At 44.2% G+C, this 144,179-nt stretch overlaps 4 protein-coding genes and 1 long non-coding RNA gene across 10 annotated transcripts in view; 2 read left to right on the top strand and 3 right to left on the bottom strand.

Moving 5' to 3' along the window:
- Positions 1 to 4,244: 4,244 nt before the first annotated feature.
- adcyap1r1a (adenylate cyclase activating polypeptide 1a (pituitary) receptor type I) lies at positions 4,245 to 65,933 on the bottom strand. Of its 2 annotated transcripts, XM_079500306.1 has the most exons (14): positions 65,797 to 65,933; positions 50,009 to 50,105; positions 26,667 to 26,777; positions 24,818 to 24,921; positions 24,603 to 24,700; positions 22,181 to 22,313; positions 19,927 to 20,080; positions 16,651 to 16,711; positions 14,523 to 14,592; positions 11,828 to 11,919; positions 9,627 to 9,710; positions 8,364 to 8,493; positions 7,234 to 7,275; positions 4,245 to 5,225 (listed from the first exon to the last, which is right to left on the bottom strand). In XM_079500306.1, the coding sequence occupies exons 1-14, from the start codon at positions 65,836 to 65,838 to the stop codon at positions 5,019 to 5,021; spliced, it is 1,425 nt and encodes a 474-aa protein (XP_079356432.1). In that variant the 5' UTR covers positions 65,839 to 65,933; the 3' UTR covers positions 4,245 to 5,018. The 2 variants fall into 2 exon arrangements, with proteins under 2 accessions (XP_079356432.1, XP_079356433.1); XM_079500307.1 differs by lacking the exon at positions 9,627 to 9,710.
- On the bottom strand, positions 28,809 to 29,294 carry LOC306926587 (protein PBDC1-like; the record flags this gene model as incomplete). Its single annotated transcript, XM_079505936.1, has 1 exon — positions 28,809 to 29,294. One exon carries the CDS (start codon positions 29,292 to 29,294, stop codon positions 28,809 to 28,811), a length of 486 nt encoding a protein of 161 aa, XP_079362062.1.
- A 23,973-nt stretch (positions 65,934 to 89,906) lies between the features above and the next one.
- Positions 89,907 to 93,002, top strand: LOC306921182 (E3 ubiquitin-protein ligase TRIM39-like). Of its 2 annotated transcripts, none has more exons than XM_079498294.1 (2): positions 89,907 to 89,976; positions 91,243 to 93,002. In XM_079498294.1, the coding sequence occupies exon 2, from the start codon at positions 91,252 to 91,254 to the stop codon at positions 92,896 to 92,898; it is 1,647 nt and encodes a 548-aa protein (XP_079354420.1). In that variant the 5' UTR covers positions 89,907 to 89,976; positions 91,243 to 91,251; the 3' UTR covers positions 92,899 to 93,002. The 2 variants fall into 2 exon arrangements, with proteins under 2 accessions (XP_079354420.1, XP_079354421.1); XM_079498295.1 differs by having other exon boundaries at positions 89,918 to 89,976; positions 91,250 to 93,002.
- A 12,072-nt stretch (positions 93,003 to 105,074) lies between these two features.
- LOC306925277 lies at positions 105,075 to 106,890 on the top strand. The gene is made up of 2 exons (XR_013790234.1): positions 105,075 to 105,220; positions 106,368 to 106,890. It is a non-coding gene; the product is annotated as an uncharacterized lncRNA (long non-coding RNA).
- A 27,749-nt stretch (positions 106,891 to 134,639) lies between these two features.
- Positions 134,640 to 144,179, bottom strand: part of LOC306926106 (FYVE and coiled-coil domain-containing protein 1-like) — a 52,489-nt gene continuing 42,949 nt past the window's right edge. For 3 of the 4 annotated variants that reach the window (XM_079505367.1, XM_079505366.1, XM_079505365.1), the window contains exons 18-19: positions 139,550 to 139,659; positions 134,992 to 137,500 (exon numbers count right to left, since the gene is read on the bottom strand). In XM_079505367.1, the coding sequence (XP_079361493.1) occupies positions 137,425 to 137,500; positions 139,550 to 139,659 (186 nt within the window). In that variant the 3' untranslated portion in view covers positions 134,992 to 137,424. The other variant, XR_013790371.1, reaches the window with a different exon arrangement.

A 144,179-nucleotide genomic window follows, 5' to 3' on the forward strand; every position in this document is an offset into this window, starting at 1 on the left:
TGTACAGTACACAAACATTCTTTCATAAAGGAAAAGTAGAAATGGTACAAGGAGAAGTTAGGTGACATCCCACGATTGTCGAGAGCTATTACATTAAATCATTTAGTGTAAATTGTACAACATGCAATGTTTGTGTTTCTATTTTATTTCTTTGTTTTGTTGATGTGTTTTGTTCAACTCCACGCTTAATTTGCCGAATCAAATTGGTTTTGCTTGTTTTCTTTTAATGAATAAATCTCGTAGGAATTGGTTATATTGGGTGTATGTGTGAGACACAATATGTCTAAAGAGAAAGAAAGTGTGAAAGAAAAGAACATTTGTAATAAAGCATAATATTGAGCACAATCTCTCCATTGTTAGAATACTCTCGCTACAGAATACCTGTACATTAGGCCAAATTGAGGAAACATCTAAGGCATATATAATTTATTTTTTTATAATAATTGTACATAATTACTCTATTTAAGCATGCTTTGCAGAAAAGGGAAAAAGTAGCTCATTCTTTGCAGAAGAATGCTCAAACTGCCTCTTTATTGTCGCCTTGAATCTACGTGATATTCTACTGTGACTGACTAGGCACTTTGGAATGTGAATGTGAGACAAGGTTCGGCCAAAAACGACAGTCCAGCAGCGTACAATTTGGGTGTTCCAACCAGGCAGCGGGCCTGGCTGAAACTCACAGAGGAAACAGGGTTATCTAGGGCAGTGGTTCTCAAACATTTTCATGTCAAGGACCCCCATTTATTAACCTGCGGACCCCCATTTGAAAAGATATGCCAGGGACCGCCATAAGAGAAGATTTGTATAACGGTTCTAGCAGTGATTCTCAACCATTTTCACTTCAAGGACCCCCAGTTTGATATGCATTAGGCTACGGACCCCCCATTTAATGGATTTTGTTTATCTCTAGGACCCCAATTTAAATCAATGTTAATTTAACTCTGAGAGTGTACAAATGGAACCAAATTTTCATATTTGATAATTTGGCCAATGCTTGACAAAGTTTTCTAGTAGGCTATAGTTTGTCGATTACTTTTGATGCATTGATAGTCTTTTTTTCTTTTCTTTCTTTTTTTCATGTATTAAAAAGGTCATAAAGGTCCTTAACCCATTTAGACCTGACATCGAAATAAAAAAAAAGTCTTCTGAAAGAATATATATTCAAAGATTTGTGCCGCATTTTTACGATTTTTCAAAAATAGCTAAAGTATAACATAATGCTTAGTTAAAACACCAAAAGGGGTTCCCGCCCAGAATGGGTTAAATTGTAACTTCACCGTCATCTGCATGGGGACCCCCCTCAAAATCACCTGGGGACCCCCGACATGCACACAGGTTGAGAACCAACTGATCTAGGTGTTTATATGTGTGCACAGCTCGGACAGACCGTGGTGCGGTATGATTCCCGTGGGGCCATTCCTTGTACACACGCATGTACGAGGTATTCCTGAAAGTTGACTGCAGTCTCATGTCAGGGGTCATCAACGTGTCTGTAGTACACGGACACATGTGTCCGTGGCAAGGACTTGGTTAACCTGACTCCGCCAGATGGGGCAGCAGAGAGTACACTGGGTTCCCCCTTCCTGCTCTGGGAACTCTCAGACAGACTAGATGCTCCGGCCACAAAACGGCCTGGCCAATCAGCGGCAGCTAGAGGCGGGATCAAGGCATACACAGTGCTGCCTTGATCCCGCCTCTAGCTGCTGTGGCAAATGTTTTACACATTATAATGTTATTTTGATCATAAGACCTGATTACCAAATGCCAACTCTCCAGGTTTTCTTCAGAATATGTATGACACTGGTTTACTATGAAACTATGGCATATTAGGAGTCCAACTAGTAATAGTGGTTCTCAAATGTTTTATTAGCAAGGACCCCCTTAACTTTCGAGCGTACAAATGGAACCAAACCAACCTCACAGGTCCATTTGGTTCCATGTGTACACTCTCCGAGTTACAGACCTGTTATGGTCATTCAGGGATAGCTCTGTATGTGTTTCTGGTGATATTATTGTCCTCTCATTTTTGTATGTCTGTGGCAAAAATGGAATTCTGACAAAAATGTCCACCACAAGCCAGTGTGGTGATGACCCCTGACCCCTGCTCATGTTGTTTTGGATTAAAAGCACGCCTGTCTATCTCTTTAAAAGCATGTCTGTCTATCTCTTTAAAACGCATGTCTGTCTATCTCTTTAAACGCATGTCTGTTTATCTCTCTTTAAAGGGGAGAGAGAGCCCTGGGAATGTAAAGACCATATTACTGTAGCTATAAAGGCTCCTCAGCACTGAAGAACAAACCCGAAATTATTGTTTGTCGTTTCATGTTCTTTTGGTTTATATTTCTGTAGTTGTACCTGCACTGCTGCAGATGTATTAAACGTTATATATGTACAATGGCACCGGTCGTAATATTACTATTCTATTATTGAAGTGTTTTTTTTTGGCACTGCTATGAAGTTTAGGGAAAGTGGTTCATTTTGTAAGGAGCATGACTTTTGAAATCTATAGGCAATTATTATTATGTTTTGCCAAACAAATACTTCAGAATAGACTGGGTAGGAATGTCCATAGGATATTATAAATCCTCAGGATATGGGGTGAGAAGTCTACAGATTTGGGCTCCAGTTCCTTTCTTTGAAAAAGGCCATTACAATATACCGCTTTATGCAAAACCAAGGAAATCCTACCTAGACACATTTTATTTGACTATTTACAAGATATCAACCGATGACTCGTTGTCATAATATCTCTTGACATACTCTGTACTTATGGCTGATTGTAGAATCTTTTTTTTTTAATCTAACAAGAACCGTTGAAACAATTGGCAATTTGTATAAGCAAGGCAAAGTTGCTGTTGCTGTTCAACGTTAGATCCCCATCTATCAGATTAGATCCCGTATGGCACTTTGAGCACACTTAAAACCTGATTTATACTTAGTCATACGACAGTGACACGTGCCCAATAATAGCCAGTCTACAAGCTCAGAATCATAGACTGTAAAGGGAACTGTGTGAAAGGAGACTTGATTAAATAGCGATTGAAGTCCTTTATGAAAAGGTTTACTAAAGGAAATAAAAAACAATCTGGTCAAATTCGCGCTGACGTGGATGGAGTGCAGGTTTTTCCGCAGCCACAGGAGGGGAATTAAGCTCCCCACACTGGGCCATCGATTCGTTTTCATGACTTCTGCATTGGCTTCAAAATGAACAGAAAACCTTGTTGGCGCCAGTGTTGTTTTCGTTGACCAAAACTAAGACGAAAAATGTTCGTCGACTACCTTCTTCCACTGATGAAAACTAAATGGAAACTAAATGAAAACTAAGCTATGACGACTGAAACTAAGACTAAATATACTGACAATTTCATCAACAAATAAAAACTAGACTAAAATGTTAGGAAGGGACTAGTGGACAAGAGATCCAGTATAAGTCATTTTACACTTGGTTGCCATTGGTTGTCATTACGACGGCATCAAGGCCCGCCAAAATACTAATACTAAATCACCTGTAGATTTAGTCGACAAAAATCTTATGATATTTAGTCGACTAAAACTAGACTAAACACTAAAACATTCCAGGTGACTAAGATGTTACTAAAACTAAATGAAAGCTATTCAAGAGACTATGACTAAAACTAAATGAAAGCTATTCAAGAGACTATGACTAAAACTAAAATCTAAATGTGCCACCAAAAACAACACTGGTCGACGCCTGCTCAGAATGCACTGCATCATGACACCTCATCATGACATCATCACCTGCATCATGACACCTCATCATGACATCATCACCTGCATCATGACACCTCATCATGACATCATCACCTGCATCATGACACCTCATCATGACATCATCACCTGCATCATGACACCTTCATCATGACATCATCACCTGCATCATGACACCGGCACACAACTAAGTATAGATCAAGCATTACTATTCACAGCAAAAGTCAAATGTTTTACCACCAAAACTACATTTGAAAACCCATTGATTTTCTTTTTTCTTTTTTACTCCATTTCATTTTCTTAGCTGTCATACTTTGGCAACTACTGCACATTAATGAACTCATAAATGAGTAATACATACTTTAGTAAAAAATAAAAATGCCTTCATTGCAAAAACATTTATAGATAATTATGGAAGTATTAATAATGAAAACACTTGCACGTGCACCTGCAGAGAACACATTGTACCATTTAAATAATAATATAAATTACATTAATTATTTAGCCGACAAAAAACAAAAATCACAAAACAAAGAGAGCCAGCCAGGCTGTGTTCATTATGATCTACTATCTTCAATAAATGCTTTCTGAATTGCCTCAGTTTTGCTGATGGCCAAACCAGGAAATATAATACAGGGACAGGGGGCCATTATAAGGTCAGCTCTGATTGGTCTAAACCAGTGGTTCTCAAAAACAAAAAAACTAAGTGGGGTCCTCCAGGGACCCTCAGAGCTCCTTGACGGGGTTCCTAAATGGACCCTTACTCTGAGAGTTACGAGGGGAACATGAAATTAACATTCAAATTAATTAGGATCCGAAATGTGGACCTCTATGGCCTATGGGGACCTACTACAGGTCACAGACAAAGTCAGAGAGAGAAGGATGAGGCTGGCAGGGCACTGCCTCAGGCACCCAGAACTTGAGGCAAGTAAATTGACCCTATGGGAGCCAACCCAGGGCAAAGACAGAAGGGGAAAGAAGCGTACCACCTATGTAGACGTGCTGCGGCGCGACAGCTTGGCTGACAACACTGAAGAGCTCAATAACCTGATGTTGGATAGGAAATTGTGGAGGGAAGCGATCCAGGAATCCCGAGTTGGTGTTGGCTAGACCTCACTCTCTCAGCAACTAACTAACAGGCCGGTAACTCTGAGAGTTACGAGGGGAACATGAAATTAAAACGTTTTACTTTCTTTTTCTTTTTTTTGAAAACCACTGGTCCATGTAATAATGGTGGGGTGGGGGTGTTGGCACCTTGCAGTTGACTTTGACCCCCGATCAGACGTGGCTCAGGTGGGGAGGCTGAGGTTGACGTTCTCGGCCAGGGGGCTGGAGGACATGCGTATCTGGGAGCTGCTCTTGCTCAGGATGGAGAGCTGGGTGCCCCCGTTCACCCCACTGCTGGCCAACGAGGGGTGCCGCTGCTGCTTCAGATCCACAGCAAAGTACCGGTTCACCGTCCAGCTGCGCCATTTCCTCTTGATCTCCGACTGCACCTTCAGGGAGAAACTTCACAACGTCATTTTTTTTTAATGTACTTCAACCCTTTTTTAAAAGGTATATTCAGTGATTTCACTTAATTCAAATATCACCTCTTTTTTTTGTTTTGTTGTGATAATCCTCCCTACTATAGAGTGTGCTGACCATATAAGGAGTTCCTCCCTGTCCCCAGTTAACCCCTGGGGGTCAAAAAACGTTAGGTTTCGTTTTTGGCTAGGTGGCCCAGCCTTCATCCAATCAGGAATTTTCAGGATAGAGAGGGGCCTTCCGTCAATCATGATCGAGCGGGGGCGGGCCTTGGTGTGCGTGCTGTTGGCCTGTCGCGTGTCCCCCCCCCACTGTAGTGCGTGCATGTGCACATCTTGTTACCGGGGCGGACGGGGTTTTTCCAAATCACCCAAATCACTGAATGCTCCTTTAAGACCTGAGACCATATTCTACAAAAATGTCTTCTTCGAAATTGTAACAGTATTGTGGAAAAAAACAAAACAAAAAGTATGTTTCTATGTCCGTGGTTCTCAAACTATTTCATGTCAAGTACCTCCAAAAATGATACGTATTTGGCCGCCGACCCACATCTGAAAATATGTTGTCTCAGGGACCCTCCCCAGTAGCAAATATTTGAGTTCAAAACGTTCGCTGGGAAAGAATAAATATTCAAAGATTTTCGAAAATAGCAGATCTGTTGAAAGATAGCAGATATACAAGCTCGTAGCGCGGCACCAGGTGCGAGCTTGTATATCTGCTCTTTCAACAGCTAAAGTTTAAAATAATGGTTAAATAATGGTTAAAAATAATGGTTAAACTAGAAAAAGTGCCCCTCGGGGCACAGGTCTCCACCAAGCCAGGTCAGGTTGTGGCCTCCTGGTGGCGCTCTAATATGCCAATGTGAAAAGGGTGCCATTAATACGCCTTTGATGGCAATTGGATGATTTGAGGCATTTTGCATTTTGTTCCAAAAATGTGTTTTGCAAAAATCAACCTGTTGGTGGCGCTATGACAGGCCAATGTGAAAAGGGTGGGATATATTCCTCAGCCTAGTAAGAAAATGTGTGAAAGATTTCACGTAAATTGCATGCTGCGTTCATGATTTGAGGCTTTTGTTCAAAACGGGGCAATCATGCAAACTTTGAAAGCCAATTATAGCCAATTAGGATGGAATATGAAATATCGGACAGATCCGACTTGAGCACATGACTATAGAGATACTGTGTAACGATTTGTGAGATTTCTGGACAGAATCTGGAGGAGTAATATCAAAAAATGTGTTTTACAAAAGTCGGCCTCCTGGTGGCGCTATAAAAGGCAGATGCGGAAAATGCAGGTCAAAGGTTTGTCCTTGGCCTCTAGGGAGTGTGCACGTTTCACGCAGATCGATGCATTTTTAGGTAAAAAATGTGAAAAGCTGCCTCATGGTGGCACTATAACAGGCCGTTCTGGAAAATGTGGGGCAGAGGTTCATCGTTGGCATCCAGGGAGTGTGTGTGCAAAGTTTGGCATCGACCGGGTTAACGGTGCCGGAGATTAGCTGGTAACGGACGGACGGAAGGACGGACGGACGGACACACACACACACACACGGACGAAGTGCAAAACATACTCTCTCCCCATGCCTTCGGCCTGGTGGAGACAAAAAGTGGTTAAAAGCTAAGGTGACACAGATGCGTCCTCAGGTCTAAATGGATTAAGCTGTGCCGGCTCCACGCAGTACACTTCACTCCTGCGCCAGTAGGGGCAGTCACATTCACCAACGTGGTGGGGGAAAAAAATAAAAGATCCACGTAGAGCGATTTGACATCGATTGCAAGTGACATTAGAAACCCAGTCTAAACCATTAGCAGTTCAATTCTTAAATAGTTCATGCAACTGTGCCACATACCGAAACTAGCTGAACTGTAGTTCAGCTAGTTTCGTCATGTGGACACGTTGTGACACATTGTGAGCTGGTAGACCAGCAATATTCTAGCTCACAGTATGTGTATATAAATTGGGACAGAAACCTACCTCTCCATTGAGGAAACAGTACAATACAGCTACCACAAAGCCCTGTGAAAAGAAGGGAGCAGAATTGAGAGACACGACTTAGGAATAGGTTGATAACAGCAGCCGAGCACTGCCTTTATAATATATTTACTTTAAAAAGCAATGAGTGTAATGACTTGGTATGAAAGAAACGGAACTATGAACAGTACTCCAATGAGCAGTTCTTCAAACCCCTTTGGTGCAGACAAATTAATTTAATTGAACGTGAATATTTATGCATTATATATTTGACCCGTTTAGCTTTGTGTGGTGCTGGAGGACAGGTTGACTTGTCACTAGAGCCCGACCAATGCAAGAATTCCGAGGATGATCCCAATTTCCTACACCACCGATGTTTGCCCCCCAAAAAAAGTAAATTTTCAAAGCAATTAGACAAAGATAGATTTGATTAAAGGTGTTCTGTTTGCATGCAACACCGTAAAGAAGTTGTCTGCTTATTTTAAGTCTGCTTTTGTGTTTGTGTGTCTAAAACTCTCCTATGACTACTGGGATATCAGCTGTTCTGTGCGCAAGCACACATGTTGGCACGTGCGTGACCGTGATGTCATTAAAATGACATACCACCGGAAAAAAACAAATCACGATTACACCACAGCCCGGACCCCCTGTTGAAGACCCCTGCTTTAGAAGCACAATTATTCACCCAGAGAGAGATAGAGAGAGAGAGAGAGAGAGAGAGAGAGAGAGAGAGAGAGAGAGAGAGAGATGGAGGAGGGGCTTGAAGTTCCCTTCATTCTACATCCCGTTAGCCAACAGCGTTTCGGAGAGCGTGGGACCTGATGCGATGCTTGTTTTACATCACCTGCTACTACTAGTAGGGTGGGGCGAAGGTATAGTTTTTGTGAGGTTAGGGTTAAGGTTAGCTTTATGCATAGTTTTTGTGAGGTTATATAACCACCACTTGCGTGCGGTCCAAACGAACACAGCGGAGCGCTCCATAGGGTTAAAACAAGCGCCCCATCAGCGCCCATCAGGTCCCACGCTCTGTGAAAAAAAAGGTAGTCCCAACAGCTTTGCCATGCTATTGATCTCTCTCTCTCTCCTTCACCCTGGAGGGCGGGGGAGGTCGTGCAGATGAAAGAGTAGCACACCTGGAAGGAGCCCAGACCCAGCTCAAAGACCAGCCTCTCCCTCTGGCTCACGTCCTCCGGAGAGAAGGCAAACACCGTGTAGTGGATACCGAACAGCGGGATGAGCAGGAGCGTGGAGCGTGCCAGACGCCTGCGCACGCACACCAACATGTCATGCACGCACACGCACGCAAACGCACACGCACACGCACACGCACACGCACACGCACACACACACACACACACACACACACACACACACACACACACACACACACAATAAAATACATCAAATCATTCGCCATGATGGAGAAAAATCCTCCACAGTAAAAAATAATATTCTGAGGGGTAAAATACTGGTACGTTCCACCCTGGAGGTTTGGGGTAAAGTAATGGTATGGTCCACCCTGACACTGCAGCTACAGGGCAGAAAATTAAGTCATCGCACGCACGCACGCACGCACGCACGCACGCACACACTCACAAGGTGGATGTAGACAGTAGACACAAACAACACAACAAATGACAGTCAAGTGAAAGGGGACAGAATGATGGGGCCCACGCCACGGGTTCTAGGGTAGTGGTTTCTCAAAGACCCCCAGGGGGTTCCAGGGGGTCCCCAGCATCAAAATAAGTTTTAACCCATCACTAGTTTATACTTTAGCTATTCGAAAATAGTCACCGATAGTGTTTGAACATCTTGGAAAATGGTCAAATCTGTATTTGCTGGGGGTCCACCGTCAAATACATGTCAATGTGGAGCTTCTTGACATGAACATGTTTGAGAACCACGACCCTAAGGTTCCTTAAACAGGAAAATGGAGAATACTTTTTCACTGAGATTTATTAGCGCTCATCTACAGGTATTAGTGCATGCTCTATTTGTGAAAATACAGCACAATAAGTCACATTCTCCACTCTTGTCCACCCTGCTGACGCAAAGTAAAAGTTATGTACTACTGTACACAAACATCTCAGTAGACTCCTCTTAGTCGGGGAGGGTCGTTGCAAACTGGATCACGACTTTCAGACGGGGAGGGTCACTGGATCATTCATTTCAGGGCTCAGGGAATGAAAAGGTTTAACGACCACTGATGCAAGACACACATGTAAATCAACACGGACAGACGGACGGGCACGGAATGTACAAAAATCATTTATGTGCGCACATACTGTACATACACACACAGACAGACACACAGGTGTGCGTACATAAATGCCAGCACGCACGCACACACACACACACACACACGCACACGCACACACACATATACGCACACTTACAGTGTGATGGTGGATAATTCTGACATCCTGCACGAATGCTGCACAGCCTGTGTCGGCTCACTGAAGCATTTCTGAGCACAGCTGCTACACAGCACAAAGACAACACAACAGTACAACAAAGACTCTGGGCAGTATTATGCGTGTCTTAAGTACCAGGTCTTATTACTTAACTTAAGACCTGTAGGCGTGATCAATGCCATTTGGCTATTCTGAGTGGCCAAACAGCATTGACCACGCCTCCAGGTCTTAAGTTAAAGGACCACTTCACCACTTTTCAACCTATCTTCATATAATAGGTCCTCACTAATAATCATGATAAAATGGCATGATTTCTTTCTACTCAGTCTGTGTCTCATAGGAGGGATGTGGGCAGTTCAGAAACCGTCTTCCAGTGACATCATCATTAGGCAGATTATTTTTTACAAAAATGTTTAGATTTTCTTTATCGTGAGAACGATGGCTTCCATTTTCGCATTGCAACTTTTCAGGACTAGAAAGCCTGCAGTTTTTATTAGCTTGTATTCCCCATCGATGATGTCACTGGAAGACGGTTTCTGAACTGCCCACAGCCCTCCTAGTAGACACAGACCGAGTAGAAAGATATTGCGCCATTTTTTCATGATTATTAGTGAGGACCTATTATATGAAGATAGGTTGAAAAGTGGTGAAGTGGTCCTTTAAGTAATAAGACCTGGTACTTAAGACACGCAAAATACAGCCCAATGTCTTTAAAGACAGGGACACACGGTCGGTCACGCATACACAATACACAGAAAATGGACCGCTCTTGGTTTGGAGACAAGACTCTCTGGCAACAGGCTGAAAGATGGCCTCGTTTCAGGACTCGTCAGAGACGTTTACACTGTATCTTGGTTCTTGATGGGCAACAGCTGCAGGATCAAATTGTACATTCAACGCAATCTTACACTGAGAGGGTGGAAATGGACCTGGACGGTATGACGTGCCAATGTTTCACAGGCTGGCAACGTGATTGAACTCCAAATCTCAAACCCCACAAACATTTAGCGTTAAGTGGGCCGTATACTGGTTGGTAGACGACCGGACTGCGCGCTGACCACATGATCGCAGTCCACACCAAAAGGGGTTCCCGCCCAAAATGGGTTAAAGCAAAAAGCTGAGAACAAAGAGGGTAATTTACCACTATATTCAATATTGTGTCTCCTTCAGTTGGTGTTGGGGTGTATTTGCTACAGTAGATTTGCACATACTGCATGTGTATTTTGGCCTCCTTTCCAATCCCAACAATTAGGAGCAGTGACTGTCATTAATCCTTCTCCATATACAATATGTCTTAACTTCGAGCACATCGTCATCACAGACTGGAGTCTTCACATAATTGTTTTGATAACTCAGCAGCACTGGGCTCGCACCCGGGGAGCAGTTAGGGGTAGGGGTGGGCGCTATCGTGATAAATATCACGAGACGATACAATGTCTCCAGGCCTTTTCAGAGATATCGTATATATCGCTATACAGTGAATGCACATTTTATGATTTGCAATTCTATGCCTTAAATTATACTTCTGTAGAACAACGGTTTCGTTCACCAAAAATAATATGTATTTTAGTCTAAATGGTCTGTTACTCCTTTTCCTTTTAGTTTTTCTTACCTTGTAGCTGGTTGTACTGTTTAGTAACTTGAAAAATAACCATAAAAACCGCATGAAAACATATGGTGACAATATTGTGTATCGTGACACTGCTTGAATAGATATATATATTTTTTACAATATTCCATATCGCCCACCCCTAGTTAGGAGTTAAGCTCAGGGACACTTCAACACATACGAGGGGCTGTGTGGGGGATCCAATTCCCAGATGACCGCTCTACCCACTCAATGACTTGACAGACGAACATTTCAACTACAACATGTCAAGCCGCCACCAGCTCTTCTTGGACAAAAATGCACAATGGTAAACATCTACAGCATTTATTTATTTGTTACAACGTTTCGACCTCTGTGGGTCTTCGTCAGGTCTTTGTCAGGTCATACCCGACGAAGACCCACAGAGGTCGAAACGTTGTAACAAATAAATAAATCTTCCTGGGAGCTACAACTCAGTGTGCGGACATCCATTCCTTTTTCATTGTACTTATGCACCTAACCGTGATTACTCTGGGCGCTAAGCATCGGCTCTGATGAAAAGTGACAACATCTCTTCTTATTGGCTCAAACTTACAGGTAGATGCTGGATTCGTTCCCCCCGATATCAGGTGACTGCAGTTTCTGGACCAGAATAACGATAATCCCAACGAACAGCACAAAATTGATCTGCACAAAAGAAACAAACAAACAAAAAAAAAGAATCAAAGCTTTTTTTTTTATGTGAGCACACACGCAGTGGAAATGTATCGATGGGGCGGTTTAAAAGATTTGTCATGAATTACAAAGTAGGTGAATTGAGGGGTTGTAGAGAGGAGAGGAGGTTGGGCAGGTTGCCTAATAATGAAGAGATCAGAGAGGGGATTGATCAGAACAAATCAGCATGGATTAACCCATTTCGGGCGGGAACCCCTTTTGGTGTTTCAAGCATTATGTTATACTTTGGCTATTGAAAATAGCAGATGGGGTCGGCGGCCAATTACATACAATTCTGGGGGTCCTTGACATGAAATAGTTTGAGAACCACTGACATAGAAACATGGGTTTTTCAGAAAACTGTCAGGATTTAGAAGGCATTTGTAGAATCGTCCTCAAGTCTAAATGGGTTAAAGGTAAATTGCCCCCCACACTACTGAAACAGTGTGCCCCCCCACACTACTGAAACAGTGTGCCCCCCACACTACTGAAACAGTGTGCCCCCCACACTACTGAAACAGTGTGCCCCCCCACACTACTGAAACAGTGTGCCCCCCACACTACTGAAACAGTGTGCCCCCCCACACTACTGAAACAGTGTGCCCCCCACACTACTGAAACAGTGTGCCCCCCCACACTACTGAAACAGTGTGCCCCCCCACACTACTGAAACAGTGTGCCCCCCCACACTACTGAAACAGTGTGCCCCCCCACACTACTGAAACAGTGTGCCCCCCACACTACTGAAACAGTGTGCCCCCCCACACTACTGAAACAGTGTGCCCCCCACACTACTGAAACAGTGTGCCCCCCCACACTACTGAAACAGTGTGCCCCCCACACTACTGAAACAGTGTGCCCCCCACACTACTGAAACAGTGTGCCCCCCCACACTACTGAAAGTGTGCCCCCCCACACTACTGAAACAGTGTGCCCCCCCACACTACTGAAACAGTGTGCCCCCCACACTACTGAAACAGTGTGCCCCCCCACACTACTGAAACAGTGTGCCCCCCCACACTACTGAAACAGTGTGCCCCACACTACTGAAACATTGTGCCCCCCACACTACTGAAACAGTGTGCCCCCCACACTACTGAAACAGTGTGCCCCCCCACACTACTGAAACAGTGTGCCCCACACTACTAGCCTGGCTAATAAGCCAGACTAATATCACACAACACTGTCGCGGTATATTAGTCTGGGCTGGCTCCACTTGGATTTCATTTCCCGGGGGGGCGGGTTCAAACATTTTCTCTTTGACGCAATTGGTCAGAGCTACTGTCAGTCAAAAGTCTCAAGCATTGAACGTCACTGTACCAAAGCCCGCCCATATTGCATACCGTGTCCCGATTGGTCCGACCTGTTCTCGGTTGTAGGAAAGAGGCGTGCTACTGAGCCTCGCCAGACCGTAATCCGCTGGTAGGCAATTTTTTTTTGCCAACGGCTGATTCGGTCTGGTTTATTAACCAGGCTACCACACTACTGAAACAGTGTGCCCCCCACACTACTGAAACAGTTTGCCCCCCCACACTACTGAAACAGTTTGCCCCCCCACACTACTGAAACAGTGTGCCCCCCACACTACTGAAACAGTGTGCCCCCCACACTACTGAAACAGTTTGCCCCCCCACACTACTGAAACAGTGTGCCCCCCACACTACTGAAACAGTTTGCCCCCCCACACTACTGAAACAGTTTGCCCCCAGTTTGCCCCCCCACACTACTGAAACAGTGTGCCCCCCACACTACTGAAACAGTGTGCCCCCCACACTACTGAAACAGTGTGCCCCCCACACTACTGAAACAGTGTGCCCCCCACACTACTGAAACAGTGTGCCCCCCACACTACTGAAACAGTGTGCCCCCCACACTACTGAAACAGTTTGCCCCCCCCACACTACTGAAACAGTGTGCCCCCCACACTACTGAAACAGTGTGCCCCCCCACACTACTGAAACAGTGTGCCCCACACTACTGAAACAGTGTGCCCCCCACACTACTGAAACAGTGTGCCCCCCACACTACTGAAACAGTGTGCCCCCCCACACTACTGAAACAGTGTGCCCCCCACACTACTGAAACAGTGTGCCCCCCACACTACTGCCGCCGTTTCCTAGACAAACATGTGAATTAAATGATGTTTTAGTGATATTGTTCCATGCCGTTACATACTGCCAATATAAGGTGAAGAGATCACAGACTTTAACGTTTGCTTTTATATGAAATAATCCGAGACGATTAGGGTTTTATGGAGGATGTTTCTGCAATTTACCCATTCTGGGCGGGAACCCCTTTTGGTGTTTTAACTAAGCATTATGTTATACTTTAGCTATTGAAAAATAGCAGATCTACAAGCTTAAATTGTGAAAATGCGACACAAATCTTTGAATATATATTCTCTCAGAGCGAACGTTTTTTTAAGGCCTAAATGGGTTAATGCTAGTTTGACCACTTAAATAGAAAAATAAGTAATATAAATAGAAATGCTGGCATCTCCAGAATCTGAATGACTGAAATCAGTCGACTGAGAACTTGAATCCATGAATCAGTTACACTGTGCCTGTCTCTCCTACCATGATGGAGGCCACCACCGGTCCCTTGATCACCCACCAGAGGGCAGTGTTCTCATTCGTGTCCCAGCAGCTGGAGAAAAAGGGAAGGAAAAGAAAAACCCATTTCATTTTGTAACAGTGTTCTTTTTGTATTGTTTAGACAATTGTTTGTATTGTCTAAACAAATACAGTTGATTGATTGATTGATTGTGATTCTAAACCCTGTGAAGCAGTGGTTCCCAAACCTTTTCATGTCAAGGACCGCCAAATTGACACTCATTAGCCCTCGGACCCCCCATTTGAAAAGATATGCCAAGGACCCCCATTAAGAGAATATTTTTACAGCTCTAGCAGTGATTTTCAACCATTTTAATTTCAAGGCACCCCGGTCTGACCTGACTGGTCCCCCATTTAATGGCATTTCTATCTGTGGGACCCCCAATGTATATTGTAAAATCTTAAGTTAATTTAACTCTGAGAGTGTACACATGGAACCATGGTTCCATGTGTACACTCTCAGAGTTACAGACTCATAAGGGTCCATTTGGTTCCTAACTATCATTTAGCTGGGGGCCCCCTGGAACTCATTTAAGGACCCCTAGGGGTCCCCGGAAGGCCCCTGTAATAATAACTCAGGGCCACTAGAGTCTCACCCACACTTATTAAAAGTTAATTAAGATCAAATTGAGTCCACGACATTATCTATTTTTTTTAGATTTTAATTTTTGATTGATGTGATCAACAGATTTCTCCCTAATTTAGTCATCATGCCAATTCTCCTCGTCGCAATGAGACCATCGGTCTATTTAGCACACCACCATTGTGCAATTAAGTGTAACGTATAGGGTTTAAAGGACCACTTCACCACTTTTCAACCTATCTTCATATAATAGGTCTTCACTAATAATCATGATAAAATGGCGCAATTTTTTTCTACTCAGTCTGTGTCTCATGGGAGGGCTGTGGGCAGTTCATAAACCCGTCCACCAGTGACATCATCGATGAGGAATCCAAGCTAATAGAAACGGCAGGCTTTCTAGTCCTGAAAAGTTGAAATGCGAAAATGGAAGCCATCGTTCTCACGATAATACAAATCTAAACATTTTTTGTAAAAAAAAAAATCATGTTTAAAAATAAATCTGTCTAACGAGGATGTCACGGGTGGACGGTTTCTGCCCACAGCCCTCCTATGAGACACAGATTGAGTAGAAAAAAAGTGTGCCATTTTATCATGATTATTAGAGAGGACCTATTATATGAAGATAGGTTGAAAAGTGGTGAAGTGGTCCTTTAAGTTGTTGATCAGAATAATAGATTTAGTCATTTATTAAAGGGATTGTGACATAAAGTTTTTTTGATTGATTTTTTTTCAGGTTTTCTGGGCTCAATTGCACCCATAAAACCTGAACTTTTAACATATTCTCTGTGGTCTGGGCTTTTTCTGGCTCAAACAAGTGCTCTGATTGTGTGATGTGTGATGTAAGAGCCAGCAAATCCCATAGTATATGACGGGATTTGCAAGACTTCACAGACACACAGAAGATCCCAGACCACATAAAATCCACTGAATGTTCAAAATTCAGGGTTTTTTTGGGGTGTAATTGAGGTCCTAAAACCTAAAAGAAAAACGAAGAATAAATGAAAATTAATGTCATGAAACCTTCAAAAATCACACCCGTGTGAAGTGAGTGGTGCCGCCCCGTGTCCGAAACGGTTGAGAAATGACAGAGTTACCGTGTGCCGGTCCCTCTACTGTACCCTGTCACTGTACTGTACTGGCACACCCGAAATCATCATATATACAGTTTAATATGTGCGTGTGTTTGTGTGTGTGTTAGGTTGCGCACAGGTGGTGAAAAACAACCATGCTGTTTTCGTGCTCAGACCCAGCCACCCACCCACCCACACACATAGCTCCGTAAGGCAGTGGTTGCACCACTCAACAAAAAAGCAGGACCGTTAGCCCTGTGCTAACCGGAAGCAACGTTGTGATAGCAAATATATAGTATTTCCATTGCCCATGGACGTGAATATATCATCTCTGTATCTTTTGTGCACTTGTGTAAATAATGTTGTTGCACCTGGCTATTTCTCATAATGGTGTGCTTTTATTGACATGCTATGAGCTTGGTGCGCGGTGGAGACGTACCCCGAGTCATCAAAATGCAGCCTCAGCACAGCCCAGACAGTCACACAGATGGTAGGAGTGCCTGCAGTAACAGATGAGTTGTTAGTTGCCCTAGCCCCTTAGACAGCACTTTATGTAGACTAGCATTTTATACAGACTTATAGCATGTTACGTAGACAGCACTAGAATTGCTTTTTATGTAGTCATAGCACTTTATAGTATATCTGTATATGGTATAGTATAGTATATTATATATGAATAGTTTATACAGTTTCATTATATAGATATATTCCACTGTTATGTTTTTAGCTTACGCAATTATGTATGTGATGTATTGCCATGCTTTTTGCTTAATGTAAATCGCTCAGGATTAAGAGCGTCTGCTAAATGCCTAAATTGTAATTGAAGTTCATTATTTGTGTCATTTGTCCAATAATGAAACTTGTCAAGGTTTATTTATTATAATTATTATTTCTTTTTACAAATGATGTTCCATGATTGAAAATGTTGCAGTTACAGTAGAGGAAAACCCTAGCTTAACTCTTAGCAATTATTGATAAATAATGATATAATTCACGCCAGCATTTTTCCCTGTTCAGCTCTTATTTTGAAGAGCCAAAAATCTAGACCGGATGTTGTGATCTTATGTTGTGACGATGCAACATCATTCCATGTTTACCGCGGGTGCTGCTTTAACATGAAGGATCACATCGTCGGCTCTGGAAGTTTTGACCAAAAGTGCCATCTGGGACAAGGAATAGGAGAGCGATTGAAAGAAATGGATAGATAGGTGATTATGGCCACGATGATCTTAATGGCGCGATCCTGTGTTATTGACAGCACCAGCTAGCAACCAGACGCTAACGTGAGTAGCATTATGACTTGATCAATCGAAAGCACGATAAAAGCCCAATTGCCGTAGAGCTACGCCAATGGCGTTAAGCCTAGCATTGATTAATTGGCTTTAATTGACGTAGATCAATGGCAATGGCGTGAAGTGGGTTAATAGTCCCTTATGATTACCAAAGTTCCAGTAAAGTTCCAGTAGTTCATTCATATGCATTTATATTTCACATGTTATATATTATAAAGGGTGGCACCATGATGATGACCAGTAGAAGTAGTGTGTCTCTCAGGGACTAGTGAGTGGATACCTACCCCATCCTACAATAGTGTACCAGTAGAAGTAGTGTGTCTCTCAGGGACTAGTGAGTGGATACCTACCCCATCCTACAATAGTGTACCACTAGAAGTAGTGTGTCTCTCAGGGACTAGTGAGTGGATACCTACCCCATCCTACAATAGTGTACCAGTAGAAGTAGTGTGTCTCTCAGGGACTAGTGAGTGGATACCTACCCCATCCTACAATAGTGTACCAATAGAAGTAGTGTGTCTCTTAGGGACTAGTGAGTGGATACCTACCCCATCCTACAATAGTGTACCACTAGAAGTAGTGTGTCTCTTAGGGACTAGTGAGTGGATACCTACCCCATCCTACAATAGTGTACCACTAGAAGTAGTGTGTCTCTTAGGGACTAGTGAGTGGATACCTACCCTATCCTACAATAGTGTACCACTAGAAGTAGTGTGTCTCTCAGGGACTAGTGAGTGGATACCTACCCCATCCTACAATAGTGTACCAATAGAAGTAGTGTGTCTCTTAGGGACTAGTGAGTGGATACCTACCCCATCCTACAATAGTGTACCTACCCCATCCTACAATAGTGTACCACTAGAAGTAGTGTGTCTCTCAGGGACTAGTGAGTGGATACCTACCCCATCCTACAATAGTGTACCAGTAGAAGTAGTGTGTCTCTCAGGGACTAGTGAGTGGATACCTACCCCATCCTACAATAGTGTACCAGTAGAAGTAGTGTGTCTCTCAGGGACTAGTGAGTGGATACCTACCCCATCCTACAATAGTGTACCACTAGAAGTAGTGTGTCTCTTAGGGACTAGTGAGTGGATACCTACCCCATCCTACAATAGTGTACCAGTAGAAGTAGTGTGTCTCTTAGGGACTAGTGAGTGGATACCTACCCCATCCTACAATAGTGTACCAGTAGAAGTAGTGTGTCTCTCAGGGACTAGTGAGTGGATACCTACCCCATCCTACAATAGTGTACCAGTAGAAGTAGTGTGTCTCTCAGGGACTAGTGAGTGGATACCTTCCCCATCCTACAATAGTGTACCACTAGAAGTAGTGTGTCTCTTAGGGACTAGTGAGTGGATACCTACCCCATCCTACAATAGTGTACCACTAGAAGTAGTGTGTCTCTTAGGGACTAGTGAGTGGATACCTACCCCATCCTACAATAGTGTACCACTAGAAGTAGTGTGTCTCTTAGGGACTAGTGAGTGGATACCTACCCCATCCTACAATAGTGTACCAGTAGAAGTAGTGTGTCTCTTAAGGACTAGTGAGTGGATACCTACCCCATCCTACAATAGTGTACCAGTAGAAGTAGTGTGTCTCTCAGGGACTAGTGAGTGGATACCTACCCCATCCTACAATAGTGTACCAGTAGAAGTAGTGTGTCTCTTAAGGACTAGTGAGTGGATACCTACCCCATCCTACAATAGTGTACCAGTAGAAGTAGTGTGTCTCTCAGGGACTAGTGAGTGGATACCTACCCCATCCTACAATAGTGTACCAGTAGAAGTAGTGTGTCTCTCAGGGACTAGTGAGTGGATACCTACCCCATCCTACAATAGTGTACCAGTAGAAGTAGTGTGTCTCTCAGGGACTAGTGAGTGGATACCTACCCCATCCTACAATAGTGTACCAGTAGAAGTAGTAGTGTGTCTCTCAGGGACTAGTGAGTGGATACCTACCCCATCCTACAATAGTGTACCACTAGAAGTAGTGTGTCTCTTAGGGACTAGTGAGTGGATACCTACCCCATCCTACAATAGTGTACCAGTAGAAGTAGTGTGTCTCTCAGGGACTAGTCAGTGGATACCTACCCCATCCTACAATAGTGTACCAGTAGAAGTAGTGTGTCTCTCAGGGACTAGTGAGTGGATACCTACCCCATCCTACAATAGTGTATCAGTAGAAGTAGTGTGTCTCTCAGGGACTAGTGAGTGGATACCTACCCCATCCTACAATAGTGTACCAGTAGAAGTAGTGTGTCTCCCAGGGACTAGTCAGTGGATACCTACCCCATCCTACAATAGTGTACCAGTAGAAGTAGTGTGTCTCTCAGGGACTAGTCAGTGGATACCTACCCCATCCTACAATAGTGTACCAGTAGAAGTAGTGTGTCTCTCAGGGACTAGTGAGTGGATACCTACCCCATCCTACAATAGTGTACCAGTAGAAGTAGCGTCTCTCAGGGAAGAATGTCTCCACCAGCAGGGTGAACAGATACAGGCCTTCTATGAACAGCCAGAAGTAGTTGGACATCACACAGTAGTGGAAGAACACCATCACTGTTTTACACGCCAGCTGCATTGACACACACAGACACAGACACAGACACACACACACACACACACACACACACACACACACACACACACACACACACACACACACACACACACACACACACACACACACACACACACACACACACACACACACACACACACACACACACCTTTACACACCTCATCCACAGGGCCAGCGATGCGAGCGAGCGAACGATGAAATCTCATTATAATAAATGTTTTTCAACAAGACTGTGCTGACGTACCGCGTACAGCGCCGTCGTCCACCCCTCGTATATTCGCTCGCAGAGTCTCTATTTGTGCGAGGCTTCGCCGCGACCCCCGAACACTTTCATTGGTTGAGCTCTACACGCTACTATTCATTGTGTTATTTGATTGGTTCAGGTGGATCCCAGGCTAGCAGATTGGTGCTCTGCCCTTGGGTGTGTATGTACACTGAAATGCACACTGTCAAGTGCTTTGGATAAAGGCGCTATATAAATGCAATGTCACTTTATTTCTTTTTAATAGCCAGGAATGATGACAAATGAAGTGTGTGGAAAAACTGTTTATCTGCCTTTTCTGAGCATGAAAAGCCAGCATAGCAAATTGGCTGAAGGCCATGGACACTATTGGACACCCGCTCTGTGTGAATAATACATCTGAGTCTCTCAGAAATATCATCAACCGTGTTGTGAGTGATGTGTTAGAATCAGATGGATTTTGTATTACTGTGCCTACAAAAGCGAGCATCTTAATAATGCGCTCTCTAAATAGCAAGGAAATGCCGGCGCTGTCACTGAGCTGCATTTAAGACCAGCTATAAGGACTGGTCTAGGTGATGCAATCGCTTTTTGACCTTCTCACTGGCTGTAAGATAGCAATGCACCAGTAGACCACACCTCACTTTAAGACCAACAATGCCCATCAGCGCACAGAGATGAGCCGAGTGCATTTGGTAATTGTACAATGTGGGCGCGGGGTGTGAAAATGACAACTGCATCGGTTGGAAACTAGCAATGAACACCTACGACATTGTTGCACTTAGCGGCAATTTGTGATGGCCGCAAGACATGGCCCATTACCTTTTAGCATATTGAAATATTCACGTTTATCTGTCACACCCTGTCAGTCTAAAACCAAAATGGTCAGACAATACATGCAGTGAGAAATTCAACAAACCTCTATCTAGACATAATGGCAGGGATATTGTTTTAACGTGGGACATTGCCCTGCAAATACGGATTCAGCCTTTAACAAGCAATATTTATCTTAGTTCTGGATTTAAACTAGTACAGCAAACAGTAATGACATCTGGGGGGGCACATAATCTAATGATATCATGTTAATAAAGGAGTCCATCCTCAGTGGGGTCGACCAATTACAGCACAGATCTGATTCCCAGCACCGTGATGCCATTAAGATGACCTGCGATTGCCATGGTGACAGCGACAGGGCAGTTTTTATTTTTTTTAAAGGGGACTAATATGTTAATGGTCTGATTTCAACTGACCTCGTCATGGCCTAATTAAGATCATTTTGGCTTTGCATATATTCATAATGACAATGATCTGCATTTGTAATCATCATTTAATAACATTCTGGTATTCTCACTGTGGCTCCTTTTATATCAGATAGGAAAGGGTGTGAAAGGTTCCCAGGGATCTCATACAAGGTATACATACATATTTCAGTGTCTGTAATGCATGGGTTACAGCCCGATAGAGCTGTCTTTTTTTTACCAATCCAAACACAGGTTTCATGCACAGGGAATTGTGCAAAGGAACGTTTAACTTCCTTTGGAGTTACTTCTGGTTAACCCATTTTGAGCAGGAACCCAAGCTCATAGCGCGGCACCGAGTGCCGCGCTATGAACTTGTAGGTCTGCTATTTTTGAAAAATCGTTAAAATGTGCCTCAGATCTTTCAGAAAATTGTCATGATTTTAGAAAACATTTTTTTAAATTTCGACGTCAGGCCTGAATGGGTTAAGACACTTGCGGTAGCAGGTCTCGCCCAGTGTGGTATGTATGTAAGTATTTATGTACTGTATGTATACTGTGTGTACAGTATGAGTAGGGTACTGTATGCATAAGGGTGTACTGAGTAGTACTAACCGTGTGTACAAAGCAGTGGTCTTCGTCCTCCTCGGCGTACAGAACTCCGTCCTTGATGAACACTGAGACGGCTCTCAGGATGAACGACATGAACAGGTTCATGTGGATGAAGTTCCGCGTGCAGTGGAGCTTCCTGTGGAGAGAAGGACAGACCACCCGCTTCGAATCCATAATCACCAGTAGGTTACTTATATTGTTCTGTTCTGACATTTTTTATATAATGCTTTTCCTTCCTTTTATGTTTTGCTTTCATTTTTCTTCCTATCCTCTTCTTTTGTCTCGATGTATGTTTTTATGCTCTGTGATGTGAAGCACTTTGGTTCGACCTCGGTCGTTGGAAATGTGCTATACAAAAAAAGTTTGATTTGATTTGATTTGATTAGAATACAATCAATACAAGGTTCGCCTGGAGCCTGTACTGCATGTATACTGGCTGCGATTAGGAAACGCAGAAGTCAAATTATTGCCACTGAAGCGAAAACATTGTGCAACTGACTTACGTGGCCGGTTAAGACTGATATGAGGTTAGGGGACTTACGTGGTCGGTTAAGACTGATATGAGGTTAGGGGACTTACGTGGCCGGTTAAGACTGATATGAGGTTAGGGGACTTACGTGGCCGGTTAAGACTGATATGAGGTTAGGGGACTTACATGGCCGGTTAAGACTGATATGAGGTTAGGGGACTTACGTGGCCGGTTAAGACTGATATGAGGTTAGGGGACTTACGTGGCCGGTTAAGACTGATATGAGGTTAGGGGACTTACGTGGCTGGTTAAGACTGATATGAGGTTAGGGGACTTACGTGGCCGGTTAAGACTGATATGAGGTTAGGGGACTTACGTGGCCGGTTAAGACTGATATGAGGTTAGGGGACTTGCGTGGCCGGTTAAGACTGATATGAGGTTAGGGGACTTGCGTGGCCGGTTAAGACTGATATGAGGTTAGGGGACTTACGTGGCTGGTTAAGACTGATATGAGGTTAGGGGACTTACGTGGCCGGTTAAGACTGATATGAGGTTAGGGGACTTACGTGGCCGGTTAAGACTGATATGAGGTTAGGGGACTTACGTGGCCGGTTAAGACTGATATGAGGTTAGGGGACTTACGTGGCCGGTTAAGACTGATATGAGGTTAGGGGACTTACGTGGCTGGTTAAGACTGATATGAGGTTAGGGGACTAACGACTAACTCATTTCCGCTTTATTGGAAGTGAAAAATGGCTGTTATATACTATATAACATACTGTTATATAGCTGCGTTGTCTGTCATTTCCAGCCACTTTCTTTTGACATAAGGTATTAGACAGGGTTTTATAACAACTGGTTGAGTGAGCAGCACAGCCGTGGCTTTGCGCTCCGTACCCCCTGGTCAAAACTACTTCCCGCGGCTATGGTGACCTAGCCTGGCTAATAAGCCAGACTAATATCACACAACACTGTCGCGGTATATTAGTCTGGGCTGGCTCCACTTGGATTTCATTTCCCGGGGGGCGGGTTCAAACATTTTCTCTTTGACGCAATTGGTCAGAGCTACTGTCAGTCAAAAGTCTCAAGCATTGAACGTCACTGTACCAAAGCCCGCCCATATTGCATACCGTGTCCCGATTGGTCCGACCTGTTCTCGGTTGTAGGAAAGAGGCGTGCTACTGAGCCTCGCCAGACCGTAATCCGCTGGTAGGCAATTTTTTTTTGCCAACGGCTGATTCGGTCTGGTTTATTAACCAGGCTAATGGTGACCAGGTTGCCACACAAGCAAGAACACACTGTAGCCGAGACAGAATGTGACTATCCTCAGGAGCCATAAGCGATGTCAGGAGTTGATTACAAGGCTGCATTGCTGAGGTCATGATTCTGCAGGCTAGTGTCCGGCACATTTTTTATATCACGTTATGATTGTTCTGCTGGTTGAGGCAGATGCCCAGTTCGTTTTAAGGACACTTCAAATAATTGTAGTGCAGTAAAAGTACAATATTTGCCTCTGAGATGTAGTGGAATGGAGTGGAGTAAGTAAGTAAGTATTAGAAATTGGACGCTGACAAAGTGGAATAGACATGAATTACAATATAGCTTTCACAGTGGTCTGTAATGTACAGAACAATGTAACACTTTGCCAATGTAGTATTTGAAAGCTTTGACTTTGAGGAAGACGAAAGTCGAAACGTCAGCCACCGCTGCAAAGCAATAGGAAACTGGTGCAGACCAGTCGAGTGCTCCAGTTAATTTTATTTGGGTAGGCCTACTATAGTCTCTCCTGAAGTGCCCATGCAGGCATTATATTTTCTTTGTATTTGAAAGCAGATTTGATTTGATGGATGGGTGATCAAGGGACCAGTGCTTAAAAAATAACAGACATAATACATAATATTTCAATAAACAAAGATCTGCAATGCTGACGTATGCAAGATAGACATCAGAGCTCACCTGAACCTGCAGAGAATGACCATGGCTGTGGTCAGGGACACCAGGGACGTGCTGTAGCCGACCGTGTACAGGGCCTTGACCGATGCATAATACATATCCTGCAGCACAGCACACAGTGTGTCGGGAAGAAGACATTACTTGTGGGAAATTGAGTGTAAATCTGTGTTATAGATAAGGAAAAGGAGGCCTGGGTTTTGGTACTGTACTGTACGTACGGGTTTGGTGGTGTTGTCGTCATCGAAGAGGCAGACCTCCACGTAGTGAGGGAAGGGTTCAGACCAGCCGTATTCCGTACAGTTCCGGCTCACCTTCCCCATCTCTGAAAGCAGGACAATGTCTCGTCACCATCTTAACCCATTTTGACCTGAGATCAGATTCTAAAAATGTCTTCTACATCCTGACAGTTTTCTGAAAAAGCTATGTTTCTATGTCAGTCGTTCTTTGATTTTTCAAAAATAGCAGACCTACAAGCTTGTAGCGCGCCACTCGGTGGCGCGCTATGAGCTTGTAGATCTGCTATTTTTCAATAGCTAAAGCATAACATAATGCTAACACCAAAAGGGGTTCCTGCCCAAAATGGGTCAGCTCCTCATGACACTGGTCACCACTGGTAAAATAATTTACCAGAGGTAAATGTATCATTTCACAATAATTGAAAAGGAGCATGCTTTTAGTAAAATCACTGTGACTTAGGCCAAAATAGGCCATTTTGGGGGCCTAAGTCAATGGTTTTGGGACGTCATCAGGAGTAAGTCAGTAAGTACATTTAATTCTATTTAATCATATTATGTTACATAACTGACATATTAATAGACATTTTACATTGTTATAAACGTTTTTGGTGAAATGATTAAGAAATATCACAGTTTTGTTTTGGACCAGTTTTCTTTTGTTTGTTTTTTTGATGGGAACATGGCCAAGGCATTTCTGGGGGTCCTAAAAACACAGATTTTGAGAACCCCTTGTCCCATGGTACATTACCAACATCAATACAGCATGGAATCTTATCGAACAATAACAACATATTCAAAGTATTGCGTCTGAGAGGCTAAATCTCATCAAATGGTGGTCTGTGACATCCCTCCTCGACTACTGTAATGCCCTGTACATTGGAGTCAACCAGCTACAGCTTACAGCTAGTCCAGAACACTGCCGGGGTTTCTTAGTCCTGTACTAGCCTCCCTCCACTGGCTCCCTGTGCGATACAGGATTGATTTCAAAGTCCTGCTCTTTGTTTTTAAGTGTTTAAATGGTTTGGCACCCATTTATCTCTCTGAACTGCTGAAACCTTATGTTCCCACAAGGACCCTCAGGTCCTCTGACCAGCTTCTCCTGGTGGTGCCTAAAACCAGGCTGAAGCTCAGAGGGAACCGGGCTTTTGGAATGAGCTGCCTCTACACATAAGACAAGCCCCCACCCTTCAGGTGTTTAAATCACGCCTCAAGACTTTATTCTTTGGCATTTCCAAGCATAGTATGAGTTGTTTTTTATGTTGAACGTGACATTATGTATGTTGTTTGTTTTTAAATGAAGTTGTGGTTGTTATATAAATGTGCTATATAAATAAAGATGGTATGGTATGTGGCTCCAAATGCTGAATAAATAATGGTAATATATATATAGTTTTGAATTTTTCATTATAGTTTAGTTTTAGTTCGTTTTGACTTATTTGTTTGTTTTTTCTGCCCTTTTCAATCCTGCACCTGATGAATAAGTCAGACACAGTTTCAGTTTAGTTATCGTTTTTCTTTTCCTTTTCCTTTTCTAGTTTTTATTTAGTTCAGTTAACTAAAATGTTTTTTTCATTGAATTTTAATTTTAGTTTTGTTCCTTAGCTTTAGTGGTACATATGGTAGCCTGCTCAGTGGCCTGTGGTTTGATTGTCCACCCTGAGATTGGGAGGACGGGGTTCGATCCCCGGCCGGGTCATACCAAAGACTGTAAAAATGGGACCCAGTGCCTCCCTGCTTGACACTCAGCATCAAGGGTTGGATTGGGGGTAAGTCCCTGCGACATACTAGCGTCTCTGGGTCCATAACTTTAGAGGTACATAACGGTACATACCATCATCTGGGCCCATGACTTCGTGGAAGAGCTCTGGACAGTTGACCACGACCACCTCGCCCACGCTGGAAGCCTGCCAGCACGTCAGGTTGTCCCACAACCAGGGGCATACTGAGGGACACAAGATGAATAACGCACTTGAATGACATGCACGGGCCAACAGAGGTTGTGGAGCACAGTGGAGAAATGTCAAACTCTAGTTTCTTTACGTCACCTATGGGACGATAAATGGTGCATTTATATACAGTAGCGCCTTTATCCAAGGCGCTTTACATAGATTGTGAATGACATTCACACACACATTCATACACCGATGACGGAGGAAACCATGCGAGTCAGTCACCAACCTGCACATCGGGAGCAATTAGGGGCTCAGAGTCTTGCTCAAGGACACTTCGACACCAACTCTGGGGAGCCCGGGTTCGAACTGGGAACCTTGCGGTTCCCATCCGGCCACTCTACCCCTGAGCCACTGCAGCTCCAGGACGGTACCCTGACATGGCCAGATGGGGGCGGTGTTGATTCACAAGTTCACAATCTAGCCACCATCTGGGCTAGCTCGCTCAGGGATCCCGGCCGTGGGGCGGGGCTGGACCAATCAGAGGCAGCTACGGGCGGGATCTTGGCAGGACCGCGGGTGACGCCATCGAGAAGCGCCTATTGCCATTGTATTCCCTATCGCCTTAAAACTGGAAAATCGTCTTCTATTCTTGAAAGCAAGCGGAGACATGACCTACTGTACACATCCAACATGACAGTGAAGGGTTTCTAAAAAGTGTTGAATCTAATGCTATCAGGCGTTCTATCACTTGTGTCGTTTGCGGGGTTTGTTTTGTTTACTCTCCTGCTGGCGCAGCTACTATAAGTCACGTACAAGTCAATATGATCGACAGACGGTCATTCAATCACCTGCCAAGTAGGCTGACAAAATGGACGGCCATGACTCAGTAGGCGGTTAGCCTACTGAGATCCCAGATGGAAGTAGCTAGTGAAACAAGCTTCTTCCATCTGGCGGAGTCAGGTTAATGGGACGGTGGTTCCGAAGAAGTGTTCACCACCAAAAAGATAAACACAACAATCCCATCTGATTTTTTTTGTCAACATTCGACATATTATGTCACATTAACCGTATTAATGCCAGGAACGTGGAACTCCGTTCTATTCTCCACCCCCACCTGTGTCAGAATGTAAAAATCTGTCTTTCTTTAATGTAATTTAATCCGGTAATTAAAAATAACACACACTGTGTCTGTCACACACACACACACACACACACACACACACACACACACACACACACACACACACACACACACACACACACACACACACACACACACACACACACACACACACACACACACACACACACACACACACTTTTTTGCTTTTACTCACAAACTGCCATCTTTGAGACCTTATAAAAGTCTAAACTTTGATCACGATAAGAAAGTGAAAGCATTCCGCGGTGATAGCCTGGCTAATAAGCCAGACTCAAATCACACTGTCGTGTGGTATTTGAGTCTGGAGATGCTGTGTATGGATCTTGTTTCCTGGGGGGCGGGTTCAAACATTTTCTCTTTGACGCAATTGGTCAGAGCTACTGTCAGTCAAAGGTCTCAAGCATTGAACGTCACTGTACCAAAGCCCGCCCATATTGCATACCGTGTCCCGATTGGCCACACCAGTTCTCTGGTGTAGGAAATGGGCGTACAATTGAGCCTCTCCAGACCGTAATCCGCCGGCAGGCAATTCTTTCTTTGCCAACGGCTGATTCGGTCTGGCTTATTAGCCAGGCTACCGCGGTGATGCATCGCCTGGAATGAGAGCTCATAGCGTGGATTACTTTGGCACTAGGTGGCAACCTTGTGGATTATAGGGGTAGCGAAAGTGTTAGGAAAGTGTTAAAATTGCATAATGGATGGACGGTGAATGGTGGAACAGCACAAACGTTAACATGCAGACTTGCAAGGCGCGACGTTGCTCCGATCCGCACCAAAGACCGCTCAGATCGGGGGATCCACCGCCGTGATCCCAGCGGCACCCGCCCCTCTAGACCATTTTGGGCGGGAACCCATTTTGATCTTAGGTCAAAATGGGCTAGACCGGAAATCATGCCGGCTGGGCCAGGCTAACGAAAAGCTAGCTCTTGGAATTGTAAAGTGGGCCGTTAAAGCCCTCTCTGTTGCGAGCTATCTCGATGGCATAGAACTGAATCCTGGTGGCGAATATCGTGTTCTCGTCCGTGTAGCCCTTTTCACAGTCCAGACGAAGCAGAGTGCCGTAGTTGAAGTCATCGACGATCCCATCGAACTGGTTACAGAATGGACGCCATTTCCCTTTGGCCTCGTCGGACTTGAGGTCTTCTGGACCGAGCAGCTTGACGTCGAGGTCACCGAAGGCTTCCCTGAAGCAGGAGTAGATCTTGTCGTCCGCCGTCGTCAGCATCAGAAACTTTGGGTCAGCCGACGAGATGAGATTGAAGTAGACCTCCGCGTGGTTGTACGCTTTCATCGCCCACATGACCTCGAACTGTGGGTCATTTACATATTCCTCCGCTGGAAGAGACGAGTGCAGAGCGACTGATGACGTTCCCTTGATACCCGGATATCCGTTATTCGCCGCCATGATGCCTGTGATCTGTGCTCCAAAGGACCCCTGGGACGTCAAATAGCTTGAAACGTCAATAGTACGACAACAGCTAGGCTTCTGTGCAGGTGAATCAGACACAAAGTACTCAGAGACTATAATAAAGTCTACAGTATGATGTCAGTACTATGACATCACGACTGCAATGTCAGGCATCTCCATATTTGGGCATAGTTTCAGCTCAAGCCACCGATCCATTAGCCTGGGGTCCACCTTTCTATGGCATATGCAGCTCCCGGCAGGATCCGCCGGGAGAATCTAGACGCAGCTGCCGCGACATGAAACTAATTAATTAGAGCGACAGAGAGAGAGAGAGGAGTGTGTGTGTACGTTTGTGCATCAATTTAACAAAGGTGCAGACGATCAGAAATCAGCAGAGAGTGATCGACGTTTGTGCTACTCTATGCCGAATTGAAGTGGACTCGGTCCCAGACCTTTTTTTCTCTCCCTGGAAATAAAAACGTATGGGTTTCCCAGGCTACCAATCCATTGACTTCGAGAGTAAAATGTACGTTTCAAAAAAGTTAATTATTATTAAAGCATATTATTCAAATTGACTAATGGGTGGGCCGGGCAGCGTGCCGGGGGACCACATCGTTGCTATGCTCATGTCACTATGACCAATGACCAAATAAGGAGTTCCCAATGCAGCTACACCCAAATCATGGCATGAGCTCCATATATGGGCACAAAAGGGGCGTGAGAACTAAAAAGAGAACGCTCGCACACTGTTGGCTCCAGTTGTAGGATTTGTTTTATTGCACCTGAGTGCTGCTGTGATGTGCATGTCTCTCCACCCTTTACACAAAAGGGTGGATTACATGGAACATGGACAGACAGATACTAGATATCTCCATATATGGCCATATCGGGTCGGATCGGTGGTACAACGTAGGTGTGAGGGCCCGAGCCTCTAAGGTGCGTTTGGAAATGCACACCAGGAGCGCACTCACCTATTACTTTGTGTTGGCAGTGCACTCAGTGTGCCTATATGCGAACGCACCCCTAGTTTCAAATATTTGCCCATGAACTTCCCCGGATCATGTACACCACTATGGTGGACAACTTCAGCTCAATCCAACCTTAACCCATTTAGACCTGAGCTCGATTCTACAAAATGTCTTCTAAATCCTGACAGTTTTCTGAGAAAACCTCATATTTCTATGTCGCAGACCCCCATCTGAAAATATGCGATTCCAGGGAAGCAAAGATTTGAGTGAAAACGTTCGCTCTGAAAGAATATATGTTCAAAGATTAGCGCCACATTTTCACGATTTTAAAAAAATAGCAGATCTACAAGCTACGAGCATGTAGATCTGCTATTTTTCACTAGCTAAAGTATAACATAATGCTTAAAACACCAAAAGGGGTTCCCGCCCGAAATGGATTAAGCACAGATGTACTTGAGTAAATGTACTTAGTTACATTACACCACTGGAAGCCGCCGGTGTGTTTCAGGAAGTGCCTGGTGAGCACAGAGGACTGTGTCATGGATCAGGAAGTGCCTGGTGAGCACAGAGGCCTGTGTCATGGATCAGGAAGTGCCTGGTGAGCACAGAGGACTGTGTCATGGATCAGGAAGTGCCTGGTGAGCACAGAGGACTGTGTCATGGATCAGGAAGTGCCTGGTGAGCACAGAGGACTGTGTCATGGATCAGGAAGTGCCTGGTGAGCACAGAGGACTGTGTCATGGATCAGGAAGTGCCTGGTGAGCACAGAGGACTGTGTCATGGATCAGGAAGTGCCTGGTGAGCACAGAGGCCTGTGTCATGGATCAGGAAGTGCCTGGTGAGCACAGAGGACTGTGTCATGGATCAGGAAGTGCCTGGTGAGCACAGAGGCCTGTGTCATGGATCAGGAAGTGCCTGGTGAGCACAGAGGCCTGTGTCATGGATCAGGAAGTGCCTGGTGAGCACAGAGGACTGTGTCATGGATCAGGAAGTGCCTGGTGAGCACAGAGGCCTGTGTCATGGATCAGGAAGTGCCTGGTGAGCACAGAGGACTGTGTCATGGATCAGGAAGTGCCTGGTGAGCACAGAGGACTGTGTCATGGATCAGGAAGTGCCTGGTGAGCACAGAGGCCTGTGTCATGGATCAGGAAGTGCCTGGTGAGCACAGAGGACTGTGTCATGGATCAGGAAGTGCCTGGTGAGCACAGAGGACTGTGTCATGGATCAAGAAGTGCCTGGTGAGCACAGAGGACTGTGTCATGGATCAAGGACTGTCTAAAGAGGACGAGACGCGAAGACCGTACGGGCGACGCCATGTTGCTTATGGTGCTCCATGGAAGGAAAGAAACATGCGCAGTTCAGACCAAGGAAGCTGAACGCGGAAGTGTTGGCTGCATATAGCCCATTGCGCATGTTTCTTTCCTTCCATTGAGCACCATAAGCAACATGGCGTCGCCCGTACGGTCTTCGCGTCTCGTCCTCTTTAGACAGTCCTTGTCATGGATCAGGAAGTGCCTGGTGAGCACAGAGGCCTGTGTCATGGATCAGGAAGTGCCTGGTGAGCACAGAGGACTGTGTCATGGATCAGGAAGTGCCTGGTGAGCACAGAGGCCTGTGTCATGGATCAGGAAGTGCCTGGTGAGCACAGAGGCCTGTGTCATGGATCAGGAAGTGCCTGGTGAGTACAGAGGACTGTGTCATGGATCAGGAAGTGCCTGGTGAGCACAGAGGACTGTGTCATGGATCAGGAAGTGCCTGGTGAGCACAGAGGCCTGTGTCATGGATCAGGAAGTGCCTGGTGAGCACAGAGGACTGTGTCATGGATCAGGAAGTGCCTGGTGAGCACAGAGGACTGTGTCATGGATCAGGAAGTGCCTGGTGAGCACAGAGGCCTGTGTCATGGATCAGGAAGTGCCTGGTGAGCACAGAGGACTGTGTCATGGATCAGGAAGTGCCTGGTGAGCACAGAGGACTGTGTCATGGATCAGGAAGTGCCTGGTGAGCACAGAGGCCTGTGTCATGGATCAGGAAGTGCCTGGTGAGCACAGAGGCCTGTGTCATGGATCAGGAAGTGCCTGGTGAGCACAGAGGCCTGTGTCATGGATCAGGAAGTGCCTGGTGAGCACAGAGGACTGTGTCATGGATCAGGAAGTGCCTGGTGAGCACAGAGGACTGTGTCATGGATCAGGAAGTGCCTGGTGAGCACAGAGGACTGTGTCATGGATCAGGAAGTGCCTGGTGAGCACAGAGGACTGTGTCATGGATCACGCTGCTTCCAACAACGTGCTGTGTACCCTCTCCACGTACCTCATTAAATGTCACCATGGCAAACGATCTCGGACAAAATAGCAGTTCTCAGTTCACCCTTATAGGGGCAACCATAGTCAAGTTCAGACTTAAAGAAAAGAAAAGAAAAAGAGATCCGAGCACTCGAAGTGGGGGTGGACATACACACAAAGCCACACGCTGAAGTCTATGGGAATTCGGAGAAAACACAGGGGGTGGACAGACATACATACACACAAAGCCACACGCTGAAGTCTATGGGAATTCGGAGAAAACACGGGGGTTGGACAGACATACATACACACAAAGCCACACGCTGAAGTATATGGGAATTCGGAGAAAACACGGGGGTGGACAGACATACTGTACATACTGCATACACGCAAAGCCACACATTAAAAACAAAAACAAGACGAGGTCTAAGGGCCGATTTTCAGTAGCACCGAAGAGCCGACTTTAGGATGGTACCAGCCCCCCCCCCCCCCCCCCCCCCCCGAACCTCAAAGGACGTCACATTGTAGGCTCTACAGAGCCGAACCGACTTTTATTCGGCTCTAAAATAGGAGTATGAATCGGCCCTAATAAACGCGTGGCTTCTCGAACGTGGATCCGGACGTCGTGGATCTCGGACTTCATGTGTCTATGACATCTGCCATCTATGAAGCATCTATGACTCCATATTTGAGTAGGGTTTCAGCCTGATTCCCTTATTGAATTCAAGTTAAATATTTCAAGGAATATAAAACATATTTGAAAAGATATACAGTATGTTTACACTGATCTATCCAGCAGTATGCTAGATTAGCCCCAGACAGACAGACAGACAGACAGACAGACAGACAGGCAGACAGGTAGGCAGACGGACAGATTTGCAGATGGCTTTCCTCCTACAGAAGAGTGTTTAAACCCCCCCCCCCCCCCACCAAAATGAGTAGTTTAATTTGTCTGCAAGTGTAAATGCTTACACTACAAATCGAAACTGTCGACATTTCGGACGACCTTCATGTGAAAGATCGACTGGGGAACATTAAATCAGACCACATGTCAGGCGGATTTCTCCCAATGACAGAGAAGATTTGGCTACGTGATTTTGTTTTTTCCTCTAAGTTGGTATTGGCCAACTTAGAGGTGCCAGATGGGAGCGGTTTCAACTAGATATTTCAATGTGTCAGCCTCAGGACCCCCAACTCCCCCTTATGGCACTCTGAGCTGTTGGAAATAAACAGACTGATTGGTCTTTTATGAATGTATGTCTTGCTTTCCATCTGAGACTGAGAATTAGGGGTTGCAACAGTTAATGTAAATTGATTAAATCGGTTATAAAACAAATAATTGATTAAAAAAAACAAAAACAAAAAATGTTAGTCTAATATCGCTGCAACAATCCTATACCCATTGTGACGGATTGTGTTCAGTTGCTACTGTATTTTTGCACGTTACCGTTGTATGACGATGATTAGGAATTAAGTGGTAAATGAGACATTGTATCGATTATTTTAAAAAAATCGATTCAAATAATTGCACATTGATTTGTTGATAATATAAAACAAAAAATTAAAGAAACAAATTCCTCGATTCTTCGATTAGTCAAAATGGAACCACAGAATTGCCACTGAGAAAATAATCGCTTGTTGTTGCAGCCCTGTGTCTGTGGTAGACAACTCTACCTTTCATTGTGTCTTCCCCGTCTGTCAGTCTCGCTCTCTGTCCGTCTGTCTTTACTGCACTGTTTATGCTTGGGCAATTTGATGGTGCTGCAGAGGTAGGTATACAAGTCGTGTGCGTGCGTGTGCGTGTGTGTGTGTGCGTGCGTGCGTGCGTGCGTGCGTGCGTGTGTGCGTGCGTGCGTGTACGGAGACCTGACTCCGTGGCCCCTAATCAGCTTTTGTTCTGTCTGGCGAGCTGGACACGAAGCCAATTACCTTTTAAAGGGCAAATAGGAGCCAAATGAGATGCACTGAGACGGAGGGGTAACCAGCTTAATAAAGCAGTGAGTCTGCATCACTGTCTAGCACACACAGAGGATCCTGCAGTACAATATACCCCCCCTGAGTTCATACGTACTGTACTGTACACCACATATACTACAGCCATGCCGTATGCTCATTCGCGCAGATGTGTGTCTGACTGTAGACTAGACATACCGACGGAAGGCCAACCAAACTATACGTTTTAGATGGGTGCAGAGATGGGGGTCGGCGGCCAAATACATTAGAACCTTGGGGGTCCTTGGCATGAAATTGAAAAACTGTTAGGATTTAGATGTCATGTAGAATCACCCTCAAGTCTCAATGGGTTAAGTGCGTTGTGGAAGTACTGTACTGTACAGTATGTGTAGTATATATATGACCCCCTATCTGTGACAGCATCGGTTCAATGCTTAACTCGCTGAGTCACAGAGCCCCTCTAAGCCTTGAAATGTTAATATCCCTGGAACGCATCTGTGTCACCATAGCTTTTAACCACTTTAACCATTATTTTAAACTTTAGCTGTTGAAAAGTGCAAATCTTTGAATAAATATTCTTTCACGGCGAACATTTTTAACTCAAATCTTTGGTTCTCACTCACAACGCGTTGCATCATCTGCCATTTTCCCTAGTTCTGAAATTCCTTGAATTCGGAAGTGTGGTTTTATACTATTATATATTTAAAATTTAACCAATGAAAAGTATTAGCTTAATTCTTCTTCTTCTTCTTGCGCATCAGATGTCCAGCTCAACGTTGTGTAGCCAGTTGTATGTTCCCCGAAAAACTTAAAATATGTTTATGTATGGTTCCCATCTTGAAAGGTAAAAAAGGGGGTTCCGGTCGTTAACACTTTGACGGCGGCTAATTGTTTAATCCAGGGTTCCACCACGCGTAATACGCTAAACCCGCTATTTGTTTAATGCGTTTCATTCGCCGTTTTAAAATAATTAAAAAGAAATAGCGGATTTCTCCCGGACCTGGTGACGAGGCCGTCGCGTTATGATGACGAAACCGGAAATCAAGTCATCCTCTGGGCTGCTAGGGCTTCTGGGAAATTGAGCCCAATGCATGTGAACGGGCCGTTTGTTTAGAATACAACATGCTGTGCAGGGTGGTTTCGTTTCGCATTGTCATGGCCGCTGGTTCTTCTGATCAACAACAAACCATCTGACTATTTTTCGCCAGATTTTCGTGGTTGAAAGCTGCAAATACTTTGGCGTATGCTCTAAAGGTAATAAAACATTCTCGGCAGCGTAGAATATTGGATTAAATAGCGGGGAACGCGAGTTTTGCAGTAGAACTGTTAATGGGATAATGGGAAAAGTATTAACAAAAGACTAAATAATAACTACAGGTGTGCCATTCCAACTCTTCACGCTTTCCTGAAGGGTTTCTGAAAATGCATCTTTTCCCTGCAGGGTTTTATTCACTGATTAGCCTAATGCTAATTCTACTGCTTTGCTACTGAAAGGAAGTGTCCAGCAGAGGAACTCTATCTATTCAGAGAACCTGAATATAATGAACATAATATGTTCATTCTATCCAGATTCTCTGAATAGATATGCGTTCCATAAGTGTCCAGCAGAGGAACTCATATCTATTCAGAGAATCTGAATAGAATGAACATAATATGTTCATTCTATTCAGATTCTCTGAATAGATATGAGTTCCTTATATTATAACACCTTGCCAAATATCCCCCCTTTCTCACTGACAGTTGTCTGTTTCTGACAATGACAATCTATTGAAGTGCCGATGGCAGGACGTGTGAAGGTCTCAAATGGCACATCATTGGATCCATTGGAACGCGGATTATTTTCATGATTTCCTGAAAATAAATGGTTTGGACATAAGGGATGTAGATCAGCTATTTGAGCTATTTTAAAAGGTTTTTTTTAAATAGTAAAAAATGGCAAATACGTTTAGGGATAAGGGTTAAGGGGTGGCGCAAGATATAGCCCAAGGTTTCTGCCCAATATCTACAGCTATATGTGTATATATGTGTACTCCTGTGTTAGCTCAGAGGGTAAAGTACGGCTCCAACATTTATCTCTCTCTCCCCCTCTGTTGTCTTTTTGTCCTCCCCCTATGGTAACCAGGAGTAGATTTATTGTTGCTGTTTTTGGACATGGATTTTTTATTTCTTTTTGGCTTTTTCTGCCTTTGATAGGTTGAAAGTAATCTGACAGGAAATGGGGAGAGATGGGGGGGGGGGGGGGGACACGGCAAGGGCCGCCGGGATCGGGAGTCGAACCCGCGGCACGCCGCCAGGCTGGCTCAGCAGCCTAGGTGCCCAAAAAGTTGAGCTATCCGTCCGGGCCATTGGACCTGTATTTTAAACCTTCCTTCGTTCATGTGTTTTGTCAAATTTATATATGTATGTATATATTAATATTTTGTATTGACTTACTTTACTGTTATATATATTCATAATATATTTGCCAATAGCAACTGATGGATAATTTTGAGTTATTAGATCTGTAGATCTGTTATTTTTGGTGGATGGTAGTTTCCATGTTCCCAATAACTATGTATTTTTCATGCCCTGTGTCCCACTGAGTTTACATCTCATTTCTGCCCAACGTTTAGATAAGTATTAATTCTTCCCCCCAGCTGGCGGGAAGATAAAGTATTGTTTTCTCCTGTTTGACTTCTTGCATTCTCTGCCCCTCTGGTGAAAAACATGTTATTCGGCCTTGGTACGGTGCCAGAGCAGACAAATTGTCTCCTACTAGTAGTCAGTAACCAGTTATAAACTACATCTACCCTTAAAAGAACTACGATTCCCTTGGGTCACACTTTCTGGATTCCCGGAAGTGTGATTTGCCACGTCAGTTGTACTGTCCCAAGTGAACCTCCCGGCAATAGGTGTCGCCATAATTCACTTTTGGTTACCCTCTGAACTCCAATTGAGTACTTCCTATGTCAGAGTTTGTTTTGTTATCATAACAGTATAAAATATGGTCACTGATGATGTGTCAGTGAGAGATCGTTTTAACGCTGTACGGACCTGCCATTTCTCTCCCGATGTGATTGTAATATATATCAAATGGAAAATCATTAGCTCTGGTGTGACTTGTCTTCTTCCGTGTCTGGTGTCAAACTCATTCTAAGGTATTCTGGTATACTCTGATACTTCTACTCTGCCTATTCTTTCCTTTTGGTATTATAGTTTTCCTCTAAAAGTATTTATCCTTATAAGGTATTACTATAGAGTTACAGTTGAACATTATAACAGTAAAGATAAAGTTAATATTCACTTGTTTAAAAGGTTTACAGTCCTTAATTCTGACTTCTTGAGTATTTGTACTACATTCTTACAAATTCTCCTCAACGGGACTCCTCCAGAGTCCAGATGATTGATTGGTCTTTGATCCTTCCCTTATCTTAAATTTATGCATCAGCAACCAATTACCTACTTTTGGCTAGATTGAGGACACTCCCTGTGGACACTCTACATGTTTTACTCCACAGGTTCTCTATTCCCGTCATACCCTGAAGGCATTTTTTCGTTGAAAAGGTTGGTATATTTGCATCGGTGACTAGGGGCTGTGCGACCTCTCTTCTCCGTCTAACATTTCAAGGGTTAGTGGGGCTCTGTGACTCATCCAGTTAAACATTGCACCGATGCCGTTACAGACAGGGGGGTCACATAGTATACATGTACGCCCACAAAGCATTTAAGATAAATCCGCTATTTCTTTTTAATTATTTTAAAACGGCGAATTAAACGCATTAAACAAATAGCGGGTTTAGCGTATTACGCGTGGTGGAACCCTGGATTAAACAATTAGCCGCCGTCAAAGTGTTAAGGACCGGAACCCCCTTTTTTACCTTTCAAGTTGGGAACCATACATAAACAGCAGCAGGTATCGTTTCTGGCTCGGAGGTATCGCGAGATTTGGCTGCCAGACAGGAAACGGTGGGAAGTCTCACGATACTTGGTACGTTCAGAAAGGTACTTTGTGCTCTTTAGATACTATACCTCTATAAAATTACACAGTGTACATATCGAACAATAATATGTTATATGTCTTCTGTTATTTGCCAGAAGCGATTACTTTACAAAAGGTCTCAGTCATTCAGTCATATTTTGTATTGACTTACTTTACTGTTATATATATTCATAATATATTTGCCAATAGCAACCAATTACCTACTTTTGGCTAGATTGAGGACACTCCCTGTGGATACTCTACATGTTTTACTCCACAGGTTTTCTATTCCCGTCATACCCTGAAGAAGGCATTTTTTCGTTGAAAAGGTTGGTATATTTGCATCGGTGACTAGGGGCTGTGCGACCTCTCTTCTCCGTCTAACATTTCAAGGGTTAGTGGGGCTCTGTGACTCATCCAGTTAAACATTGCACCGATGCCGTCAGACAGGGGGGTCACATAGTATACATGTACGCCCACAAAGCATTTAAGATAAGAAGAAAAAAAACATTCCCCAAATAGCTTGTTGTGATAAATGAATGGAAGTACAAATTCATTCCCCGGTGACTCAACAGACATTTACAAGATAAATGGATCGAGCAGTGCACGCACACACACGCTCACGCACGCACGCACACGCACACGCACACGCACACGCACACGCACACGCACACACGCACGCACGCACGCACGCACGCACGCACGCACGCACACACACACACACACACACACACACACACACACACACACACACACACACACACACACACACACACACACACACACACACACACACACGCACACGCACACGCACACGCACACGCACACGCACGCGCACGCACACACACACGATGGATAGGAATCCCTTTTCATTAAAACTGATCTGATCAGGCGCGGTCGGTGACGTTATAGGACGAGAGTGAATGAAATATGGTTTTCCAGCGAGATTGGGCTTCAGTCTGCTGGAGCGGAGTTCTCTCTGGCTCATCATCACAACACAGCCTGCCGAAAAGGAGGGCGGCGGCATCAATCCATCCATCATGTTTATTGAAAGTTCAACCACGGAGCAAAGAGAACAACCGTGATGTCATTGTCTTCCGGAAAGCTCTGGACTGGAGGAAAGCCAGCAGGCGCTCGCCAGGACGTCCAGCTTCAGCCGGTGGCGGTGCTGAAAGACCTGCCGTTCCTGGAAGAGGTTCCCCCTGACCGCGTCACTTGCCAAAAATAACTGATTTTCAATTATGAATTGTGATGCAATGCATATGCATTTTGCAAATAACCGCCGTCAGATCGAAAATTGTCTAACCTAAACACATTCCCTCCCATTACACTAGGCGGGATCGTGAGGCCAGCCGCCAGAGCAAGTCAAATGTGCGAAATACCACAGTAGAAGAAGAGATCCTGGGCAACCAAGGTTTATTAAATCAGGTTAGGAAGCGAAGACCGTACGGTGGACTCCCATGTTGCTCCCTGGAAGGAAAGAAACATGTGCAATTGAGACCAGGAAGTTGTACATGCACAAATCATAGATATGGCACAAATGGCCCAGCAGATGGCGTGATGCCACTGAAAGGAGGGATGCTTGTGTTAATCAATCATTGCATATTACCTATTATATTAAAGTTTTAACAGCAAGTGGATAAGTAAGTCCCAGCCTGGATCATCACACAGACAGTAATGTTCGCCGGTACATGACGTGACATATGTACAAGCATCCCTTCTTTCAGTCCCTCCTTTCAGTGGCATCACGCCATCTGCTGGGCCATTTGCGCCATATCTATGATTTGTGCATGTACAACTTCCTGGTCTCAATCAAGGAAGCTTTGAGAAGGAAAGGAAATGGTCACGTGACTGGGAAGTGTCCACACTTTCATGACACTTTCATGGGAGCCAAACTACACCCGGAAGTTCGGCAAAATGCACAGGAGTCAATGAGAGCTCAGTGACCAGCTCATGAACAAACACTATTTCTGAATGACTCAGACCTTTTGTAAAGTAATCGCTTCTGGCAAATAACAGAAGACATATATCATATTATTGTCTGCTGTGTTGCTTTTCGATATGTACACTGTCATTTTATAGAGGTATAGTATCTAAAGAGCACAAAGTACCTTTCTGAACGTACCAAGTATCGTGAGACTTCCCGCCGTTTCATGTCTGGCAGCCAAATCTCGCGATACCTCCAAGCCAGAAACGATACCTGCTGCTGTTTAGATCCTCAGATAAAATGATATACTGTGAACTCTGTGCACATCGGAAAGCAAGTGATTAGAAAACAACCTGTGATAGGTCTTAGTTTATATTCCTGAACCGATTATATGACAAAGGTCTCAATTGTTCAGAAATAATGTTTGTTATGAGCTGGTCCAGCTGGCTCCATTCACTGCCATGTATTCATTGAACTTGTGTGTCGGTGTGGCTCCCATTAAAGTGTCATGGCGCAGCCCAGTCACGTGACCATTGCCTTTCCTTCTCAAAGCTTCCTTGGTCTCAATTGTTTCTTTCTTGCCCACAAGGTTTATTAAAACCTTGTGGGCAACCAAGGACAGTCTAAGAAGGATGAGACGCGAAGACCGTACGGGCGACGCCATGTTGCTTTGGAAGGAAAGAAACATGCGCAGTTGAGACCAAGGAAGCTGAACGCGGAAGTGTTGGCTGCATATAGCCCATTGCGCATGTTTCTTTCCTTCCAAAGCAACATGGCGTCGCCCGTACGGTCTTCGCGTCTCATCCTTCTTAGACTGTCCTTGTGGGCAACCAGGAAGTGCAGCGCAGACCCCCCACCCACACTGTCTTCAATCTAGGCAGTGGAGGACCCGCGAGTTGTTTTGGTCCGCGCAATGTAAGAACAGGGATCCAAAGACCGGATTTTAGCTCATTTTGAGCAGAAAAACAAGGAGTAATAAGCATGTGCGTGCACGTCGGATCCGTATGTATGCTGTCTAACATGTGAGCAAAAAAATAGCAAATAAAATATATTATTTTTAATTGCTGGATTAAATGAAATTAAAGAAAGACGAGGTCCCTCGTCTTGGCACAGGCGGGTCGTGGAGAGAAAAACGAGGTCCCGTGTTCTTGGCTTACTTTGTGTTAATAATCCTTTCATGAGAACGTGTGTATGTATATATATATATATATATATATATATATATATATATATATACATACACACACACACACACACACACACACACACATACACACATATATGTATTAACCTGTTTAAAGTGGAAATAACAGTCATGAGTCATTTTTGATTGAGAGACTTTAACAGTTTGACGGTCGCCAATTGTTTAATCCAGGGTTCCATGCTATACCCGATTTGTTGATTTGTTTAATGCGTTTAATTCGTCGTTTTAAAATAATTAAAAAGAAACATCGGATTTATCCGGGACCTGGTGACGAGGCCGTCAGGTTATGATGACGAAACCGGAAATCAAGTCAACCTCTGGGCTGCTAGGGTTTCTGGGAAATTGAGCCCAATGCAAGTGGACGGGCCGTTTGTTTTTAGACTACAACTTGCTCTGCTGTGTGGTTTAGTATCGCATTGTCATGGCCGCTGGTGCATCTGATCATAACATGCAAATACAGCGTATGCTCTAAAAGGTAATAAAACAATCTCGGCAGCGTAGAATATTTGATTAAAAAGCGGGTAAAGCGTTTTATGCCGTCAAACTGTTAAAGGTCACTGCTGCAGCCTTCTTCCACGATGCAATACTCCTCTAACATATAGAGTGGCATTTCATAGATCATTTGCGAGCCCTTCTTTTCATGATATGAATCATTTCATACCGTATGACGACGATACCATCATATCATACGATGGTACTTTGGGCTTAGTGGCAGAGGGATGAGAGAAGTACGGGTGTTCTGTAGTCTGAAAACCCACCTCTTCAGACTCCATTTTAGCCCGTAGCTACTTGCCCTTGCCTCGACGATGCAAAAAGGCTAAACGTATGTAATTTAGATAGCCTTTTATGTAGACATAGCACTCTATAGTGTATACGCATAGTTTAATGATATAGATATTCCACTGATAGACGGATGCTAGGTTCTTAGCTTACGTCTGATTCTTGATGACTACTTTTATGTATTTGGTGTATTACCATGTGCTTACTGTATAATCGTATAAACTGGATTAAGAGTGTCTGCTAAATGCCTAAATTGTTCTGTACAAGCTGTATGACAAAGACCGTAAGTAAGTACCGAACCATTGCTAACCGAGTGTCCCGTGTAACAGTGGAACAGAGAGTATGACTAGAGCTGTCACCATTACAAATACATGTTGACGATTAATTGTCAATTAATGAATGTTGTTTTTTTGCATTTAACATTGGAACGTTAAAATTGGTATTTCTGTTTGCCTTTTATACTTCGTAATCACAAAGAAATTACCAACGTTTAATCAATTTGTATCATTTTGTCTTTCCAAAAAAATAACAAAATAGTGGAAAGAGTTGATCTACAAGCTTACAACAGGTCACAAAGTGACGTGTTGTCACTTTGTGTAAAGTATTTTTACATTGCAGTATTGATATTACTTACTGCAGTTATCAGCAATCTCTTCCCAGAACCACAGTCCCTCTCCTGCCCTAACTCCCTAACTGGGTGGAGGCATCCATCCACAGTCCCTCTCCTGCCCTGACTCCCTAACTGGGTGGAGGCATCCATCCACAGTCCCTCTCCTGCCCTAACTCCCTAACTGGGTAGAGGCATCCACAGTCCCTCTCCTGCCCTAACTCCCTAACTGGGTGGAGGCATCCATCCACAGTCCCTCTCCTGCCCTAACTCCCTAACTGGGTGGAGGCATCCATCCACAGTCCCTCTCCTGCCCTAACTCCCTAACTGGGTGGAGGCATCCATCCACAGTCCCTCTCCTGCCCTGACTCCCTAACTGGGTGGAGGCATCCATCCAGTCCCTCTCCTGCCCTAACTCCCTAACTGGGTGGAGGCATCCACAGTCCCTCTCCTGCCCTAACTCCCTAACTGGGTGGAGGCATCCATCCAGTCCCTCTCCTGCCCTAACTCCCTAACTGGGTGGAGGCATCCATCCACAGTCCCTCTCCTGCCCTAACTCCCTAACTGGGTGGAGGCATCCATCCACAGTCCCTCTCCTGCCCTAACTCCCTAACTGGGTGGAGGAGGCATCAATTTCCCTATTTTCCTCCATGTGCCTTTTTTCCATCACTTTGCCTTTAATTCTGCCTTTTCTGCCTTTCCTGCATTCTCTCTCTCAGCCCTCAGTCGGATTTCTGCAAACCCGACGGTTTTATTTCCTCGCCAACGATTTGCTGTCAGCGGAAATACCGCACCGCTCCTTCTAAAGGGGCGGTGAGGGAGAGATAAGGAGGATCAATTAAAGAAGGTGTCTGTGTGTGTGTGTGTGTGTGTGTGTGTGTGTGTGTGTGTGTGTGTGTGTGTGTGTGTGTGTGTGTGTGCGTGCGTGCGTGCGTGCGTGCGTGCGTGCGTGACCACATGGACTGAACAGAAACATAATAAACAAACCCGCTGCTTAAAAGTCCTTTCAGATTGGCAGCGATGTTACGTGCCTAGTAATTCATTTTCAATGAGAGGCCTGCATTTTGTTTTGTACGCACGGAGAAGTCGCGTGAAATTGTCACACGCATGCTCGTTTCCTGCACACGCCCGCGACTGAATAGACCTGGATTGTGCTGAGCTATTTATTTTTGTGAACAAGAAGGCACTGGAGCAGCTCAGACGATTTAGGCCCTTATTTTATTTGTAACAGGGTGCAAGTAAAAAGCGACAACGTTTCGATGTGTCAGTAACATCTTCGTCAGGTCATAGCCCGAGGGGGCAACACAGTAAGGCTTAAGTACACACATGGTGCAGGGGGCAGGCCCTCTGTTAACCAATGTCACACAGCCAGCAATCAGTAGTTCATACATAATTTTCACGTGGAACCTAACAGTGAGGGATTATCCAGATGAAAGTTAAAGTGCATTGAGACTATAAATATACAGACTATAAATACACAGGTGTAGAAAGAATAGTACAAAAATTGAACATATTTGGTTTTCGAGACAACTATCAAGTTCATATTTAAGTAAAGTAAAGTACAAAAATAGAACATTTTGGTATTTATTTTTGTCTCCAGCAGGCCGAAGGCATGGGGAGAGAGTATGTTTTGCACTCCCTGTGTGTCCGTCCGTCCGTCTGTGTGTGTACAGCTAATCTCCGGCACTGTTAACCCGGTCGATGCCACATTTTGCTGTACACACTCCCTGGATGCCAACGATGAACCTCTGCCTCAAATTTTCCAGAATGGCCTGTTATAGCGCCACCAGGAGGCCAACTTTTTTTTATATTACTCCTCCAGATTCTGTCCAAAAATCCCGGAAAAATCACACACACACTATCTCTATAGTCATGTGTTCAAGCCGGATCTGTCCGATATTTCATATTCCATCCTAATTGGCTAACATTGGCTTTCAAAGTTTGCAGGATTGGCCCGTTTTGAACAAAAAGCCTCAAATCATGAACGCAGCGTGCAATTTACGTGAAATCTTTCACGGACTTTCCAACTAGGCTGAGGAATATATCCCACCCTTTTCACATTGGCCTGTTATAGCGCCACCAACAGGTGGATTTTAGCAAAACATATTTTTGGAACAAAATGCCTCAAATCATGAACGCAGGATGCAATTTACGTGGAATCTTTCACAGACTTTCCAACTAGGCTGAGGAATATATCCCACCCTTTTCACATTGGCCTGTTATAGCGCCACCAACAGGTGGATTTTAGCAAAACATATTTTTGGAACAAAATGCCTCAAATCATGAACGCAGGATGCAATTTACGTGGAATCTTTCACAGATTTTCCTACTAGACTGAGGAATATATCCCACCCTTCTTCACATCGGCCTGTTATAGTGCCACCAACAGGTGGCTTTTTGGAACAAAATGTCTCAAATCATCCAATTGCTATCCAAGGCGTGAGAAGAAATGGCACCATTTTCACATTGGCCTATTATAGCGCCACCAGGAGGCCACAACCTCTTGGCTCGCAATTAACCCATTTTGACCTGAGATCAGATTCTAAAAATGTCTTCTACATCCTGACAGTTTTCTGAAAAAGCTATGTTTCTGTCAGTGGTTCTTCGATTTTTCAAAAATAGCAGACCTACAAGCTCGTAGCGCGCCACTCGGTGGCGCGCTATGAGCTTGTAGGTCTGCTATTTTTCAATAGCTAAAGCATAACATAATGCTAACACCAAAAGGGGTTCCCGCCCAAAATGGCTTAAATATTAAATGTCCAATAAGCGTCTCTCTAAAGTATGCATAGAACTCCACCACGCAAGTGTTTACTGAAGGAAAACTATTATTTGCAGATTAATTATGAATGGCATTTACTGCAGGGGCTTTAGACGAAGAGTGATTGAACATTGACAAAACGCTTAGAAAAGAGCCACGCTAAAAGGACCATTGCACTCTGTGCACGAGGAAGGCTGCAGCTGTGACCTTTAAAGTCTCTCCGTGAAAAATGAGCTGAACTCCATGACTGCTTTTTCCTCTTTTAAAAGAGGTTAGTGTAGTGCGCGGTACACACACACGAACACACTCACACACACGTTTTTAAATACATATATATAAATGTAGAAGAAGAAGAAGAAGAAGAAGAAGAAGAAGAAGAAGACGACATTTTGGTGGGAGTTGGTGCCGTTTTATTGACCTAATGACTTAATGACTTAATTACACTTGCTGAAAATAGCCGATCTACAAGCTCACAACACGTTGCGCTGAGCTTGTAGATCGGCTATTTTCAGCATGCAACCACGTGTAAAATGACTTATACTGGATCTCTTGTCCACTAGTCCCTTCCTAACATTTTAGTCTAGTTTTTATTTGTTGACGAAATTGTCAGTATATTTAGTCATAGTTTTAGTCATCATGGCATCATCATCATTTTTATTTCGTTTTTATGTCGTTTTTGTCAGTGAAAAAAGGTAGTCGACGAACATTTTTCGTCATAGTATTAGTCGACGAAAACTAATACAGTAACTTCTTACTGCCCAACACTGGTCATGAGTCAGAGTGCAGGCTGGGAGACGCAGTCCATCAGGCGACTTTCTAATAGGCCTATCTCACAGCATTTCCCCGCCCCCTTTTTGAGCTAGTGGGGTTTTTTTTTTTGCGGTCCATAGGCTTCCATGTTAAAAGAGGTATTTTCACAAGCCACAAACTACCGTTTTGTAAATGTAAGGTTTATTCTACTTATTTGAGTTGTTATACCATTGTGTTTTCTTCATATTATTATCAGTCTTTGACATTTTAACATTAGGAAAAGTGTAAATGCCTAATGTTAAATGACACCACAATCTACCGGAAGTGGGCGTGGAAAGGGGGCTGTGAGATAGGCCTATATACACCCTCAGCGGATGGCCTGGCCTGTATACAGACATCGCTAAAGAAAACCGTAGTCCACCCATGCATGGCTTCTCCAGTGCTGGATGAGAGTACGTGAGCACACTGAATGAATGTAGCGCAGCAAGACATCTTTCTTTGCACAGTCAAATCCAGAGTGTTACTTTAACTGTGAATCCCTGCTGAAAAACAAGCCTTTGGGGTCCAGTTTTAGACAAGAGTTTACTGTTGGGCTGTTAATTGGGCCGCGTGGTAAAGTGTAAAGAAAAAAAGGACCCATATTTGTATCACGTTTGCTACATGAATCTATCTATGATACACAGGTTCACGTGTGCCTCCACATCCAATGCATGCACATGTTATTAAGGCAAGTTATGAATGCAATAAATGCATGCACTGTCACAGTTTGCAGAATGACTGAACACAAATGCAGAGCCACATGCAGAGAGGTCAAATTAACTGGATTGTTACACAAAGTCAAGCTTACAAATTAAGTAGGCTAGTAGTTAGTAGTTGCAAAGCAGTAAAACAGAAGTCCAAAACGCAAAAACCTTTCAGCTGCACGAAGCAGAAATCAGGAAGTCCAAGAATGCAATCTCTTCAGTAATACAAAATGACAAACCCGAAACGCCAAGGTATACGCAGGGGACAGAAACGGAAACGCTTTGCCGACGCTACAAGTTGAAGCCGCGCGTGAGCGTCAATTCCATCCACCAGCTGTCTAAAAACCAGGAAGAGATGCCTGGACTAGGCCTTTCACTTCTAGTGATTTTTGAGTGGTGCAAACCACTCCAACAACTGGCTTTGTACCCGTGTACCCGTGTTTGTTCGTACCAAAAAAACGAGCATGGTTGCTATGGTTAGCAACCCAAAAAACGAGCATGGTTGCTATGGTTAGTATGTGACGTCACATTAACACAGTAACTATAACAATACATGTGTAGTTGCACCACTCAGTTCACACAGGTGTGATTTTTACTAGTTTCCTAGTCGACTAGTCCAGGGTTTCTCAACGTTTTTTGGCTGGGGACCCCCGGAAATGCTTTGGCCATGTCTCGCGACATCTCTCTTAATTTCCATTTCCCAGCCATTCAGTTGCAAAAAAAAACAAAAACATTTTTTTTTAAATAATTTGGGGACCCCCCAAAATAATTACGGGTTGAGAACCCCTGGACTAGTCGACTAGTTGTTTAAGTACCTATTATGTAAGATAAAAAAACAACAACTTTGCTTTATTTTTTAAATAATAGTAAATAGTTTAAAAACTGTGTACATTGGTGACTATAACTATAATCTAGCTGATCTTGAGGCCTACAAAAACGTGAACTTACTAGTCGACTAGTTGAATAGTCGACTAGTTGCTTAAAGCCCTAGGCTGGACTAGGCGTTTCTTGACGCGACAGTGTACCCAGAGTGGGAGTGGTCAAAGTGGAGAGACAGACAGAAATGAGCAGACGGACAGATACAGAAAGAGAGAAATAGACAGGTAGAGAGATACAGAAAGAGAGAAATAGACAGGTAGAGAGATACAGAAAGAGAGAAATAGACAGGTAGAGATACAGAAAGAGAGAAATAGACAGGTAGAGAGATACAGAAAGAGAGAAATAGACAGGTAGAGAGATACAGAAAGAGAGAAATAGACAGGTAGAGATACAGAAAGAGAGAAAGAGACAGGTAGAGAGATACAGAAAGAGAGAAATAGACAGGTAGAGATACAGAAAGAGAGACATAGACAGGTAGAGAGATACAGAAAGAGAGAAATAGACAGGTAGAGAGATACAGAAAGAGAGAAATAGACAGGTAGAGAGATACAGAAAGAGAGAAATAGACAGGTAGAGATACAGAAAGAGAGAAATAGACAGGTAGAGATACAGAAAGAGAGAAATAGACAGGTAGAGATACAGAAAGAGAGAAAGAGACAGGTAGAGATACAGAAAGAGAGACATAGACAGGTAGAGATACAGAAAGAGAGACATAGACAGGTAGAGAGATACAGAAAGAGAGACATAGACAGGTAGAGATACAGAAAGAGAGACATAGACAGGTAGAGATACAGAAAGAGAGACATAGACAGGTAGAGAGATACAGAAAGAGAGAAATAGACAGGTAGAGATACAGAAAGAGAGAAACAGACAGGTAGAGATACAGAAAGAGAGACATAGACAGGTAGAGATACAGAAAGAGAGAAACAGACAGGTAGAGATACAGAAAGAGAGACATAGACAGGTAGAGATACAGAAAGAGAGACATAGACAGGTAGAGATACAGAAAGAGAGAAATAGACAGGTAGAGATACAGAAAGAGAGAAATAGACAGGTAGAGAGATACAGAAATAGACAGGTAGAGATACAGAAAGAGAGAAATAGACAGGTAGAGATACAGAAAGAGAGAAATAGACAGGTAGAGAGATACAGAAATAGACAGGTAGAGAGATACAGAAAGAGAGAAATAGACAGGTAGAGATACAGAAAGAGAGAAATAGACAGGTAGAGAGATACAGAAATAGACAGGTAGAGAGATACAGAAATAGACAGGTAGAGAGATACAGAAAGAGAGAAATAGACAGGTAGAGATACAGAAAGAGAGAAATAGACAGGTAGAGAGATACAGAAATAGACAGGTAGAGAGATACAGAAAGAGAGAAATAGACAGGTAGAGATACAGAAAGAGAGAAATAGACAGGTAGAGAGATACAGAAATAGACAGGTAGAGAGATAAAGAAAGAGAGAAATAGACAGGTAGAGATACAGAAAGAGAGAAATAGACAGGTAGAGAGATACAGAAATAGACAGGTAGAGAGATACAGAAATAGACAGGTAGAGAGATACAGAAATAGACAGGTAGAGAGATACAGAAAGAGAGAAATAGACAGGTAGAGATACAGAAAGAGAGAAATAGACAGGTAGAGAGATACAGAAATAGACAGGTAGAGAGATAAAGAAATAGACAGGTAGAGAGATACAGAAATAGAGAAATAGAGAGGTAGAGATACAGAAAGACAGAAATAGACAGGTAGAGAGATACAGAAATAGACAGGTAGAGAGATACAGAAATAGACAGGTAGAGAGATACAGAAATAGAGAAATAGAGAGGTAGAGATACAGAAAGACAGAAATAGACAGGTAGAGAGAGAGCCAGACCATGACATGCACGTGGAATGCACTTACCCAGTTCGTCCTCATTGGTGGACTCATGCAGTGTGATCCTCTCCATGCATTTCTCATGTTCACGCTTGATGACGCAGTGGTCCGACTCGGGGGCCACCTGTGTCAATGCACGCACGCACGCGCACACACACACACACACACACACACACACACACACACACACACACACACACACACACACACACACACACACACACACACACACACACACACACACACACACACACACACACACACACTTTAGTTACTGTACTCTCTGAAGTAATTTAAGCAGTAAAGCTCTATAATGTATTTTGTGAGCTTGTAGATCTGCTATAGACGACGCCAGGCCCAGGAAATAGTTTCCAATGCATTTTTCCCATAGACATTTCAAAACGTATTTATTTAAAGACCTTATAAGCGTCGTACGAAGCCAACACTTGTCGCGACAAATCATGACAACAAACACAATATTTTGGACCAAACAAATAATTACAAAGAAGAAAAACAACAAAAAAAGTGTTGTAACCTGCCTTCTTCTTCTTTCTAATTATTTGTTCAGCCCGAACAATTGTGTTTGTTGTCATGATTTGTCACGACAACAGTTGGCTTTGTCCGCGGCGTAAACGTCTTTAAATAAATACTTTCTGAAAAGTCTATGAGGAAAATGAACGGGGATTTCTTTTCCGTATAGTCCTGACATCACTCGCTCATACCCTGGGTCACGGACGTTTTACTCTACAGTATATGGAAAAACAACCTTGAGTCATCTTCGAATCGTCTCATATAAGCATTGTGGTCCAAAATTTAAACTAATCGTCCCGGAGCCATTGTCAGGGAGTTGGCTTACGATAGTCAGTCACTCATATTGGATACTGTTCTGTTTCTGGCAAAAATGAAATGAACAGCATTTTCTCACCGTCATGCTGTGGTTCATATGAGTCCAACCGCCGGGCTAACTCGTTTATTATAGCCTGGTTATAGCCACTCCCCCTTGAAATCACATTCCATTACTTTCAGATTGGAATGAAATGTGATCTGTTAACCAGGCTAGTTCTTAGCAGAGCCATAGAGTAAGGCGCGATTCAAAAGTCGGTTCGGCTCTGTAGAGCCTACAATGTGACGTCATTTGAGGTTCTTCGGTGCTACTGAAAAGAGCCAAAATCATTTCGGCACTACAGCGGTAAAATAGGAGTATGAATCGGCCCTAAGACAGAGTTACGACAACTCCGTTCACTTCATGGGGCCAGCAGGCTCTTCTACATAGACTTCTATTGAAAGGGGACAACCGGAAGTTTACGGAATGCATTGGAGTCTATGGGCTCGCCGCGAGTACATGAACCACGTGGCCGGGCTGCTTTCTGCCCCCTCAATGTCGTAACTCTGTCTTAGTCTGTGGCTCTGGTTCTTAGATGCCACAATATTAAACACGTCTATGGGAAATCAGAATGGGGGGAAAGAAACCCCCCAGGTAGGATGCGTAAATTACGTCCGACTTTGGTCTGAAATAAAGTGTTAAATATGTGTACACATTTATAGATAAATGAGCATATGATAAATACATGTAGATATATTCCACGGTGCAGAATGGTGTTCTGTAAGTAAGCATATGTTATTTATATAGCACCTTTCACAGAGAGCTCTCTGTGCTTTACATGCAATAAAAATACAGAACAGAAGCAAGCAAAGCAGATAAAAAAAATATTGCTGTACAATTCAACTCAAACAAAACCACAATACAAGCGTCAGAAATACATCATAAATCAATAGGTAAGTTAAGTTAGTATGTTCAAGATGAACCATCCACAAAAGCTTGTTAAAAAAGAAATGTTTTTAAGGCAATTCTTAATAATGTCCACTGTAGAGTGGAGACAGGGACTGACAGACTATGTGGTGTGACAGACAGACAGACAGACAGACAGACAGACAGACAGACAGACAGACAGACAGACGTCAGTCCAGTGCGGCAGTCAGGGGAAACATTTACCCATCTGCAGTAGTAGGGGGGGCATATTTATCAGTGTTTTCCATCAACAGCTCTCAGGCTCACCACCACAGTATAACTCTCTTCCGCTCACTCTCTGTGGAACACACCTTCAGCCATCATCATCCATCCTTTTCTGACATAGTTATTATTTCTCTTTTTCTTGTTCTCCCTCCTCCACGTTTCACTCCCTCTGCCATGTTTTGAATCTCCAATGGGAGATTCTCGTGTGTGTGTGTGTGTGTGTGTGTGTGTGTGTGTGTGTGTGTGTGTGTGTGTGTGTGTGTGTGTGTGTGTGTATGTGATGGCCTGGTCAGCCTGCAATGACATGCATAAGATCTGGTCATCCCAGCTTAGTAAGATGTTACAACTAAGTAAAAATATTTAGGACGACCATTGAGCCGATTCTACTCTATGGATCAGAGACATGGACACTTTCAATGAAATTAGAGAAATGGTTGGATGGCACTTACACCCGCCTTCTAATGAGAGCGCAAAATCTGTCTTGGAGGAGACACCCATCGACTAATCTAATATACGGCAACCTTCCCCATGTTTCTTCACTAGTCCGATCCAGAAGAACACAGTTTGCCGGCCACTGCTACAGAGATGACAATGAGGTTATATCTTCCCTTCTTCTCTGGAGTCCTGCCTCAAAGCAGACCAGAGGTAGAACACTGTCGATCGCTAGGGACACATGCATCAGTAAGCAGGAACTGGGGATGGCAATGAAGGACCGGAAAGTCTGGCGTGGCATTGTGAAATCCATGATCTCGACCGCGGTCGAAAAATGATGATGTGTGTGCGCGCGTCCGTGCGTGCACACATACTTCCTCTCATGAAAGACTCCCAGAGTGAGTATGTTTGGAGCCATATGATATGGCCCATTTGGTCAGCAGCCTAACGTATCTCCTGTTTCTGTAGCGTGAAGCACAGCTTGATGCACTTGATGCATCCCCTGGTCGTTGAAACATAGTGGAAGGAATACTCAATTGAAGTGCAGATAATGAGAAATGTCCTCTAGAGTACGGTACTCCAGTAATCATGCTTTGTTACCGTCCACCGCTGCCTGTAGCATGTATATAATGTTGTCCAGCTCTGTGAGCCCTGGCTGACTCATCTCTCTCTATCGGTGTCCACTGATATGAACAGGCGGCGGGCCTCCACGGATCGTCACACCACCACCGAGGGATTCCACAGTAGAGATTCCCCAGAATACACACGGTGCACACCGGCCAAAATTATCATGTCTCCCCCCTTCTCCACTCCCTCGTATACAAAACACTGATGCTGGCCTACAAAAGCAACCAAAGGTATTAGTGTGGTACGAGGCAAAAAAAACAAACAGCTCCCGTATGATTTTTGTACTAAAATAGTTTCTTTTTTTGCCGTTTTGGCTTTTATAGGGTCTTAACTGTCCGAAAATGAGTGTCAAATGATGGGTGTCAAATGTCTATCTTTGCACCATTTGAAACGCACATTCCATGCAATATTATGGTTTCTCACACTAGCACAACTCAAAACGATTTTTTACGTTGAATGCACATAAAAAGTGTTTTGTGTTGTTGATATTAACCATCTGGTACCCTACTATAAATGTGGCACATCTCTGCGTCTACGGTTGTAATGCACGTAACTCGAGAACCGTTTGGCCCACCGACTTCATATTCGACACACACGTTCCAGTCAGTCAATTTGCCCTCTTCAGACACAGGCAGATACAGAGATCTCCATCTCCATGTGGGACACAGACAGACAGTTAAAACGGGTGCTATGACAAGTTGACAACGGGTATAATTAGGTTCCCAAGTTGCATCGTTCTCAAGTAGGCCAGTAGCCGATGGGCACGTACAGGTCTAGTCTTATAAATGGCATAACATAATGGTTGTGTAAATGGTGCATTTATAATAGAAAGCACCAGCCTTTGTTAGAAAGAGCTCTTTGTGTTCAGTAAAGATGGAGATGTTGCTAAGCAGCCGGCAGAAACAGCTATAGAGCCAGAGCTGTACAGTGATGGGTCTCATCTGTCTGGCACAGGATCAGACACGGACATGTAGAACTTAAGTACGATAATTTATTATTTTGTTTGCAGCCTCTCTTTGCAGCCTGGATGACATGTTACAGTACATACTGTCCGTTTTATTAGACGGAATACAACTGGTTTTCATAGGCGCTCTCATTGCCAAGCGCACGCACGCACGCACGCACGCACGCACGCACGCACGCACGCACGCACACACTCACGCACGCACGCACGAAACGTCATCAAGCAACCAAATATAGTCTCTGTCCGGTGGAAACTTCATATGTCCAAAACTTCTACTTTTCAGAATTCAAATTAAAAAATAGCAAAAGTAGCAGATCGACATGCTCGGAACGCGTCATTTCGCGCCACGCTTCGAGTTTGTAGATCTGCAACTTTGGATTGTTGTGTGTGACGCAGGAGGTAGAGCAGGTCATCCAATGATCCATGGGTCAGCGGTTCAAATCCCGGCTCCTCCTGTCTACATGTCGAAATGTCCTTGGGCAAGACACTGAACCCCAAATTGCTCCCGATGTGCTGGTTGGTACCTTGCATGGCTTCCGCCGCAATCGGTGTATGAATGGGTGAATGTAATGCACAATCTATGTAAAGCGCCTTGGATAAAGGCGCTATATAAATGCACCATTTACCATTTATTTTATTTGATCAAGTAGGAACGTTAATTTAATAAAAATACACAAAAAGTTAAGGAGGTTTCATTCAGCCCGACAGCAACGATATGCTACGTTCAGTTGAGCGTGCATGTACAGTAAAGTACAGTATGTATCAACATATGCACAATGCATACAATGTGCAGTGCACGTGAGACGCAAACACACACACACACACACACATTCCTAACCCATTTTGGGCGGGAACCCCTTTTGGTGTTTTAAACATTATGTTATAATTTAGCTATTGAAAAATAGCAGATCTACAAGCTCATAGCGCGGCACCGAGTGCCGCGCTATGAACTTGTAGGTCTGCTATTTTTGAAAAATCGTTAAAATGTGCCTCAAATCTTTCAGAAAATTGTCATGATTTAGAAAACATTTTTTTTAAATGTCGACGTCAGGCCTGAATGGGCTAAAGTGTGAGCAGCTGGTCGGGTGTGTCCAGTTAGTATATGTGCTGTTGTTCTGCCGTGCTGTAGGAGTGTCTGGCATGTTGTCGGCGCTCCAGCTGTGCTCTGTCACACACACTCCACACTGAAGAGCCATCGAGTGGAAACACAGTTGGGCGTCTGCAAAGCACACCAGGCTCCCGATAACATCACCAACACACAACAACACCCATGCAGTGATGGAGAAAAAGTACAACTTTTTTTTATATACCGTGTATAAAAAGCCTGGTAATCCAAATTTACTTGAGTAAAAGGACGAAAGTATTGGCACCAAAATATATTTCAAGTACCAAAAGGTAGTACTACACGACCAAAACGTTGTTAGGAGGTAAATGGTAAATGGTGCATTTATATAGCGCCTTTATCCAAGGCCTTTACATAGATTGTGCATTACATTTCCCCCATTCACACACCGATTGTGGCGGAAGCCATGCAAGGTACCAACCAGCACATCGGGAGCAATTTGGGGTTCAGTATCTTGCCCAAGGACACTTCGACATGTAGACAGGAGGAGCCGGGATTCGAACCGCCGACCCATGGATCATTGGACGACCTGCTCTACCTCCTGAGCCACAGTCGCCCCAGGAGGTAGAGCAGGTCGAGCAGGTCGTCCAATGATCCGTGGGTCGGAATCCCGGCTCCTCCTGTCCACATGTCGAAGTGTCCTTGGGCAAGACACTGAACCCTACATTGGCACCAATGAGTCGGTCGGTGCTAGCTTGCCGACGTCGGTGTGCGAGTGTGGGAAGTGAGGACGCTGGCGTCGACTGTTCGCCGCTTCAGCTCCCAATGTATGTAATGAATGAACCATCGTAAAGCGCTTTGAGCACTTGGAAAAGCGATATATAAAAATGCAAGTCATTATTACAGCACTCACATCTGGGGATGTGATCAGCAACAGCACCACGTGGGGGGGGCAGCTCACTGACTAACACCAGACTGATATCTGAAGAGTGCACACGATAGGTCAACAGCTGTTATGGTTACATGACCATGAGATACAGTATGTCATGGTACTACTGTACGTTCATAACCATCATCTCTCCTAGTCTATACTAGACCAGACATGGGTTTGACTAGAGCCTGACTAGAGCCTTCGGAGAGTACTAGTCATCCGATTACTGATACACGTTGACCGATATTCTGTTAAAAAGTGCTAAATAATCAACATGTTCTGAGCTTATATATATATCTGCAATTATTATTTTATGTTTGATATGTTGGGAAAATTGAAATTGGTGAAAAATCGGGACACGTCGGCTGCATAATTGCCGATACTCATGTTGTCAACACCTTCCGACAATGACCAAACGAGACACCCGTAATTGCTCCTGTGCCTGCGTGTGTGGATGCGTGCGTGTGTGCGTGCGTGCCTGCGTGTGTGGATGCGTGTGTGCATGTGTGCGCGTGTGTGTGTCGCACACTGTAAAGCTCTTGAAGGATGAAGGAGCTATAGAAAGACCAGACCATTTTCCTCATCTGAATCACAAATCATGGGTCAGCTCAGCACTGTAGAAATTATCCACAGAGGGCAGCACAAGTGTATACGCAAATCACTGGATGGTATTTAAATGTCACTTCAGTTAAAGAAATTTACCACCGTGGCTGACAAATCAACCAGCACTGTCCACCACTGTTGTGATCTTGCATACTCCGTATATTAACACATTTAGACCTGAGACCAGATTCTACAAAATGTCTTCTAGATCCTGACAGTTGTCTGAAAAACGTATGTTTCCATGTAAGTGATTCTCAAACTATTTCATGTTAAGGACCCCAAAAATTATATGTAATTGGCCGCTGACCCCCATCTGAAAATATGTTGTTCCAGGGACCCCCAGAAGCAAAGATGATGAGTTAAAAACTTTCACTGTGAAATAAAATATGTTCAAAGATTTGCGCCATATTTTCACGATTTAAAAAAAATAACAGATCTAAGAGCTTGTACATGTGCTATAGATCTGCTATTGTTCAACAGCTAAAGTTTAAAATAATGGTTAAAGTGGTTAACCCATTCTTGACAGGAACCCCTTTTGGTGTTTCAAGCATTATATTATACCGTAGCTATTGAAAAATAGCAGATCTACAAGCTCATAGCGCGGCACAGAGTGTAGGTCTGCTATTTTTGAAAAATCTTGAAAATGTGGCTCAAATCAAAGAGCGAACGTTTTAACTCAAATCTTTGCTTCTGAGAGATCCCTGGAACAACATATTTTCAGATGGGGGTCGGTGGCCAATTACATATAATTTTTGGGGTCCTTGGCATGAAATATTGAGCACCACTGATACAGAAACATGAGGTTTTTCAGAAAATTGTCATCATTTAGAAGACATTTCAGGCCTAAAGTGGTTAACCCATTTTGAACGGGAACCCCTTTTGGTGTTTTAACTAAGCATTATGTTATACTTTAGCTATTGAAAAATAGCAGATCTATAAGCTCATAGCGCGCCACCGAGTGGCGCGCTACGAGCTTGTAGGTCTGCTATTTTTTGAAAAATCATGAAAATGCGGCACAAATCTTTGAATATATATTCTTTCAGAAGACTTTTTTTTTCATTTCGACGTCAGGCCTAAAGTGGTTAAACGCTAAAGAGACACAGTGTTGCGTTCCCGTCCTAAATGGGTTAAAAAAAAAGCAAACGCACAGAATAATTTGCGACGCTGATTTACGGGCCATCTTATTGTAAATCTAGGGACGCTATCTTCCTTGGATGACGTCCATGTGTGTCTACATGCGTTGGAGTTCATCCCTACCTCTCCTTTCACCTCTATCCTCTTTCTTTTCTAATTCTCTTTTTTCCCTCGTCTGTCCTACACACAGAACCCCTTTCCAACGGTTGGTTCCCAATGGGAACCGGTTCAGTTCTTGTTGGTTCTTATATATTAACCCATTTTGACCTGGGAACGATTCTGCAAATGTCTTCTAAATCCTGACTGTTTTCTTGAAAAGGCTATGTTTCTACGTCAGTCGTTCTCAAACACTTTCATGTCACTTTTCACGATTCTTCAAAAATAGCAGACCTACAAGCTCGTAGCGCGGCACTCGGTGCCGCGCTATGAGCTTGTAGATCTGCTATTTTTCAATAGCTAAAGTATTACATAATGCAACACCAAAAGGGGTTCCCGCCCAGAATGGGTTCAATTGTTTATAGGATCAATACAAGTAAATTAATACATGATAACCCTTCCACAGTATAGTAGCTTTTTCATATTTTCTATTATTTTGCATATCTTCCTACATAATGCCTCATTTGCATATTTAAAAATGTAAAATTTGTAATACAATCAATCATTGTCTTCGTGTAAGTACTCAAGTGGGGAAGTGTCATGGTGATAACAATCTAATAGGTATGCTTTTGGCCATTCAATTCATAATTAATTTAACGTTCCAATTTTGGCGCTCTGGCTCATGGACTAAGAACCAAAAAGAACTGAACCGGTTCCCATTGGGAACCAACCGGTGGAATAGGGGCCACAGTGGTGGGAAAAGTACTCAAATGCCTACTGCAATGTAGAAATACACAGTTACAAGTAAATGGCCGGAAATTAAAAATTCACTTGAGTGAAAGTACAAAAGTATTGTAAAATGTACTTAACCCATTTTGGGCGGGAACCCCTTTTGGTGTTAACATTATGTTATGCTTTAGCTGTTGAAAAATAGCAGATCTACAAGCTCATAGCGCGCCACCGAGTGGCGCGCTACAAGCTTGTAGGTCTGCTATTTTTGAAAAATCGAAGAACCACTGACATAGAAACATAGCTTTTTCAGAAAACTATCAGGATGTAGAAGACATTTTTAAAATCTGATCTCAGGTCAAAATGGGTTAAAGTACCAACAGTAGAAACTCTTGCAGAATATCCCATGTCACAAAGTTTTCAAATGTAAAAAAACAACAACGTATTAAAATCTTTTGAAAATAGCAGATCTACAAGCTCACAATGCATCACATCGTGACACATTGTGAGCTTGTAGATTGGCAATTTTCAAAATCTACGTAGTAACTAGTAACTAATAAACAAAAAAAAACGTACTTGAGTAAAAAGTACAATATTTGCCTCTGAGATGTACCGGAGTAAAGTTAAAGAAAAATTGTTAAAGAAATACTCAATTGAAGCCCATTTTGGGCGGGGACCCCTTTTGGTGTTAGCCTTATGTTATGCTTTAGCTATTGAAAAATAGCAGAACGACTGACATAGAAACATAGCTTTTTCAGAAAACTGTCATTTTCAAACAGACATTTTTAGAATCTGATCTCAGGTCAAAATGGGTTAAGTAAATATACTTGGTTACTTTCCACCACTGGTCCTAGACTGCTTTATTTACAGTCTCCTCCATACTCGTCATTTGCTTCTGTTTCCTCTCTCGCCAACAGATGTGGCATCCAGATAAGCCACCCATTTTGTAAAAGCAGCCATCCGCCGCTCTTCCCCCCTAAGGCTACGTGTGACTGAGGACCATAACGCAGCCACAGTCCCGCCCGCCGCACTGCCCAGCCCAAGCTAATAAAAATCCCATTAGATCCGCTCGACCTCTAAGCTCGCCATACAGTGACAGCCGACACGACGCGGACGGTTCTCCGGCTGCCTCGTCAGCCGAGAAGGTGGACAATTGGGAATAATGTGGTATGTCAATTGCATTGTAAGGGCAAAGAAAATCATTATAACAGAAAAAAGAAAAACACTTCACATGCACTGCGAGACGGCAGAAGCCTTAACCCATTTAGAAATGGACATTTAAAAAAATGTCTTCTAAATCATGACAGTTTTCTGAAATACCTATGTTTCTATATCAGTGGTGCTCAATATTTGATGTCAAGGACCCCCAGACCGCCGCCGACCCCCATCTGACAATATGTTGTTCCAAGGAACCCCCCAGAAGCTATTTTTTTTGTTAAAAACGTTCGCTCTGAAAGAATATTATATTCAAAGATTTGCACCACATTTTCATGATTTTTCAAAAATAGCAGACCTACAAGCTTGCCGCGCTATGATCTTGTAGATATGCTATTTTTCAATAGCTAAAGTATAACATAATGCTTGAAACACAAAAAGGGGTTCCCGCCCGAAATGGGTTAAGGTTGGGCAGGCGAGCTTGTGACTGGATGGTGCAAGAGAGAGAGTCACGCTGCACGAGGGGAAATAAATTAATGTCCCTCTCTTGCCTCAATCGCTCAAAAACGGTACCCTCGAGCAAGGCACTTTGCTCTAGTCCCAATTAGAGCTAGTGGAGGACACCAAGGGGCACTGGCCATATATGGAGTGTGTCTTGAGTGTACAGGGTGTGATGAGGTCAGATCAACATATGGAATGCCAGAACAGGTCAGCTTCATATATGGAGATCTAAGGGTGGCAGCGGGGGCAGTGTCTTGAGTGTACAGGGTGTGATGAGGTCAGATCAACATATGGAATGCCAGAACAGGTCAGCTTCATATATGGAGATCTAAGGGTGGCAGCGGGGGCAGTGTCTTGAGTGTACAGGGTTTAATGAGAGCTCAGGTAGAGCCGGGGCCTTAATATTCGGGCCTGTTGAGAACTCTAGTTTTCGCCGGCTGCCAGGTGCGGCTGCTCAAATTAAATTTGGGGCGGGCCCGTCTAGAGTTTAAATGGACAGGTATCAGTCAAAAGTGAAAAAAATAAAAAAATAAAAAAACGGCAGGCTGATGATGTCATAGAGATGCCACAAGACCTGGGCACAATATATGGAGGCTTTCCCCATGTATGGGGATGATGATGTCATAGTGATGTCACAAGACCCATGGGCACAATATATGGAGGCTTTCCCCATGTATGGGGATGATGATGTCATAGTGATGTCACAAGACCTGGGCACAATATATGGAGGCTTTCCCCATGTATGGGGATGATGATGTCATAGTGATGTCACGAGACCCATGGGCACAATATATGGAGGCTTTCCCCATGTATGGGGATTTTGAGTGACGAAAAACGTCCCAAGTATGGGGATTTTCAGTGACGAAAAATAGTTAACTGCGACCTTCGGTCGCAATAAATATTATACCAGCCAACGATCAGGTACTACTGCTGCATAAGTTAAGCCTCAGCTAACAAAAGCAATAACTAACCAACTATGTTTACAGTGTTGGTAAGTTCATTGTTTTTGACTGGAGCTGGCAGATGTTTCCTACAAAAGCCACACACATTACCTTGTAATTGATTCATGCTCTGAATGGTGCAGTACAAATTACTAAATCACACTGTTTACTAAGAACTTAGTACTGTTTATTTTCCCAAAATACTGTGTAGTGTGTTGGCAGTGGGTGTGGGCGGAGTTTCCAGCTTGCCCGGCCTAAGGGAATGGGTTTATGAGAATGGAAGCTATGCATTTTGGTTAGTAAGCTCCCTTGGGGCCACAGCGCTGCTGTGTGTGTGTGTGTGTGTGTGTGTGTGTGTGTGTGTGTGTGTGTGTGTGTGTGTGTGTGTGTGTGTGTGTGTGTGTGTGTGTGTGTGTGTGTGTGTGTGTGTTCTGTTGCTAATAAGCATCATTATCCTGTAGCCATGCACAGGGACTGCTAGAAAAAAATGAAAGCTTATTCTCTGGCTAAGTTATTGTGTCACTAAATGACTAAAACACTCTGCCTGTTACATTTGGTGCAGGAAGTGCACAGGATTCAAGATGGCAGCTCTGGAATAAAGACAGACAAAGGCACGGAAGGAAGGAACCCACTGGATCCCGCCGTACTACGGGATCATCAGAACGTCTCTCCCACGTCTCAACATCATCTCATCAATGGCGGCAGCCAGAAACAGCAGACAGTGCCACTGGAGGTGCACCGTTTGAAACAGATGTGCTCGGATGATTTGCCTCATCCAAGCACATCTGGCCTCCCAGCTTAACCCATTTTGACCTGGGAACGATTCTAAAAATGCCTTCTAAATCCTGACAGTTTTCTCGAAAAACCCATGTTTCTATGTCAGTGGTTCTCAATATTTCATGTCAAGGACCCCCAGAATTATATGAAATTGGCCGCCGACCCCCATCTGAAAATATGTTGTTCCAGGGACCCTCCAGATGCAAAGTAAAAATGTTCGCTCTGAAAGAATATATTCAAAGATTTGCGTCACATTTTCACGATCTTTCAAAAATAGCAGACCTACAAGCTCATAGCGCGCCACTCGGTGGCGCGCTATGAGCTTGTAGATCTGCTATTTTTCAATAGCTAAATTATAACAATGTTTAAAACACCAAAAAGGTTTCCCACCTAAAATGGGTTGCGTGATCAGTGGAAGAGACGGCAGTCCAAGTTGCCCTGCAGATCCTCACTGACCTCAACAGAAAAACTATTTTAAAGGGCCAACGATAGAGTGATACGTCGCCATTTTGGCCGTATGGTGCCCGAGACAAGCTTGTCAGTGGCTGAAGGAAAGAGTGAGAAGAAAGACTGAGTGGCTACACAGCGGATCTCCGCCACAAGCGCCATTACACACAAATATGCATGGGTTCTCCACCTTTGAATCTATGACACGGGACGGGTCGGGACCCCCTGTACCGTTGGATGTACCGTTGGATGTTATGAACAGGCAGGGTGCAGCTGGTCAAACGGAATCACCATGGGTGGTGCTGCATTGTGGTGCTGCATTGTGACCGGCTCGCACCCTATGGGGGTCCCAGGAACCCCCATAATGAGTGACCCGTGGCCCCATCTGAGGGGAGTCATGGTCCCAGGAACCACCCTAATGACCCGTTGGGCCCCATCCGAGGGGAGTCATGGTCCCAGGAACCCCCATAATGAGTGACCCGTGGCCCCATCCGAGGGGGGTCATGGTCCCAGGAACCCCCATAATGAGTGACCCGTGGCCCCATCCGAGGGGAGTCATGGTCCCAGGAACCCCCATAATGAGTGACCCGTGGCCCCATCTGAGGGGAGTCATGGTCCCAGGAACCACCCTAATGACCCGTTGGTCCCCATCCGAGGGGAGTCATGGTCCCAGGAACCACCCTAATGACCCGTTGGTCCCCATCCGAGGGGAGTCATGGTCCCAGGAACCACCCTAATGACCCGTTGGTCCCCATCCGAGGGGAGTCATGGTCCCAGGAACCCCCATAATGAGTGACCGTGGCCCCATCCGAGGGGAGTCATGGTTCTAGGAACCACCCTAATGACCCGTTGGGCCCCATCCGAGGGGAGTCATGGTCCCAGGAACCCCCATAATGAGTGACCCGTGGCCCCATCCGAGGGGAGTCATGGTCCCAGAATCCACCCCGTCTTCCAAAGCCACAGAGGGATCTTCAAAGCTGGCCCGGTGACAGCGTCAGCTTCCCCAACAACACCCGGTGGTGGTTAAAGTAATCAAATGTTTTTACTCAAGTAAAAGCATCAATACTCTGTTACGAGCAAAAGTCTGGGTGATCAAAATGTATTTGAGGTAAAGTACAACATTAATGGCATCAACATTTACTTGAAGTAGCAAAAGTAAAGGTATTCATTAGCAAATGGATATAGGGTTCCATTTGATTCCATTGTTGTGCACTCTCAGACTTATGGGGCTCCTTGAAATGAACGTTTTAGAGCCACTGATCTTGTCCACGTTATTGGTATTTCTAAAACAGTCAACTGAGGGAAAAAAAGGTATGATGACTCATAGCATTCCTGACGTTGCAGTGAGTCAACCGAATAGGTGTGACTCATACTATACTTGACATTAGTGCTGAACCTAATATAAAGCATACAGCAGGGTTCCCCAATAGGCGGCCCGCGGGCCATTTGCGGCCCGTGGAGCGCCCCCTTGTGGCCCCTGGAAGAATTTCAAAAAAATGTTTTTTGTTTTGTTTTCGGGGGTGTCCCAGATATAAATGGCATTAAATGGGGGTCAGTTGCCTATACATGTCAAACTGGGCACCCCCTCAAGGACCACTGGTGGTCCCCGGACCACTGGTTGAGAACAACTTTTAAATAATTAATGAAAAAATAAAAAACCCAATTTGTCGGCCCCCGAGAGGAAAATGAATTGGGGAACCCTGGCATACAGTATACCATGGTCTGTTTGAAAGAAAAAAACTAAAAAAATCAGGCTTATTGTGTCAGAAAGGAAGTGCTCAGACCTCTAGCTCCATTGTATAGGCCCTGTTTACACTGCGTGACTTCATGTCACACTTTGTTTAGATTATCGTCTCATGTCGGCTGGAGACTTCATACGGTACGTCCAAAACTGTTACTTTTCCGGATTCTAATAAAAAAAATAGCAAAAGTAGCAGATCTACAAGCTCAAAATGCGTGGCTTCATGCCGCGTTTTGAGCTTGTTAAAATAACACATACCTTCCCGGTTTGAATGGGCTACATTTTAAAATGTACTAATATGAATCCTAGTATATAATATCCATATTGAAGAGGGAACAATTGATATAGTGTCTCTCCACACAAAAGTGTGCTAATGAAATGGGGCTCGGGGCAGCTGAACAAGCAGTTCTCTGGTCAGCCTGGCTGTGTGTTATTGTTCCAAAGTGGTCAGTAAAAGACATGAAGCTGATGTGGGAATTGTTACATTTGATGACGACGACATCAATGTAGCATACTGGGTGGTAATTTCATTCCTTTTACTTCCTCCAAATAGTTTCATAACAACGTCTGACATGGAGTGGACTCACGTGTATGCCAACATGTATGCCTTTTTTTTTAAAGATGTTTTTTTGGCTTTATTCTGCCTTTATTGATAGGTTGAAAGTAATCTGACAGGAAATGGGGGGAGAGATGGGGGGAGGGGGGGCAAGACACACGGCAAAGGCCGCCGGGATCGGGAGTTGAACCCGCGGCACGCCATCAGGCTGGCTCGGCAGCCTAGGTGCCCAGACGGTTGAGCTAACCGTCAGGCTGGCTCAGCAGCCTAGGTGCCCAGACGGTTGAGCTAACCGTCAGGTTGGCTCGGCAGCCTAGGTGCCCAGACGGTTGAGCTAACCGTCAGGCTGGCTCGGCAGCCTAGGTGCCCAGACGGTTGAGCTAACCGTCAGGCCGTCTCGGCAGCCTAGGTGCCCAGACGGTTGAGCTAACCGTCCAGATACAACTGCTGAACATGCTTATTAACACCCCGAACGCCCGGGGTTATTTAATGCATATTTATTTTATTAATAAATATGCATTAAAATATAGCAGCGGAGCACATTTATGTTATCCCGGATGTGGCTGAAGTAGCTTGATGTAGCCAAAACACTCTCGAGGCGATCGACAACACGATTATAAAGCGATTTAGCTGGGGACCCCCTGGGGGGCGGGGGGACCTTTTCGATGATGTCCCACCGGAAAATAACATCAAATTTTGCGCTCCCAGCCCAATCTCCGTCCTGAGCGCTGGGCGTTACTAATTGAAAGGGCGAACTTCGTCCTGTGCGCTCAGGGTGTTAACACACAGAGGAAAAAAGATGGCACCTTTATGACATATCGGTACTACTACAAAAACATAGACAGACTGCCCATAATAGCTGAGGCAGAACAGTGTTTAGTGTTCAGTGTTTAGTGTTTCTGCCCATAATAGCTGGGACAGAACAGTGTTCAGCCAACTTTTTTGCATTTGTCTTTTGCAATCCACACACACGCGCACACACGCACGCACGTCGCGCAGGCACACACACACACACACACACACACACACACACACACACACACACACACACACACAGTCACACACAGTCACACACGTACGTACGCACATGCATCGCTTACTCACCAGGGGCAGAAGAAGGATCACAGCCAGGAGGTATCCTCTCATTGTCTCTGAGGTGAATCAGTCCCAGAAAGGAGACCCACGAGGTGGTGTTTGTAGTGTGTGTGTGTGCTCGCGCGTGCACACACACACAAACACTGTGTGTTCACAGGGATGGTCCACGAGCACTCCCCGTGGCTTCAACGTACTTCAACATCAAGGGTTCTGAAAAGACACACAAACATCAGCCCTGTGCTGTAGTAGTAGCGCACGCACGCACGCACGCACGCACGCACGCACGCACGCACGCACGCACGCACGTACGCACACACAGTGGTTCTCTCTTTTTCACGTTCATGTTTTCTGTTGACTCTTAATCCATTGAGACCTGGAACGCATCCATGTCACGTTAGCGACAGTGTTTTAAACATTGTTATAATTTAGCTATTGAAAAATAGCAGATCTACAAGCTCATAGCGCGCCACCGAGTGGCGCGCTATGAACTTGTAGGTCTGCTATTTTTGAAAAATCGTTAAAATGTGCCTCAAATCTTTCCGAAAATTGTCATGATTTAGAAAACTTTTTTTTTAAATTTCGACGTCAGGCCTGAATGGGTTAAATGCTCTTCAGAATGTGCTCATACCGCATGCGTATCCATTTGGGGGGAGAAACACTGCTTGTTATGAATAAATATGAATTCATAAAGCACAAAACAGCGGAAAGGCATTTGTTGGAGAGGAGAGATCTCCATGGCTGGTAAAAATCAATGAGTGAATATTCAGTAGTGATGTGCCATGCAGTATCTATTATTAATGGCATTATGGCAATATAAAAATTTCAAGCACCATGAAAGCATTTTGAAAAATTAATTTGGGCATAAACCCCTTCATGATGCCCTAATAATGGCACACGCTCACACACGCGCGCATACGCACACACCCACAGCATTGGAAAGGGAAGAATTTTGCCTTGTTTTATAAGGTCCATGTCATTATAGGCCACCGAAAACAAAACATTTCAAAAGTATGATCAACGCACATTGATCATACATGATCATCACACACATTCAACGGTGTATGAATGTGTGTGATGATCATACATGTTCATCACACACATTCAACGGTGTATGAATGTGTGTGTGAATGCAATGCACAATCCCTTTGGATAAAAGTGCTATATACTGTACATATACTGTAAATGCACCATTTAAAAAAAAGGCTTAAGTGGTTAACTGCAAACTTGGAAGACATTATGAATTGCCTCCCCATGTGCACATGATGAGGACGGCAAAAAGTCAGCCGCGTGTCAAACTGTATTTTGTGATCCTTAATGAGTTCCGACACCTTGGGATGTGGCTTTTGCGTGTGCGTAAATGTGTTTTTAAGGACTCTGCATCAATCAGATCTGGTCCAATTAGTCAATGCCACACGTCCGTAGTGAGACAGGGCCTGCTAATAGGCCCTGCAGAACACAGGGGAGGTAACGGGACAGCTTCTGGGGGTTTGGGGGTTGTGGAACGTGGACTCATTAGTTCCCAAAAGCGCTATGATTCACTTTCACTACAAACAGGAAGCGTCACAATCAGACACACAGAAATGTAAACACACACTCGCAGCACATGTGTGCACTGCTCACATATCGTACATGCAATAACAAATGCAATTATTAAGCTAAACGAGAAACTGCATTGTGAGCTTGTAGATCTGCTATTTCCAAATGGTCGAAATGTATATATTGTAGGATTGAAGTGGTTAATGTATGTTTTCTAATCAAAATCTACAAAGTAACTAGTAACTAAAAATGTCAAATAAGTATAAGTAAAAGTACTGGAAATTGGAAATACTGAAGTAAAGTACAAATACCTCAAAATTGTACTTAAGTACAGTGCTTGAGTAAATGTACTTACTTACTTTACACGGGTAACATAGGACACCGCCCATCAGACAGGGCAGAGACTAACAGACACTAACAAGACAGAAAGATTGACAGGACGAAAGATCGACGGACGGACGGGCGGATGGACGGATGGACAGACAGTCAGGCAGCCAGACAGTCACACACAGACAAATATAAGCAAAACACTCAACCGGGCCTGCAAAACAGATAACTAATAGCCGTTTTTCACTACCTTGAACCCATTTAGGACTGAGGCCGATTCTAAAAGAAATGTCTTCTAAATCCTGTTTCTATGTCAGTGGTGCTCAACCTTTTTCATGTGAAGAACCCCCAGAATGATCTGTATTTGGCCGCAGACCCCCATCTGAAAATATGTTGTTCCAGGGCAGGGACCCCCCAGAAGCAAAGATTTGAGTTAAAAGCGCCCCGGGGGAAATACATTTGACGGATGTCCCGGCCCGACACCTCCAGAAGAGCACTCTCTGTCTTAGGTTGTGAGTTTGTGACCAAGCTTTTCTCTTCAGATGAGTAAGCAATAATAATGGTTATAGAAACATCACAACGTATTGTAGTAGGAATGTAGAAGGGAGTTCCAGCCGCGCCTCTAGCCTATAGCAGGCCAATCTGGTGCATCTCAGGAGCAGGACATATGCGAACAAGAAGGCACTGGAGCAGCTCAGACGATTTAGGCCCTTATTTTATTTGTAACAGGGTGCAAGTAAAAAGCGACAACGTTTCGATGTGTCAATTACATCTTCGTCAGGTCATAGCCCGAGGGGGCAACACAGTAAGGCTTAAGTACACACATGGTGCCCTTAGTTAACCAATGTCACACAGCCAGCAATCATTAGTTCATACATAATTTTCACGTGGAACCTAACAGTGAGGGATTATCCAGATGAAAGTTAAAGTGCATTGAGAATATAAATATACAGACTATAAATACACAGGTGTAGAAAGAATAGTACAAACGTTGTCGCTTTTTACTTGCACCCTGTTACAAATAAAATAAGGGCCTAAATCGTCTGAGCTGCTCCAGTGCCTTCTTGTTCGCGTATTGTAGTAGAAACTTGGACAGACTAGGAGACAGAATGCACTACAGTGACAGTGTTCATTGTCAATCACACGGTTTGATCTAAACAGCAAATCTCTTACCTGCTAGGGAAACTGCTCCAGGGGTTGCCACGATTTCAAACAGGAGGAGGTCCACAGAAAACACACACACACACACACGAAAAGAAAGACACGAGCGATTACACATCCATGAATTAACACATCATAATCACTACTTTCTTTGGTTGTCATGTGAGTGTAAAGGACCAGGCAGGCATGATGCATTGTATAAGCCTTCATGTGCAGCATCAAACACCCACATCGCTCCAGTATAGAGGAGAGGAGGAGGAGGACTAGACAAATGATCGTCTATATCAGTGCTTTTCAACCGTTTTCATATCAAGGCCCATTATTTATTTGGTATATAAGCCACAGACCACCATTTGATGACATTTAGCCTCTCAGACCAAAGACTTCATATGTTGTTATCGCTGGATACGATTTTGTCCACAATTCCATGCTGTTGATGTGGTACCATAAGGATAGCTAACAGGCAAACATTGATCAAAATAACAGTGCTTCTACATTCTCTAATTGTGTAGACTTCTGGTAAATTAAGTAAGGTAGAAGTTTAACAATAATTGTACTCTTGCAAGCGTAAAATGAAACCAAATGGACCCGTAAGGGTCTATATGGGTTCACGTGGTTACCAGCTCTCTATTAGCTGGGGGACCACCTGGAACCAGGACCACTGGTTGAGAATAGGCCTACAGTATAAAGGCAAGGAGGAGAGGACCACCTGGAACCAGGACCTCTGGTTGAGAGTAGGCCTACAGTATAGGCAGAGGAGAGAAGGATGATCTAAGTATACGAGTGGTTCCCAAACTGTCACGTCAAGGACCTCAAATTGACACAAATTAGCCCGCAGACCCCCATTTGAAAGGATATGCCAGGGACCCCCATAACCCATTTAGACCTGAAATAAAAAAATAAAAAAGTCTTCTGAAAGAATATATATTCAAAGATTTGTGCCGCATTTTCACAATTCTTAAAAAATAGCAGACCTACAAGCTTGTAGCGCACCACTCGGTGGCGCGCTATGAGCTTGTAGATCTGCTATGTTTCAATAGCTAAAATATAGCATAATGCTTAGTTAAAACACCAAAAGGGGTTCCCGCCCAGAATGGGATAAGAGAAGATTTGTACAGCTCTAGCAGTGATTCTCAAACATTTTCATTTCAAGGACCCTCAGTTTGATATGAATTAGGCTACCTCTGGGATGTAATGGCATTTCTATTTCCTACCTCTGGGACCCCCATTTATATTGTAAAATCAATGTTAATTAATTTAACTCCATTTGGTTCCATTAGTACGCTCTCAGAGTTACAGACCCATAAGGGCCCATTTGGTTCCAAACTATCATTTAGCTGGGGACCCCCTGGAACTGGCTGCCTCAAGGACCCCCTGGGGGTCCCCGGATCCCACTTTGGGAACCAGCAAAATGGGCTAATTTAGCATCACACTTTTTACATTTTTTTAAATTACTAGTTTAAGCACTTTAACCATATTTTGTTTGGCTACATTTAAAAAAATCATACATCATCATGAATCATCTCATACTGGCCATCAATCAGAATGCCTGTTGCCTGTGATTGGTTAGCTGATTTGCTCGTAAATTTCAATGTCAATGGCGTTTAATAAATTTGACCTAATTTCTCCATTCATTGTCAATGGCAAAACTTGAGACGTGTGGGCGACAAAAGCTGTTTATAGGAGAGGCTAGCACCCCTCAAAAATAAATCACACTCGTGTGAAGTGAGGGGGCGCTCTTATCGTCAAATTCGTCATACATCAGCATACATCATCATAAATCACATTCCGTGCTCAGCCAATCAAATCATCGTTATTTGGTACACTACACACTTACACACAAAGCTGGGCATAATAGGAAAAATCACACCTGTGTGAAGTGAGGGGCGCATCATCGTACATCATCATCAGGAATGGTGGTCCCTTATTGGCCACCCCATACCCGGCCAATTTGCTCAGACACATGACGAAAATTCTCCATTCATTGTCAATGGCATTTAATGCTTGTGTTCAGACAGAATCTACACTATAGCTGTTTATAGGAGTGGGCCTCAAAAATCACACCCCTGTGAAGTGAGGGGCGCTCTTATCATCGTACATCATCATGATGTAACATGTGTATTTGCTCAGACACTATGACGTAACATGTGTATTTGCTCAGACACTATGACGTAAAATTGTCAATGTAATGTTTGTGTAAGACGAAAATCTACACTAGCTGAATATATTCAAAAATAGACAATCTAGATTAGAAAAGTGAGCTTGTAGAACATGCAAAATCTTGACACATTTTGAACAATTTGGATTTTGTTCAAATATCAGCACAAATCCATAGTGGTCCTCCTTATTGGCACCTATTCTTTTCAGATGGGGGTGTGGGTGTGCATGGCCATGCAAATACAGTACATGTCAATTTGGGGATGAAAACGTCTGAGTGAGAACCACTGATGAATAGAACCAAACGCCCACTATACAGACGAGGAGAAAAGGACCAGAGATGTACAGGCTCTGCTTTGATGGTTTAATGTAGGCTAACTACAGAATGGATCCTGATCAAACTGACATCCTCTGAATTCCTCACATCATGGCCCAGGCATGAATAATGAATTTGAACTTTGAAGGGATCCTGTTTAGACACGAGTACTGTATATATAGGCCTATTCACTTAACTAGATGCCAAACAAACAGGGATTCCGGTGTTGTATAGGGCTAAATGGGAATGGCATTAAATATTCACTTTACTCAACCATTCTAAATGATTGGGCGACACATGCAGGCTCTGTAGCCCATTTTTGCTGCAAGATAGATTAGGCTACTACTGCCACATTGATGATTATATATTGGATGTAGAGCGATATGATCATTTATTTCAGGGCTGACAAAACTCAATTGATTTGAGGATTAAAGTGCGCAATATAGGACTAATATATATATATATTCTCCTGTATTCCTTTTTTTTCGTTTCCCCCACCCCTTATTTGTTTTGTAACAGCCGTATATATAGGTTCCCAATCCATTAACCCATGCATGCGTACGTGTATCAATTGAATGCACTGTCTGGTGTGAATGACCTTTTCTTCGCAAAGGGAAGACACCAGACATCCACAGTTCCACACAGCCCATATTTACAGTCTCCCCGGCAAAAAAAAGGGTATTTTTCTGGTGCCTTAATGTCGCAACAACAGCAATAATCCCACTCAGCTACTTATTTAACAGGCTCGGAGAACCACAAACCACTGGGACAGGACAGTCAAAGCGCGCATGCAGCAGATATATGATGCACATGCACGGGGAAACATAACGGGGACTTACCGTTGCGTAATTTTCAGTGGAACCAATTTGTGCAGATGTTGTGAAGCCATCGGGGTTCCACTGACAGTCAGCCCCGGCGGAGAGTAGACTTGCAGTTGAATTGGCGATCGTTTAGCTAAAAACAAAAAAAAAGCCCCGATGGACGCCTCCTCCACACGCACACACACACACACACACACACACAGCGGCACACACACTGCTGCTATCTGGACTGGAGACGTGTCGTGTCGTGCACGGTGCAACGTCGGCGAGTCTTCAAATGATAGATAGGTTAGGTTGTCGTGTTGTTGTTATAGTGCTGCCGATGCGGCACTGCTCGCCACGCCACGCCAGCCCAGCGCGCACTCACTCACACACTCACTCAGCTACCATGTGCCGACCGACCGACCGAACTGCACCACACCACAACAACAGGCTGTCAGCCAGCTCCTTCGGGGCTTCACTGTGACTCAAACTGTCTCTATAGTACTCTAGTAGTCTAGAGACTAGTAAAAAAAACGGACCCGCGAGTTGCAACTTAACTGTCTGTAGGATGGATACTGGCTATTTGGTTTCACCAAATCTTTAATTATTAGCCAAAAACAGAAGCTCACAACGCAATGCGTTATTTTCTTCTTCCCGTAGTAGGGATGCAGGATTGCAGCTGGGTTCAATTAATGGTTAAGGTCGTCGTGATTGCCTGCATTCCAAGGACCCCCCAGACTAATTTGATTTGAATTTGATTTGATTTGAATTAATGGTGCACAGACAGACCACCATTTCTCGCTGGGACCCAGTAGAGTAGACTATTATGCTACTGCTCACTAGTGTATGGAACCCAATTGTCCTTTAAATGGACCCTTATAATGAACCCTTACGGGTCCATTTGGTTCCATCTGTGCTGTGCACACCCTCTGAGTTCCAGACCATGCCGTAAAGGTCCATTTGGTTCCTAACTTATCAATAATTTTGGGGACCCCTGGAATCCCTTCAAGGACCCCTGGAGGTCCTGTTAAGAACCATGCAGTGAGCTAGACCAGTGGTTCTCAACCTTTTCAGGCTGTGACCACCCAAACATAATCATATTTGAACTGAGGTCCCCCCAAAATAATCCTATTTGAACTGGGGACCTCCCACCCTGATAAGCACTTCGAATTGTAGTAGAGTTGAGACATTACGGTGCAAATAGCAGGTGTAAGCTTTAGATCAATTTGGCCAATGTTTGACCAGTTTTTAGGGAATAGTTTGTTGATTACTTTTGATGCAGTAATGGGCTTTCTTATTTTTTCTTCTTTTTTGAGGGACGCTAGTGAATACCGGCGGAACTGCACGGCCTGGTATTCCTAAAGTAACCTAAGTAAATATGCTTAAACGGTTAAACCTAACCTTATTCCTAACCTTAACCTCAGTAAAACTATGCCTAAACCTAACCTTATTCCTAAACTTAACCCCAGTAAAACTTATTTCTAACCTTATTCTCAGTAAAACAAAATAAAGAATACAACAACCGTCGGACCGAGCGGTCGGCGTGAGGTCGGCGGAAATGGTGAGATGGTTTAGGAGCGACCGTACCGGATACCATGCTAGCCCCTCCTATGTCTAGCTTTTAGTGTGCGTGTAAACACACGCTCCCATCCAAACCGCTACCCCAGAAACAGTACACATAAGAAGGTACAATGAAGAGAGCAAAGAGATGGGGGGAAAAAAATACGGTAATACAAAAACTGAGCAGTGAAACTATACATTTATTGTTATAGTTACTGTAGTGTACTGTGCTCTGTACTGTACTTTGATTATTTTTGGTAAAAATCTTTGAGAAATGACAGAGTTTGCCGTGTGGGGGACCCCAGGGGGTCCGCAGAACATCCAGACCCCCAAGAACAGGCCCAGGGGCCCGGCCCTGTTCCGGCGAGCCTTCCCACGTCCGAAACGGTCGAGAATTGACAGAGTTACCGTGTTGCAGCTTTCCGTGCTCGGACACGTACAGGGACACGTGGACATAGGGACACACATACTGTAGCTCCGTAATGGAGCGGAGGCTCCGCTCAAAAAGACACCAGACAAAAGAGTATCAGAGGAGATGACAGCATGTGAAATGCTTGTTGGTACAATTGGGCCACTTGGAACACGTTCTCCACCACATGAGACCGATGAGGTGCACTTCTCAAAGGGTTTTGTTGTCAATCATGGAATTTGACTGCCACTGGTCTTCAGCACCATGGACAGTGCCTAGAATTCCAAATGGGCTGTTACTGTTTGTACTGTATGTGTGATGCAGTGTCACCAGACCACTCACTCACTGCACCCAACTGTGGCCAGCTCAGTGGCCTTGTGGTTAGAGTGTCCGCCCTGAAACTGGGAGGTCGGGGGTTCGATCCCCGGCCGGGTCATACCAAAGACTGTAAAAATGGGACCCAATGACTCCCTGCTTGACACTCAGCATCAATGGGTTGGATTGGGGGGGTCAAATCTACCAATCAAATGATTCCCGAGCACGGCACGGCTGCAGCTCACCGCTCCTTGGCTGCGGCTCACCGCTCCAAGAGATGGGTCAAATGCGGAGAACAATTTCCATTGCGGTGTGTGACATCGTACGACTTTGACTTTGACTGTATGTGTGAGGCAGTGTCACCACTCACTCACTAGTCTCGTGTTGCCAGACTGTTAACTCCCGCAATCTTCAAATGCTTTCGTCATATACAGTCCGGAGCAACGGAAGCTCTATCATCATGATAAAGCGGAAGTGGAGCTCCTCCACCACCACTTTCGTTTCATCTTTACAAATGTATCCTAGTATAAATAGAAATCATCTAAGCATACAGTATAGCTTGTTGCTTAGCAGAAATGGAAATAAAAAAATGTAATGTAAAGATATTTTTTCGTGAACGGAAATGGCAGCTTCCTTACTCAGATTTTGAGAGGTGTACAGTTGGAGGCCATCGATATTGTCCTTTTCTTTTTGCTGAGGTTTGCGTGATCTGCGCAAAAGGACAGTTAACCCATTTGGGCGGGAACCCCTTTTGGTGTTTTAAACATTATGTTATAATTTAGCTATTGAAAAATAGCAGATCTACAAGCTCATAGCGCGCCACCGAGTGGCGCACTACGAGCTTGTAGGTCTGCTATTTTTTAAAAACCGTGAAAATATTTATTTCAGCAAACTGAAGGATTTAGATGGATTTTTTTAAATTTTTAGGTCAGGCCTAAATGGGTCAAATGATAAGGGACAATATCGGTGGCACCCAACTGTATATGTGGGGATTATCTGACGCGATCTGACACATGTCTCTTACCTTGCATGCATGTTTTTAAAAAAGAAGTTTGAAAAACTGTAAATTGAAACACAAATCTTGAATCTCTATAGCATAAAATACTTTCAGCGGCCGGAAATACATTTGGGGTGAAGATGTTTGAGCACAGTCAAATCCTCAGGGATTTAAGTGAAAAAGATGTACCACTGAACACTGAAGATTTGACTGCACAGTAAGCTTAGTAATGATGGTTATTCTAATTTTACCAAAGCAATGCCATGTGCATGACATAATTGTGCATTTTAGGTACACAGCAATTCATCCTGCAATGTTTATTTAATTACAAATGTCTTAATTAAAAACATGTTCATGTAATATAATTATCTTTACAGGTCAATCAGTTTTACAGTTTTGAGTTAAATTGGCAAAATTAAATTACTTTGCTGTGTAAGGCAGAAATAGTAATCTACTGTATTTGAGGGATTTACTCATAAGCATACAGCTTATGTTTTGATACTGTCAAAACATGTATGTTTTGACTTTAAATACAGTACTGGTTTATATTAACAGTTCTAAATCTATCATATTTGTCTTTTATATACTTTAAGTCAAGTTTGAATTGCTTGTAATACAAGTACATCTTGATTGCAATGCTTTTGTAGCCTATTGCTACTCAAGTCTCGTTTTGAATACAGCTTACAGGCCTTTCACAGTTCTTGTAAAGAGTATGTTTATATTGTGGTGTTGCTACTTTTACTCAAGTAAAAAAAAACCTGTGTACTTCTTCCACCACTGGGAATGATTGATCGCACAGCTGGGCCCTTCTGATGGCTCTGCCATGAATCAATGGAGCATAAGCAGTATTAAACCATTCCGTGCGGACATTCTCAAAGAACAGAGCAGGAAATGGGAGCTTGAAATCTGCAGCTATATATAGGCAGGCACTGGATCTATCAACTTTGATCACACTTCAAATACTTCAATATATTTGGATAATTTCCGTGCAGCAAATGTGATTCGATGAAGTTAGTGAGATGTATTTCCTGCAAGTCGTGTGACATAATGTCGTCCCAGGGATATTTGAATACGGCTATATCCATATTAAGGACACTGTGAAAAACAACATTTCTCATTCGTCATTTTGTTCAGATAGACGTGGCTATTTCTGTCACACTGGCGAGTAAATGGGTTTCTAACATGTGGTTCTACTTCAGCCCTGTTTCCATGGCAAAACTCTCATCGTTTCCTCTCCCGCTGGGCTCAAGAATTCTGCCCTTCTGTTTCAGAGAGAGAATTGATTCGACCAGGGAGACATAAAATAGTTTAAACTGCAGTCAGTCCGATGATAATCTTGAGAGGAGCAGTAAGTTGTCTTGGTTCCGGAGCCATGTGGCCCATAGGGCAGGATCGTATCTCCTGTAGCATGACGAGGCAGAGGTGGCTTGATGTAAAAGTACACCCGCTGGACAAGATCCATCTTCTGTAGCATGAGGCAGAGGTGGCTTGATGTACAAGTACACCCCCTGGACAAGACCCATCTCCTGTAGCATGAGGCAGAGACGGCTTGATGTACAAGTACACCCCCTGGACAAGACCCATCTCCTGTAGCATGAGGCAGAGACGGCTTGATGTACAAGTACACCCCCTGGACAAGACCCATCTCCTGTAGCATGAGGCAGAGACGGCTTGATGTACAAGTATACACCGCCCGGACAAGACGCGTCCGAGCGATTCCCAAGCGCGAGTTGAATTTGGAGCGCTGTGATTGGTTGTAGGAAGTAGGAAGCGCTGGGCTGTGTTTTGGACCGCACACACAAGTGTTTATGCCTACTAGTACTCTATGACTAGTACTAACCCTATCTCTAACTCTAACCTAAACATAACCGCAAGCAGGGGAGCAACGCATCCCTCACCAACCTTAATCCAATCTTTTTAATGCACCCCTCACCAACCTTAATCCAAAAACTATTAACGTACCCCATCACCAACCTTAATCCAAAAACTATTAACGTACCCCTCACCAACCTTAATCCAAAAACTATTAACGTACCCCTCACCAACCTTAATCCAAAAACTAGTAACGTACCCCTCACCAACCTTAATCCAAAAACTATTAACGTACCCCTCACCAACCTTAATCCAAAAACTATTAACGTACCCCTCACCAACCTTAATCCAAAAACTATTAACGTACCCATCACCAACATTAATCCAAAAACTATTAAAAAGTCTGCGGTTATTAAAATAGGTGGTGGCAGTGGGGCACGAACCCGTGAAGCATGGTATTACAAGTCAGCATAGTAATCAACTAGGCTAGCGAGGCAGCTGGCAGAATGGGGTTTTGTGTTTGTATTAGAAGGTGAGGTTCCGCCCGCGCGGGCGGCGCTTTCCTTGGCTACTACGCGTGGCCGGCGTGGTGCAACGAGCGCTCCTTCCCGCAGAACCTGCTTAGGAATCGCTCGGACGCGGACAAGACACTAGCTTGCCTCGGGGATTGAACCTCGACCTCTCACTCTCAGGGCAGGGCACACACTAACTACAATGCTACTGGTATGGCCATTTTGATCACATACTGTATCCAGCCTCTATTTCCCCTGGCTGAGAGGGTGATAAATAAAAGGACAGAGAGAGTGATAATTTGCTTGTGCTGATTTTGTCAGTATCTTCCCTACAGGGATAATACAGCACTTGGCCAATCAGTGCCAAAGACAAGTTAAAGTGCCACTGCGTGCTGAATTCCCACACCGCAACAAACCATATTAAATGACATGCTCAAAATGGGGATTCATTATTAGACAATAATTGTTCTATTGAATTACCAATTAACAAATCGATTAAATCCATTAGTTTGAGTAATTGTTGCACCCCTAGGGAGATTAGGAGACAGGAGGTGTTTATCTGGGGGCAAGGAAAGGAACATAAAATCTGCACTCTCTGTAGGAGTCTTGTTTAATAATGATAAAGGATCCGCAGCAGCAGTCAAACAAAACGGAGGCATTTCGGCGCGCAGGCCTTCGTCAGTGTTGGAATTACACAATTCCAACACTGCTACTGCCTTTATCATTATTAAACAAGACTCCTAAGACTACTACAGACAGTGCAGATTTAATTATTCCTTTCTACGTATTATCTGAATCGGCACCCTGTATGTATGTTCCAGAACTTTTCCAGACTGTCCTTGAGTCGAGCGAGCCTTTCCCTTGAAGTGAGTTAATCTGGGAGCAACAGAGATGAACCGACACAGTCCTGAGGACACCAGATTGATAACAAAATACTGCTTATCATATTAATGGTGAAACATAACCTAAACCTTTAGACTGACATTGATATGACATTGTTATGCTGTACCATACACTTTTGATACAAGTGCATTATTCTGCCGTTTTAACATTGCATTTTTAAATACAATATTAGTAAAACCTCCTTTCAAAATAATACGGTAATTCTAAACACTATTATATATTATTCTGGCTATTTATTTTTTAGACTGGATGGGTGGATTGAATATGCTGGCTTGATTGATTGATTGATTGATTGAATAGTTTATTGAACATAAATGTAAAATCACACCCGTGCATGTGAACTGAGTGGTGCAACTGCCCTCTCCCCCTGCCTCTCTCTCTCTGTAATTAGCAGGCAACAGTGCAACACTATCTCTCTCTCTCTCTCTCTGTTTCTGGCACAACAGCGCCACTTTTGCCCCTACTGGTACTCTAAACATAGTCATAGGTTAGGACATAGTCACATAGGTTAGGAGGTTGTTGTTCCTTGGAGTGGTTGCACCACTCAAAAACAGCAACAGAGTACAGTCAAACACTGCATTTTTTGAGGGAGGGGGTCAGGGAATTCCACATCTGGGTGGCCGTGTTGTAGAAGGAGAATTTACCCATGTTTGTTTTGAAAGTGGGTGGAGGGAGGTGGTACCAGATTGTTGTTCAACGCTCCCTCTAGTATAGTGGCTGTGGGTCACTCTCTTTTTGTCAGCTGAAACCTGACTAATGAAAGCTCATGAGTTGTAGACGACCTTTAGAGGACCTAGTCATACTGACGGCCTAGCCTGATTGGCTGCCACACACGTTGCCTAAGCCAATGGGAGTGTAGTATCTTTATGAGTTAGTAGACAGCAGGAAAGCCACAACAAAACAATCATTGAACCACACACAGAACGTCCAAAAAAAGAAAAGGGGGGACAACGGAGACAGCGCGTGTTTCACCTGACACATTATTACTATGTAATCATTCCTTGTTTTTAGGTAGTTAGACAGGAATGCGGGTACTGAGGGCATTGAGGGCAACAAGGCTGCATTTACAATTCTGAATGTCAAACCCATTTTCAATTGCTTAACTCTGTTTTCTATCCAGAGCCAGTTTAATTAGACTAGAAAAATGGGATGGAAAGAGATGGCTCATGGGCCTATCAGCCCTAAGGCTGCTTACAGTTATCAGCCCTGATATAGTCTGTCTGACTATTTAGCATGAGCTGACCATTCAGTGCAAGTTTAAAGTGTCGACTGGATTTATGAAATATATTTTTTCATTCCATTCCAGAACACAAAACATTGAGGAATCCAAGCATTTGTGATGCATTGCATACATTATTTATTTGGCATACTATGCACACTTTCAAATACATTCGCATTCAATCAATACTTTTGGCCATAAAGAGCTCCGTAAACAGGGTCGCTGCATACAGTATGGTCAGTGTGGTATAGAATACACGTCTGAAAATATTTAATTTTATCCCACGATTTTGTAAGCCATTTTTTCACCCAGTGTCAATTATCTAATCATTCTAATGTAATCCTGGGTGCTACACTCTTTCTGCCAACCTGGGGAGAGCAACGGACTGACCTCATGCTTCCTTCTATGCATGAGGAGTCAAAGCCTCTTCTTTTCACCTGACAGGTTGAAACACGTTATTTCAACCAGTTCCTTTCCCCTCCATCAGGCGCCCCAGCTGACCAGGGAGAGGCAGGGGGGGCAGTTTAGACACCTGCATGTTTGTTTGTGAGGGTACCTATACCCTAGGGGACACAGGGACAATAACATTTGAAATAAGGCCAGAGATATGTGGAAAACAGATGAACACCCAGGCCTTTTATCATTAATCTCTGTATCCGGCTGTACAGAACAGAGGCTAAACTACAGTCGAGCTGCCGATGTACAGTCTGCTGCAGCCTTGCTCAAAGGTCCTTTAAAGTAAGCGCCAGGCATAGCTTCAAAGAAAGGACACAGTTTGTGTCCAGTTACTGTCTGGCCTTTGCTCCTCAGACCTCAGCCAGTATATTTCCACAGTTAAATCAAACAATCCCCAAGTAATCCCAGAGAGTATAATGTTCCAGCCATCACATCATTGTGGCCACCTGTTTGTTAATGTTCTCTTCTGCAGCTCTGAACAGGTTGGGTTCATCTGCGGCTTCTGTTACAGTGGTGGAAAGTAACTAATTACATTTAATCACTTACTGTACTGTACTTAAGTAAATAATAAATCACACCCGTGTGAAGTGAGGGGCGCTCTTATCATCATACATCATCTCATTCCGGCCAATCACAATTTGCGTGCTCACCTTCGTCTTCAATGTTTGTGTTTACACAAACACTCAAAGCCAATGGCATTTAATGTGCGTGTTGGGACAAACGCTCAAAACTGGCCATTCATTATCAATGGCATTCAAAGTTTGGCATCTGGTTAGGATGCCTCTCGGGCGTCTCCCTAGGGAGGTACTCGAGGCACTTCCCACTGGGAGGAGACCCCGGGGCAGACCAAGGCGCACTTGGAGGAAACACATCGACTCACTGGCCTTGGAACGTCTCCGGATCCCCCAGGAGGAAGTCACTAATGTTGCTCTGGAGAGGGAAGTCTGGAACACTCTGGTGGAGCTGTTGCCCCCACGACCCGACTACGGATTGCGGTTGAAGATGGATGGATGGATGGATTAAATGTTTGTGTTAGAACAATGTTTGTGTTTACACAAACCCTCAAAGCTGGACATAGGAGGGGCTAGCGCCACTCAAAAACAATCATTTTTGAGCAGAGCTAAACGCTCCAACGTGTGGCTTTGTATGTACCTTTTCCACCCCCTGTGACATCAGGTCAGGTTGGTGGCCAATTCACCCTTTGTCAAGTCCCGCGGTTGTGCCCCTCTTCGCACCCATTGGTTGCCGTTTCGTGTGTGTCGATGTGTTTCGTCGATGTGTTTCCTCCAAGTGCCGTTTCGTGGTTGGTCAAAAATCCTTTCTCCCCATCCACTACCATTGAAATAAGGTGTTTTTCCAGTTGCTTCGTATTGATATTCTGTGCATTCAATTCTTATTTTAAACTTGGTGTCAGTAAAAAGGAACATCGCGGGTGCGGCATGGTGACTGGGCATATCATGTTTGTTTTTTTAGTTTTTTCCAAAAATGATGTTTTAGCAAATTCAACATTAACAAGGCGGAACCAGGGCGTAAGAAAGAGCCCGCTGGTTAGTCAGTCAGGGACCAATCAGAACGCTGACAAATGGTGAATTACATATAATAATCTTTGGGGTCATTCACGTTAAATACTTTGAGCACTACTGACATAGAAACATGGGTTCATTTCAGAAAACTGTCATGATTTAGAAGACATTTGTAGAATCTGGTCTCAGGACTCGATGCAGGGTTATGTGAAGAATCAGAGTACTTCTTCCACCAAGCTGTTCTCAAGAGCCTGTATGGCCCTATGCTCCTCCACGCAGGCTGCCCTCAAGATCGTTTTGGTGGATTGGATCTCCATGGCGACTCGACTATACTCTGAAACAACTTCTGATCGTCATGGCTACTCGACTCCGCTCTGAAACAACGTCTGAAGGAAGCTCGAAGAGGTCGATTACTGCATGAGGCCACCTGCTGCACAAGGTTCAAGGTTTTTTATTAATTGTCTCCCGAGAAAGAAATTTGTCTTAGACAAAGGGCCCGCATGCAAGTGTAGCCCTTATGCCCATGTCGCCCATGTCTTAGACAAAGGGCCCGCATGCAAGGCGTAGCCCTTATGCCAATGTCGCCGCAGAGCAGCACCAATATATCTTTCTTGCAACATCAAAGAAAAAGAAAAAGGAAACACCAATTACCTCATCTCTAGGGCTGGGCAATTAACCCACAAATATATCGAAAAACAACATTTTTAGAACCAATAGCTGAGAACGATTCTAAAAAATGTCTTCTAAATCCTGACAGTTTTCTGAAAAACCCCATGTTTCTATGTCAATCGTGCTCAACCTTTTTCATGTCAGGGACCCACAGAATTATCTGTATTTGGCTGCGGACCTCCATCTGAAACTATGTAGTTCCAGGGACCCTCCCAGAAGCAAAGATTTGAGTTCAAAACATTTGCTCTGAAAGAATATATGTTCAAAGATTTGCGTCACATTTTCATGATTTCTCAAAAATAGCAGATCTGCAAGCTCGTAGCGCGGCACTCGGGTAAGCCAATGGGTATGTATATGTATGTCGGTGTTGTCCACCGGCCAATAAGGGACCACAATTCTTGATGACGTAACTAAGGTACGTTTGGTGATTGGCTGGGTATGTATGTGTGTGTTTGGGTAAGAATGGTGGTCCCTTATTGGCTTTTGATGGTGACGTAACTAAGATACGTTTCAAGGTTGGTATAAGGTCAATAACGGGTCTAAAGGTTTTAGAACAGCAGTTGTATTAGACATTAGTTAGTAGCAGTACGTGTTTGCAAGTGGCAAGTTGGCAGCTCAACAGAGTGCATTCTGTTGCTTGTAAATATAGATTCTTCAACATTTTCAAATGTTGGCTACAGGCCATAGGTTTAAAGCGCTCGTGTAGCCTAGTCTCTTCTTCTGGGCTTGTTTTCATAGACCTATAGCTGTTTATTTCTATCACAAAATTTGGCAACAGTGAAAAGAAATGCATTGCATGACAAAGGACGGCTATCTCAGATCATAGAGAAGGACTTGGCAAGATAGCCTGACACTAAAACAAAATGCGTCACTGCTTTTTTTGTCACTGATTCTAAATAAAAGGGGAAAATTTAGATTTTGTTATTCAGAACTGACCTTGCCAAGTTTGTTGCATGCTCGCACAGAGCAGACGTGTTAGAGGCCGCGTTTAGAACAAAAACGTAGCTAGTGTCATTTAAACGTATCTTCATGAATAATTTGAATATGTGTTGAAAGCTTCTGTCAGAGGCACCAAGGCTATCACTACGCTGGCAAAGACAACACGAGGCTTGAATGTTCATTTTGTTGGTGACAGGCGCGCTCAAAAGCCCTTGATTGCGTGTAATGTGCGGCTGGCAGAATGTGAAGTGACTTCATAGAGCGCTGCTGTGCTGGTATAATTGCAGGTTGTCAGAGTCGACAGGAGCAGCTCAATGAAATGTTCTCTGGTGAATGACGCATGTCATTATGATGTCCTTTCCCTGGTGTGGGAGACATGCAGGCGTGTCAAATGACTCACATCACGCATCGTGTGATCCCAGCGGGCCATATTGAATTGTGCGTGTCTACTCTGCACTTGTACGCATCTGTATAGCCTATGCTGGAGTGTGTGTGTGCAAGTGAATGCATGCACGTACAAGTGCATGTGTATTTCTATGCATCGTTAGATACTTCTTTCAAAGAAATCCCTTGGCCAAAAATTGATGAAGCAATGTGCACTTGATCCATGTAAACCTGCACCGTATGAATATGTTGGCATCCATACCGGTATCTCCTAAGTAAGGGATAACGTCTGCCTAGGTGGTCATTGTCGGGAGATAATTCACCGACATGACTGAAGTAAAATGTGACAGAATAGCATGTGCTTAAATTCATATTTATTAAATGTTTCAGATGTAAAACAAAATCTGAGATGATGGATGATGATGGTCATGGAAGGGGAACCTTCTGAAAGCTTCATGGGCTTAATGATAATCAACTTCAAAATCTAAAAAAAGAATCGGTCAAAATGACCTCTCAGTCATGCTAGTGTTAAATTATTATAACCCAAGGCCCCAGAAGGGCTATCCAACGTTGAAGCTGCCACTACCTACTGGCGAAAAGTGGAACTGCAGCACGTTCATGGAGGTGGACGGACGTTCAGTGACGTCATGTGCGTAACGAGCGTCGGAGGTCCGGGATGTTCTTCCGCTCACTCGAGCCATTGAGTTATAACGGTACTTCCGGCAGTCTTCCGGGTGCTTCAAAACGCCACTGAGCAACTTCTATTAAAATGAATAGCGGGGAGCGGGGCTTCGCTCTGGTCCTCGCTCTATCCTTTATAACTCTATAGTTTCAATGACATTGTGTGTGTGTGTGTGTGTGTGTGTGTGTGTTTACATGGCCGTCATGTTGGAAACAGCAGTAAATCAAGCGGGGCGCAGCAGGTGCTCAGAGGGTTTGATTATATGCTGTTATAGAGCGGATCGGTTGTCATCAAGAAATAACAGACCACTGAATTCAGCGATTGACCAATCAGAATCAAGCATTCAACCAAGCCATGTAATATAACAGGAAACTAGAAAAAGTGCCCTTCTGGGCACAGGTCTCCATGACCAAGAGGATAGGACTGTGTGAGATGTTTGGCAAAATGTTTAGGAGTAATATAAACATGTTTGCCTTGGATGGCAATTGGATGATTTAAGGCATTTTGTTCCAATCAACCTGTTTTGCAAAAATCAACCTGCTGGTGGCGCTATAACAGGCCAATGTGAAAAGGGTGGGATATATTCCTCAGCCTAGTAAGAAAATGTGTGAAAGATTTCACGTAAATTGCATGCTGCGTTCATGATTTGAGGCTTTTGTTCAAAACGGGGCAATCTTGCAAACTGTGAATGCCAATTATAGCCAATTAGGATGGAATATGAAATATCTGACAGATCCGACTTGAGCACATGACCATAGAGATACTGTGTAACGATTTGTGAGATTTTTGGACAGGAGGAGTAATATAAAAAAATGTGTTTTACAAAAGTCGGCCTCCTGGTGGCGCTATAAAAGGCAGATGCGGAAAATGCAGGTCAAAGGTTTGTCCTTGGCCTCTAGAGAGTGTGCATGCAACGTTTCACGCAGATCGGTGCAGTTTTAGGTAAAACATTTGAAAAGCTGCCTCATGGAGGCGCTATAACAGGCCGTTCTGGAAAATGTGGGGCAGAGGTTCATCGTTGGCATCCAGGGAGTGTGTGTGCAAAGTTTGGCATTGACCGGGTTAACGGTGCCGGAGATTAGCTGTTAACAGACGGACGGAAGGACGGACACACACACGGACGGAGTGCAAAACATACTCTCTCCCCATGCCTTCGGCCTGGTGGAGACAATAAGTCATGGACAAACAGTATAAAGTTCATCCTCACCCGGCGGCATATCAAGCTCAGCTTCTTCACATAATGGCCAAATATCGGCCGGCTGTTATATAAGTCAATTATAAGTCAATATAAGTTAATTACCCAGATACGTATAGTCTGCTATATAAATTCTTGAAAACGTAGGGCTTTTCATTGTGATACCGATGCGGTATATAAATTAGGAACATAAAAAAGTATATTTTGTTCCATTGATATTCTGCATGCTCTGAAAATGCATTCCGATCTGCCGTGGTCAAACGGGTGGGCAGCGAATGCTTTCAAGATTTTCAATCGGGCGCTGCTGCTGCTGCAAAAAAAAAAGCTTGCATTTAAATTAGATTTTACATCTGAAAAAAGGAAAGAAAACTTGTGCTATGGAAGCCAACACATGAGCATCGATCACAACATGGATGTATTAAGAAAGACATAGCAATATGAGAGAAGTACTGGGGTAATGGCTGGAGATGCCGCTGGAAAATAGCAGATCTACAAGCTCATATGTAAAGATGTACATCTTTGAATATATATTCTTTCACAGTGAACGTTTTAACTCATGTGTTTGCTTCTGGGGGAACAACACCTTTCCAGATGGGGGTTGCCCTACACATACATATAATTCTGTGGGTCCTTGACATGAAAATGTTTGAGAACCACTGACATATAGAAACATACAGTTGGGTGCCACCGATATTGTCCCTTATCATTTGACCCATTTAGGCCTGACCTCAACATTTTAAAAAATCCTTCTAAATCCTCCAGTTTTCTGAAATAAATATTTTCACGATTTTTCAAAAATAGCAGACCTACAAGCTCGTAGCGCGCCACTCGGTGGCGCGCTATGAGCTTGTAGATCTGCTATTTTTCAATAGCTAAATTATAACATAATGTTTAAAACACCAAAACGGGTTCCCGCCCAAAATGGGTTAAATGTCCTTTTGCGCAGATCACGCAAACCTCAGCAAAAAGAAAAGGACAATATCGATGGCCTCCAACTGTAGGGTTTTTCAGAAAACTGTCAGGATTTAGAAGACATTTTGTAGAATCGTCCTCAGGTCTAAATGCTAAATGGGTTAAAACCAGAGGAATTCAAAAGCCATCTTAACAGTATCATGATGTTTCCATTTGTTTTGAGACACTTTTCATAATCTCAGCATCTGGATGCTGCCCACATTAACTGTTAATGAAAAGCTTTGATCCCCGGGGCCTTATCTAGCTTCTATACTGCCAGCTCGCATGCATCTCTGTTGTCTCGGTGGTGGTCATTAAAAGCGGGCTATGCGGCTGTCTGTCTATACAGCCAAAATACATAAACTTGAGACATGAGGGAATGATTGTGTTGAGACTGGCCCCCGAAGAGCTGCAGCACGCTATTGTTGTTGGAAACAATGGCCGTAACATCAAAGGAACAAAGTCAGGTCAAGTGTGTCTCTGAAATTCCACAGAAGACTGACGATGTAGTTTAGGACAGTGGTTCCCAAAGTGGGGTCCGGGGACCCCCAGGGGTACTTGAGGGAGTTCCAGGGGGGACCCAGCTAAATGATAATTTGCAACCAAATGGACCCTTATGGGTCTGTAACTCAGAGAGTGTACAAATGGAACCAAATGGACCCTTACGGGTCCATTTGGTTCCATTTGTACACTCTCAGAGTTAAATTAACAGTGGTTTTACAATATAAATTGGGGTCCCAGAGATAGAAATGTCATTAAATCGGGGGTCCGTAGCATAATACGTGTGAAACTTGGGGGGGTCCATGAAATGAATGTGTTTCGGAATCACTGCTAGAGCCGTAAAAATCCTCCCTTATCGGGGTCACTGGCATATATTTTCAAATGGGGGGTCCGTGGCCTAATAAATGTTCATTTGGGGGTCCTTGACACGAAAAAGTTTGGGAACCACTGGTTTAGGAGACGTGCACAGTACAATCTGGAGTGTTCATTTAACTATGCACAATGGTGCACAAAGGTTTATGCCATTCCTTTCATGTCAGAGTTTTCATGTTCCATCCTGATTGGCAAAGATCGGCTTCCAAAGTTTTGCACGAGTTTTGTACAAAATACCTCAAATCATGATGAACATGTGAGTAAACCTGATTATCAGACTGAAGCGTGAAGCTTCAGTTCACTCATAGAGTGTGGGGCAGGCCAGCTGGGTCTATGGTCTGGAGCCAGGCTAGTGAAAACAACAGACTGATTAATGTTTTGGCCTTTAACTCCTGAACCGTTTAGGTTTAGGTTTAGGTTTAGGTTTAGGTCGTACAATCAGAATGATTTCCCCCTGCGGATTCTTTGGACATGTTAGACAAGCATGCACCGCTAGATGATGGTCAGGAAACCCTTGTCCTTGGCCTACACACCCAGAAGGGCCTACTGTACATGCACAGCCTCCGAGAAGCACACTTTTCTCGTTTAATTGTTTTCTCGATTTTCTTTCTCTTCGCAGTTTATTTTTCTCCTCATTGCCTCGAAAAACGATCACACCAAGCGAAGGCCATAACAGGCATTTCACAGGTTGCTTCAGAACTTAATGGGTTTGTTTGGACAATTATGTGTCTTCTGCAGACAATCAATTTGAGAAACAATTACAGATCATGTTTCTCCCCTACTCTCTCGGTTAATTAGGTTTAATGCACCTTAGTTAGGAATGGAACATGCTTTATGGCATTGTGAACAGTTAGTCAGTTGTCTTCTCATAAGGCGAGCTAACAGCAGCTGGGTAAAAAAAATAAAACACTCTTATTTCACTTATTTCAAAGAGTAGGCTAGATGAATAGTAATGTCGATCGGAGCAACACTTGGACATTTTGTTGCAGATTAGAGGTTGCAATACAGTAATGAAATGAAATGAAATGAAATGAAATGAAATCTATATTTACCCAGGGTATCTGGGCTAAGCTCAAGAACTTGTTTCCAGCCAGGCCCTGCTCATAGAACACATTTCATCGTAGTGGTTGATGCCTTGTTCAAGGGCATTTCAGCGGTGGTCATTTTAACGTGTCGGACGGCTGGTTCGAACTGGGAACCTTCCGGTATCTAGACCGCGCCGCTATCCGTTCGGCCACCGCTGCCACAAAAACACCTTGAAGACCTTAACAGGAGCCCTTGTACAGGGTTTCTTTGACTATGCATGCACCTCCTGGTACCACAGCACCTCAAAGGCCCTTAAAACCAGGCTCCAGACTTCCCAAAACAAACTGGTCAGGCTCCTACTTGATCTAGCCCCCCGAACCCACCTCACCCCTGCCCACTTCGACAGGCTGGAATGGCTTAGGGTCGACGACAGAGTACAGCATCTTGCAATGGGTCTGGTCCACAAGATTCGATACACCACCAAGATACCCATGTACCTGTCTAGATACTTCCTTAATGTTAACGAAGTCCACACCCACAACACCAGAGGGAGTGCAACGAACCATGTACAACCCAGATTCGGCACAAACAAGGGACTAAATTCTTTTCGCTCCTATGCCACCAAAATGTGGAACGCCCTACCAACTGTCATTAAGACATGCGAATCCCTTGACTCCTTCAAAACCGCTCTCAAAGGGCACCTACGGATGGCTGCAATTCGAAACTGGCCCCCGTAAAATCTGAATCCCCCCCTCCGCCCCCCCCTTCTTTCCCCTCACTGTATATATTTCTTTTCCCTTTTTACCTCCTTTTTGATGAATTCCTGTTCTGTCTATAGAAGTGTCTATTTGTACGTCTCTAAATGTTTTGATGATTTGAACATGGTGGACCCTGTTGGAAACAAGTGTAATGCTTAATTGGGTCGTCCACTCACAGTTAACAGCCTTTGTATTGAGTTTGTGCTTGAAATGTACTGTAATTCTGCAAACTGTTAATAAATTCTTCAATCAATCAATCAATCAAACCACTGTCCCCCAGAATGACGCCTTGTCCGGGGCAGTGGGGTAACGGGGGACCAGGGGTCGGTCTGTCTGTCTGTCTGTCTGTCTGTCTGTCTGTCTGTCTGTCTGTCGCTCTGGATTAAGAGCGTCTGCTAAATGCCTAAATTGTAAATTGTCTATTGGTAGACAACAAAATGAAATGAAAAGGTTTTCAAAAGAACAAGAGGAGGAGAGGAGGAAAGGAGGAGAGGAGGAAAGAAAGGGGATGAGGGAGAGAGGAGAGGAGTGGAGAGGAGAGCAGAGTGGAGTGGATGTGAAGGGTTAACTGCAACAAGGAAATACGTTTCTCAGTAAATGGAAAGTGAAAGTACAGCGCTGACAGAGAAGGGTTGAAGTCAACTCACTGCACTCTCTCCACAAAACCTCCGTTCGACAGAACTTTTACAGAAATACTTAAAGACAGGTGAGTACAACAAATCATATATTTGATAATACAAGATATATCATTCATTGACATAGAATGTATACCCAGACACGATCAGACTTGTTCTTTGATATCTTCAGTAAGATTCACAGGTTTCAATAATGTAGCTGTCAACAGGGCCGTGTTAAAGTCAGAATGGGCTGTATATGCAAAGTCCAATCTACACCCCCCCCCCCACACACACACACACCCCGTAACGCCCATGTGTCATGTAATCAAATATTGAATTCCCAGTAGGCCTGACGTCGAAATAAAAAAACGTTCGCTCTGAAAGAATATATATTCAAAGATTTGTGCCGCATTTTTACGATTTTTCAAAAATAGCAGACCTACAAGCTCATAGCGCACCACTCGGTGGCGCGCTATGAGCTTGTAGATCTGCTATTTTTCAATAGCTAAAGCATAACATAATGCTAACACCAAAAGGGGTTCCCGCCCAAAGTGGGTTAAGTAAAAGTATCAATCAATACAGCTATGCAGAAATACTCTGTTACAAGTAAAACTACAAAAGTAATGACATCAAAATATACTTAAAGGGACACTTCACCCTTTTTGTATATGTTATATATGTTAATGACGTTTAGAAGATTTAGAACACTTTCCTGCAGGTTCCTGGACTACAATTCCCATAATGCTTTGGTACACTGCTCGTCCTTGTGGATAGGGGGAGGGCTGTCTTACAGAGACATTGAGACAACATGTAGTCCAGGAAGTATAAGTGAGCCCAGTGTCCATGACATCAGAGACACTGGTCTCACTGCTAAAATCTAAAATATCTAAAACCACATATTACACACATGAAGACCCCAGGAAAGTGTTCTAAATCTTCTAAACATCATTAACATATATCTTTTTTGCAAAAAAGGTACTCAGTACTCATTATACAGCATGTCCCATTTAAAGTATCAAATGTATACAAATCTTTTGGAAAATAGCAGCTGGTAGAGCAGCTATTTTCAAATGGCCAAAATATATATAGTATATATAGAACAGAACTGAAGTGCTGGATGTGTGTTTTGTAATAATAAATCGGCAACGTAACTAAAGTTTTCAAATCATTTTAGTGGAGTAAAAGTATAATAAACACTTTAGTAAATGTGATATCATAGGCACATACCTATGATAGCACATCTTGCCTTATATGCGTAAACTAAATACGTCCCTGACTGTCAACATTGCTCTGTTCCAACTTCCAATACAACAGTATCACTGAAGAACTACATTTCTTTCCCTTTTTATTTCCAGTGTGTAGAAATGGCGTGTGCCGGCAGCAGCCTCCATTCTGAAGAGCAGTTCCTGTGTTCTATCTGTCTGGATGTGTTCACTGATCCAATCACCACTCCATGTGGACACAACTACTGCAACGCCTGCATCACACATTACTGGGACACTAAGGATGTGTGTCAGTGTCCGCTATGCAAAGAAACCTTCTACAAGAGACCAGCGTTCTCCGTTAATAAAGTCCTCTCCGAGATGGCTGATCAGTTCAGGACGTCAAAGCAGATGAAAACAACTTTAGCCACAACCCCAGAACCTGCTGAACCAGATGACGTCTCCTGTGACGTCTGTACTGAGAACAAGCTCAAGGCCGTGAAGTCCTGCCTGATGTGTCTGACCTCCTACTGTGAGACTCACCTGGAGCCTCATCACAGAGTCTTAGGATTAAAACGACACACACTAATCGACCCCGTGAAGAACCTGGAAGACTATATGTGTAAGAAACATGACAGACCTCTGGAGATGTACTGTAAGACTGACCACACGTGTGTTTGTCAGTCCTGCACTCAGTTAGAGCACAAGTCACATCAGATTGTGTCGATGAAAGAGGCATATGAAGGAAAGAAGGCTGAGCTGGGAGACACAGAGGCTGAAGTTCAGCAGATGATCCAGGAGAGACAACTGAAGATTCAGGAGGTCAAACAATCAGTAGATCTCAGCCAGAAAGACGCAGACAGAGAGATAGCAGACAGTGTGCAGGTCTTCACTGCTTTGATCAGCTGCATTGAGAGAAGCCAGGCAGAGCTCATTGGTGGGATTGAAGAGAAGCAGAAAACAACAGAGAAACAGGCTGAAGGCTTCATTAAAGAGCTGCAACAGGAAATCACTGAGTTAAAGAAGAGAAGCTCTGAGCTGAAGCAGCTCTCACTCACTGAAGACCACCTCCACCTCCTCCAGAACTTCACATCCATCAACACTGGATGGAAACCCACCAAGGACTGGACAAAGGTCAAGGTCCATCAGTCTCCACGCCTGGGTACTTTGAGGACAGCTGTGGCTCAGCTGGAGAAGACAATCAGTAAAGTAGAGAAGAAGCTGCGTGATGCTGAGCTGAGGAGGATCCAGCAATATGCTGTGGATGTAACTCTGGACCCTGATACAGCACACTGCAATCTCATCCTGTCTGAGGATGGGAAACAAGTGAGTCTTGGAGATGTGAATAAGAATCTCCCAGACAACAAAGAGAGATTCTCCACTTGTGCCTGTGTCTTAGGAAAACAAAGCTTCTCCTCAGGAAGGTTTTACTTTGAGGTTGAGGTTAAAGGGAAGACTGGGTGGTCTTTAGGAGTGGCCAGAGAGTCCATCAACAGGAAGGGATCAAAAACACTGTCACCCAACAACGGTTACTGGTCTATATGGTTGAGGAATGGAAATGAGTACGCGGCTGCTGCTGTCCCTCTTGTCCTCCTCCCTGTAAGAGAGAAGCTCCAGAAAGTGGGAGTGTTCATGGATTATGAGGAGGGTCTGGTCTCCTTTTATGATGTGGAATCCAGAGTTCATCTCTACTCTTTACCTGGCTGCACCTTCACTGAGAAACTCTATCCATACTTCAGTACTGAACTAAATGATGGTGGTAAAAACTCTGCTCCTCTGATCATCTCTCCTGTCAATCACACTGATTGACAGTGAGCTTAACATGAAAAGGACTGTTGATTTACAGTTTTATTTCCAGTCATCTGTCTGTCTGCTCAAATCCAGCCATTTAACTGTTGTTCATATTCTACTGAAACAGACATGATTTTTATGATGGTCCAAAGTACAGCCAAAGATGAATACGATCAATTGAGTATTTGAGTATCATAAAGTATTTCATTTAAAATGTATTCTGTCTGTGAAATGTTGTCTTATCTTATATTTATTTCTTTGTACAAGGACTTGGTTTGTGTTTTATTTGATTGCATTCAAGATTAAGTTAAACCCAACATTTCCATTAAAGGAGCATTCAGTGATTTGGGTGATTTGGAAAAAAACCCGGTCCACCCGGTAACAAGATGTGCACACGCTCTACAGTGGGGGAAGTACAACATACCAACAGCACGTGCACCAATGCCCGCCCCACTCGATCATGATTGGAGGAAGGCCCCTCTCATCCTGATTGGATGAAGGCTTTGCCACCCAAAGCCCAAACCGAAACTAGGGTTTTTTGACCCCAGGGGCTCACTGGGGACAGGGAGGAACTCCTTATATGGTCAGCACACTTTATAGTAGGGAGGATTATCCAAAAAATAAGAAAAAATAAGTGATATTAGAATTAAGTGAAATCACTGAATATGCCTTTAATTAATGTGAATGAACTCTGAATCAGAAATTGCACTGTTTTATTGTCAGTCTTGTACATTAATGCAATTACTATAAAGTGTTAATTAAAAATATGTAATGATTCTGAAGATAATTGTTTTTTATGTGGATGTGTGTTATCAATAAAGATAGAGCATGTGATTCTTAAAGAATATATCAGCCATCCATCATGTTCTGTCCCACCATCTAATACAGGGGTGGAAACTTTGACGATGGCGAGGGAGACCATGATTTAGTGTTGACTTTTAGTCAACACTGCTTTTCAGTCAGTCTCAAATGCACAGTTAAATCCTTGGTGGTAATTCAATTCTGAGAATGTACAAATGTTAACAAAATAACGGTTCTACGTTTGGTTACACACACATTGACACAGATAGACTGTGGCATAACACCTCCCTGACATTCCATAAAGAAGAATGAAAACGCTCCTGATTTTTCTACGCTTTTTGAATCTTCCACGAAATCTAAATACATAAATAAAATCAGAATCCACAAAACATACTGTTTCCAGGCCATCCTGCACTGTGTTCATTTGTGCAAATTACGTCAAACGCAGAAGAATCAGAAAGGATGTTTGGGGAGGGTGGAGGGAATGGGAGAAAAATAAAAGGAAGGAAGATAAGAATCTAAAATTCATAAAGCCGTGGCAGCCTCGGGGGGGTTGATTACGTGGCACTTTCAGGTCAGAGATGAGGGAGGGAGGGGTGTTGTTGTGGTGAAGAGTTGTACAGTCAAAACCCACCTCTGAATAATTCATCTCGGTCACATTTTAATTAAGGTCAAAACGTAGTAGACTGACACCATTGGAGGACGACGCCTTAAATCCCATATGTTGTCGAGCGGGAGTCCCACAGGGCTCTCTAGACTCGTTTTTTCTGTTTCCGCTCTACAGTACATTAAATATCTTTCTCTGATAAGCTCACAGTGCTACATCTGCTGTTTTCTGCGAAAGACGATGCTTTGAAGCGAGAGGACACTTTGGTAGAGGTTTGGCTTAATTGTGTACTTACCTTGTCATGATGTGAAGCTGGACGCATACTCCACTTTTAGGTGATAACCTAACCACCGCGGTGGTTGGTAAAAAAACAGTGTGTTGGGGTGAGCGGTGAGTCTCTTATCACCGCGGCTAAAGTGACGTCATGTTGTAGTTTTCCAAACCACCGCGGTGAGTAGGTCATCACCTAAAAGCGTGAGCTTTTAGTCCAACTGGGGACATGCATGGCTCCGTTACACAGCTGATTAGAAAATAATAATCCAAAAATAGTGTCTCTTGACTTCAATTGTACGATGAAAACAGCTTCAGCTTAAGCACATAAACGAACGCAAACAAAGGTGATCACACAATCCAGTACGAAGAGGGTTTTAAATACATTTTTGAGCGGTTCCTCCGCTCCATTACGCAGCAATGTGTGTCCCTATGTATGTATGTGTACGCTGTACGTACACGCCCCAGCACGGATGCGTGTCTGAGCACGGAAAGCTGCAGCACGATAACTCTGTCATTTCTCGACCGTTTCGGACACGGGAAGGCTCGCCGGAACCGGGCCGAGTTCTGGATCTGGATGTACCTGGGACCCCCACACGGTAACTCTGTCATTTCTTAACCCATTTTGGGCGGGAACCCCTTTTGGTGTTATGCTTTAGCTATTGAAAAATAGCAGATCTACAAGCTCAGTGGCCACTCGGTGGCGCGCTACGAGCTTGTAGGTCTGCTATTTTAGAAAAATCGACAAACATAGCTTTTTCAGAAAACTGTCAGGATGTAGAAGACATTTTTAGAATCTGATCTCAGGTCAAAATGGGTTAAAGATCTCTTCCAGAAATAATCACGGTACAGTACAGAGCACTGTACAGTATCGTAACTATAACAATACATGTATAGTTGCACCGCTCAGTTCACAGAGGTGTGATTTTTTACTTCCTGTTGATTTTACTATTTGAAGATCAGGATCCGGATACGCGGTTCCAGTCCGGGAATTGTTTCACAGAATATGGCTAACTGTTGTGCAACAGAGATATGTTACCATGATTTCCTGTTTTTGGCAATATAGAAGTGTATATTCGTACGTCTCTAAATGTTTTGATGAATTGAAAATGGTGGGCCCTATTGTAAAGAAGTGTAATGCTTTATGGTGTCGTCCACTTTAAGTAATTTTAGGTGGTATAAACTACTAAAACTAGAATATAGAAACAAGTCTTGGCAGCACCACACACCGTACGTCTCACTGGCACTATCACTTTATGCATCTATTACAGTGAATGCTCTCCACGGCCATCATGCTGGTACTATCACTTTATGTGACTGTGAGAACATATGCCTGCATGGGAATATACCCCATTCCCATATTTCATACATATTTGATATCTGCTTCAAAGTGATGTCTCTCACCGTACTTGCACTGAGGTGCCTTATTTTTTTTTTTATTGTAGGCCTACTTTTTTTTGAGTACACACATTTTATGTACCCTGCATATTTTTTCCCCCAATGGAAATATCCTAAAAAACGGGGTCGTATTATAATCGGGGAATAGACTATTTGACATCCAATGTTCTTTTTCTACAAATGAGTCTTAAAGAAAGGTGGGTCGTTTATAATAATCACAGTCGTCTTATATGCGGCACAATACGGGGTATATTCGAAGCTGCATTGTTATTTGACACTTGCTTGTTTTCTTATGATTGTCTTTTTTGGGAGCTTGAACGTAAAATATACTTTCACCCACTATTTTACACCTGTACACTTGTGATTCGACAATAAGCTTGAGGTTGAATTTGTAGTAAAACAAACAGAGCGCGCACACACACACACACACACACACACACACACACACACACACACACACACACACACACACACACACACACACACACACACACACACACACACACACACACACACACACACACACACACACACACACACACACACACACACACACACACACACACACACACACACACACACACACACACACACACACACACACACACACACACACACACACACACGTACTGTAGGCAAGGTACAGATACAGACCAAAGTGCTTCACAGTGGACACATGCTCTCTTTTAACGGCAAAGTACAAGGGTCTCTCTGTTTTTCCATAAACAGGATGGTCAGATATTAGATGTCATGCTTGCTTAATATAGAAGGAATTTCTCCTATGGTGCATTATGTAAACACTAGATCTGTACATCCTGGACACTGGATGGATGAAGAGGACGGACCCTTAAGCATGCAGAGATAAGAGGAATGTCATGTTTCTCCCCAGAAATAGAAAACCTGGAATCCAGACTCTCTACGTTAAGTGTTTGAGTATTTTCACTCACTCACTTCTTAAGCCTGGATTCCATGGGCTACAGAAATAGCACAAGTGGTAGAAGAAGTACTCAATTTGTTTTACTTATGTAAACGTATACATTATTATTATATTATCATATCACTATGTAAAAATACTATATAAATACAATAGCAAGGCATTTTTATTTCTATAGCACATTTCAACAACAAGGCACTTCAATGTACTTACTTACGTGTGCACGCACGCGCACATGCACACACATGATACTACATACTAAAACCCATACACACACAGACAAAAGCTATATAAACACACACCCATGCATGCGTACATGCACGCATCCCTCTCTCCCCTCCTCTTTCATCTCACCCTTCTCGGTCTCTCTCTCCTACATGCGCACACACGCACGCACGCACGCACGCACGCACACAAATACAAACATAGCCAACATAATATGCACTGGTATGCACAGACACAGACCAGATTTAGGCTCTCTCACTCACTCACACTCACACACACACACACACACACTCACACTCACACTCACACTCACACTCACACTCACACTCACACTCACACTCACACACTCTCACACACACACACACACACACACGTTTGCTTTGCATCATTGAAGACATGATGTCGTGTGAGCCCTAAAGCCTGGCAATTATGAGGACAAGCCAGGCCACTTGGAGGAGTCTGGACTACTGCAGCTGCTCTCAACGTGAGATCCTTGGACTACTGCAGCTGCTCTCAGTGAGATCCAGTCCAACTTGGACTACTGCAGCTGCTCTCAGTGAGATCCAGTCCAACTTGGACTACTGCAGCTGCTCTCAGTGAGATCCAGTCCAACTTGGACTACTGCAGCTGCTCTCAAAGTGAGATCCAGTCCAACTTGGACTACTGCAGCTGCTCTCAAACTGAGATCCAGTCCAACTTGGACTACTGCAGCTGCTCTCAAACTGAGATCCAGTCCAACTTGGACTACTGCAGCTGCTCTCAAAGTGAGATCCAGTCCAACTTGGACTACTGCAGCTGCTCTCAAACTGAGATCCAGTCCAACTTGGACTACTGCAGCTGCTCTCAAAGTGAGATCCAGTCCAACTTGGACTACTGCAGCTGCTCTCAGTGAGATCCAGTCCAACTTGGACTACTGCAGCTGCTCTCAAAGTGAGATCCAGTCCAACTTGGACTACTGCAGCTGCTCTCAGTGAGATCCAGTCCAACTTGGACTACTGCAGCTGCTCTCAGTGAGATCCAGTCCAACTTGGACTACTGCAGCTGCTCTCAAAGTGAGATCCAGTCCAACTTGGACTACTGCAGCTGCTCTCAGTGAGATCCAGTCCAACTTGGACTACTGCAGCTGCTCTCAGTGAGATCCAGTCCAACTTGGACTACTGCAGCTGCTCTCAGTGAGATCCAGTCCAACTTGGACTACTGCAGCTGCTCTCAGTGAGATCCAGTCCAACTTGGACTACTGCAGCTGCTCTCAGTGAGATCCAGGCAACTTGGACTACTGCAGCTGCTCTCAGTGAGATCCAGTCCAACTTGGACTACTGCAGCTGCTCTCAGTGAGATCCAGTCCAACTTGGAGGAGTCTGGACTACTGCAGCTGCTCTCAGTGAGATCCAGTCCAACTTGGACTACTGCAGCTGCTCTCAGTGAGATCCAGTCCAACTTGGACTACTGCAGCTGCTCTCAAAGTGAGATCCAGGGAAATATATCATGTATATCATGAATTAATATATCATGAATCATAATATATATAAATCAGTTCAACCACTCTTAGCCTATTAACATTGGCTATTTGAAAATAGCCGATCTACAAGCTCACAATGTGTTGTGATGCGATGTATGAAACACAAATCTTGCATGGACCCCCGTAACTCTGAGAGTGTAAAAATGGAACCAAATGGACCCCGAGTTTAATCTCAGAGTTTTACAGACCTGTAATGGTCCATTTGGACGTACCTACAAGCAGCGCTGGAGTTCTCTCAACCCACTTTGAGGACCACAGCACTAGTAGTATACAGTTAGAGCTAGCTCTGTTTCTGGTACTATTTGCATGTCTATCATCGTCTATCAGGCATGGCGATGAACCCTGAGCAAGAGGGCGGCGAGGGCAACGTCTTTCTGCAGGTAACACTATGAAACGCTAAATGGTGCATTTATATAGCATTTATTTTAAATCCAAAGCGCTTTACATAGATTGTGCATTACATTCACCCATTCACACACATTCATACACCCATTCATACACATTCATACCCCGATGGCTGGAGGAAACCATGCAAGGCACCAACCTGCACATCAGGAGCAATTAGAGGTTCAGGGTCTTGCTCAAGGACACTTGGACACTGACTCTGGGGGAGCCCACAGGGATCGAACTGGGAACCTCACAGTTACCCCTGAGCCACTGTTGCCCCATTGCAGTGGCTAATAACTTCTGGTATAGAGGGAGATGAAGGGTGCAATGTTTTGGTAATGTGGGTACTTTGGGATGTGCTATACGTACCATTAGAGTGAAGTGAATGAAGTCAGTAAGAGTGATGTTGTGCATGATGTGCATAAAGCACAGCCACATACACGCTGTCTGGGTAACAGAAAGCAGTCCAAATAGTTCATGTGTATTTGGCCGCGGGGACCCCATTTGGAAAATAGTTTGTGCCAGGAAGCTCTATAAGAGAAGATTTGTTGTTGATATTTCAACAATTTTGCATAGCCAAAAAAACTAAATAGGGCTTGAGTGTTTACAACAGTTCCTCTTTTTGTTCCTCATTATTTCCGGGAATGCCCGGGGGGGGGGGGGGGGGGGGGTCCTTTTAGAGTGTTCCAGACCCTACTTTAGAGCCAGTGCTTTATATCATACACAGTGCGGGGGGGGGGGGGTCATTTGGGTCTGAATGTCCCCGCACTATTGGGGGACAGCGCTGCTGGTGCATGCCGTGGACGTGGTCTTCTATTGGGGGACGGTGCTGCTGGTGCATGCCGTGGACGTGGTCTTCTATTGGGGGACAGCGCTGCTGGTGCATGCCGTGGACGTGGTCTTCTATTGGGGGACAGCGCTGCTGGTGCATGTCGTGGACGTGGTCTTCTATTGGGGGACAGCGCTGCTGGTGCATGTCGTGGACGTGGTCTTCTATTGGGGGACAGCGCTGCTGGTGCATGTCGTGGACGTGGTCTTCTATTGGGGGACAGCGCTGCTGGTGCATGTCGTGGACGTGGTCTTCTATTGGGGGACAGCGCTGCTGGTGCATGTCGTGGACGTGGTCTTCTATTGGGGGACAGCGCTGCTGGTGCATGCCGTGGTCGTGGTCTTCTATTGGGGGACAGCGCTGCTGGTGCATGCCGTGGTCGTGGTCTTCTATTGGGGGACAGCGCTGCTGGTGCATGTCGTGGTCGTGGTCTTCTATTGGGGGACAGCGCTGCTGGTGCATGTCGTGGACGTGGTCTATTGGGGGACATGCCGTGGGCGTGGTCTTCTATTGGGGGACAGCGCTGCTGGCCGTGGTCGTGGTCTTCTATTGGGGGACATGCCGTGGACGTGGTCTTGGTGCATGCCGTGGACGTGGTCTTGGTGCATGCCGTGGACGTGGTCTTGGTGCATGCCGTGGGCGTGGTCTTCTATTGGGGGACATGCCGTGGACGTGGTCTTGTTGCACCGTTTCCATTTAGCTGCGCAATAGTCGTTGTATTGGCTGCATACAGTATGTGCAGGAGTAACTGATCTTAAACTCAACTTGAGACCCCCCCCCCCCCACCCCAAAGAAATGTCCCCGCACTTTTTACGTCCTGACGGCGCCACTCATAATTTAAGCTCCATTGTTAGGATGATCTGGCTTCAGGAACTGCAGTGTGGTTATTCACAGTGGTGAAAAGTAACTACGTATAAGCACATTTACTATAGGTACTGTACTTAAGTAGGCCTACAATTTGGAGGAATTTGTACTTTACTTGAGTATTTCCAATTTCCAATACTTTAACTTCTACTCCACTACATCTCAGAAACAAATATTGTACTTTTACTCCGCTGCATTTATTTGAAAACTTTAGTTACTTTATACATTTTGGTTATTATTACAAAACATAGACTACAGTAACCACTTCAGCCCTATAAACATTTCGGCCATTTTGTAGATAGCCGATCTACAAGCTCACAATGCGTCGCATTGCGTAGAGTGGCCGGTAGAGTGGCCGATGGGAAGTGTGAGGTTCCCAGTTCGATCCCCGTGGGCTCCCCCAGAGACAGTGTCCAAGTGTCCTTGAGCAAGACCCTGAACCCCAAATTGCTCCCGATGTGCAGGTCAATGCCTTGCATGGTTTCCTCTGCTATCAGTGTATGAATGTGTGTGTGAATGTAGTGCACAATATATGTAAAGGTGTATGAATGTGTGTGTGTGTGTGTGTGTGTGAGTGAATGGGTGAATGTAGTGCACAATCTATGTAAAGGTGTATGAATGTGTGTGTGTGTGTGTGTGTGTGTGTGTGTGTGTGTGTGCGTATGGGTGAATGTAGTGCACAATCTATGTAAAACGCCTTGGATAAAGGCGCTATATAAATGCACCATTTATTTACATTAAAAAAAACCTGACGGGATCCCCTTTTGGTGTTTTAAGCATCATGTTATACTTTAGCTATTGAAAAATAGCAGATCTACAAGCTCATAGAGCAGCACCGAGAGAACCACTGAAAACCACTGACATAGAAACAGGTTTTTCAGAAAACCGTCATGATTTAGATTAGAAGACATTTGTAGAATCTTGCCTCAGGGCTAAATGGTTTAAATCAAGCAAAAGCACACACATAAACAGGTGCATTTTCTCTGAGTTCAGCATTGCTTCGGGACGGTAGATACAGATGCTGTTGATATTAAGGAGGTAGTAGTTGGAGTCCTGGGAATAGAATAGAGTAGACAACAGGCAGGCAGCTTGTTGGAACACACCAGATGGTACAGTAGGCTGAGTAGGGCACTGCTGTCAACTGCAGGTTAAAGTGGGTTAGTGTCTGGTTGAGAGAGACAGTGATTCCTCTGTCCTTACGGTAAACACACAAGCACACACACACGCACGCACACACGCACGCAGTACACACACACAGCTTCCATCTCACATTTATCACACTACTGAATATACAGTGGGCATATATACTGTATATTAGGGGCAGGGGTGGTCTAAACGAATGAACAACAAACAGTCGTCGCCCCTCCCTCCCTCCCTCCCTCCCTCTCCCTCCCTCCCTCCCTCTCCATACCCACAGCGGAAGTGCCCTTGAGCAACGTACTTCATCCCAGCTGCTCCAGTGAAGCATTCAGGGTTGTGCTGAGGAAGCTCCCAGGTGTGAATGTGTGTGTAACACTGTGAGAGTGGAAGCAGGGTTTGGCTAAAATACGGTAGTTTGTACCGATAGAGAACCTACACACAGGGTAAATGAAGGTAAAGAATTTACCCCATGGCTTAACATATCATGCTTAAATTATGCTTGCAAGTATATTGCGCAACACTGCTTGCAAGAGGCCCAAAGTAACATGTATTGTTTTAATTTGATTGGGAGTTAAATTAGTCCCACGAGGTCAGACCCACCATCTTACATCATCTCTGATGTAAGTTATCACAAGTAAGCATGTCTGGTTTTGGCTGGGTTGTGATAGTACGTGGTTGGTGGGTCATTGGTCTAAGGAAGTCTGTCGTTGGTCAATTAATATCTGTCACACATTCATCGTTTTTTTTTTTTGGCCTTTTTTTAATCGTAGGTCCTTTTCAATAGTTGTGCCCCAGATATTAGATAGCCTATCCATCTTGGCTATACTGCAAGGGAGACTAGGAGTAAAGTGACAATTTATCACTGGGTGCTCAACATTCTTTAAAAGTGTTTGACCTTGCATTCTATTCGAGTTACGTCTCACCGTTTTCATTACTATTCATTACAATCAGCCAGACAATGCAGTTACGTCTCACCGTTTTCATTACTATTCATTACAATCAGCCAGACAGGAGTGTGTATACATACATACGTGGGGTCAAAGAGCCCATGGCGGCCATCATTTATTTAAACTACATCGAGTACACAGCACAGGCTTTGCTGGTTGTTCCTCAGACAAAACGAACAACCAAAGGCGATCGAGCCTTTGCAGGTTTTGCCCCTAGGCTATGAAATGAGCTCCCACTCCACCTAAGAACTGTGGATTCTGTGGACATTTTCAAAAGACTGTTGAAAACTCACCTTTTTAAACAGGCCTTTCCATAGCCGGCCTGGTTAAATGTTGATTGCTTTATTTTTACTCTACTTTTTCTATTTTCTATTTTGTCTTACTTTATTAGTGATTTAGTTCTTGACTTGTTTTATTGACTATTGACTTGTTTTAATTTTATTGTTGCACTTTGTGACTGTAATTGTCTGTGAAAGGTGCTCTATAAATAAACTTTACTTACTTACTTACTATTGCAGTCTAACTATCCAAGTAGCAGTTAATGAAGGCTGTGCTCTCACCTCTCCTATTCAACAGCTCCTATACCGATGGAAACATTGTCACGGTGCAGATGTGTCTATATCTGCATGTGTTTGTTTGATTATGGAAATTGATTCATCGCACTGCTCGTGATAAAGCGATGTGTTTGTATTCATCTGTGGCCATTGACTGAAACATTGTGAGTAAATGCTGTAGATTAACGCATTCTGGGTCGGGAACACCTTTTGGTGTTTTAAGCATTATGTTATACTTTAGCTATTGAAAAATAGCAGATCTACAAGCTCATAGCGCGGCACCGAGTGCCATGCTACGAGCTTGTAGGTCTGCTATTTTTGAAAAATCGTGAAAATGTGGCGCAAATCTTTGAATAGATTCTTTCAGAGCGAACGTTTTTTAACTAAAATCTTTGCTTCTGGGGGGTCCCTGGAACAACATATTTTCAGATAGGGGTCGGCGGCCAATTACATATATTTTTGGGGGTCCTTGACATGAAAATGTTTGAACCACTGATATAGAAACACTGACATAGAAACATGGGTTTTTCAGAAAACTGTCAGGATTTAGAAGACATTTGTAGAATCGTCCTCAGGTCTAAATGGATGAAATACCGGGAGCCTAATTATTGGTGTGCTGATTAGATTACAGTAAGCCCTATATTGTAGTGTACAGTATGTTTCTAAAGCATTATGTGTGTACACTACAGTGGTACATCATTTATCTCGGCACCTGATCAACTGAGACAGTTTTCATACTGTGCTTGTATTCCAATAATAGAAGGCACTGGTGCACAGACCACATGATGAAAGCTATGATTCATATCACTGAGGTCAGTTACCAGGAATCCTTTACACCATGAATTGAACAGGAAAGTCTACAGGTACTGCTCTATATTCCAGTTTATTTAAATAGCTGATCTACAAGCTCCCCAACACGTCGTGCTGTGGCGCGTTGAGAGCTTGTAGATCAGCTATTTTCAGCATGCAACCAGGTGTAAAATGACTTACTGGATCTCTTGTCCACTAGTCCCTTCCTAACATTTTAGTCTAGTTTTTATTTGTTGACGAAATTGTCAATATATTTTGTCTTCGTTTTAGTCATCATAGCCATCATTTAGTTTCCATTTAGTTTGTCAATGAAAAAAGGTAGTCAATGAACATTATTCGCCATAGTATTCGAAATCAACACTGAATTTAACCCATTATGAACAGTCAGTAAATTCTATAATAGTCCAAACTTTACCGTCCAAACGGACCATATATTGGACCATATGCAGACCATCTTACCATATAAGTTAATGGCAAGGTGCTAACAAGGTGCAACTTCCCATAGACATTCATCCAAACAGAGAAGTCCTGTCTGATTGTATTACACAACGTCAAACTCACCAACATTGCAGCTGTACGAAAAGCTTGAATTATTCTCTTTCTATCCTCAAAGTGTTTGATTCATAAAAATCCACTGTAGACATGTTATGAGCTACTTTGTGTCCTTGCAGGTGATTCTTTTCCTAAGTGTTGCAGTTTGGAAGTGCTCGTTAGATATCACTCAACTGCCCTGTGTACCACCTGTTTTGAATTTGCACATAATGCAGGAGGCATCAGGACGTCGCTTCACTGAAAACGAGTGCTTCCCAACTCTGATGGCAAGATGGGCGCGGTCTGCAAATGGTCCAATGACAGACAGTCATGAGGTGAGCAACTCTTCCACTCATTAGTGCTGATCATGAACAGCTGTGTGGGACCAGCAGCAAGCCTCAAAACCTAGCTCTGCTGAGGGCCACTCAGACACTCCATCACTTCTTCCTCAGACAGTGGCAGCAAAATGTTAGGCACTTTTAATCTTGTTCTTGGTGTTCTTCTCAGTCTTGGGTTTGCCCCAGGTAAAAGCTTTTTGGTTTGTTTCTCCAATGTGCATTTTAATACTAAATTGTTTTAATAACTCTGTCCTCAATAGTTTAATAGCATTCATGATGCCGCCTGAATATACAGCTCCAGATAATTCATTTTAAGCTTTTCTTTCCAGTCTATGATGACTTTGTCAATTTTAGCATTTCTGAATGGGCAAAGCAGCCATAATGAAATGGTTAGATCTTCTGCTTCCTTCACATGTCTGGCCAAAGTTGCCAATTATAGAGTCTCAGTTTCATGCTGGTCAGAGTCAGTGTGCTGATATTGTGCATGTTTTCTCACTCCAGGTACCCTCATGGTTCTTTGAGGGGGTTCCGAATGAAATGGGCCCTTATGGGTGTAACTCTTTATTGTACAAGGGGGATGAATGGACGATTTTTCAGTGGGTCCAGAAAACCACAACCACTGCTATGCTCAACCACTGCTATGCTCACTGCTATGGGGCAGCAGAGAGTACACTGGGTTCCCCCCTCCTGCTCCCATCTGGAAACTCTCAGGCAGACTTGATGCCCGGCCACAAAACGGCCTGGCCAATCAGCAGCAGCTATAGGCGGGATAGCTGCTGCTGATTGGCCAGGCCGTTTTGTGGCCGGGCATCAAGTCTGCCTGAGAGTTCCCAGATGGGAGCAGGAGGGGGGGAATCCAGTGTACTCTCTGCTGCCCCATCTGGCGGAGTCAGGTTAACTTAAATGGGCATTGAAGCTAATCTGCCCCACTGCCCCAGTTTGATGGCATTCTGGGTGGTTCTCTAGTTTACAAGCTTTGGCTCAGAGCTATCAACAAATATTGGATGGCTTCTAATGGCATCTACTTGGTCCTCACTAATGATCATGATAAAATAGCACTTTTTTTCCCCCCTACTCCGTCTCATAGGAGGGCTGTGGGCAGTTCAGAAACCCGTCCACCAGTGACATCATCGATGGGGAATCCAAGCTAATAGAAACGCCAGGCTTTCTATTCCTGGGTTTCTGAACTGCCCACAGACTTCCTATGAGACAGACAGAGTAGGAAGAAATTGTGGTATTTTATCATGAACATCAGTGAGGACCAATTATATGAAGATAGGTGGTGAAGTGGTCCTTTAAGCTGTATTAAAAACTCCATGTCTTGTGCCAACAGGATTGTACCTGATTCCGCCCAACGTGACTAGGAACGACATGAGTGCTGGGCTAAACAAGACTATGAACGACATGAGTGCTGGGCTAAACGAGACTATGGCTAACGACATGAGTGCTGGGCTAAACAAGACTATGGCTAACGACATGAGTGCTGGGCTAAACAAGACTATGGCTAACGACATGAGTGCTGGGCTAAACAAGACTATGGCTAACGACATGAGTGCTGATCCGAGCTGAGGAGACCGGGAAATTGTGACCGTCTATATAAAAGGGAAGGGGACTAGCTCTACGGAGCACACTGTCTGGCAGACTTGAAAACCTCAGTCCTTGGTTGGTAATAAACTGTGCACTCGCAGTGAGAAACGGCAAATCTACATCAACAAAGGTCAACAATAAGTGTTTGTTTATTGTCCACAAGAATGATGTGCTGAGTCTGCTGACTGACTGTCTCAGTAATGTAATGTTGTGTCTTTTCTTCTTTGTTTTATTCCTATCTCATCCTATAAAACAAACCACCTGGAAAATGGAATATGACTCCATTCTTCCAGAAATACCAGCTCAGTGGCCTTGTGGTTAGAGTGTCTTCCCTGAGACTGGGAGGTCGGAGTTCAATCACCGGCTGAGTCATACCAAAGACTCTGAAAAATGGGACCCAGTGCCTCCCTGCTTGGCATCAGCATCAAGGGTTGGATTGGGGTATTGCCGAGCCATGAGGCCCATAGGAGCCTACCTCCTGTTTCTGTAGCGTGATGCAGCTTGATGTACAAGTACACTCCCTGGACCTGACGCTAATCACCAAGTCATTCACTTAAGAAACTTGAGATTCATACATACTTAATGCACATTATTTTGACATTTGATTCAATTAGTTCATGCATGTGCTCTCTGCCAGTGCCAAGGCATTCATACACGTTACAGTATGTACCGAGTCACTTTATCAAAATAAAGGGAAGGGGTAGATCACTCACCAAAAATAACTTACTTGAGAACAGATAGCTGTATTATTATCATGTAACTTTGTAATTATGATCATTAGCTTTCCTTTGTAAAAGCGGTGCCAATCAACACAATCTACAGGTTAAAAGAAGCATTTTACAGTGTTTATATTAGTGTTTTTGCCTGACCATTATGCCCTTTATTTAGGCAGAGCAATACAAAGCCCATGGACACAGCATCAGTTGATAAAGACAAGCAGGGGGTTTAAAGTTAAAGGAGAAATCGAGAGAGGACCAAAACACACCCTGAATCCTGTCCCCAACATACATGTTGACCTTGAATTGTTTCATAGATGACCCCTGTTCTCTATTTTCCCCACCCCTCCCAGTCTCCCACAGTAAAATGCAGGTAGAATGGCTAGTTGTCTTCATTCTAATGAGAGCATTTTTAGTAGGTCTCAACTTTACTTTATTTTTCCACTTATCGTCTATTATCACCCTGAACGCCCGGGGTTATTTAATCCATTAAATCATAGCGCCCAGCGATTTATAGCAGCGGAGCACATTTAGCGACGGACCGGAAGCTATCACGGATGTGGCTGAAGTAGCTTGATGTAGCCAAAACACTCTCGGGGCAATCGACAACAACACATCATCTTTTCTTAGAATTGGACGGAAGAGATCAAGAGTTATTAACGTTTTAAGATTTTCGATCTCGTCGGCTAAAATGGGGGGGAACATTTTCGATGACGTCCACCGGAAAATAACATCGAGTGTTGCGCAGCAGGCGCTCCCAGCCTGTGGAGCGATGCGGTCGGTTTTGATATCAATAATCTCCGTCTTTTTGATCAATCTCCGCCTTGAGCGCTGGGAGTTACTAATTGAAAGGGAGGAGAACTCCGTCCTGTGCGCTCAGGGTGTTAATAGTGTCCTGGTTCTCACATATGCACTGTTTGTCACACTGGAGCTGCCGTTCATACAGAACCCATGCAGGGCCAGGCAGGTCATTTTCAGGCCCGGATTAGAACTCTACCACTGGGTTCTGTATGAACGTCAGCTCGAGTGCGACAAACATGTGCATGTGTGAGTACCAGGACACTACTAATAGATGATTCGTGGAAAAACAAACCATTACGGCCTGGGCCATGGCTCAGTGGTCCAGGCACCTTGGCTGGTAATCCAGTCTGGCAGTGTGCTGCGGGTTCGACTCCCGATCCCGACGGCCTTTACTGCATGTCTTCCACCCATCTCTCTCCCCATTTCCTGTCAGCCTACTGTCTGTCCCTCCATAAAAAATATATAAAATAAAGGCGAAAGCCACAAAAAAAACATTAAAAAAAGAAAGAAAAACAAACCATTACAAAAATGTTTGGAGCTACTTCAAATACCTAGCTTTCTACCATTCTAGCTGCATTTTACTGTGGGAGGGGTGGGGAAAATGGAGAACAGGGCCGGGGCATCTGTGAAACAATTCAAGGTCAACATGTACACATTTGGGGCAGGATTATAGGCTGATTCAGGGTATATGAGTTTTGGTCTGGATTTCTCCTTTAACTGGATTCAATGCTCAGGCTGATTTGGTCAGAGGAGATTCAGCGGAGAGCGGTACTTTGTCCCTGGCGCTGTCCTGACCATCTGCTGTGCTCTGAGGAGGACCTGACCGGGCCGCTGTCAGCACAATGTGCTCCTGAACGCCCTGCTGTCCCCATCACACACTCAAATGTACTGTTCCTGTCTGCTGTTGTCCATAATAAATGTCATTTCCTCACCTCTCCTGTCCTCTCATTGTCAACACCCTCCTCCTCCTCCTCCTGCTGATTCCTACCTTTCTCCTCATCTACTTCATCTGTCATTCCTCTCAAACCCCCGGCCGTTCTTCCTTATGCTTTCCCCCCCTCCACCCTTCTCACATGCTCCTCTCCTCAACACCTCTGTCCTCTTAGCCCATGTTTCTATATGTCAGCGGTTCTCAACCAATTGCATGTCAAGGACCCCCAAAAATGATCTGTATTCCCCCCCCCCCCCCCCCCCCCCATCTGAAAATGTTTTGTACCATAGACGGTCCCCCCAGAAGCAAAGATTTGAGCTATAAACGTTCACTACGAAAGAATATATATTCAAAGATTTGAGCTATAAACGTTCGTTAGCTACGAAAGAATATATATTCAAAGATTTGCACGTCTTCAACATTTGAGCTCCTCTCTCATGCCGTAGTTTTTACCCTTTACTCATCCTCTCCTCTGCCCTCCACTCCTCTCATGCACTTCCTCTCCTCTCTCACCTCCTCTTTGCTTTCCTCTGCTCTCCCCGGCTCCCTAGCCTAGCAGATCTGTCGGATGCCGAGGTCCCGGTGCGGAGGCGAGGAGCGCGATATGAAGAGGAGGAGGAGGAGGAGGGGGGAGAGCGGAGAGATGAATAAAAGATCACAGGCCACATCGCCATATACTCCCCTTCCCAATGAGAAAAACTTAATAATGGAGATGCACATGAAACAAAATGTGTCCGTCTGACTGTGTGGGTGAGTGTGTGTGAGAGAAGAGCTTTTATTTTCTGCAGCTGGAAAAGAGAGTGAGAGGGACAGAGAACAAGGACTATATAGGCCACATGTCTCTATTCATTCACTCTCTCTCTCTGCGTGTGTGTGTGTGTGTGTGTGTGTGTGTGTGTGTGTGCTAGGGCATTCACTTCTAGTCATTTTTACTAGTTGCCTAGTTTACTAGTCGACTAGTTGTTTAACTACCTATTATGTAAAAAAAAAAAAAAAAAATTAAACATTTTTTTTTGGAACTAAATCTTTGTACATTTAAAAACTGTGTACATTGGTGACTATAACTATAATCTACCTGATCTTGAGGCCTACAAAATCTGGGAAAAAATAAAAAAAATAATCTTTTTTTTTATCAACTAGTCAACTAGTACCAACAAGGTCGACTAGTGGATTTACTAGTCGACTAGTAAACTAGTCGACTAGTTGCTTAATGCCCTAGTGTGCGCGTGTGCGCGTGTGTGCGTGCGCGTGCGCCCGGGGCGCATCCCTGCACAATATTCACCGCAACACCTTTTGCATGTGTTTGTCTCGCCTGTCTAATATGCAGAACATGCCCAGCCTGCGTGCGTTCGCCCTCGTCACACAAAAAAAGCAATCCTCCTCGTCGATCACACGCATGAAAGCCTCTGCTGTGTCAACATCACGTCCACCACACCTGTCCCGTGTAGAGTCTCCTTGGAATGAAGGAGAAAGCAATTGTGTGCTTTTGTTCCTCCTCGCCCCCGAGGTCCGTCCGTGGCGTTCTGCCTGCGGAGCTCACCATTATAATTAGCAGGGTTAACCATTTTTGACCTGAGATCAGATTCTAAAAATGTCTTCTACATCCTGACAGTTTTCTGAAAAAGCTATGTTTCTATGTCAGTCGTTCTTCGGTTTATCAAAAATAGCAGATCTACAAGCTCGTAGCGCGCCACCGAGTGGCGCGCTACGAGCTTGTAGATCTGCTATTTTTCAATAGCTAAAGCATAACATAATGCTAACACCAAAAGGGGTTCCCGCCCAAAATGGGTTAATATCGTGGGCTGCCATCTCTAAATTAAATCTTTAACACTGCGGCAAGCAACGTACGCGTCTGAGTGATAGATAGCACCTGTTTGCAAATAATTAGGGATGCAGTCGAGGTGCATGCAGCCGTAATGAGTTGGGATATAGTCAAGGTTGAATCGTGCTAAAAGCACACCACTCGACCACATTATGAGGTACGGTTTGTGCCTATACAGAATAACTGGCAGGCCCCGTCACAGACTGGGAATGACACTTTGACCTGGGAATGACTCTGCAGTCCTTCCTGCCCTTCTAGAAGGCTAGAGAATGTAAAAGTGTCTTGAAACAACTAGTTGTGATTTGGCACTTTAAAAGGCTACAGTTGAATCTAATTTAATTGACTAGAAGGCATCATATTGCATCAAAAATATGAATATGGATAGAGAAATAACCTATATTTGCACCAGCATGTCCACTTATCTTCAGCGATCACCGGGAAACAGGGGACAGCTTGACAGTGATACAGGCTACTTTGCATCTGTTCTATACAGACCAACATGGACAACTTTAAGGTATGTATGATGTGGTTTACTGAAAACAGTGACCCTCAGGAATTGTTTTGTACATTCTGGAAATGACAAATTGAACTGCCAGCCAGGCAAAAAAGAAAACAAATCCCCTTGAGGTTTTGAACACTGAGTGAAAAATGGTCCCTAAAGATGTTCTCTAGGCTGCTGCTCACAAAGGACGCACACAACGTTCTCACTTATACTAGCTAAAGTTTTAGGAGCCTTAACCCATTTCGACCTTACACTAGATTCTACAAAATGTCTTCTAAATTAAATCCTAACCGTTTTCTGAAAAACCCATGTTTCTATGTCAGTGGTGCTCAACCTTTTTCATGTCAAGGACCCCTAGAATTATCCGTATTTGGATGCGGACCCCCATCTGAAAATGTCTTGTTCCAGGGACCTCCCCCAGAAGCAAATATTTGAGTTACAAATGTTCGCTGTGAAAGGATATATATTCAACGATTTGCAACACATTTTCACGATTTTTCAAAAATAGCAGATCTACAAGCTCGTAGCGCGGCACTCAGTGCCGCGCTACGAGCTTGTAGATCTGCTATTTTTCAATAGTTAAGTATACAATAATGGGTTAAAGGTGCGGACATTAACAGTCTTGTAGCAGCATCATGTTAAAACTTTCATGACTATGGCAGGTAAGGATGGAGCTCGTACATTTTTTAACGACTCAAGCACCTTATCGATCAGGCTTATCGAGCCCCCTATCGAGCATTTTCTATTATTTTGTGGAAAGACGTATCTCTTTACAAGGGCCTTCAAATACACTACCTTTCTAACAGACAGAAGACAATTGAAGAAACTGTTAACCGGTTAATATGTGTACCGTCACTTTGAAAGTGTAATTTTGTTTACCTGGACAGCGCTGGTTGGCAGGTATCCATACACTTTTAGACAGACATGTTTGTGCCAGCGTGGATGATTACATTTATTTCTTGATCGCCTCTTGTCTGGATTGTCTAAACATGAGGGCTGCTAATATAGCTCGATAACAGGCTTGATAAGCCCAAAGCTTATTGATAGCTTGTTATCGGATTCTTTCGGGTAGCGGCTATCGAGCTCCATCCCTAATGGCAGGCCAGCTTTGATGATTAATCCAAATGGTGTGAGAGAAATCTCATTCCTGTATTCCATGCGTCTGTATTTGGGCCCTGTGAAATCTCACCAATTAGCCCTTCACTAAGTCCCTCCCCAACCCATCCTTGTCCAATAGGCACTTTAGCAGCGAAGAAAGCTTGACCTGCATAGCAACCGTTGCTAAACTATTTGGATTGGCATTGGACAAAAGGATGTGGCCACAGGAGGCAATCCCAGCACTGCAAGATTGTTTTGAAGACACACAGTGGGATATATTCAAGCAGGCAGCAACATATGACAATGTTGTCAACCTGGATGAATACACAGAGACTGTCATTGGATACATCAATAAATGTATTGAGGACGTGACGGAGGTTAAGAACATCAGGAAGAGAGCCAACCAGAAACCTTGGCTGACCAGAGATGTCTACACACTGTTGAGGGCTCGAGATGTGGCATTTAAATCTGGGGACACCGCAGCGTTTAAGCTGGCAAAAAATAACCTGGCTCGGGGCATCAGGGATGCGAAGCTGTATGGGCAGACACTCAACGGCTACTTCACGACCAACAACAACCCCAGGCGCTTGTGGCAGGGCTTTAGGACACTGTCTGATTATAAGCCCCCCTCCCAGCAGGTTGGCCACAACGACCCCTCACTACCAGACAGACTCAATGGCTTTTATGCACGGTTTGAGGTCAACAACATCACCGAGGCACAGATCCCCCCACCATCTCCCAGTGAGCAGAGGCTGCAGCTGTCTGCAGCTGGGGTAAAAAGGGCCTTCGCCAGCGTCAACCCACGCAAGGCGGTGGGACCGGATGGGATTCCTGGGCGTGTGGTGAAGGAGTGTGCTGAGCAACTTAAAGATGTTTTTTCAGACATTTTTAATATATCACTCAGCCAGGCAGTTGTGCCCACCTGCCTCAAGAGCGCCACCATCGTGCCAGTGCCTAAAAAGCCAAACCCAACTGGTCTAAATGACTTCCGACCTGTGGCCCTTACACCTGTGGTGATGAAGTGTTTTGAGCGGCTTGTCCTTCAACACATCAAGAGCAGCCTGCCTGCAGACCTGGATCCACTACAGTTCGCATACAGAGCCAACCGCTCCACAGATGACGCCGTCTCAACTGCACTCCACCTCACCTTGTCCCATCTAGAGAAAGAGAACACCTACGCCAGGCTCCTGTTCATTGATTTTAGCTCAGCATTTAATACCATCATTCCACAACAGTTGGTGGAAAAGCTGCGGCTGCTGAATGTGGACCATGACACCTGCACCTGGATCCTCAACTTCCTGTCTCAGAGGCAACAGAGAGTCAAAGTCGACGGCAAAACATCTGGGACCATCACAGTGAGCACAGGATCGCCTCAGGGCTGTGTCCTGAGCCCCCTGCTGTTCAGCCTGCTGACCCACGACTGCACTGCCAAATTTGGCAGTAATCACATCCTCAAATTTGCAGATGACACTACTGTGGTGGGGCTCATTAGTAAAAATGATGAGTCTGACTATAGGAAGGAGGTGGATCTACTCACAGCGTGGTGCAGTTCACATAACCTCTTTCTGAATGTGGACAAAACAAAGGAGATGGTGGTTGATTTTAGGAGGAGAGCCAGCGGCTGCCATCATACACCACTGACCATCGGTGGCGCCCCTGTGGAAAGGGTCAAGAGCATCAAGTTCCTAGGGGTGCATCTGGCAGATGATCTGACCTCCACGATCAACACCACGGCCATCATCAAGAAGGCTCAGCAGAGACTTTACCCCCTCCGGAGGCTAAAGAAGGCGGGCCTTCCTACTCCCCTCCTCACCACCTTCTACAGGGGCACCATTGAGTCAATCCTGACCTACAGCTTCACATCTTGGTTCGGCAGCCTCAAGGCACAGGAACAATACCAGCTGAATCGGGTGGTGAAGACAGCTGGGAGGATCATTGGTGCCTCTGTTCCCCCCTTGTTGGTGCTCTATAAAGAGCGCTGTGCCAGAAGAGCCACCAGCATCATTGGGGACCCCCATCATCCCTCCCACGGCCTGTTTATGCTCCTACCCTCAGGGAAAAGGTACAGGAGTATTAGGGCAAGGACAACTAGGATGAAAAACAGTTTTTTCCCAAGTGCAGTGAGGCTCATAAACGAACTGCGCCCCCTCCCCCCGCAGTGAGGCTCATAAACGAACTGCGCCCCCTCCCCCCCTCCCCCGGCAAAACTGAATGAAGCGTTGGACTGAACTGTACAAAAAATGTGATGCACAACAGCACTTTAAAAAACGGTGCTGGGAACGTTTTGTTTTTAAGGATAGCACCATGCCACTTTATTTATTTATAGGTTGTGCGTGGTGTTGGTAATTCTTAACTTTTCCATATGAATTGCACGTCATCATACATACTGGGGCTCTTTTTAAATGTTTTAGTTTTTAGCTTGTGTTTTTTAAATAGGCTCTATGTTTTATGTTGCACTGCCAATAACTGAGGGGAAACGGTATTTCATGTTCTTTTGTATGCAAGTACATAGGAAAATGACAAATAAAGTGATTCTGATTCTGAACCAAAGGTATGGCTCCCCCATATCTTGCAAGCATGATTGGACGCTACAAACCCTCCCGCGCACTCAGATCAGCCAACACAGGAAAGCTGGAAGTACCCTCACTAAAAACGCCGGGACAACGCTCCACACGTCCCAAACTCTTCTCCCTTCTGGCCCCAAAACTGTGGAATGCACTCCCAGCGGTAACTAGATATGTTCTAGTTACGTTCTTAGCTTACGCATGTTTCATGATAAATGCATTTTATATATGTGATGTATTCCCATGCTTTTGTTCTTGCTAATGTAAATCGCTCTGGATTAAGAGCGTCTGCTAAATGCCTAAATTGTAAATTGTAAAGGATAGAGAGCGGACAGCCCCGTCCCCTGCTATTAATTTCAATGGAAGCATTTTTTCGATTTGGACACCAAAATTTGGTGCGGAAGTGCTCAATGTTAACCCAGCTGCACAGGATTTCCTCGTCCTCTCTCTCTCTCTCAATTCAATGCAATTTAAATGAAGGTGAAGTAAAACTAAAATGCACTAAAACGCAGGGAGTTGGTAAACTGGCGAGTTCTCCGGATACCCTCTCATGTTGCATGTCTACCCCAGCCCTATAACTGCCAACTGTAATCTGGATACCCTCTCCTCTTGCATGTCTACCCCTATAACTGCCAACTGTAATCTGGATACCCTCTCCTCTTGCATGTCTACCCCTATTACTGCCAACTGTAATCTGGATACCCTCTCCTCTTGCATGTCTACCCCTATTACTGCCAACTGTAATCTGGATACCCTCTCCTCTTGCATGTCTACCCCTATTACTGCCAACTGTAATCTGGATACCCTCTCCTCTTGCATGTCTACCCCTATTACTGCCAACTGTAATCTGGATACCCTCTCCTCTTGCATGTCTACCCCTATTACTGCCAACTGTAATCTGGATACCCTCTCCTCTTGCATGTCTACCCCTATAACTGCCAACTGTAATCTGGATACCCTCTCCTCTTGCATGTCTACCCCTATTACTGCCAACTGTAATCTGGATACCCTCTCCTCTTGCATGTCTACCCCTATTACTGCCAACTGTAATCTGGATACCCTCTCCTCTTGCATGTCTACCCCTATAACTGCCAACTGTAATCTGGATACCCTCTCCTCTTGCATGTCTACCCCTATTACTGCCAACTGTAATCTGGATACCCTCTCCTCTTGCATGTCTACCCCTATTACTGCCAACTGTAATCTGGATACCCTCTCCTCTTGCATGTCTACCCCTATTACTGCCAACTGTAATCTGGATACCCTCTCCTCTTGCATGTCTACCCCTATTACTGCCAACTGTAATCTGGATACCATCTCCTCTTGCATGTCTACCCCAGCCCTATTACTACCAACTGTAATCTTTTGCTGTGACACATTCATTTTTTCTAAAGCCGGCAGATGGAAGAATGAGTGCAGGGCGAGGGGGGAGAGAGAGGGAGAGAAGAGGGGAGAGAGAGAGAGAGAGAGAGAGAGAGAGAGAGAGAGAGAGGGGGAGAGAGAGGGGGAGAGAAGAGGGGGACGGGTGAGCAGGTGTGAAAGAGATCTTTTGAAAGAGCACCGCGCGCATTTTGACTGAAAAAAGACCTGTGCTGGAACCGACAAGCGATTCACATGAGTTGAACATTTTGTATCCGTGAAAAGAATATTCATGTGGCCTCGCTGAGACCCACAACCTACTGAAAGGGAGCGTGTGAAGAATGATCCGGCACACAACAATGCACATTGAACAACACAGAACATTTCTACAGAACATGTCTACATACAACACGACGCCACAACATCAGCATAAAATGTCAGCATGGAATTATCAGACAGATCGATAAATAGGCTGGATAAATGGTAAATGGTGCATTTATATAGCGCCTTTATCCAAGGCGCTTTACATAGATTGTGCATCAATTCACCCATTCACTCACACATTCATACACCGATGGCGGCGGAAACCATGCAAGGCACCAACCAGCACATCAGGAGCAATTAGGGGTTCAGAGTCTTGCTCAAGGACACTTCGACACTAGCAGGATCCGCCGGGAGAATCTAGACGCAGCTGCGCGACATGAGACTAATTAATTAGAGCGACAGAGAGAGAGAGAGGAGTGTGTGTGTGGGTACGTGTGTGCGTCAATTTAACAAAGGTGCAGACGATCAGAAATCAGCAGAGAGTGATCAACGTTTGCGCTACTATGCCGGATTGAAGTGGACTCTGTCCCAGACTTTTTTTTTCTCACTGGAAATAAAAACGTCTGGGTTTCCGAGGCTACTTCGACACTAACTCTGGGGGAGCCCGGGTTCGAACTGGCAACCTTGCGGTTACCATCCAGCAACTCTACCCGTGAGCCACTGCCTCCCCTATAGACCGATAGACGGCGAGTGTTATTGAAAGATGTTAAAAGTTAGCCAGTTAGGCATTTTGTTCATGATCCAAATGGACTACTTCATCCCTATTCTGGGGATGAAAAGTCACTATGGTATCGTACAGAGCCCTGAGGGACTCCGGGTAAACAGAGTACAGGGCTCAGGTGGTTAAAAAGAATATCGGACGAAACAGCTCGCGCTAGCAACGACTAGCCTCACATAAGTTCGGTCATCAGTCGGTGTTTCATAATCCCCACACGCCGCCCCTCCCCCTCTCTACTGATGAGTTCCTTTATGCCACGAAAGCCTTTCTGTCATCCCATGGTGGTGCTCGACAACATCTCCTCCTCGCTGACATCTCTCCTCTTACCCTCCACATACACACACACACATCTCCCCCCCCTGCCCCCACACACACACACACACACACACACACACACACACACACACATCTCCCCCCCGTCCCCCGCCCCTACATACACACACACATCCCCCCCCCTGCCTCCACATACACACATCCCCCCCCCCTCCGCTGCCCCCACATACACACACACACATCTCCCCCCCCTGCACCCACATACACACACACATCTCACCCACATACACACACACACACACACACACACATCTCCCCCCCCGTCCCCCGCCCCCACATACACACACACACATCCCCCCCCTGCCTCCACATACACACACATCCCCCCCCTCCGCTGCCCCCACATACACACACACACATCTCCCCCCCCTGCCCCCACATACACACACACACATCTCCCCCCGTCCCCCCCGCCTCCACACACACACACACACACACACACACACACCTCCCCCCCCCGCCTCCACATACACACACACACATCCCCCCCCGCCTCCACATACACACACACACACCACACACACACATCTCCCCCCACCCGCCTCCACATACACACATCTCCCCCCCCCCCCCCGCCTCCACATACACACACACATCTCCCCCCCCCCCCCCGCCTCCACATACACACACACATCTCCCCCCCCCCCGCCTCCACATACACACACACATCCCCCCCCCCCCGCCTCCACATACACAATACACACACATCTCCTGCCTCCACATACACCCCCCCCCCGCCTCCACATACACATCTCCCCCCCCCGCCTCCACATACACACACACACATCTCCCCCCCCCGCCTCCACATACACACACACACATCTCCCCCCCCCCGCCTCCACATACACACATCTCCCCCCTCCTGCCTCCACCCTCTATCCACTAAGCCACTTTGAGCATCGGCTCGTTCGAGTACGTGCTTAGGCGGAACGGTCCTCCGCACTAATTGAAGTCAATGACACGAGCTGCAGGGGGGCCCGGCGTGAACAAATCGCCATCTCCATGGAAACACGTTTCTTCATGGCGAGCCTGTCCGCGTGGCGTTGCCCGCAGCGCTACACAGCATTACCGTACATAGGCGTCTGAGACGAAGATAGAAGAGACTCAAGGGAGGGGGGAATTAGAAGATGAAGGAGAGAGGTATCATGTAAAGCAGTGGTTCCCAGTGTTGTTTTTGGCAGCAAAATTTGATTTTAGTTTTAGTCATAGTCTTTTAAATAGTTTTCACTTAGTTTTAGTCACATTTTAGTCACCTGGAATGTTTTAGTGTTAGTCTAGTTTTAGTCGACTAAATCTACGGTTGATTTAGTCGACTAAAATGTATTTTGGCGGGGCTTGATGCCGTCGTAATGACTGTTTTTACACTTGCTGAAAATAGCCGATCTACAAGCCCACAACGCGTCGCGCTGCGACGCGTTGTGGGCTTGTAGATCGGCTATTTTCAGCATGCAACCAAGTGTAAAATGACTTATACTGGATCTCTTGTCCACTAGTCCCTTCCTAACATTTTAGTCTAGTTTTTATTTGTTGACGAAATTGTCGATATATTTAGTCTTAGTTTTAGTCATCATAGCTTAGTTTTTATTTAGTTTCTATTTATTTTTTGTCAGTGAAAAAAGGTAGTCGACGAACATTTTTTGTTTAGTTTTAGTCGACGAAAACAACACTGGTGGTTCCCAAACCTTTTCATGTCAAGGACCCCCACATTGACACTCCTTAGCCTGCCGACGCCCATTAGAAAATATACGCCAAGTATACCCATAAGAGAATGTTTTTACGGCTCTAGCAGTGATTCTCAACCAGTTTAAACCCCAAGTTTGACCTGAATTTGGCTACGATCCCCCATTTAATGGCATTTCTATCTCTGGGACCCCAATGAATATTGTAAAATCAATGTTAATTTAACTCTGAGAGTGTACAAATGGAACAAAATTGATTTGGACCCTTAAGGGTCCATTTGGTTCCTAATTATCATGTAGCTGGGGACCCCCTGGAACTCTCTCAAGGACTCCTATAGGGGTCCCCGGACCGCACTTATGTAAAGGCTTGTAGTGTATGGATTGGAACAAGCCGAGTATTTGATTTCAAGCCACACGTGTGTGATCATAACACTGACGACAGCACCAGATGGTGAACTATGCCCGGGCAGGGCAAAGCTAGAGGAGACTCGGGTGGAGGCCTGCGGTGGTCCCGACGTGCAAATGGGTCGTCTGACCTGCAGGTACAGGGGTACGTTTCCCTCAGACCCATTTAGGCCTGATGTCGAAATGTATTGTTTCATGTTTCTATGTCAGTGGTTCTCAATATTTCATGTCAAGGACCCCAAAAATATGTAATTGGCCTCGGACCCCCATCTGAAAATATGTTGTTCCAGGGACCTCCCAGAAGCAAAGATTTGAGTTAAAAACTGAAACTCTGAAAGAATATATATTCAAAGATTTGAGGCACTTTTTTGTGATTAAAAAAAAATAGCAGACCTACAAGCTCATAGCGTGGCACTTGGTGCCGCGCTATGAGCTTGTAGATCTGCTATTTTTCAATAGCTAAAGTATAACATAATGCTTTTTCCCGCCCAGAATGGGTTAATGTATTCAAGTTTGTGACGCATTTCCCTGCTTAATCCTGGCATGGGGGAGGTATAGTTCTGACATGCTACATGCTATTTTATTTGTCGTTGTATATTTTTATACTGTTAATCTAAATCTGCAAAGAAGCTAAATGAATCAAATACATGTAGTCTTGAAGTGGAGTAAAAAAGTACAAAATGTTGTGCACTACACAGAAAATTGTGAATACTCAACTAAAGGTACAGCTACACCTCAAAACTGTGCTCAAGTAAGTTATGGTTCAAAAAGTAGACATTTTGGCACGGATGACCTTTGTTCCAATCCTGCAGAGGACATGGAAAAGTTACGGATTGCAGCTGTAATGTGTGAGCTGGACATCCCGTCATGGTTTTAGCATAAGGCTGACAAGGATTTAGTATATAAATACCCCAGTATTAATGACAGATCGTCTCTTAAACCACTTAAACCTTCTAGTCTTAGTGAAAGAGACCTGAGTTACAACTCATAGGCACGGCGTGGTTCAAGAGGCTAAATGACGTATTGGACCGTTACGACTGAGAAAACACAGCCAGATCAGTTTAGTGTGCAAGATGGTTTATACACAAATATTACATGTGTCTGTCATTCTCTCTCTCTCTCTCTGACCAGTGTTGTTTTTGGCATCAAATTTCTATTTTAGTTTCTTGAATAGTTTTCACTTAGTTTTAGTCACATTTTAGTCACCTGGAATGTGTTAGTGTTAGTTTAGTTTTAGTCGACTAAATGTCATGAGATTTTAGTCGACTAAATCTACAGTTGATTTAGTCGACTAAAATGTGTTTTGGCAGGCCTTGATGCCGTCATAATGGCTGATTTTACATTTGCTGAAAATAGCCGATCTACAAGCTCACAACGCGTCGCGCTGCGACGCGTTGTGAGCTTGTAGATCGGCTATTTTCAGCATGCAACCAAGTGTAAAATGACTTATACTGGATCTCTTGTCCACTAGTCCCTTCCTAACATTTTAGTCTAGTTTGTATTTGTCGACTAAATTGTCAGTATATTTAGTCTTAGTTTTAGTCATCACACCTTAGTTTTCATTTAGTTTTTGTCAGTGGAAAAAGGTAGTCGACGAATAATTTTCGTCTTAGTTTTAGTCGACGAAAACAACACTGTCTCTGACCCAACCTCTCTCTCTCTCTCATCTCCTAAAAAATTACTTTATTACAGCGGGGCTTTGCAGCGCCTCTCTCTCTCTCTCTCTCTCCATGGCCCATTGTGCAGTCAGACGGCTCCCGTCCTACCACAGCCCACACAAAAGGACACCGATGCCGAGGCCTCTGCACCTCGCTTCATCTAGAAAATGACCCGCTTTCTACCCGCTGAGCTGGAGCCGCTTTGGGGTGTGTGTGTGTGTGTGTGTGTGTGTGTGTGTGTGTGTGTGTGTGTGTGTGTGTGTGTGAGTGTGTGTGTTGTGGGAGTAGATCAGTGGATGAAAGTGTGTCTGTATTAGTGTGAGTAAAAGAAAAGAACACCATGCAGTAGGGCATTAAGCAACTAGTCGACTAGTTTACTAGTCGACTAGTAAATCCACTAGTCGACCTTGTTGGTACTAGTTGACTAGTTGATAAGAAAAAAAAAGAAAACAAAATACTTTTTTTTTTTTTTCCCGATTTTGTAGGCCTCAAGATCAGGTAGATTATAGTCATAGTCACCATGTACACAGTTTTTCAATGTACAAATATTTATTTCCCAAAAGAAAAAAGAAAAAAAAAGTTTATTTTTTTAATTTCTTTTATTGTTTACATAATAGGTAGTTAAACAACTAGTCGACTAGTCGACTAGTCGACTAGTAAACTAGGCAACTAGTCAACTAGTAAAAATGACTAGAAGTGAATGCCCTACCATGCAGTGACTTGGTTTTCTATGTGGTAGCTGGTTGTTACATATTGTACGTCTATTCATGCATATGTATTTCATTTTCAACAAGAGGTTTTGTTTTTGAGATGTTGTGGTAGGGTAGACAGAGGGTGTTCCGCAGGGTTGTCATGGAAACAGTAGCAGCCACATCAACCTAGGGCTATATATAATGAACCACTGAAATGGATCCACCCCCGATGTATGTTTTGGGTGGATCGACAACATCTTTGGAGAGAGAAAGGTTGGTAAAAACAAAAATAACGAGTGTGGCAATCTGCTGCAGCAAGGAGGAAAACGTTGATTTAACCACATGAAACCTGACGTCCCTATTCTTCAGAGAAAAGAGACAATATGTAAGCGACGCACTGTGTGAGTTGGGAACCTGTACACGAGCTATTTTCACAGAAGAGACTGGTGTAAATGGAATGTACTAGTTTAGACCCCTGGGAGACTTATAAGTGGTTAATGTACGTGCTAGGAAAAGTTTATGTCGTGCTCTTAGGATCGTCTGCCTTCTTCCGCACAAACACACACACACACACACACACATCTTGACACAGCGGAAAAACAAACACACTCTCACACAACCCCCCCCCCCCCACACACACACACACACACACACAGGCCTCTGTCACACACACACTCCTCGTCTGGTGGACACGGTACAGTGTTAATGATCTCCGTTCTGAATCTAGATCTTTGGTCCTGTGTGTGAACCTCCTGCCCATCATTTATCATCGCAGCACATAACAGCAGTGCTTATAGCCCAATCTCTGCATGAGATGTCGCAGGGCTAATATCGAGAGAGACATAGAGAGAGAGAGAGAGAGAGAGAGACAGAGGGGCTATCCTGATCATGACGGATGACATGGAAGCAAAGTGGGTGATGAAACACATCACAAACATACTGTATATATATCGCTCAGAGAGAGCTGTGGGAAATATAAAGATGCCGAGGCTATTGTTGAAGTGCTACTGTACTCGTACTGTACTTGCCGACACCCCCCTCCCCCCCACCCCTGAGGAGTTGTTTGGATAATCCTTTGGTTCCGTAGTGGTATACTGTAGGAGTGTGGGGGAGTGAACACCGACAGAGGAAAGGAGTGGGATGGAAGGATGCAAAATCAAAAAGAGAAAATAAAAATAAAAAAGGAAAGGAAAAAGCACTAGAAAAACAGCCAGGAAGTGAAAGAGGCAGCTGTGCTGGTGGTTGTTGTCTTATTGCGCTGAGGCAGCCCGTGACATGCCCATGGTTTGTGACGGGGGGGTCCCAGGGGACGACGATCAGCGCAAACCCGTCAGAGTGAAACTGTGTTTGACAGGAGCAAGACTGTACGAGAGGAGGGGTGGGGGGGGGGTCGGGGGACAACAACAAGACCTGCCATTACCTCAGCAGGGGGCCACGGAGCCCCAGGAGAGGGGGGGACGGGGGGGGGGGGGGCGACATCATCCAAGGCAGGCACACAAACACAGCAGATGGATTATTAACACACAGTCCCGCACACGCACTGTATAATGCAATCTGAGAACGCATCGGCAAAAAAAATAAAAGGAAAAACAGCTCCTCTCTTTTCCTTGAATTGAGTCAACAGTCTGTCTCGAGAGACTATGTATAATGTTACACACATACAGCTGAAACACACATGCACGCACGCACGCACGCACGCACGCACGACGTGCACTGCGTCTGTCTAAAGTAAGTGTAAGGCTATGCAGGAACACAGTGGCAGGTTGACCGTCAGAGACAGCCTGCCAACTCACTGTGACCTGATCTTTATTCAGTTATGGTAATGCACTACAAACAGTACAGTAAGTACATCATATCAGGATACGACGAGAGTCGCTTAGGGGGAATGGGGGGGGGGGGGGGGGTGTAAAGACTTGCCGCATGCCTCCGATTGGCCCCCCCTCTCACTAGTAGTAGGCAGAGCCATATAGAGTAAGACAGAGTTACGACAACTCCGTTCACTTCATGGGGCCAGCAGGCTCTTCGTCATAGACTTCTATTGAAAAGGGACAGACCGGAAGTTTGTCTATGGGCTTGGCGCGAGTACATGAACCACGTGACCGGGCTGCTTTCTACCCCCTCAATGTCGTAACTCTGTCTTACTCTGTGGCTCTGGTAGTAGGGTGCCCGCAGGGCGGGGCGTTCTCACATTCTAATACCGCCAGAAAACCCACATTCTGGCAGCTGTAGCTTAATTGGTAGCGTGTCTCGTTAGTCATTTAGACTCCCATCCTACTCCTACTGGGTTCGAATCCCGCTGCCGCCGCTAATTTTCCAACAACCGCGGACTCGTTTTTTTTTGGCCGATAAAGTATCGTTTTAGACCACGACAGAGGCGCTCTGTCTCAATCGAAAATGAGCCACGAGAGACACCGCCAAGTTGCTGCGATGCATGTTGCGATGTTCTCTCGGGCCGACTCAGCCCTGTTGGAGTAGCAACCCGACAGGCACAGAATAGTGCATTATTACGAACTATTGGAACGTCTCGGGATCCCGCAAGAGGAAGTCACTAATGTTGCTCTGGAGAGGGAAGTCTGGAGCACTCTGGTGGAGCTGTTGCCCCCGCGACCCGACTACGGATAAGCGGTTGAAGATGGATGGATGGATGGATGGAGAAGCATTCATATTTTAACCGCGCGGTAACGACAATTTTGTATTGACCCGCTAACATCGGCACGTTGTTCAATGGACCTGCTGATCAGAGCTGAGGTGGACCAGAAATACTGAATCTCTTTCAGGTGAACTGATAATTATGAACCCAAAAATAACTAGCTGGGAGGGAATTCGGCCAAAATCATCAAGATTGTGCACTTGGTGACAAGTTTTAGATTTTTGCCATGGTGTTGGCATAAGGTTTTCAAAAACCATCGCAAACGAGTTGTGCTCGCCCCCTAGTGGTTTCTTTGCAATTAATCCAATATTAGATAAGTCAATATATGGCTGAAAGAAGTATGTAAGAAAAACAAGAAGAGACTATCTAATAATAATAATTAATAATAATAATCTATTTCTTCATTGAAACCTGGAAACACCATGGCTTTGAGTTTGAAAATCCAAAACGTTTCCCTTTGTAAAATGTATTCTGTAGTCTATCTCCACCTCTCCGGGAATTGAGTTACGTGGATTACAGACATACGTACGTACGTGCGTACAGACTTGGTACGGTACAGTACAGTACAGTACAGTCATAGATAGATGACTAACAAAGAGTATTTTTGGTACAATGAGTAACAGAGTGACAATGATACGGTTTACATGCAATAATTAACCTATCCAACATCTTCATCTCTGGCTCATTTAGACAAATTTAAACTACTGTATATGAAATCCATATTATTACACAAACTGTGATTATAAATTATGAGACAAAGCAAATATATAATTACGATCAAATTATACAGTCATTTTACATGGCAGCTATTTTGTAGGGGTCAGAGCCATCTAATAGAAGAGTTACGATATAGAGGGGGCGGAAACCGAGCGCTGTTCATAAAGACTGAACTGAGACAAGCTGGAGTTGGATAAAGTAAAGGGATTTAAGATCATTAAAGCTGGGCTGTTGCCTGAGTCCAATGCATTTCTGCCTACTTCCGGTCCAGGACTTGGCCCAGTTGGTTGTCCCCATGCTCAATAGAAGTCTATGTAGGAGAGCCGCCATTGGACTGAAGCCCCATGAAGTGAACGCAGTTTGCGTAACTCTGTCTATATCTAAGGCTCTGGCTCTGGTTGACAATAAGATAGATACATCATGGATGATATTGGTTCATTAAAATTGCTAACCGTAAAATGACACCAAATGGACCCGTAAGGGTCCATTTTACGCTCTCAAGCTGGAGACCACCTGGAATCCTCTCAAGGACCACTGGTGGAAAGCCACTGTGGTAGAGGGCTATGCCAAACAGTGACCATTGGCCAAAGGGTGGCGCTATAGCACTCAATTGAAAATGCAAACTTTATGCAACAACATGACACAATACATCACCACAGCCCATACATAATGTGATTCCTTTAGCAATAAACAATAATGGCCAAAGAAAGAAAAAACAGGTGCGCTTCCTCTGGAAACTGCCCTTACCTTTGTTTAACTCTTTGAGAGTTTCATGGATTTCTATATAGTTTTTAGACTTCTCTATGGCAGAATGGCGTTTTTGAATGATTTATTGAAAATTCTCTGTTGTGAATGTGTGACAACGAAAGACCTTCAGAGAAAGCTTGGCTTGTCTGCTTCCAGGAAAAAAATGAACTGAGTTGATAAAATGTTTAGTTTTTGTGTTGGAAGCCATTTAAAAGAGCCTGCATTTACACTGGGTAGTGTTTCTAGGACAACAAAAAAAGTTATGCCCGGTTGAAGTTTTATTTTCTAAATAACTTTTTTTCTGCTGGGCGTACATAGCCATGCAATATCTCATTTTAAAGGGTGAGTTGTCTAGTTCAATTAAAATAAAATAAAAAGTTTCTCACATGTACCACTGTAGATATTTTGCCATCTATAAATAGCATGGTCAGTCATGATCAATCTGACCTATCCAGCTAAAAGTCCCCCTAGCTCTGAAATGGAACATCATATAAACTCAATTCTTTTTTGGGGTAAAATTAGACATTCTAACGCACATTTTGATATATACCATGTTTACATAGTCTTACCAGTACCTTGTCTATTCATGCATGTATCTCAAAAACCTGTTGTGAAGAAACAGTTTTGATAAAAAAACACATCCAAGGACATTGTTTTGATATGACTTTGTGCCCATGATATGTATCAAAATATAGACTTGAATGTATACTGTATTATAACAAAAAATTGGGTTCTTACCATCTACCGTTACAGAGTAAATCACAGTTGAAACTCGCTTAGTCAAACCATAAACCTCAGAATAGTGAACAAAATAGCCATGACAGGTCTAACTCATTGTAAAAGCGTCTTTTATTTTTTATGACTACTAACATAATACAATTATAATAAATATTACAGAAAATAAATAGGCCTACATACAAAACAGTTGTCCCCAAACTCCCCAGTGTCCCCAAACCACTGCATTCCAGTTGTTCTTGACGGTGTGTGTGTGTGTGTAGGCTAAATTTAAAAAAAAACAACTGAAATGAATGAATGCATCCGGTTCAGTGTCGGAGAACTCCATCGCAGTCTTGACTCTTCGTCTTCATCATCATCATCATCCTCCTCCTCCTCCTCATCTGATGCCAGTTCTAAATATATAAAAATAAACATTTAGCTGTAGTCAGCCCGGCCAATAGCCAGTTGGGGGGGGGGACGTAGGCTATCTGACATCATCGTCATCATCATCATCACACGGAGACACACTAAACAATGTACAATCATGATAGTATACAATATTCAATGAATGCGATTATCATGCAAGCTCAGACGTCAATGAAACGTCATACAGATCTTATATAATACGCTACTGTTAGCTTCACTCCCCGTCCCCCCTCCGATCCTTGTAGCAAGGTCATCAACAACCACGCGTTGCTTCAGTAAACGATGCATGTTTGTTCTCCGTCTTTGTAGACAGTAAATAAAAGGAGCGAACATTACTCTAAAGATCAGATCGCCTATAAGGCACGCTACAATATAAAATACTTGTACTGCCATGCGTGCATGCCTGCTACGATACATTTGTACTGCACCGACCAACCGATCGACACCATTAGCCAGCACCTTTGGTGCTGGCTAATGGCTGGGGGCCATCGTGGTGAGTCATTCTGGCGTCATGATCTGACTAGTAGTAGTAATTATCCAAGCATCTATTTGTAGCGATCATCTTATGATTTCTGATCACTATAGAAGGATCTACAATAAGATTACCTCAAAACATTCCGGGTTGATCGTCTTCTTCAATGGTTTCCCGGTATAGCTCATCGGACGACGATGGGGAGACAATGAAAAAAGGAGGGAGGGAGCAGCGAGTCTCGCTGTAAGCACTGGACCAGGGCTACTCCGCCTGGAGAAGGCGACTGGGACGCGTATGGATCAATACTACTACCACAAAACTCGCTCAAATAAATAGTACTGCTTTCAACTTTTTCTGCTAGAAAATCGCTCGGGCGAGACGGGTAAACAGGCAAAACAATGAAAACTATGAAGACTCCCTCTGCCCCCACTGTTTACAGGGGGTGGGACCAGCTTCCAATGGCAACACGTACACGTGTGTCACGTGACACGGGTTTTCTGGGTAATGTAGTTGGAATATAAGCTCAGGAATTTAAACAGCGCTTCGGAGCATATTAATATGTTTAGATTAAATAAAAACGGCGAAGACGCCAATTGGCGTCATTGATCATTTACGGAATTCTGATGAAGACGCCAATTGGCGTCTTTCACCTTCTAAGGGTTAAGGCAGTGGGTGCTCAGCTTTGAAAATAAATTAACTCATAAACCAACTAAATGGAAAAGGCGGCACCACAAAATAAAAGATGCTGGACTGGCTCAGATGCAATCTCTCATGTTTATTTGAGAACGCTGACACGTTTCGGCAAACAGCCTTCTTCAGAGCAGACTATAAAACAAACAGCCTTCTTCAGGGCAGACTATAAAACGTGAGTCAGTCTTGCATTTTTGAGTGGTGCAACCACTCCCTTACGGAGCTATGTGTGTGGCTGGCTGGCTGCCTGGGTCTGAGCACTATGTGTGTGGCTTCCTGGGTCTGAGCACTATGTGTGTGGCTGCCTGGGTCTGAGCACTATGTGTGTGGCTGCCTGGGTCTGAGCACTATGTGTGTGGCTGGCTGGCTGCCTGGGTCTGAGCACTATGTGTGTGGCTGCCTGGGTCTGAGCACTATGTGTGTGGCTGGCTGTCTGCCTGGGTCTGAGCACTGTGTGTGTGGCTGCCTGGGTCTGAGCACTATCTGTGTGGCTGCCTGGGTCTGAGCACTGTGTGTGTGGCTGCCTGGGTCTGAGCACTATGTGTGTGGCTGCCTGGGTCTGAGCACGAAAACAGCATGGTTGTTTTTCACCACCTGTGCGCAACCTAACACACACACACACATGTATATATGATTTTGGGTGTGCCAGTACAGTACAGTGACAGTACAGTAGAGCGTACAGTAGAGGGACCCCCACGCGGTAACTGTCATTTCTCAACCGTTTTGGACGTGGGGCGGAACGCCAGAACCGGCCCGGCCCCCCGGGCGCGTTCCTGGGGGACTGGATGTTCAGGGGACCCCCACATGGTAACAACTCTGTCATTTCTCTACCGTTTCGGATGCGGGGCGGCTCGCCAGAACCGGCCCGGCACCCTGGGTGCGTTCCTGTGGGTCTGGAACTTCCAGGGACCCCCCCCCCCCCCAATACGGAGTTACACCACTCACTTCACACGGGTGTGATTTTTATTTTGGAGTGCCGCTTTTTCCATTTAGTTGGTTTTATAACAATAATGGCCCTTTGAAGTATCATTACTAGTATCAGAGTCAGTTAAAAGAGACAGACGGCACTCTCCAGTCTCCACCTTGAGCTAAAAACCTTTATGTTTGTTTTTATTATATTCAAATGTCCCTTTTTATGATGTGTTTATTTTCTCTGTGCCTTGAAGTCTCAATGCAAAATGTTTGATGCAAAGCACTTTGACTTGCTTTGTTGTTGCCTTGAGATGTGCTGTAGAAATAAACTCTTGCCTTGCCTTGTTAACGGGGGGAAAACCCATTCCTGCCGTCAGCCATGCAGTTCCTTGTTCTTTTTCAAAGTAGATATTCCTTTGCGAGTCATAAACATGGTCACGTGACACAAAAATAAGGCACTGTGGCATGAACAACAATATCACTGACCATACCTCATTGGTTCCCAAACTGGGGTCTGGGGACCCCTCGGGGTCCTTGAGGGAGTTCCAGGAGGTCCCCAGCTAAATTATAGTTTGGAACCAAATGGACCTTTACCGGGGCGGCAGTGGCTCAGGGGTAGAGTGGCTGGATGGTAACCGCAAGGTTGCCAGTTCGAACCCGGGCTCCCCCAGAGTTAGTGTCGAAGTGTCCTTGAGCAAGACACTGAACCCCTAATTGCTCCTGATGTGCTGGTTGCTGCCTTGCATGGTTTCTGCCGCCATCTGTGTATGAATGTGTGTGAATGGGTGAATGTAATGCACAATCTATGTAAAGCGCCTTGGATAAAGGCGCTATATAAATGCACCATTTACCATTTACCATTTTATGAGTCTGTAACTCAGAGTGTACAAATGGAACCTAACGGGTCCATTTGTACACTCTGAGTTAAATTAACACTACAAATTGGGGGTCCCAGAGATAGAAACGCCATTAAATGGGGGTCCGTAGACTAATGCATGTAAAACTGGGGGTCCTTGAAATTAAACGGGTTGAGAATCACACTGATCGGTTGGCACTTTTAATTCCGTCGTATGTGTAACAATGACAATAAAGATATATTATAAATTCTATCCGTAGGTTATTATTTTCTTTTCGGCAAGCTGGTATAAATTAGGTTTAATGGCACTGCTTCTGGGCTAAGTGTTCCTCCGTACTTATACCAACATGCTGATGTGTTCCTAGAGAGACGGGCTGGATGTGGTGCACCTTAGGCACTATAGGCAGAGATATGATGACGATGTGGTGCATCTTAGGCACTATGGGCAGAGATATGATGACGATGTGTGGATGTGGTGCATCTTAGGCACTATGGGCAGAGATATGATGACGATGTGTGGATGTGGTGCATCTTAGGCACTATGGGCAGAGATATGATGACGATGTGTGGATGTGGTGCATCTTAGGCACTATGGGCAGAGATATGATGACGATGTGTGGATGTGGTGCATCTTAGGCACTATAGGCAGAGATATGATGACGATGTGTGGATGTGGTGCATCTTAGGCACTATGGGCAGAGATATGATGACGATGTGTGGATGTGGTGCATCTTAGGCACTATAGGCAGAGATATGATGACAATGTGTGGATGTGGTGCATCTTAGGCACTATAGGCAGAGATATGATGACGATGTGTGGATGTGGTGCATCTTAGGCACTATAGGCAGAGATATGATGACGATGTGTGGATGTGGTGCATCTTAGGCACTATAGACAGAGATATGATGACGATGTGTGGATGTGGTGCATCTTAGGCACTATAGACAGAGATATGATGACGATGTGGTGCATCTTAGGCACTATAGACAGAGATATGATGACGATGTGGTGCATCTTAGACACTATAGGCAGAGATATGATGACGATGGATGTGGTGCATCTTAGGCACTATAGGCAGAGATATGACGATGGATGTGGTGCATCTTAGGCACTATAGGCAGAGATATGACGATGGATGTGGTGCATCTTAACCACTATAGGCAGAGATATGATGATGGATGTGGTGCATCTTAGGCACTATAGGCAGAGGTATGATGACGATGGATGTGGTGCATCTTAACCACTATAGGCAGAGATATGATGATGGATGTGGTGCATCTTAGGCACTATAGGCAGAGATATGATGACGATGTGTGGATGTGGTGCACCTTAGGCACTATAGGCAGATATGACGATGGATGTGGTGCATCTTAGGCACTATAGGCAGAGATATGATGACGATGGATGTGGTGCATCTTAGGCACTATAGGCAGAGATATGACGATGGATGTGGTGCATCTTAGGCACTATAGGCAGAGATATGATGACGATGGATGTGGTGCATCTTAGGCACTATAGGCAGAAATGTGATGACGATGGATGTGGTGCATCTTAGGCACTATAGGCAGAGATATGATGACGATGGATGTGGTGCATCTTAGGCACTATAGGCAGAGATATGACGATGGATGTGGTGCATCTTAACCACTATAGGCAGAGATATGATGATGGATGTGGTGCATCTTAGGCACTATAGGCAGAGGTATGATGACGATGGATGTGGTGCATCTTAACCACTATAGGCAGAGATATGATGATGGATGTGGTGCATCTTAGGCACTATAGGCAGAGATATGATGACGATGTGTGGATGTGGTGCACCTTAGGCACTATAGGCAGATATGACGATGGATGTGGTGCATCTTAGGCACTATAGGCAGAGATATGATGACGATGGATGTGGTGCATCTTAGGCACTATAGGCAGAGATATGACGATGGATGTGGTGCATCTTAGGCACTATAGGCAGAAATGTGATGACGATGGATGTGGTGCATCTTAGGCACTATAGGCAGAGATATGATGACGATGGATGTGGTGCATCTTAGGCACTATAGGCAGAGATATGATGACGATGGATGTGGTGCATCTTAGGCACTATAGGCAGAGATATGATGACGATGTGTCGATGTGGTGCATCTTAGGCACTATAGGCAGAGATATGATGATGGATGTGGTGCATCTTAGGCACTATAGGCAGAGATATGATGACGATTGATGTGGTGCATCTTAGGCACTATAGGCAGAGATATGATGACGATCTCTCTGCCTACGTTATGTGAATATACTGTTATGTGCTGCATGTTTGTGCACGCCCCTGTGAGTGCATACTGTGTGTGTACCATACTCACTCGGCATTGGTATTCGGCGCGCGCACACACACACACACACACACACACACACACACACACACACACACACACACACACACACACACACACACACACACACACACACACACACACACACACACACACACACACACACACACACACACACACACTGCCATGAGGGAGGGAGATATAGGAGAAGCATGAGAGAGGAACGTAGAGATGGAGAGGGACACAGAGACAGAGGGAGAAGTGGAGGAGAGAGAGAGAGGGAGGAGACAGGCGAGAGAGAGAGAGAGAGAGAGAGAGAGAGAGAGAGAGAGAGAGAGAGAGAGAGAGAGAGAGAGAGAGAGAAAGAGAGAGGGAGGGAGGGGAGAGAGGGAGGGAGGGAGGAGAGAGAGGGAGGTGAGAGGTGAGAGAGAGGGAGGAGAGAGAGAGAGAGAGGGGGAGGGAGGACAGAGAGGGAGGTGAGAGGAGAGAGAGAGGGAGGTGAGAGGTGAGAGAGAGGGAGGAGAAGAGAGAGAGAGAGAGAGAGAGAGAGAGAGAGAGAGAGAGAGAGAGAGGAGGGAGGAGAGAGAGGGAGGTGAGAGGTGAGAGAGAGGGAGGAGAAGAGAGAGAGAGAGAGGCTATGCGACATGATTTACAATGAGATGATTAACCTTGAGAAACAGCCTGGCCTCTCTGTGCCATAAACACTGTCTCCTGGATGGACACACCTCCATAAACACTGTCTCCTCATTGGACACACCTCCATAAACACTGTCTCCTGGATGGACACACCTCCATAAACACTGTCTCCTGGATGGACACACCTCCATAAACACTGTCTCCTCATTGGACACACCTCCATAAACACTGTCTCCTGGATGGACACACCTCCATAAACACTGTCTCCTGGATGGACACACCTCCATAAACACTGTCTCCTCATTGGACACACCTCCATAAACACTGTCTCCTCATTGGACACACCTCCATAAACACTGTCTCCTGGATGGACACACCTCCATAAACACTGTCTCCTCATTGGACACACCTCCATAAACACTGTCTCCTCATTGGACACACCTCCATAAACACTGTCTCCTGGATGGACACACATCCATAAACACTGTCTCCTGGATGGACACACCTCCAGTCCGCAGCAACAGCAGCAACCACCACCGTAACACTGACTGGGTATGCCCTGCCCTCGCAGACTGACGTGCATGCGGCGCGCACGTGTCTACACACACACACACATACATCAACACGCGTGCACGCACAGGCAAACATGACGTGCACACAGACAGGCAGGCCTACCTACACTGACAGAAGTGCTGCCAGCCAGAGTGTGACAGAGTGGCCATTATTACAGGCAAAAGAAGAATACAGAATAGATGCAGCATTGCATACGGTTATGTAGCCATTACTGAATTTGTGTGTGTGTGTGCGTGCGTGTGTGTGGGGTGTCATGTCAGTGGTTCTCAAACTAATTAATGTCGAGGACCCCAAAAATGTGTATTTATTAATATAAAATGATATGTAATTGGCCGCCGACCCCCATCTGAAAATATCAGGTCCATTTGGTTCCATTTGTACACTCTCAGAGTTAAATTAATATTTGACAATATAAATTGGGGTCCCAGAGATAGAAATGCCATTAAATGCATGGGGGTCCGTAGACTAATGCATGTCAAACTGGGGGGGTCCTTAAAATTAAACGGGGTGAGAATCTCTGCTAGAGCCGTAAAAATCTTCTCTTATGGGGGGGTCCCTTGCATATGTTTTCAAATGGGGGTCCGCGGGGCTAATTAGTGTCAATTTGGGGGTCCTTGACATGAAGAAGTTTGGGAACCACTGAGATAGTACTACAGTATACATTGGACTGGATATGAACTGAGCCACACTTGTCAGGATTATCACACCACCCTCATTTATTTATTGGTTCATCATCATAACCTAAAATCTAACCCTATTACAAATCTTTAATATTTAAATCCCGTTTTTATCAAAGTAAGACAATCGTTTACAGATGTGCCAGAGAGTCACGGCGCGTCCTCTCCACCAGACCCAGCAATACAAAGCCTTCTGACATCACAAGTACTGGCAAACTGGTACACAGGAAAAAAGAAGCAAACCAAATTTGTCATCTGGCACAAATGCTCATTGGATAAAAAATAAACACAACAATAACAACAATAAAGCCCTTTTCAAAAGTGCATCATACAGTAGATGTCAGTCACGTTGCATTGGCTTCACATAGTACAGTACAGTACAGTACAGTACAGTACAGTACAGTACAGTACAGTACAGTACAGTACAGTACATGTCAGTCACGTTGCATTGGCTTCACATAGAATCTCTGATTCATAGAACGGTAACATAGAGAATAAATGTTTTTATGCATTATTTTTGGCAATATATTATTAGTCTCTCTTCATATTTAAACGTGTAACAAAAACAAACAAACAAAACAAAACCAAAAAGAAATAAATCGTTGCAATAACAATGTTTTCTCCCTCATGTCAGTTCTATAATAATAATAATAAATGTATGTCAGTTAAATATTCTGGAAGAGGTCTCGCCATTATGTAGATTCTCTGTAGTACAGTTTAGAGTTTCAGTAAACATGACAATATTAATGTCAGGGGCGAGAGAGAGAGAGAGAGAGGTGTCACCAGCTCTAAGACACTCACGTAAAAGAAAATAAAATAAAATAAATAAATGCATATTAACGTTCAAACCCTTCAGACAAAGAAAGGTGCAGTGTTTGTTAAGTCAGTTTTTTTTCTTTTATAAAAGGCTACACATTTAAATGTGTACATTAATGTTTAAGGTTGTGTTTTGTGTTCCATCGACAGTCCCATAATTAGGGATGGAGCTCGATAACCGTTACCCGAAATAATCCGATAACAAGCTTATTGAGAACCCACTATTATCAATAAGCTTTATGGGCTCATCAAGCCTGTTAATCGAGCATATTAGCAGCCCATGATGTCATGTTTAGACAATCCAGACAAGAGGCGATCAAGAAATAAATGTAATCCACGCTGGCACAAACATGTCGGTCTAAAGGTGTATCGATACCTGCCAACCTGCGCTGTCCAGGTAAACTAAATTACACTTTTGAAGTGACGGTACACATATTAACCGGTTAACAGTTTCTTTAATATTTCTTTCTTGGGGCCGATTCATACTACTATTTTAGAGCCGAATAAAAGTCGGTTCGGCTCTGTAGAGCCTACAATGTGACGTCATTTGAGGTTCGGGGGGGCGGGTACCGTCCTAAAGTCGGCTCTTCGGTGCTACTGACATTTTCTGTCGAGCCGAAATCATTTCGGCACAACAGCGCCGAAACAGTGGTAAAATAGGAGTATGAATCGGCCCTTAGTAAAAAAGGTCAATTGTCTTCTGTCTGTTAGAAAAGGTAGTGTATTTGAAGGCCCTTGTAAAAGATACGTCTGTCCACAAAATAATAGAAAATGCTCGATAGTGGGCTCGATAAGACCCCGGCTCGATAGGCCTGATTGATAAGGTGCTCGTTATCAATAAAGACTTAACGAGCTCCATCCCTACCCATAATTAATTATTTAGGCTGACTACAATGTATGGTAAAAAAAACAACAAAATAAAACACAGTATTTTCATCCGAAGTCTATTGATCTCCTCTTCCGCAGAATGGACACTATCTATGCCTTCATGTCCAGCTCAAAGCCATTAAACACAGATCTATAAATAAATATATAAAGCACAAAAAACTCAGATATCAGATATAAGTACTCTTTGTTTTGCCAGGGAAACCCATGCGCAGAATGTGCTTGCTTTGCATGCATAGATAGAACATATCACAGGGCAGGACAGAGACTGCAGTCTATTTAGTCCCTGCAATCATCTGATACCCTGCTTGAAGTCCATTTCATGGACGACAATGACAAAATGACGCGTGTGCTCAAAAAGGTGCACGTTGCACACAGCACCACCTGCCTCAGCTTTCACCTTCAGATTTGCGACCATACCTCTCTCTACGTTAAGAATAAAAACGTGCTAGCTTAATTTTCTAACGCTATACTGTCAAAGTTATATGGTCCAGCGTTGACAGTATGTCGTGTATGCTCGCAGTTCGGTTTCAAATTAAGTACCAGTGTTTCGAAATTTTCACTTTGTATGTAACCGTTTTCTTCGTCCTCGCTGTCCAGTGATCACGACTAATTTGATGTTACACACCTCGTGAGCGCTCGCTCAGCCGAGGGAGACATTTCCAAATGTCACAACCTTTCATTTTGTCTGACGTACAGTAAACCCATCTAGGCTCCGAACTGAAGCTTAACATGTAACAGCAGGTGTTGTCAACGGCTCGAACTCTGCAAACTATCAAAGCTGCAGTCCAATGTGTGAGATGACGCGGTAAACATTAAAGCAGCGAGGACAGAGCCACGGAGAGACGGCGAACTCCATCCTCGACAAACGACGGATGGAGTTCACCCCTCCTGGAGCCATGAGATCCAGAATCCTACATCTTTGTCACTATGACAGACATTATATGTTCTAACATCTAACATAAGAACTTTGCAAACAGGGACGCCGCAGTAGACGATACCACAACAAGAGACTGGAGGATAAAGATTCATACTACATCTTCCTCTTTCTAATCCAAGAGGCATCGGACAGTCACGTCGTTCTAATCCAAGAGGCATCGGACAGTCACGGACAGTCACTTCCGTCGTAGACCACGGGTTTCTCCACGCTCAGACGATAAAGCACTTTCTTTGAGATGAACCTGTTCAGCATGAGAAGAGGAGAAACAATGTGATTTTAGTGCTGAAATAATCTACTGAAGGGGTCTTCAATAGGGGGGGGGGGGGTCGGAGGACCTACAGTACACAATGGCGAATTAGCGACGTGAATAAACGACCCTAAAATGCGAAATATTCCACCGGCGAATTTTGACGTGTCTATACACATCTATAGCGCGAACCGTATTTGCGATTATTCGCCAGTCGTCTCCTTCTGCTTCTCTATGTCATTGGTATCCTTCAGATTTTTTCCCACCAATTCTTCACCCAGGTGCGTCACACACACTACCGTGACGCAGAGATTTGGGGGCCACGGCCGGCCGGCCACCCGTGCCGTCGGTAAAATAAAAGAGCTTGGCGGCGGAGCCCGGTGGTGGCTGTTGCTAGCACACAAGTAAGTGCCTCCCCACCCCCCCCCCCCCCCCCCCAACAGCTCTGGTGGAGTGTATTGTGTAGGTTTAATAACGTGGAGGAAGTCAGTGGGTGTAGTCAGTGGGGCTCCCTCCCGGCTCCGACCTGGAAGAGCTGCGGCTGCGGCTGCTGCTCTGTTCCAGTGTTGTTTTTGGCAGCAAATTTCTATTTTAGTATTTTAGTAGTCATAGTCTCTTGAATAGTTTTCACTTAGTTTTAGTTACATTTTAGTCGACTAAATCAACTGTAGATTTAGTTGACTAAAATCTTATGATATTTAGTCGACTAAAACTAAGACATTCCAGGTGACTAAAATGTGACTAAAACTAAATGAAACCTATTCAAAAGACTATGATAAAATCTAAATTTGCTGTCAAAATCAACACTGGTCTAGACCAAACTTTGTTTGGCCGTGCACCCCCTGTTACCTCCTGACCTAGCTGACGCACTCGCCCAACACTATAAGTCTTGTTCCATTTGGCCGAAAATTATAAACTTGATTAATATAGCAAATAATCACAGAATGTCACTGCACTGAGAGACATGCAGCTGTTGTATAATCCCACAGCTGCTCTATACATTTTACAACAGTGGTTTACCGGATTTAGCCGTTTGTGCCAAATAACACCATAAAACCGCCATTACCCTTTTCATGTCACGCACCCCCTAGAGGGCGTTCGCGCACCACAAGGGGTGCACGCACGCCCCCTAGAGGGCGTTCGCGCACCACAAGGGGTGCACGCACCACCGTTTGGTAACTCCTTTTCTAGAGGTATAGCAGTCCCCAGCGAATATCCGGAAAATTCGATGGCATAGCAAAAAAATAACAAGATGCATTTTCGCTCTGTGGAAATTTGTTGCTGATGTAGAAGCTTGCATTGACTTTCTGATGTTAAAAAATAAAATAAGCGAATTATTCGCACAGAAAAAAAATCGCCCCCAGTGAGTAAAGACATTCAGAGTTACTACAGGTTGACGCCAAATCATTGTGTGATATGGATTCTCTGTTTAACCACTTCAACCCTAGAATCTCTATTCAATTTCTGCCACAATGATTCTCTACACATTCTTCTACACCACGGGCAGTACAGAATGAAATAAAGAGGGGAATTCAATGGGTGTGTGTGCATTATAGAGCAGAAGTCAGTTAGTAATACAATCACACAATGGGATTCATTACATACACTCATACAGTATAAATATACTAGTGTGGCGAATTCAAGTGCGAGCATGTTCATGAAGGCAACAGGAGTCGTGAGTAGCGTTCAGATTCCTTTACGCTTCCTTTAACGAATCCTATAGGGGGTTCCAATGGACCCTTACAGGACTGTAACTCTGAGAGCGTACAGATGGAACCAAATGGACCCTAACGGGTCCATTTGGATCCATCTGTACGCTCTCAAGAGTGAAATTAAACGTTTGAGAACCACTGGTATAGTAATTGTATAGCAGACGTCAAGTCCACATGCCAAGCTCTGACACCGTGATTAAAACATTTAAAAATAAACGGTTCCAGAAAAAAAACGGGTCTGAAAACGAAGCGGTTCCTCCGGGTCCCGACCCCCGACCCCTAGTCGTTGAGTGGACTGCGATGCGGAGCAGAGTGAACAGAACAAACTGACCTGGAGAAGGAGTTGTCGAAGACCAGTGAGTATTGTCCAGCGTTTCTGACCTTCAGCTCACCCTGGATGGTCTCCTTGTGGGAGTTACAGCGGGTCAGTGGGATCAGGACCTGGACACAACACACAGACATTGGGCCCTAGTTACAGCGGGTCAGTGGGGTCAGGACCTGGACACAACACACAGACATTGGGCCCTAGTTACAGCGGGTCAGTGGGGTCAGGACCTGGACACAACACACAGACATTGGGCCCTAGTTACAGCTGGTCAGTGGGATCAGGACCTGGACACAACACATAGACATTGGGCCCTAGTTACAGCTGGTCAGTGGGGTCAGGACCTGGACACAATAACACAGACATTGGGCCCTAGTTACAGCTGGTCAGTGGGATCAGGACCTGGACACAACACACAGACATTGGGCCCTAGTTACAGCTGGTCAGTGGGGTCAGGACCTGGACACAACACACAGACATTGGGCCCTAGTTAGATGGTAGACCTTCACCAGGAGAGTCCAAACATTTTTCAAAGGGGGGCCATAATAGAAAACATTAAAACACCCCAAGGGCCAACTACATAATTTAGCTTCGGATTTAAACGATTCTATTTAACTATCATCATTAATATCAATGGTCTTTTGTCAGGTTTGTGTGCTGTGAACAAAAAGTGTAGGCCTATCTCAGTCTTTTGTCAGCCTTATGTCACTTTACCAAATGTAACCAAGCAAGCAAGGTAAAAAATAAATAAAACATAAAATACAAGGAACACTGAAAAATTATACTCTGGGAAATGCCCATGTTAAAAAACTTTCATGTAAAAATGTCCCATACTGTTGGGCGGGCCTGTCCTTTCATAATACAATTCAGGTATATGAAGCTGAGGGCGGTACAAAGTTCGCCCCAGGGCCGCATTTGGCCCGCGGGCCGCACTTTGGACACAGCTGCGGTAGACCAGCTATATCCGTCTGTATTCAGTATTTTAGCCGTGACGTGAGCGCCCCCTCCAGAGATACTTCGGTATTTTAGCCGTGACGTGAGCGCCCCCTCCAGAGATACTTCGGTATTTTAGCCGTGACGTGAGCGCCCCCTCCAGAGATACTTCGGTATTTTAGCCGTGACGTGAGCGCCCCCTCCAGAGATACTTCAGTATTTTAGCCGTGACGTGAGCGCCCCCTCCAGAGATACTTCAGTATTTTAGCCGTGACGTGAGCGCCCCCTCCAGAGATACTTCAGTATTTTAGCCGTGACGTGAGCGCCCCCTCCAGAGATACTTCAGTATTTTAGCCGTGACGTGAGCGCCCCCCTCCAGAGATACTTCAGTATTTTAGCCGTGACGTGAGCGCCCCCTCCAGAGATACTTCAGTATTTTAGCCGTGACGTGAGCGCCCCCTCCAGAGATACTTCAGTATTTTAGCCGTGACGTGAGCGCCCCCTCCAGAGATACTTCAGTATTTTAGCCGTGACGTGAGCGCCCCCCTCCAGAGATACTTCAGTATTTTAGCCGTGACGTGAGCGCCCCCTCCAGAGATACTTCAGTATTTTAGCCGTGACGTGAGCGCCCCCTCCAGAGATACTTCAGTATTTTAGCCGTGACGTGAGCCCCCCCTCCAGAGATACTTCAGTATTTTAGCCGTGACGTGAGCGCCCCCTCCAGAGATACTTCAGTATTTTAGCCGTGACGTGAGCCCCCCCTCCAGAGATACTTCAGTATTTTAGCCGTGACGTGAGCGCCCCCTCCAGAGATGCTTCCGGGTCCTACTTTTGTGTCGCTTTTGTGTCCCCATAGAGTTATACTTTGACGCTCCGTCGGACTAAATCTGAGATGAAAACAACCACGAAAGTCTAATTTTACCGCTTTCCTCGCAACAACAAAGCTGCTGCTCTCCCAAATCTGGGCGCCATTTTATTTCATTGTGTCAACTAAATCCTCATTAATTGCAAACTAGATTCAACATACTCAAGCCTGCACACATTCTAAATATGCCCCCGTAAAAGCAAATGGACTGTTACCACCTTCAATAATAATTATAATAATAGTCTTTATTGTCTCCACATCATATATTTTCTTTGTCATGGACACTTGTACAAAACATTAATAATTCTACTCGAGTTGGAAGCATTAAGACCCATTTTAACCCTCAATGGCTTCCTTTCTGAAAAATAACGTCATTGTAAAAAGAGTCACACGTTTAGATATTCTATTTACAATGAGATGCGGACGGGAGCTGGCGCCACTTGGACCCGGACTGTAGCACTACAAAATGACGTCGGACTTAACCCATTCTGGGCGGGAACCCCTTTTGGTGTTAGCATTATGTTATGCTTTAGCTATATAGCAGATCTACAAGCTCATAGCGCGCCACCGAGTGGCGCGCTACGAGCTTGTAGGTCTGCTATTTTTGAAAAATCGAAGAACGGCTGACATAGAAACATAGCTTTTTCAGAAAACTGTCATTTTCAAACAGACATTTTTAGAATCTGATCTCAGGTCAAAATGGGTTAAATACTGAATTGTTGTTGTGTCTTCTTGTCATGTTGTTTAGTGTGTTGCGAGCTAGACTGTACATAATCTGGACCCAGGTAAGAGATTACATGCTGTAATGTTAATAATGATACATAATCTGGGCTCAGGTGAGGAGAAAAAGTATTGGGAACCCATTTTGGGGTTTTTACCTTTGAAGACGGGAACCCCGTTTGGGGTAGTTTTTAGAATCCGCCTCAGGTATAAATGGATTAACCCGTTATGTGTCCATTATGTGTCATTTATATATAAAAAAAAATATTTTTTTAACTCTTAAGATTTAGAAAAATCAGTGAAAACAGTGGTTCTCAAAAATAGCAGATATGTCTTGTATATCTGCTATTTTTTTTAAATCAAACAAACAAAAATTGTTTCAATACTTTAACCCATTTAGGCCTGACCTCAACATTTAAAAAAAATCTTCTAAATCCTCCAGTTTTCTGAAATAAATATTTTCAAGATTTTTCAAAAATAGCAGACCTGAGCTTGTAGATCTGCTATTTTTCAATAGCTAAATTATAACATAATGTTTAAAACACCAAAAGGGGTTCCCGCCCAAAATGATGGGTTAACACAAATCTTCTCTTCTGGGTGTCCCTGGCACAAAAAAAAACATTTCAGATTGGGGGTTCCGTGGCCAAATACAGATCATTTTGGAGGTTGTGTGTTTTGGGCACAACATCAACTAAACCAATGAGATCTCCGATTCTCTGTAAAGAGCGAGGAGTGCTGCGCTGCTCCTTGCTGTGCATCATTTCTCTTTACAAGATGGATTTGGCAAGTCCAGGAATGCGCCAAAGCTCAGTTGAGGCAGACGTGGCAGACACAAACAGGACCAATTACAATACTCTGCCACACGTTGCTGCGGGCAGGGTCATTTGTCATGTTTAGTTGTAAATTGATATAAAACACCTGCTTATGTTGAAACACACAACATACGTGGTCATATTTTGTACCACTAATGTGTGCAACAAATGATCTGTCACATCACATTCAGGACGGGAACCCCTTTTGGTGTTTTAATAACAGATCTACAAGCTCATAGCTACGAGCTTGTAGATCTGCTATTTTGAACAGTGAACATTTTTAACTCAAATCTTTGCTTCTGGGGGGGTCCCTGGATAGTAGGGGAGCCTATCACTTTCCGTGATTTTGGAATGTTAATTTTTGGAGACAGGTATATCTTGATTCTTGGGGTTACCAGAATGCCAAAAAAACATGTCTCCAATTTTTTATGTCAGGTTTAGCATGTTTAATTAGCATAATTAGCTAATAAATTGTCAAAAACGGAAATGGCAATAACTTTGCTTCTAGGTAACTTATAAAGGTGATCTAAGAGTCTGAGTCCATGTTTGTGATGTCCAGAAATGCATCTGTTACCATTGTGAAGTCATACAAGCTTTCCTAATTAGCATAATTCCCATAAATTATGCAAAAACGAGGTGAACATCAGCAAATTGCTGCATGTTTTACTTTTAGTCAACTTTGAAAGCTTCTCACAGACTCCATGTGTATGTTTACAACTCCAGGAATAATTATCATCCTATGAATAAATCATGCAACCTTTTGTCTATGTAATAATTATGTAATAATCACACCAAAACCAGAAATAGCTATATTTCGTTGCTTTAAGTTAATTAATAAATGTGATCTTAAGTCTGTTTGCATGTCTAGAAAATATTCTCTTTCCATAACTAGGATATGCAACCTTTCCATTATTAGCTTTATATATATATATATATATATATATATATATATATATATATATATATATATATATATATCCCTCATAAAATAAAGAACAATATGAGAAATGGTCACAGAATTATCACATGATTTTTATTCTAATATTTACAGAAAGTTTTGAAAACACATTTAATTGAAGGGTCTTCGTCATCGTCAATCCCCATCAGATGTGCCTTGTTTACATTACCACACACCTCTAATCATCGGCCCTACACATGCACATCTCAGAGCAGTTCAAATTTTGAGATCGACAAGAACAATGTGATATGCACTGTGATTTCTTGCAGACACATTTTATCAGTTGGGTAATGGTGGCTGGGCCGTGGGTATCCCGTGTTGTGACTGGCACCAGTTGATCTCCCTCAG

This window comes from Electrona antarctica, assembly GCF_951216825.1.
Source record: "Electrona antarctica genome assembly, chromosome: 1".
In the NCBI taxonomy this organism is placed as follows: Eukaryota; Metazoa; Chordata; class Actinopteri; order Myctophiformes; family Myctophidae; genus Electrona; species Electrona antarctica.

Bases quoted from the DNA above. Each gene is read 5' to 3' on its own strand.
- LOC306921182 (XM_079498294.1), top strand. From the start codon at position 91,252: ATGGCGTGTGCCGGCAGCAGCCTCCATTCTGAAGAGCAGTTCCTGTGT.
- adcyap1r1a (XM_079500306.1), bottom strand. From the start codon at position 65,838: ATGAGAGGATACCTCCTGGCTGTGATCCTTCTTCTGCCCCTG. The intron at 22,314-24,602 runs GTGAGCTCTGAT...TTCTCTCCACAG, and splicing joins GTCATTCTCTGCAGGTTCAG to GAAGCTCCACTGCACGCGGA. The intron at 14,593-16,650 runs GTACGTCTCCAC...CTTTTTCTCCAG, and splicing joins CTGCATTTTGATGACTCGGG to CTGCTGGGACACGAATGAGA.